The 144,179-nt window shown below is 44.1% G+C and overlaps 2 protein-coding genes across 2 annotated transcripts; one reads left to right on the top strand and one right to left on the bottom strand.

Annotated features, from left to right (window-relative positions):
- Positions 1–393: 393 nt before the first annotated feature.
- On the top strand, positions 394–8,877 carry SYPL1 (synaptophysin like 1). The gene is made up of 5 exons (XM_077807862.1): positions 394–525; positions 1,708–1,826; positions 3,230–3,434; positions 7,068–7,256; positions 8,746–8,877. The coding sequence occupies exons 1-5, from the start codon at positions 394–396 to the stop codon at positions 8,875–8,877; spliced, it is 777 nt and encodes a 258-aa protein (XP_077663988.1).
- A 32,691-nt stretch (positions 8,878–41,568) lies between these two features.
- Positions 41,569–116,451, bottom strand: CDHR3 (cadherin related family member 3). The gene is made up of 21 exons (XM_077807864.1): positions 116,382–116,451; positions 109,108–109,310; positions 106,535–106,703; positions 101,820–101,911; positions 94,805–94,899; positions 94,590–94,694; positions 82,963–83,114; positions 79,346–79,535; positions 75,681–75,849; positions 73,515–73,614; positions 73,269–73,367; positions 69,426–69,652; positions 64,425–64,596; positions 62,075–62,319; positions 58,539–58,720; positions 56,805–56,818; positions 54,363–54,403; positions 52,409–52,457; positions 46,607–46,707; positions 45,355–45,403; positions 41,569–41,957 (listed from the first exon to the last, which is right to left on the bottom strand). Exons 1-21 carry the CDS (start codon positions 116,449–116,451, stop codon positions 41,569–41,571), a joined length of 2,913 nt encoding a protein of 970 aa, XP_077663990.1.
- Positions 116,452–144,179: the final 27,728 nt, after the last annotated feature.

Below are 144,179 nucleotides of genomic sequence, written 5' to 3' on the forward strand. Positions count from 1 at the left end.
CAATGGCTGTGACCCTAACTCTACCATCCTTTGGATATGGCAACGCTGCCTCAAGTGACAGCAGAGCCCTCATGCCCACAGAAGAGCCCCAACTGGCAGTGGGATCCTTGCACACACCCTGATGCCCTAAGGCTTTAAGCAACAGTGAGGCTCTCCCCACCGCAGTGAGCCCCTAGGCTGCTCTCAGCCATGTAAGTAGAAGCCTTGGAACAGGGAGGCAACACTAGCACTGGGCGGGGCCAGCTGCAGCTGCCACTCACCCAGGCCCATTGTGAGGTGACAGTTGGGGTGAGGCAGGACGGGCTCCAGGGTGTAGCTGGGCGGGGCCTAGTCAGGCAGGCCCTATAGGGACCAGCAGAGGGCTCCTCTCTGGCTACCAGCAGTGGGTGGTTAATGTGTGGGCTGCTCAAGCCAGGGGGTTACTTGCAGGCCTCTTTGTTTCTTTCTCCCCAGAAAATGACTGGCCTTCAGGTCAACCTCAGCCCGCTGCTGGAGCCACTTGGCTTCATGAAGGTCCTTGAGTGGGTGAGTCTGGAGTAGGGTGAGCTGCGGGGTTGGTTTTTCTTAGAGCAGCTGAGCTGTAAGGGAGCGAAAGGGCCAAGAGTCCTCCCCTCAGGTCTCTCCATTCCCCTTGTAGGTTGCAAACTCCCCAGCTGGGCTGGGTGTGTAGGGAAACAGCAGCCTTTTCTATGGGGTAGGGATGTTGATGAGGCCAAGCGCTTGCAGGCGTGGGCTTGGGCGTGGCCTGGTTGGTGAGGGGTTTCCTGGCTCTCCAAGGTGGCGGTGCCTCAGAGAACTAGCCAGATCCCTTATTATCCACTACAAGTATTTTCACCACAAAATAACTTCTTGGCTGGTGTTTGTGACAGAGCTGTGCCTGCCTCACTTCATTTAAAGAGAAACCGGTATAACTGCAGCATATTTGTGCCACTGGGGTGTCTGTGAGGTGGGTCTTCTGTCTGTTGGGGTGAGGAAGGGGAAAACAAGAACTATTGACCAAGATCTATGAAGAAACTCTGCTTCCTGTCAGTGGAAGCCTTGGGTCTGTGTTTTTGTTGCTGGTTTCGTGGGCAGTGGAGGTTGGGAGGGGAATGTTAATAAATAATGTTCTAAGCACAGGTAGCTTCCACTGATGTGAAGTTGGAGTTGTAGGGGGCTGGCATCTCTGAAGCAGGCCCTGTTTCTCTGGGTAATTGCCCATGTGTTTTGCTATCTCACCAACGCTAATTAACAAAGGCAGGAAAAGTTAAAAATAATTCTCTATTTTTAAAAGCAGACCTCTCTAGGTATTACAGATGCCTTGGATTAGTGAAACTAAAATTAAAATCTTTATCTTTATTTTCTTTAAAGTTGGTGGGTGTAAAAAAGTAAAATAAGGACTACTAGTTTTCACTATTGGATTAAAGTTGGTTTCACTCTTTTCTTTAGACTGTAGTGGAGTGCTTAAATCCAAACCACCTCTCTTTGAAATGGAAAGAGAGTAATTCTGGTGAAACTTGACTGCACTACTTGTAGAAAAATGCTGTGGCAATGAGAATGCTTGTTTGAATCAGACCTTTGCTGATGGAGCACTATACACTAACTCTTATTTGGGAATGTTGAAATAATTTAATACAAATGTGAATAAATGGTGTCTTCCTCCCATTATTGACTGGACTAGATTTCACACAGTCTGAGAATACTAATTTATTGTTTCAATTTTTATAGATTTTTTCCATCTTTGTTTTTGCCACCTGTGGAGGTTATAAAGGTACAACTACAATTTTAGTTTCTTGTAAAGGTGTTGTGAACAAAACAGTTACAGCTGCTTTTGCTTATCCATTCAGGTGAGTCTATTCTTTTACTTACTGTCCTCACCACTGCCCACTAATTTTATTGGATTCACTTGTTACCCACTATAATATGGAGAAATCTACCTTTTTTTTTAAAGTCCTCTCTTATGCTAATTCAAACATCCTGCAATGTATAGTCTGTTTTTGAGAAATCAGGGCACTAACTACTGAAAGCATGTTTGTCTCCATCTCTATGCAGATTATGTGGTTGGGAAAAGAGATTATATTGCCAAATTGAAATATACACCTTCTTGATGACTATCATGAGCTGAAAGCATTTATTTTAGTGGTGCATGAATCATTAAACTATCTCTAGATTTTAAAAAAAAAGTTACCCTTCATGTTGTCTTCATTTTGTCTCAATACTAAAGTACTGCTGATCTTTTAAACAGAATTTTAAGGGGAATTCTAAAATCTTTAACAGATGCTTTCTGTTTATCGAATAATTCTAATTCCATTGAGGGATCCAATTTAGACTTTAGGTGTAGCATTTTGCTTAAGTACTGAATAGGAAAGCTCACCTGGCATTATGTGCACCAGCAGCTGATTTCCATATGAATATGGTCAACTGAACTTGGTAGTTGCCCATAACACATTGAAGCAAAGACAGAACAATATTTCTGTGGGAATACGAGAGGGAGACTAAAAAACACTTGACTGGAATCCCAGCCAAATATAAACAGCAAGGTTCAGAGAAAAATAGGGAAGGAAGAAGAGTGACCCTTCCTCCCCTTTCCCAGCATCCAGAAGGGGTCCTAATAAACATAGGCCTCAATCCTGTAAACTGCTCGACAGGTATCAAGGGCTGTAGCTGCACAGAGCAGGCTATGGGATTGGAGCTTTAGCAGATGCTGATGGCTAGTGAAGGCTAGTATAAAAGATTCAAGACTCCCTGCCCCAAGTCAACATCCCGAGGGGGCAAATCTATTGTACTGTCCATTCAGTAATGCACTAGGGTTGAGTTGAATCTCTCAGCAGAACTGCTGGGAGCCTAAACATTTGCATTTACCTACAGCTAATGATTTAACCCTGTGGCTGGCAAGCTCTCATCTAGCTGTTTCAGCTTAGGCTGGCACACTTAAATTAAGTACAGTTAAATTAGGCTTGTTTCCAAGTCTGAGTGGCTTAAACTTCAACTTTCAGGTTCTGAGTTAGTCTTCATTTGTAACTTCTATTTAAGTGTGGTATGCCTTGTGGCAAAATCTAAGTCTTTAAGGTGGGGAGGGGACTATAGAGAGTATTATGCAACTTGAGTTGCTAGTCAATGTATTCATCTAAAGAATGCCTTATGCAGTCGGAGTGTTGATGGTATTGTTCTCATAAAATGCTAAGATACTGAGGTTTCCCCTTGTGCAAGAAAGTCTTGCTATGGAAAATGCACTGTCTTTCCCCCACAGGTTGAATACAGCTGTGTTTAGTGCACCAGATCCAACACGATGCAGTGGCACTTGGACTGACTTTCACCTTGTGGGCAACTTCTCCTCTTCTGCACAGTTCTTTGTAACTTTTGCAGTCCTGGTATTCCTTTACTGTATTGCTGCCCTTGTACTATATGTTGGGTACATGCACCTGTATCAGAACACTGGCAAAATCCCATTGATTGTAAGTAACTAACACTAAGCTATTTTCGTCTTTTTGTTTTTAAAACCACTGAAAGGAAAAATGACTTCTGCTCAGCACAGACCTGTTTAAGTGACAATTAAACTTAAATTGTCACATTGTGATGCAGTGTGGAATGGTTTAAAATCACTTGGGTTTATTAAACTTTGCTAATTTAAAAAAAATAATAAAGTTGCTGCTTTTTAAAATTAAGTTGAAAACTGTTGCCACTACAACTTTAGATTAAAATATAAACAAACTAAATTTATAAATGGTATGGCATTTTAAAATATTTACTGGAAGGGGTTCTTTATTAATCTTAACAAACCCAATGTAAGCAAAAAGGAAAACCAAAGATGAAGGCAACAGATCCTGCAAACTCTTTAACTGGTGTGCAACTTTACTCACATGAATTCCACTGACTTCAATAGGACTGCTCATGCTAAAAGCTAAGTACGTGCATAAGTGTTAGATTTAGCCCCTGACACTGCCATCTTCATTAACTTGTAGTGGCAGAAAATATTACTTCAAAACAAAATGGACTCAGTGGCAGCACTAAAAAGTTACTTTCAATAAATCAATGACACTATTATGAATTGTGTACAGAAACAGGCATACACAAAAATAGGAGCCTAACGTTTGCTTATAAAGATTTGTTTTGGGGGAGGGTGCTAGATGCATTAAAACAAGACACACAAGTAACTTAACACAAGTCACATTGACTTCAAACTGCAAAACGGGACAAAGGAATGTAGCCTGGTCAAAGCATTTCAGATTTCTTGACTTGTGGAAGTTCAATATATTGAAAGGAGTTGTTCGCTGCAGACCAACTTTATTGCTCTGTTTATCACAGTAAGGACGTTAGCGAGGCCTGGACTTGTTTCAGCACAGATAATAAGAAAACTTGTAAAGTGCTTAAGAAGTTTCACATATCATTTGAACTTTTAACAACTGGGAGACAAGTAAAGAACGTCCATTCTACCTCCTTTTTCCATTTTACAGTCTTAAATTGCTAAAAAACTAACGTAAATAAAAACAAGCCAATTTTAGTTTAAAATTATTATCCTTCTTTGACTGAAATCTTCTGACTAGTTAGTTGTAATCATGAATAGGCATTAAATACTTTAACAGATTGGGAATCTTAATACAAGTATGGTTCACAGAAAACAGGCATTCCTATTGATTGCTGCAGATTTAAATGACTAAGAATATAGGACCTGGATTCTGCAGTTGGGTCCACATTGGTGGCTGGGTGGAGACCATGGAACTCTGTGGTTTCCGAAGTTTGCATGTACAATCTGATTGCAAAATATAGGCCTAAGTCTGCGGTGTGAAATACATGCAATAAGTTTAGACACTTATGTTTTAAATGTGCTTGTGAAGGTCATCTGATCTTTCCTTTCTTTGTAAAATGGCTATAGTCAGACTTTTTGGGTTTTTTTTTTTTGGGGGGGATCTTTCTGCTTAAAATAGCAAAACTAGTAAATTAAGCCTTAGTCTAAAGGGTCACAGTCAATTTAAATCTCACTTTAAATATGAAAATATTTCCCCTACTAGTGTTACTTTTAACACCTAAAACTACAGAAAAATATTTGAGGTAACTTGACAGCTCTCTGGATATTGTCAATTCTGCAGTTTCCTCTGTGCAGGCTTTTTCACACATCAACAAGAGATGCAGTTTTGTTTTGTGTTTGGTTTTGTTTGTTTGTTTGTTTAGGGCAGAAAGATTTAGGGGTCAGATATACCACCTAAAACTACTTCTTTTAATTTAATGTCCATATTTTAATTTTTACTACCCAAACTTAGTGCCATTTGGACAAATTGGAAATTGTGAGACACAGTGAAAGTCTCCTGGGCCACCAAGTCCTATCTGTGAAGGAGGGCCTTGTGTCTAAAGGCTAAACGAGAAAGGGCTGTGTTAGTATAGTTAAAATGGCAAACCTCCTCACCTACTTCCATGTGTGGATGCAATTTTAACGGTATAAAAGTACTTCTATAGGCATAGCGTTTTCTTTTTTTCGCTTCCCAAAATAGAATAAGCTATATTGGTATAAGGCACCTTTTAAATCAGTAACATCTTAGTGCTTATACCAGTATAACTGCATTAGTGTGTGTGTGTGTATATACACACACAGACACAAACTGACATGCTGTTATAACTCTTCTCGTGGGTCAGGCCTGGGACTTGGCTTGGAACCCAGATTTTGGCTTGTCTATAGACTTTGAGTGACCTTAGGCAAGTGACTTTTTTTTTTTCCAGCCTTTGGGATTTTGTGAAGATAGTCACTACTGTATAGACAATTCTCTGAATAGTTCAGAGTCTACATATTGGATGACTTAAAAACTGCAGCACTTCAAACAGCAGAATGACACTTTTTGGCTGTCAGTGTACCAAGAGATTTAATATTAAAAATATCAGTACTGCGTTCTCAAGCACAATTTGATTCTCCTGAGCCTCTGTGCCATTTCTGGGGGGGGTGGTGAACATTTAGGATAACTTATCACACTGAACTGTACCTAACATTCTGCCCATGTTTTAAATAATTTTTGGGGGGTGCAAGCCTTCAGATTAGAGAGAGGTAGACTTCTTCTATCTGAATTGTGTTGACAAATTGTAGTAATTGCTTGACTACATTTGGTTAGTTATTTTCTAATGAAATATACTTAGACTAAATAACCAGCATCAGTCAGGTTTATTAATGTGGTAGGTACAGGAAAAATGTTCTATACAACACCAGTCTCCCCAGAGCAGTCCCGTGCAGCGATACTACGTTCACCTTACACAAAAGGTGTGCTCCAAGTTGTACATTTCAGCTGATATTATTTGACAAGTTACACATTTCTTTACACGTCACTTAAATCCAACCCATCAGTTTGTTCCAGTTCCCTAACTTGTTTTGTTCCTTATCTTTCTTTTGGATACTAGCATTTCAGGCACTGATATGTGAAGGTACTTCCTTCCGTAGCTTGCGCTAAGACACAGAATGAATGTACCTTGATTTTTACAAGTTTCCTGTCTGCTTATTCCAAATGGTTACTTCAGCAAATGCAAGGTGTTGTGGGATACTTGGCATAAGTGAACAGGATTATGGTATAGGCAGTTTAGGCTAAATTACTGTTACAGTATTTGTGATTAATGTTTGTACTAATGCATACTAATATGGTGTGGATAATACACACTGTATTATATCTTTATATGCTAGCCAGCATATTTTAGTCACAACTGCTAAGTTGAATGTTTATAACCTTTTTTAGTATAGAAGGGGTGTAGACAGTTCTGTAGTCCAGTTACAGTACTGTCTGTGTAACTTTTATATTGTGCTCACAAAGAAAACTAGTATCTGAGACTGCCTAATTAAACTGGCTTAATATGTTTGCACAGGTAAGTCAATAGCTATGGACCTGAAGAAGAGCTGTGTTTAGCTCAAAAGCTTGTCTTTCACCAACAGAAGTTGGTCCACTAAAGATATTGTCTTTGTCACTAATAGTTACCTAACTCGTTGTCTAATAGCTACATATGCCAGTGTTGTATCTTGACTGTAAGTCTGATGCATTTTTTTCACTTTTCCCTTAACTGGAAAATGTGTTTAATTCTCTTGTGGAAGTGGTAATTGACAGTTGTCTTTTTTGGTATAGGACTTGGTTATTACTGTCATGGCTGCTTTTCTGTGGCTGGTCAGCACTTCAGCCTGGGCTAAGGCACTTACTGATATAAAAATATCCACCGGTCCCAGCATTGTTCAGGAAATTGCATCTTGCAAATTACCAGGATCAACTTGTTTGTTTGCCTCTGTTACCAGCATGGGAACTCTGAATGTGTCCGTGGTACGTATGTCAAGAGTTATAGCATCCTTACCTTGCTTGTATTGCACCTGAACTTACAATACACACTTTATGGTATTCTATGTAGCACCCATTTTTTAGTTTTACTGAAATTCCGTCATGGGTTACCAGTCATGCATGATGCTCATCCTAAGGCAGAGCACTCAGAGGCAGATTAAGGTTTCCTAGGGCCCTGGGACAGAGCAAGTGGGGGGGGCCCTCCCCACCCCTTCCACCTGTGGTCTCACCCCTATTTTGCACCCGATCCAGCCCCTGCACGTATGACCTCGCCCATGGCACTTCTTTGTGCCCCTTCGCCGGGATCCTGCCCATTCCATCCCCAAACTGCAGCCCCAAGACCAGAGAAGCTCTGTTTCCCCCACCGTGGCCCCAGGCTCCAGCAGGTAGCAAGAGCTCCTCCAGTGCTGGGGCTGCAGCAGGGATCCCTGTTCTGGGGCTTCCCGTGCTCCTCCTGGCTTCTGCTGGGAATGGGGTTGGGGGGCGCTAGGGGCTTTAGGGGCTTCCCCTACCTCCACACCTGGCACAGCTACCAGGGAACAGGGTTGGGGGCACGGGGGCTTTTCCCACCTGCCCAGGGCTCTGGGGTCCCCTGGTTGGCCGAGGCCCCTGGGCATGAGCCTCATAGGCCCAGTGACTAATCTGCCGCTGAAAGCACTAACCAGAGCAACAACTGTTTCCTCTTAAAACCATTCTTGGCAAATCTGTGTAATTTAATTTGCAGAAAGATGTCTTTCAAAGTCATTTGGGAATCTCTCTTCCAGGCACCTTTATCTTAAGCTTCCACATTACTTCTCTCCATAGCCACTCTCAGCGAGTGCGATTTGTCCAGTAACTTTATTGAAATTCATGTGGGGTGTCTCTGGTAGGAGTAAACTAGCTACTGCCTGACATTTATCTATCGAACCTGGCCTTTGTAGTAACTGTTAACCTTCTTCGCATACCCCAAAACAAAGAGACTTAAGGAAAGCTCTTTTTAGGGGCTGGGAATTGCACAGTATTCTTGTGGTGATAGATAACAAGCTTCTCCCCTACTCTCCCCCTTTACTAAAGCATAAGGAGTGTGGCCAAGAGTACATTGTATTAAATTGTAAATCTGGGTTCAAAAGTGATCTTACACTTGCTCACTAGGCCAGTGGAGATCACATGCTTAATCCCTTAATGCATGCCTGCAGTTTCCATTCAATGAATGGAGGAACTTCATAATTCCTTGCATATCCGTGACTGTGGTCCTACATCTCTATAATCAGGATGCTCATTAGCCATAACTATCACTGCTAACTCATGGAGAAATGGGTCTACTCATTAGTAGATCCCTGTGGAAAGAGGATCAATTAACTTAATATTTAAAGCACTTTGCAAGTATAAATCTCTAAAGGAATGTTGCAAGCCAAACTGTTTTGCCTGCTAGTTTCAAATTTGTGTGCTACAAGAGTTTAATTTTTATAATCTATTTTTAACCCCCGCTCCCCAGGCTTTTGGATTACTTAACATGATTCTGTGGGGAGGAAATGCTTGGTTTGTATACAAGGAGACCAGCTTGCATAACCCATCAAACTCAACTTCCCAAAGCTCAGGAATCTATCCACCTACAACAGGAATATAATTAGTAAGATGATGATGTTGATACTTCATAAAGAGCATCTATTTTGCATCCGACGGCCAACAACTTGAAGTCACTGCAGTTTTTTTGTAGTAATGAATAGTTTAAACAAATTAGTGGGTAAACTTCTGCTTTGTACTTAAAGCATGTCTCACAGAAATATGGATGTAAATTTTCAAGTGTTTTACAGTGAAATATATTATGACTCTAAAATGAGTGCAGTTTCTTCATTAAAAATAACAAATTGTTCAGACCCTCCTAAATCTCTTGGCAAATACTTCCTCACACACACACCTTTTCAGGAAGTGGTTCTAGTTAACATTTGTGGGAAGAAACTGATTTGGATTCTGTAACATGACTGATTTCTCAGTTGAAAAGACTGCTTAGCTTAGGATGTTTGGAGTTCCAATATTAAATCCCTCATTCAGAGGTTACCTACTAATAACTTTGCACAGATAAGCTTTCTAAAAAAATATTTAGTCATCTCTGGTAGCATGATTCTGGCATTCTGTAATTTTCTTGTATATTGGTGTTTTTTTGGAGGGGGAATCTAGTATAGATACTTTCTAATGTTGTATTTGCAGATAGACACTTAAGACTTGTTTGGTGTTTATATGTTCATTGTTAATACTTCATGATTCGGGACAATCTTCAAAAACACTTAGTAAAGCTGCAAGTCACACTTCTGTGGCATAATTTAAGAACAGAAGAGTTAAGAAATTTAGGTAGGGTGGAGGTGTTTAAGTGCATCTAGGCTACAAAGCATTGTTGTAAGTTTGAGAGATACTGTAGATGCTAAAACTGACTCCATCAGTAAACTTATTGTTTTCGATTCAGGTAAATGAATCCAAGCAGAGCAATGGGAGGTGCATAGGACTTACCTACCTAGTGACACAACAGCTGGAGATGTCTGTCTTACTAATCTATACAGGTCTTGTTTAATAGTCAAATCTTGATCCCAGTAAATAGACAGTCTTCCCATGAGATATTTACATATTCAGACATCTGACTTACTGTTACCTCATTTATTTCTCCATGTGAATTGTCCAACAAAGATGTGTCTCATGGTTTCTGCAAACTTTAATAAATATTTAAACAGTTACTGGGGCTATACGCTCTAAGCAGCAAATATTTCTATAAGCTTGCTTTCTTTCTTTCAAAGCTAGGACAGGTGTAATGGTACATACATCTCTTGATCTTTCAGTGTCTTGCCTTAAGTGTCTTTCCATCTGTAAAGATGTAAAAATAAATAAATAAATAAATGTACTGTTGCAAGAACAGCCTCTAATAAAGATGGATTGCTGTAACTTTTAGTCCATATACTCATTTTTCTTCCTTGCTTGCTTCTGTGAGCAGACTTCCCTTGCAATTCTACCTCTGGCTGTGTAGAGGAGGAAGCCGCCTGATGGAATGTAGCAGTAAGAGCAGGACCTTGGCCCAGCTAAAGCAGGATATGGTAGTGTGGGTGGATGGAGAGAGCTAATTGGTAGAGCCCCACAAATCTGCGGATATCCGTGTCCACAGACCATGTTTGTGGATTGCGAATCAGAGGCCGATTCAAATTTTGTATCCACAGAGGGCTCTACTAATTGGAACCCAGCATGTGCAGAACAAACTGGGATAGGGTGAGTAAAGAAACAGGAACACTGAGATTGGACTCTTGCCTCCTTCAGAGTGTAGGATGAACCTAGTTTAGGGATGAATGTGAAGCACACAGATACCATAGGGATAAGCAGCAGATAAAAGCCCAGCAGAAAATCAATAATTGTCTTCAGAGTAGAATTTGAATAGTGTGCAGAAAATAAGATGTGACACCTCCACCCCCCCCCCCCCAGACATTATTCCCTCTTTGACATTTCACAGGTGATAGTCCTGTCTAAGCCACTTTACATATAGGAGAATGAAAATGAAAGCTTGGGCAGAGTGTAGGGGAAATCCCTTTATAAACACAGCTGTGACTCTTTGATTTTCTAAAAGAAAGCTATTCAATGGCCATAGTTATTTTCCCAAATAGACCTATTTATTGGCTGCAGAAAACCCTAGTCAGACACTTCTCTAAATCAAACTGGGCCATGTTTGAAGTAATCAAGTAACCTAAGCCAAGGACTTGACTTTTCAGCAGTTATTAGTTCAGGCTCACTGCCAAAGTTTAGTTCTATCACCACCTTTTCTGTATATACCTATTAAATGTTTGCAGGTTAAATATCCTTTTTCAACTTTAACCCAAATTCTCTATTTGTATTATATAATTTTTTAAAATCTCCCTTTACAAAGCCTAGCACAATAGAAAAGTGGTCATGAATTTACCTTTGATTCCAAGGAGAACTTTTTTAAAACAAATGTTCCCCTGACATCTTTACACCTTAAGCAGTGCAGTATTCTGCTGGTAAATGAAAATGTACTTTTTATATTTTTGCTTAAACTGATAGATGTACGCAAAGGAAATAGTATAAATGGTGAAAAGTAAGTCAAATTTTTAAATTCTTTGTTTCAAGATTTTATTTACACTGTAAGGAAATTTTGTTTTCTTAGGATATATTTTTTTACCCTGACTGTGTCCCTGTAAATTTAATCCCCAGCAAGGGCCTAAACCTGCAAACACTTATACATGTGCTTAACTTGACTATTGTGAATAGTCCTATTGAAATTAATGCTCATGATGATGCTAATCAGGGCATGATTACAAGAGTGGGTCACAAGGAAGCAGGATTTATTAAATTAGGGCATGCAGAATTGGCATTTTGGAAATAACCTGCAGGTGGAATTAAGCTGTGTCTCCTGTGTTGATTCTTTCACTGTAATGAAATATGGGAAAGAAACTTGCTGTAACTTTGTTTTTAAAATGCTTCCCTAAGGAGTCATTACTGTTCTGCAGTAGCACCCACCATTAGGTGGGCACTTTTCAAATATAAGAGAAGACATGTTCTAAAGAGTTTGCATACTGAATGATGGACAGACAAAATGGTAGAGGAAAAGGCTTCAATAAATAAATATTTTTGGTAAAATAAATGGATTTTCACTAAGTGCCCACAACCTAGCCTTAATTAGTGGGTTGTAACAAAGTGAAATAATAAATGTTCTTTTGGCCTCAGACATTAACTGCTAAATACAATGCAATTGTCAAGGAATCCCTGGCACCAAGTAATTCAACTGCCTAAGTTGCTTATTTTATTGTTAAGAAAACCAGTTCATTTTTAAACTAATTACTTCAGGACACAAATTTTATACAACTAAATGTCAATAGGTTGTAGCACCCACAGATTTTGACTCTGGGCTGCACTGAAGTCTGCTCAGTGTGACATCTATTCTAGGGTAAATAAGACAAGTTCTTAATTTAATTTAATTATATAACAGGGGTAAGTGGATCTGAGTCACTCTCCTTCCTAGAATAAACATCAGCTGCTTCCCCTTCCATGGCTTTCTGTTCCCCTCCAGAGGTGAGTGTCTGATGTACGCTGCTTGCACTGGCCTCCCTGGTGGAGTCCTGCAAACTGGGGAGGAAGAATTCAAGGCATCATGCCACAGTAGCAGTCAGCCTCTGCAGGGTTGCTGGATGGAAAAGGAACTGCCCTCATTTGCTCAGGAAGCTCACAGGTGGTGGGAAGCCAGTCCTTGACATTTTGCTTTTGAATTTCATCACCTTTGTGCTGGCAGCTGTGAAATGTTTTTGTGTCTTGTTTATGCACTTGTAAAAAGGACCCTCCACTGGCTGAATAGTGTTTTTTCTGACTGTACAAGAAGCACTGAAACTAATAGGAAATGTATAGAGGGCCTGATTGGATCATTCTGACAGAACAACAGAGCTGGCAAGCTGCCAGATCTCTCCAGGTGAGATTCTCTCAGCATAAGGTATCTCCAGCTGGCAGCAATTTCACCAATATCGGTCAGGGGAGGGAAGCTTCTTTTTTTTTTTTTTTGGTCAGGAGGGTGAAAATCCTCTTGCTCATCACCTTTGTTACAGCTTCCTCTAGTGAATCATCATATTAGGAAACTAAAGCTTATTAACAGGTTTCAGAGTAACAGCCGTGTTAGTCTGTATTCGCAAAAAGAAAAGGAGTACTTGTGGCACCTTAGAGACTAACCAATTTATTTTAGCATGAGCTTTCGTGAGCTACAGCTCACTTCATCAGATACATACCGTGGAAACTGCAGCAGACTTTATATATACACAGAGAATATGATCCAAGTTACCTGGGAAGTGAGAGAACCTGGATTTGTGCAGGAAATGGCCTAACTTCATTATCATGCACATTGTGTAAAGAGTTGTCACTTTGGATGGGCTATCACCAGCAGGAGAGTGAATTTGTGTGGGGGGGTGGAGGGTGAGAAAACCTGGATTTGTGCTGGAAATGGCCTAACCTGACGATTACTTTAGATAAGCTATTACCAGCAGGACAGTGGGGTGGGAGGAGGTATTGTTTCATATTCTCTGTGTATATATAAAGTCTGCTGCAGTTTCCACGGTATGCATCTGATGAAGTGAGCTGTAGCTCACGAAAGCTCATGCTCAAATAAATTGGTTAGTCTCTAAGGTGCCACAAGTACTCCTTTTCTTTTTGCGAATACAGACTAACACGGCTGTTACTCTGAAACCAGTCTTATGAATGGTATCCCCTGTTTAGGGAAGGGAGCCTTCTATGGTTTAGAATGTTCATACTATTGATCTGAGAGCTGGGCCTGTCCCAAAATGATTAAAAATGCACCTGTCCCACTAATTGATTTCCAGAAGAGATCCCTGGGCCTGCCTCAACTGTGGGGCTAGTAAAGCCTGTGTCTCTAAATTGCTGGCTAAGATTTTTGCCACCATGCTGCAGGCAGTGTTGTAACAGCTTAGCCAAGGGAGATTTGGCAAGGTGAGGTTACTGGTTACCAGTTGCCATTTCAAGGAAGTTACTGAATGGAATCCAGTGAGATAACTGTGGACAGGCCCCCAGCATTAGTCAGGCCCCTCGCCTCAGATGTATAGCAGGGAACTCCAAAACACCAGCAAAGGGCCTGCGTTAATAGCAGTTATTTATTTAGACCTATTCTGAGTGGTGTTTTATGACATTGTGGTAAAATCATATGAGCTTGGTCTACACATGTACTTCCACTGTTACTACCACCAGTGAAGTTGCAATGGTGGGAGATTTCCTAAGAAAGGCTGGTGTAGATACAGCTGGGGAGGCACTGTACTTGCCTTCCTGACATCATCTCCTAATGCCTTACCTGAGTCACAGTCTCCAACCCGGTCTCCTGGATGGGAAACCCTGAGAGGAACTCTTTCCTGCCTGCCCCTAGACTGGATCAGGCTTCTGCTGCTAGGGAACTCAGCCCTGCTGTGCTGCACTATGCTGCCTGCGGGTGCACAGTGACCCAGGATTTGGCGCCAAATCCAGCTGCAGAATCCTGGGAAGCTGAAAAGAGAATATACTTCTTGGAGTGGTATTAAGAGAATCACTACTGCCTTCACAAATGACAGATTTCAGAGTGGTAGCCGTGTTAGTCTGTATCAGCAAAAACAATAAGGAGTCCTTGTGGCACCTTAGAGACTAAAATTTATTTAAGCGTAAGCTTTTGTGAGCGAAAACCCACTACGTATTTTCCACTCGATGCATCTGATGAAGTGGGTTTTAGCCCACGAAAGCTTATGCCCAAATAAACTTGTAGTCTCTAAGGTGCCACAAGTACCCTCATTATCTTCACAAATGAGGGAGCCTAAGCAAAGCTGTTATTTCCCAGTTAGGCATTCTGCTGTTCCACTGAGTTTATTCTCTACTTCATTTCTTGTGTCAATATTTAGTCTGAGTTCTTTTATAGCAGTTTTACATGGCCCTGTATAACCTAAAATAGATTAGTTATTGCCACATGTAAGGACAGTCCTTATTATTAATCATCATTAAATATTAACCTGAATCATGACAATGATTCAGGAAAATGTTAACACAGGAGTATTGTGTTCCCACTGTTAGGTGTTCTGTTGTGGAGGCGGTGTTAGGGTGACCAGATGTCCCGATTTTATAGGGACAGTCCTGATTTTTGGGTCTTTTTCTTATATAAGCTCCTATTACCCCCCACCCCCTGTCCCGATTTTTCACACTTGCTGTCTGGTCACTCTAGGTGTGTAGGTTCCTTCAAGTCTCAAAACCAACACTAGGGAATAGGTGACAACTTTCTTTTTTACTGTATGAAGTATGTTTCAATCTCATTGGTAAAGTATACACACACACACACACACACACCCTCACACACACGTGTTCTAGTGGTTATAACAGGAAACTAGGAGTCAAGATTTCGGAGTTCTATTCTGAAATAGCAAGTTTCTTTCAGTTCTTTGGATGGGGTGCCAGTTCCAAAAGGTTTGCCAGAACCCATCACGGCTCTTTCTACCCAGAAGATTTGCTATACATCACACATTTCATTATGAAACCCATCCAGAGCCAGGAAACGCTGCTTTAAAACCTTTGTGCTCACCTGGGGACAGCAAAAGCCCCTGTTTTTAATTTCACTAACAGGATTATGGAACCCAAAAGAGTTGTACGCTAAACTTGGCTAGTTGCATTTCCATTTCAAACCCCAAACTAGCAGAGCATCGTGTGGGTTGGAGTTTTTTGAAAAAGTCCTCCAGTCAGGGCCTCTGGCCCCTTTAGTGAGTGCTCTAATGTGTAACAAAGAGGGATCTCCTGCTGCAAGAGAAAAATTAAATTATTACATTCCAGAAGAACCCATTTGCTATAGAAAGGGGGTATCGCACACATCCCCAGGTACAGGAAGCTTGGGTAGAAATGGGCCAAGACAGAGCCTGATTCACTGTTCCCCTGCACCTGGTGTGATCACCTGGGTCTAAATCAGAGCAGCAGAATTGTACTCTCTCTGTACTGGTGTAGAGGAGTGCACAAAGCATAGGGCAACTGCCAATTGCTTTTGCAATTTTTATGGCTCATTTTGATTGCATTTCACACGGTCTCTATCTTCCGGGAGAAATGGTTTCTCTTCTTTCTTTTTTTTATTCAAATTTTTTATACTATAGTTTGCATCTGTGAGGTTCTAAAAATTCCCTGTATAGTTGCTGGTGCTTTTTGTTATAACCAAGGAAGATCTGCGGGATCATTTTAAGCCACCACTCATCCCTCCACAGCTTCAAAAGCACACATTTCCTTCTGTTGTAAATCAGTGGAAACCACTCATACATTGCTTTGTTGGGCCGATGCACCAGGCTGCTTGAAGATGATTTTGTAATTAAATATTAAGGGCCAGATCTTCAGCTAATATCAATTGGCATGGCTCCACTGATGTTGGATTGATGCTTGCTGAGGATCTGGCCTTAAATATTCTAGTTCAAGCAAAGCATGGAACTGGGAAAGCAGTAAAAGAAACATACCAAGTAGCTGGAAAAAACCCATATTGGCTAGTGCTGTGCAGTGTCTCCTTTGTCTGTAAGCTTGCCCTGAACAAGAGTTTTTCGTCAGAAACATCCTTATTAAACCTGGCATTCTGGTTTGGCTCCACCTGAAGAAATGTTATGCATGGAACTCCCTGCCTGAGCAAATCTGATAGGCCCCTGACTATCGGATTTGTGCAAATCTAATAGGCAGCTTAGTGCGCTGAGCTGAACAAAAAGCTGCTATTATGACTTCAAATTCAACTTGTCGTGTTCCTGCGCAAACATTTATTATAATGTTGTACAACAGCAGCTACACAGTTCAGAAGGGCTTAGAAAATTGCACAGATGTGAAGGAGTTAATAGTCTCACTGGAATAAGACATAGTTTGCATCATGAAAACAGCATGTTATTAAACTGCACATTTCACTTTCATGCATATCAAACTAGATAACGGGGAAGAACTCCCTGAAAGAAAACATAGAAGTTCTGAGAAGAGATAAGTAAGCAACACACTAATAATGGATTCAATGCAGAACCACAGAGATGAGACCCTTTGAACTCTGGGAAAGTTCAGGTCTGAACTCCTGATTATGTTTCCAGTAGTGTCCACAATGTGACAGGCACTTTCAAGACACAGGCTAGACACATCACTGAATGCATTTTTGGAAGATGCTCAGATCACCATGATGGGTGCAGTATGAGAACCTGAATAGAATAAAATAGGAGGCACAGTCCTTTCCCTAAGAAGTTCACAGCCTTAAAACGGGCAGATGAATAGTAGCGATTGGTGGGACGGGATGCCATGTGAAAGTAGAGAGATCAAGGTGGAGCTTGGCAAAATAAAGTTAATTGTTTTTTACACTTGTCACTAGTTTCCCCAGAGACAGCACACCACAAGTGATTAAGGAGGGACTTATATGCAGAGAAGTCAGGGACCTATCAGATTTGCTCAGGAAGGGCGTCCCATGCATAATATCTCTGTAAGATGGAGCCAAGTCAGAACACCAGGTTTAATAAACAAGTTTCTAAAGAAAAACTCTTATTCAGAGCAAGTGTATAGATAAAGGATTCATGTTCCTGCCACATCCCAAGCCCCTGGCATCTCTTAAGCACGGAGACTTAGTAGGTCTGTATCTCATTATGAGCTGTATTGATCAAGGGCTAGAACTCTTCCTGCCTACATAGAGATGGGTGGGTCCAACACCTCAGCAGTATTATATCCCTGTAGCTACACTGTGCCAGAGTCCCTGCACAGGGCTGGATGCACAGGTGAGGAGTGAGACGGCCAGGACAGCGCTGGAGGGGACACAGCATATCCCCTTCCCACAAGGGGAAGTTGCAGGGCAGCCTGTCCGCCAGGGAGCTGGAAATGGGAGGGGGGGCAGAGTTATGAAGTTACAGGGGCCACCAGACAGAAGACCTTGGCCTCCACCAGATCCCCTGAACCCTCTGCTCATTCTGTGGGGTCACCATGGGGGTGGGTGTAATAGGAAGAGAGATTGAAACATAAGCCTTTGTATCAGAGGCCTGGTATGAGGCAGGACCTGCTCATAAAATCTGGCAAGAGTAGGGCTGATAATGCAAAAATACACATTCCTAAGAAATGCTAAGCACAAAGTACTCACAGAAACACATCCCGATATCAAGTGGTACCAGAACATACCGATATTAAGGATGGTACAAAACATTCCCCAAGGTTAACAGAAACACACTGACCCCTCCTAAAAGATAAGGTCAGGATAACAGTATGTAATAAAAATGTTTTAAACCAACATGTACAGGGTAATGGGTAATAATTAGCAACATCAGAGGGCAGTAACTAATTATGTCAGAGGCAGTACTAACTTGTTTTTATCAGGGTATAAAAATGTATCTCAGAGGAAGTATCTTTGTCCAGCCGAGGGGGGAAATGGAAAGCCCCACCATTCACTGAGCTGCATCCCTGGTCACAGGCATACATATCTTAATATCCTTGTAGAGTCTGCCAGGTGCTATTATCGTACTTTGTCAACAATAAACCTGGCCTGGTGCCTTCGTATCTTAACGTATCTTGTGGTCATTGGGCAATTCGCCCAAGTTCAGCTGTGCCGGCTGTCTGCGCAGAGCTCGGACAGCACACAGGGAAAACACACACAGCCGAACATAGAATCATAGAATCATAGAATATCAGGGTTGGAAGGGACCTCAGGAGGTCATCTAGTCCAACCCCCTGCTCAAAAGCAGGACCCATACCCAATTAAATCATCCCAGCCAGGGCTTTGTCAAGCCTGACCTTAAAAATGTCTAAGGAAGGAGTTTCCACCACCTCCCTAGGCAACGCATTCCAGTGTTTCACCACCCTCCTAGTGAAAAAGTTTTTCCTAATATCCAACCTGAACCTCCCCCACTGCAACTTGAGACCATTACTCCTTGTCCTGTCCTCTTCCACCACTGAGAATAGTCTAGAACTATCCTCTCTGGAACTACCTCTTAGGTAGTTGAAAGCAGCTATCAAATCCCCCATCATTCTTCTTTTCTGCAGACTAAACAATCCCAGTTCCCTCAGCCTCTCCTCATAAGTCATGTGTTCCAGACCCCTAATCATTTTTGTTGCCCTTCGCTGGACTCTCTCCAATTTATCCACATCCTTCTTGTAGTGTGGGGCCCAAAACTGGACACAGTACTCCAGATGAGGCCTCACCAATGTCGAATAGAGGGGGACGATCACGTCCCTCGATCTGCTCGCTATGCCCCTACTTATAAATCCCAAAATGCCATTGGCCTTTTTGGCAACAAGGGCACACTGCTGGCTCATATCCAGCTTCTCGTCCACTGTCACCTCTAGGTCCTTTTCCGCAGAACTGCTGCCTAGCCATTCGGTCCCTAGTCTGTAGCTGTGCATTGGGTTCTTCCGTCCTAAGTGCAGGACCCTGCACTTATCCTTATTGAACCTCATCAGATTTCTTTTGGCCCAATCCTCCAATTTGTCTAGGTCCCTCTGTATCCTATCCCTGCCCTCCAGTGTATCTACCACTCCTCCCAGTTTAGTATCATCCGCAAATTTGCTGAGAGTGCAATCCACACCATCCTCCAGATCATTTATGAAGATATTGAACAAAACCGGCCCCAGGACCGACCCCTGGGGCACTCCACTTGACACCGGCTGCCAACTAGACATGTAGCCATTGATCACTACCCGTTGAGCCCGACAATCTAGCCAACTTTCTACCCACCTTATAGTACATTCATCCAGCCCATACTTCCTTAACTTGCTGACAAGAATACTGTGGGAGACCGTGTCAAAAGCTTTGCTAAAGTCAAGATACAATACATCCACTGCTTTTCCTTCATCCACAGAACCAGTAATCTCATCATAGAAGGCGATTAGATTAGTCAGGCATGACCTTCCCTTGGTGAATCCATGCTGACTGTTCCTGATCACTTTCCTCTCATGTAAGTGCTTCAGGATTGAGTCTTTAAGGACCTGCTCCATAATTTTCCGGGGACAGAAGTGAGGCTGACTGGTCTGTAGTTCCCAGGATCCTCCTTCTTCCCTTTTTAAAGATTGGCACTACATTAGCCTTTTTCCAGTCATCCGGGACTTCCCCCGTTCGCCACGAGTTTTCAAAGACAATGGCCAATAGCTCTGCAATCACAGCCGCCAGTTCCTTTAGCACTCTCGGATGCAACTCATCTGGCCCCATGGACTTGTGCACGTCCAGTTTTTCTAAATAGTCCCTAACCACCTCTTTCTCCACAGAGGGCTGGCCATCTATTCCCCATGTTGTGACGCCCAGCACAGCAGTCTGGGAGCTGACCTTGTTCGTGAAGACAGAGGCAAAAAAATCATTGAGTACATTAGCTTTTTCCACATCCTCCGTCACTAGGTTGCCTCCCTCATTCATTAAGGGGCCCACACTTTCCTTGGCTTTCTTCTTGTTGCCAACATACCTGAAGAAACCCTTCTTGTTACTCTTAACATCTCTCGCTAGCTGCAGCTCCAGGTGCGATTTGGTCCTCCTAATTTCATTCCTACATGCCCGAGCAATATTTTTGTACTCTTCCCTGGTCATATGTCCAACCTTCCACTTCTTGTAAGCTTCTTTTTTATGCTTAAGATCCGCTAGGATTTCACCGTTAAGCCAAGCTGGTCGCCTGCCATATTTACTATTTTTTCGACACATCGGGATGGTTTGTCCCTGTAACCATCTAATCACAGGGGGAGTAAAGTATACTCCTCCTATGAATTGATCTGGTGTTTGTACAGCCTCTAGCACAATGGGGGTTCTTGTCCATGACTGAAGCACCTAGGCATTAAGATAATACTACTAATAATAAACAACTCCTGAGAGGAACTTCTATAAGTGCAGGAGATCATTGCTGTTGATACACCAACATGTGATCCTTATTTATCTAATAAGGAAGAGGCAGGTATGAGCCAATAGTACAATTTGGTGCATTTAATCTGAATTTTTAAAATCTATAACTTCACTGCAGCTGTCTGCTTCCTAGCATGTGGTAGAGGTGGCCTTTTCAAAGCTAATTACCTCCTCAGCTGTAGGTAGTTGCAGGGCCTCTGCAGTGTGGATTCTGTGGCTTTTTTCTTCCATAGACCTTGAACCTAATGCGCCAGTGTCCACCACCATGTGCAGTCATTTACAGGGATTGTAAAGTGGGTGCAGTATATTACCAAAGCAGAATGGCAGAGTTTACAGCCACATTTCATCAGCGTAAATGACTGTGTGAGGTACAGTGCTCTGGAAAATCAAGCTCCATGTCTGTAATATTGCTGATACCACGTGTAATGCTCTACTGCTATAGAGAGTTAAAAGATGCATAATCTGCCAGGCAACAAGGTAAAACCCTGCATAATTAATTAAGGTTGAGTCCTTGCTGAAGGCTGTGTGGCTGCTTTACTATTTTGCTGAGTGGATAAGTTTATACTGTTAGTTGCGGAGAGAAACTGGAATGCCCCAGTATTGTTATTCCCTTTCCTGATTCAACAATAGTGCATGATCCTTCTACAACCAAGTGATGTCACTATTAATTCAGCCCAGGCTGTGTGGGAAATCTCTAAGCATGTCTGCCTTTGCTCCAGCTTGTCTGGCAGAATACTGTCAGCAGCAGTGCCTGCTCAGAAGAGAAGTAGCTAGATTTATTGGTCTGAACTATCAATGACTTTCATTCCTGGATGATTTAGTGGGCCAGATTCTTTCCAGTGTCCAGATTCTACAGGCACAGCATAGGAGTGGGGGGTTAATTAACTAATTCTATGTAAAATGTCTGAGAAACTGGTGTCCCTTCAAGAGGGTTATGGTGCACTTTGTTCCCCTTGCCACAAACGGAAGTCAAGTGATGGGGATGAGGGCTTTTCTCCATGCATGCTGGAAGGACAATGTTTATTGTATTAAATTTTGAAGTGTGTAATATTTGACTATTCCTAAACAGAAGGGATCAATATTAAAAGGCAGGAAAGATGTACAGTCTGCAGGAAGAAGGAATGCACGGTAAGGTTAGATCTTATGGTGACTAGTGCTTTAGAAATATTGAGACAGCTAAGGTCTGGTTCTCAACTATCTTGTTTAGGTTATGTCTACCTTTTGTCAGTTTTCTCCCTGTGGCGGGGAAAACACCACAGCAGCCCAACACTGTAGCATTTAATTTCAGAAAGGGGAACTACACAAAAACGAGGGAGATAGTTAAACAGAAATTAAAAGGTACAGTGCCAAAAGTGAAATCCCCGCAAGCCACATGGACGCTTTTTAAAGGCACCATAATAGAGGTTCACCTTAAATGTACACCCCAAATTAAAAAAACAGAGAGAACCAAAAATGTGCCACCGTGGCTAAACAACAAAGTAAAAGAAGCAGTGCGAGGCAAAAAGGCATCCTTTAAAAAGTGGAAGTCAAATCCTAGTGAGGAAAATAGAAAGGAGCATAAACGCTGGCAAGTGAAGTGTAAAAATACAATTAGGCAGGCCAAAAATGAATTTGAAGAACAGTTAGTCAAAGACTCCAAAAGCAATAGCAACACTTTTGTAAGTACAGCAGAAGCAGGAAGGCTGCCAAACCGCCAGTGGGGACCCTGGACGATCAAGATACTAAAGGAGCACTCGAGGATGATAAGATCATGGCAGAGAAACTAAATGAATTCTTTGCGTAGATCTTCATGGCTGAGGATGTGAGGGAGATTCCTAAACCTGAGTCGTTCTTTTTAGGTGACAAATCTGAGGAACTATCCCAGGAACTATCTATTGAGGTGTCACTAGAGGAGGTTTTGGAGGTAACACTTACCTGGAGTGGCTCTGGGGTGGCAGCAGTGTGCACTGGGGCCAGGGCAGGCTCCCTGCGTGCCTGCCCCAGCCCCACGCCACTCTGGGATGTGGCCGGCCCCATGTCCCTGTGGCCCCTGGAGGATGGGGGGTCAGAGAGCTCCGCGTGCTGCCCTTGCCTGTGGGTATCTCCCCCAAAGCTCCCATTGGCCACGGTTCCCTGTGGTGGTGGATGTGGTGCCAGCCACTTCTGGGAGCGGAGCGGGGCCCGTGGCGCCATGGGGGTGGCAATCCCATGGACCAGATCCAAAGCCCTGAGGGGCTGGATCCAGCCCAGGGGATGTAGTTTGCCTACCCCTGTTCTAAGTAGCGTCAGTGAAGCATTTGGTCAGCTTCTTGAGATGGGACTATTCTCAGTAAGTGCCTAATCAAGAAACACTTAGCTGACAAAGAACTTTGGGAGGCACCAATCCATATCTGAGCTTTCCTGGGTTCAAACTGTTAGTTCAAACTAACATGTAAACAATAGCGTTGGCCTGTAAAGAACTGAGTCATGCATGGACATGTGGCTTACCCATGTGACTCCAGGCTCCATCCTGCTGCTGTGATCGTCCGCAGGGCAGAGGATATAAAAGGCTGCTGCATCTCCTCCATTTTGTCTTCAGTCCTGCTTCTTGCTTCTGGAGGGACTTTGCTACAAACTGAAGCTCTGAACAAAGGACTGAATGACCCATCCCAGCTGTGGATGTACTCCAGAGACTTGATTTGAACCTGCAGTTTATTCCATCACTGCTACAAGCCTGAACCAAGAACTTTGCCATTACTGTATATAATTTAACCAATTCTAGCTCTCATCTATATTTCTTTCTTTTATGAATAAATCTTTAGATATTCGATTCTAAAGGATTGGCAACAGCATGATTTGTGAGTAAGACCTGACTTGTTGTATATTGACCTGGGACTGGGGCTTGGTCCTTTGGGATTGGGAGAACCTTTTTCTTTTACTGGGGTATTGGTTTTCATAACCATTCGTCCCCATAAGGAATGGCACTGGTGGTGATAGTGGGAAACTGGAGTGTCTAAGGGAATTGCTTGTATGACTTATGGTTAGCCAGTGGGGTAAAACCAAAGTCCTCTCTGTCTGTCTGGTTTGGTGTGCAAAGGAACCCCAGCCTTGGGCTATAATCACCCTGCTCTAAGCAATTTGTCCTGAATTGACACTCTCAGAAGTGTCCGACCAAGGCAGCGTAGCTACAGGGGGTCAACAAACATGTGGACAAGGGGGATCCAGTGAATATAGTGTACTTAGATTTTCAGAAAGCTTTTGACAAGGTCCCTCACCAAAGGGTCTTAAGCAAAGTAAGCTGTCATGGGATAAGAGGGAAGGTCCTCTTGTGGATTGGTAACTGGTTAAAAGATAGGAGAGGGTAGGAATAAATGGTCAGTTTTCAGAATGGAGAGAGGTAAATAGTGGTGTCCCCCAAGGGTCTGTACTGGGACCAGTCCTATTCAACATATTCATAAATGATCTGGAAAAGGGGGTAAACAGTGAGGTGGCAAAATTTGCAGATGATACAAAACTACTCAAGATAGTTAAGTCCCAGGCAGACTGCACAGAGCTACAAAAGGATTTTTCAAAACTAGGTTACTGAGCAAAAAAATGGCAGATGAGATTCAATGTTGATAAATGCAAAGTCATGCACATTGGAAAACATAATTCCAACTATACATATAAACTGATGGGGTCTAAATTAGCTGTTACCACTCAAGAAAGAGATCTTGGAGTCATTGTGGACAGTTCTCTGAAAACTTCCACTCAATGTGCCGCAGCAGTCAAAAAAAGCTAACAGAATGTTGGGAATCATGAGGAAAGGAATAGATAATAAGACCGAAAATATCATATTGCCTCTATATAAATCCATGGTACACCACATCTTGAATACTGCATGCACATGTGGTCACCCCATCTCAAAAAAGATATATTGGAAAAGGTTCAGAAAAGGGCAACAAAAATGATTAGGGGGTATGGAACAACTTCCATATGAGGAGAGATTAATAAGACTGGGACTTTTCAGCTTGGAAAAGAGACAATCAAGGGGGAATATGATAGGTCTATTAAAATCATGTCTGGTATGGAAAAAGTAAATAAGGAATTGTTGTTTATTCCTTCTCATAACACATGAACTAGGGGTCACCAAATGAAATTAATAGGCAGCAGGTTTAAAACAAAGAAAAGGAAGTATTTCTTCACACAACGTACAGTCAACCTGTGGAACTCTTTGCCAGAGGATGCTGTGAAAGTCAAGACTATAATAGGGTTAAAAAAAGAACTAGATAAATTCACAGAGGCTAGGTCCATCAATGGCTATTAGCCAGGATAGGCAGGGACGGTGTCCCTAGCTTCTGTTTGCCAGAAGCTGGGAATGAGTGACAGGGAATGGATCACTTGATGATCACCTGTTCTGTTCATTCCCACCGTGGCACCCAGGCCTGGCCTTACCATAAGGTGAAGTGAGGCAGCCGCCTCAGGTGCCAGACTGTGGGGGAGGGCGCCACTAGGATGCAGAGTTTAGAAAATTGTGTCTGCTGCTGGTTCATATGTATTCTCTCAGCTCTAGCTGCACAGAGATGGTGGAGTGCTGTGCTGGAGGAAGGAGGGCACAAGAGACCAGGCAGGCAGGAGAAAAGGTGAGAGAGAATAACAGAAAGAAGCAGGAGGTACAGGGAGAGAGAGGAGGAGGAGCCTCTTATGTACCTCTCTAGCACCCTCAGGAGCTTGGACTGATTAACACCAGCTTCTCAGGGAGCTTCCTGTTTCCTGCTGCTTCCCTGAACCCACTTGAGGAGAGCAGGCAGTCAACTGAAGTAGTAGGAGCCAGTTAGGCCCTTAAGATGCTGATATCTTCCCTCACTCACGCCCTGCTACCAGCCTACTTATTTGTCCCCTTCAACTGAGTGTTGAGAGCCACTATAGCTGGCACAGAACAGCAGTCATGAGTGAAGAAAATGCCCCTCTGGGGCAGCATTCAGAAAAAGAAAGAAAGCAAAGGAAGCTTTTCTATCTAAGCAGGAAGGAGCTCTCCTGAGAGACATAGACACAAATGTTCACGGTGAGCCTTCCGTCCGCAGTGAGGATGTGAGTGGTGAGGAGATGCCTGATCTTCCAGTTAGTCAGAGTGCAGGTGACCTGGAAGCTACTTCAGCATCCATATCTCCATCTCAAATGGATGTAACCATGCACATTCCTGAAGAAAAGTGTAGATCAGAGAAGAGTGTGGTGGAGGTGCAAGAAACGGCTGCTGCTGAGTTTAGCCCCTTAAGTCTAGATGACCCAGGACTGTGGACCAACTTGAGCAGTAGCCTGAGGGACTTCCTTGTACTGCATGGGCCACAGCAAATGAAAAACTTCATTTTCCCCAAAGCCAATGAAAATAGAAGTTTCCATCCGACACATTACTGGCGTGAAATCCCCAATGGTGACAAAGTGGAGAGGCCATGGCTTATGTACTCAAAAACCCAGAATGCTGCATACTGTTTTTATTGCAAACTCTTCCAGTCTAATGTTCCAGCCACATTGGGTTCTACAGGAGCAAAGGACTGGAAAAATCTGGTTAGAAATCTGGCATGCCATGAGAAGGCAGCAAATCACCAGAGAGCATTCCATAGGTGGAAAGAGCTTGAGATGAGACTAAGGTTAAAGGCCACCATAGATGATCAGCATCAAGAGAAGATTGCATCAGAGTCTCTTTACTGGCAAAATGTTAGATGGGGTGGGATCTGAGTTACTACAGATACTACAGAAAATTCTTTTCTGGGTATCTGGCTGGTGAATCTTGCCCATATGCTCAGGATTTAGCTGATCGCCATATTTGGGATCCGGAAGGAATTTTCCTCTAGGGCAGATTGGAAGAGGCCCTAGAGGTTTTTCGCCTTCCTCTGTAGCATGGGGCACAGGTCACTTGCTGGAGGATTCTCTGCTCCTTGAAGTCTTTAAACCACAATTTGAGGACTTCAATAGCTCAGACATTGGTAAGAGGTTTTTCACAGGAGTGGGTGGGTGAGATTCTGTGGCCTGCGTTGTGCAGGAGGTCAGACTAGATGATCATAATGGTCCCTTCTGATCTTAATATCTATGAAAATGTTCTGAAAAGGCTCATTGCCATTGTGAGAATGCTTGCTACCCAAAACCTAGCACTGCGTGGCACTTCAGATCAGCTGTATGTGTCAAACAATAGAAACTTCCTTAAAATTGTGGAGCTGATGGCTAAGTTTGATGCTGTACTCAAGGAGCGCTAAGAAGAGTCACTACCCAAGAAATGTACACACACCACTACCTTGGAAAAACCATTCAAAATGAGATCATACAGTTACTGGCAACAAAAGTCAAACAGAAGATTGTGGCAGATCTGAAGTCGTCAAGATATTACTCTGTTATTCTGGACTGCACACCTGACATCAGCAATACAGAACAAAACTCCTCACTATACCTGAAGAAGACCTACACCAGCAATGCAGGGCACTAGAGACAGTGACACATGATGACATGCGCGATATTGATGTGAGTGATTTAGATGATGAACTGAAAGCCCTTTCAAGATATATTTCAGCAGGATCAACTCCAAAGGCTGTTCTGGAATATATGTGCACAAATAAGATGACCATCCTCTTTCCAAATGTTTTTGCTGCTCTGCGCATACTTCTAACACTTCCTGTAACAGTTGCCAGTAGAGAATGCAGCTACGCCAAGCTGAAATTAATAAAAACACATCTATGCTCCACAATGACACAGGAGAGGCTGGTTGGCCTTGCAACCATCTCAACAGAACATGAGCTGGCAGGAAGCAGTTCAAATCTTTGCAACCAAGAAGGCACAGAAAGCACCACTTTGATTATTCAGACAGATAAAAACACCAGTGTTTACTATGCAGACAAGAAAAGTTACATTTGCTGTTCAGGCATTTGAAGTTAAGTGTTACTTAAAATTTTTGAACAAGGCATTTTAAGTTGTTAGTTCTCCTTTATTGGGGTAGGTAGCAGAGCAGTACCATGAGAGGAGTAGAACAGAAAGAAGGCAGAATTGAGACCCTTCAAAGTTTTGGCCCAAGCAAGGGGGCATTGGGGTGTCATTTGAGCTCTCCGCCTCAGGTGCCAAAATGTGGTGGGCTGGCCCTGGGGGCACCTGGCAGTGGCCACTGTCAGAAGAAACGGCAAAGAGTCATGCGGCACCTTATAGACTAACAGATGTATTGGAGCATAAGTTTTTGTGGGTGAATACCCACTTCTTCAGATGCATGTAGTGGAAATTTCCAGAGGCAGGTATAAATATGCAAACAAGAATCAGGCTAGGGATAAGGAGGTTAGTTCAATCAGGGAGGATGAGGCCCTCTTCTAGCAGTTGAGGTGTGAACACCAAGGAAGGAGAAACTGCTTTTGTAGTTGGCTAGCCGTTCACAGTCTTTGTTTAATCCTGAGCTGATGGTGTCAAACTTGCAAATGAACTGAAGCTCAGCAGTTTCTCTTTGAAGTCTGGTCCTGAAGTTTTTTTGCTGCAGGATGGCTACCTTTAAATCTGCTATTGTGTGTCCAGGGAAATTGAAGTGTTCTCCTACAGGTTTTTGTATATTGCCATTCCTAATATCTGATTTGTGTCCATTTATCCTTTTACGTAGGGACTGTCCAGTTTGGTCGATGTACATAGCAGAGGGGCATTGCTGGAACATGATTGCGTATATTACATTGGTGGACGTGCAGGTGAATGAACCGGTGATGGTGTGGCTGATCTGGTTAGGTCCTGTGATGGTGTCGCTGGTGTAGATATGTGGGCAGAGTTGGCACCGAGGTTCGTTGCGTGGATTGGTTCCTGAGTTAGTTACTATGGTGAGGTGTGTCATTTCTGGTGAGAATATGCTTCAGGCTGGTGGGTTGTCTGTGGGCGAGGACTGGCCTGCCTCCCAAGGCCTGTGAAAGTGAGAGATCGTTGTCCAGGTTGGGTTGTAGATCACTGATGATGCGTTGGAGAGGTTTTAGCTGAGGACTGTATATGATGGCCCGTGGAGTTCTGCTGATTTCTTTCTTGGGCTTGTCTTGCAGCAGGAGGCTTCTGGGTACACGTCTGGCTCTGTGGATCTGTTTCCTTATTTCCTTGTGGGGGTATCGGAGTTTTGAGAATCCTTGGTGAAGATCTTGTAGGTGTTGGTCTCTGTCCCTCTGATACTTGTCAGAAGACAGGATACTGGGCTAGATGGATCTTTGGTCTGACCCAGTGTGGCTGTTCTTATGTAAAACTTTTGTTGGTCCTTCTCCCGCCTACATACCTACTGCCGCTCCTCGGCATGGTTTAATTATGCCAACAGGAGAGCTCTCTCCCGTCAGCATAGAGTGACTGCATGGTACACCATACAGTGGTGCAGCTGCAGCAGTACAGCTGTGCCGCTGTTAATCTGTCATGTAGACATTGCCTAAGGCCTTGTTTATGCTACACGGTTTTGAAAACTGTGGAGTTGTGCACACTACAAAGCTACTTTTGGTGGCAAAACTCTGCTGTTTTGCCACCAAAACAAAACCATCTCGACAGGAGGTGTACAGCTTTTTGCAGCAAAATTCAAGTGACTCAGCATCAGTGTAGGTGCTGCCTTTTGTTATGTCACTATAACTGGGTCCCCCCAGTATCCCACAATGCCCACTGTGACCGCTCTGCTCACTGTTTAGAATGCAGCTGCCCTGCATCTAGCCACTCAGGCATGTGCCCAGTGGTGAGCTGGAGCCGGTTCTCACCGGTTCGCTAGAACCGGTTGTTAAATTTAGAAGCCCTTTTAGATCCGGTTGGTCCGCGAGGGACAACTGGTTCTAAAAGGGCTTCTAAATTTAACTGGCCAAAAGTGGCGCCTTAGGCACCGACTCCATGGGTGCTCCAGCCCTGGAGCACCCAAGGGGAAAATTTGGTGGGTGCAGAGCACCCACTGGCAGCTCCCCGCCCCACACCTGGCCCTGGCCCCAACCCCAGCTCACCTCTGCCCTGCCTCCAGCTCCTCCCCTGAACGTGCCACCCCGCTCTGCTTCTCTGCCCCCCACCCCAGACTTCCCGTGAATCAGCTGTTCGCGCGGGAAGCTAGGGCAGGCTGAGAAGCAGGCTACGGCTTCCCGCTCAGGCCCAGGGAGGCGGAGGTGAGCTGGGACGGGGTGCGAGGAGGGCTGCCCGCACTGCAGCAGGTAACCTGGGGGGTGCGCAGGGGAACTACTCCCCTCCCCAGCTCACCTCCGCCACCCTAGACCTGAGCGGGAAGCTGCCGCTTGCTTCTCAGCCCTCCCCGGCTTCCCACTGAACAGCTGATTCGCAGGAAGCCGGGGGAGCGCGGAGAAGCAGAGCGGGGCAGTGCGTTCAGGGGAGGAGGCGGAGCGGAGGTGAGCTGGGGCCGGGGGTGGGGCAGGGAGCTACCGGTGGGTGCTCTGCACCCACCAAATTTTCCCCGTGGGTGCTCCAGCCCCGGAACACCCAGGGAGTCGGCGCCTAAGGCACCACTTTTGATGTGATCAGTGGTGGGAGCGGCCGCTCCCCCTTCTCCCCCCCAGCTATACTACCCTGCCCCTAGGAGCCAGAGGGACCTGCCGGATGCTTCCTGGGAGCTGCCCCAGGTAAGCACCGCCGGGACTCCCCACCTTGCCCCTTGGCAGGTGACTCTGGCTCTTAGGGGTGGGGTGGGCACCCATTACGGTGGACCATGAGACCCTCCTGCCCGGTTCTGGGGGCAGTCAGGGGACAGGGGAAGGGGGTGGATGGGGCTGAGGGGTGTCATCAAGGAACGCGGGGGGGTTGGATGGGACAGGAGTCCCAGGGGGTAGGGGTGGGCAACGACCCCCTAGTGGGGTGAGGAGGGAACCCATTGTTAAGATTTTGGCAGCTCATCACTGCATGTGCCCCTCCCCTTTCAAAGCTCCAGGAAGCTTTGACATTCCTCAGGGTGGAGAGCTCACAGAGCTGCTGAGGATGCCGCTCCCAGCAGCTGAGGCGGCTGTGGGAGAACTCGGAGGGAATCACAGAACCATTAATATAGAATCCCGCTCTCCCAGGCACTGGGAACATGGAGGCAGGCAGAGCAGGCTGCTGGTGCAGAGACGGGGGGAGGGGGAGATACTACTGTTCTGTGCAGAGCTGGGGGCTGATGGGCGGGGGAGCTGTCCTCCTTCCCCTTCCCCCCTCCCCCTCCCACTCCCCCTGCCCCAGGATTGGTTGCTCAGGCCAGGGGTGCCAGAATAGAGGGAGTCAAGGGGCCCATCCACTTTTCACCACGGGCCAGAAACTGGAGCCCGGCCTGGGTAAGAGGAGCCTTGGGGGGAAGGGGTGGGGCCACAGAGGGGGTGGGGCCTCATGGCCCTCCCCCACTTTTAGGAAGAGTCCATCACCCCTGGCTCAGGCTGCTGTCTGAACTTAGAGACAACATGCCGACACGCTCTCCCGCAGCACACACTCTCTCTCGGTCACATACACAATCTCTCACACACTTCCCCAACACACACACACACACAGTTTGTCTCACACACACACACACAACCTGTCACACACACTCTCCCCCTTTTTCCCCCGCCACATACACTTCAGTTGAAAAGCGGCTGGCAATCTGGTAGGATGCCCCTGGAACAATGGGATTGAGAAACCTGCATAATGTGATGCTGTACCTTCCCCATGAGGCATTGTAAACCCTTCCCAAGACAGCCCATGGCCAGTTGAACCAGGGCTTGGCTACTCAGAGTGCACTGCTCTCTGTATTGATGCAAGAACTGCTAGTGTGGATGTGCTCTGCCGACACAAGGAGCATAGTGTGGACATGTAACAGCAGTGTAATTAAAGCGGCATAACTTTTGTTGACAAAACTCTGTAGACCTTCGTCTTTTAACCCTGTGAAAATTGGGTGTGGAACGCTTCCATGTTGGGCCGGTAGAGTTTTACACTTACTTTGCACAGATGATAAATAATTAATTGGTGGAACATAGGAGGAAATCAGGCCTTTAGTCTATATACGACTTAAGGAAGGATTTGATTAGGTCTGATTAATTGGAAAGTTTAATAGAAAGTTTTAAAAGAAATATAAACACTTGTTATATCACATTAGCGAAGGGAACTCAATTTATTCTGAGGTATCTAATGGGATCACCAGTTGACAGAAGGCAAAGAAAGAATCTGTTCTACTGGCTGCCATCTCTTGGTATCCAAAGCCCCTTCATTTTCCCCAGCTTTTTTTAAGAGCATGATTCTAGACTGAGATTTCAACTCACATGATAGCCATTGAAACATGGTGAACCTACATATTCATCACTTACTCCCTCCCCACCGCCGCCACATGCACACCTTGGCCTCTCTTTCTCTCTCTCTTTGGGTTACCTTTCAAGGGAATGTGTTACACTTGGCACGTCTTCCATATCTAATTTTACATCTACACAATCTCCCTTATTTTTTTAAATAGAAAAATGACTGATCAGTTTCTTCCATCATTAACCTGATGTACCACTAGGGGTCACCATTGTTCCATAAAGCTTAAAACAACACAGTATTTGTGAAAAGAAAAGCAGTACTTGTGGCACCTTAGAGACTAACCAATTTATTCACATCCGATGAAGTGAGCTGTAGCTCACGAAAGCTTATGCTCAAATAAATTGGTTAGTCTCTAAGGTGCCACAAGTACTCCTTTTTCTTTTTGCCAGTATTTGTGGGCTCTTGCCGGTCATTTTCCATCAGCCCTTCTCATATCTCTAGCAATACCACAGGGCACCCTTGGGCTACAAATTTTTAAATCCTGAGAAATGCTATGACTGAAACCACAGAGTTACTTCCCTTGAAAATAGTAAAAATCATTCTATTTCCTCCCCTTCTGCTTCAAAGAGTAGTACGTTCTCTAGAAGAGAATGCGTGCAGCAATGCACATAGGACAAGATGAATATGCTGGTAGCATTAACCTGCTTTCCCTGAGGTTATTGGGTAGTTCTATCATGAAGCATTTGCTGCCTGCTTAGATGCTGCGGGATAAATGTGCTTTTACGCTGAAGTACAGAGTGAGGCACATCGGTTCCTTCCAGGCTCTCAGCTGGCACATCTGTAACCACAAAGACAATAAATTCTGAGATCACAGTTCACCAGGTGATGCTGTGGTGGCATTTAAAGCTGCTCTGCTTTCGAAATAACAAGACTTTTTTTCTTTGACAGTTCTGAGTGAATTGTAATCTTCTGCTTGGAACAAGAACTTAGAAAACGAACCTTTACAATGTGGGGATGGGAACCAATCTGTGGGACATAAATGAAAAGTCTGATCCTGAAAGGACCTGGGTAACTGTGAAACTCCCACAGACCACAAAAGAAGCCACACAGGTGCTGAGGATCAGGCCAAAACGTAAAAAAAAGGCCTGCTACCCAAAGGCTGTGGGGAAATACTTTCTTCAAGAGTTTAAGGAATTGAGGGTGGCCTGTGTGTATGCGTGTGGCTGAAACAGCGCAAAGGATGCCAGGATATAGTGTCATAAGGGGGGCGAGGGGGGAAAAGAGGTGTGAGCCATGAGTAGGAAAAGGTGGAGATACCTAAAGGGACATGATAAAGAGGGGAAAAAATAAAAATCTGGTTTTAGAGAAAGTAATTTCTTGTAGATGAAACTCACCCCTGTGGATAGGGCCAGCCCAAGGCCCAGGCTCCATACTTTGGGATGTGAAATGGTACTCGAATTGTGCATGGACATTGGGCTGGAGCTCTGCCCAGAGGTGAATTACACTTCTCTGTGTTACTAATAACTTAAGGCTTGAATCTCCCTCCCCCGACACACCTCTACTCCGGACACATATGTGTGGTTTGTAGTTTGCACATCAATGCATTCATGGACAGCTCAAGTAGGAGCTGGGAGTCAACCCTGGAAGAAAATGCCGCGGGGTTGGTACTGTGACACACCCCCAAGTGAACTTTCCTCCACTGGGGCCTTCAGCCAAAGTTCCACTGGTGGAATCTGGCCCTTGGACTAAGTTTTGATATTTTCAAAGCCACCAAGGGGATATAGATGTCCATTTCCCATTAATTTCCCAAATCCCCCATCTGGCTTTGAAAATCTTGGCCTAAACTAGCAGGGTATTTAAAATCTCTTCCATTTATGCAGTTTGTTTAATTTCGCATTTGACTCTTCTAGGACAGCAAACCTAGCTGAGTCAGTTTATAATCAATGTCATTCAGGGAGGGATAGCTCAGTGGTTTGAGCATTGGCCTGCTAACCCTAGGGGTTGTGAGTTCAATCCTTGAGGGGGCCATTCGGGGATCTGGGGCAAAAATTGGGGATTGGCCCTGCTTTGAGTGGGGGGGTTGGACTAGATGACCTCCTGAGGTCCCTTCCAACCCTGATAGTCTATGATTCATATCCCTGTGGCCTGTTCCCATGTGCTAGCACAGTGCTGCAGATATAACTTGTTCCTACCACCAGAGATTGTTAAGCTCTGGGAGGCGAGGGAACTCTATGAACTGAAATGTACTCTCTTAAAAAACAAACAAACGACCTCACACATGTTGTTATTAAGAGCAGCTTTAATATACCCTTCTCAAAACCAAAACCTAACCTTTGGTCTTAAATGACTTGTGCACATGTTTGCTTTCTCTGTAGTTCTAGTGTCATCATCAGATTTCACCATGGTTGTATTTATCCTAAAGAAACCCACAACAAAGGAAACAGCTGCACAGGAGCAAAAAAGATTTTTAGTTTGGTTGGTCAGAAAAACCTCCAGAAACCCTCCCGGAAAAGAGCCATGGCTAAGCTGCACAGAATAGGAAGGTTTCAGAGTAGCAGCCGTGTTAGTCTGTATTTGCAGAAAGAAAAGGAGTACCTGTGGCACCTTAGAGACTAACACATTTATTTGAGCATAAGCTTTGCTGTAGCTCACGAAAGCTTATGCTCAGATAAATTGGTTAGTCTCTAAGGTGCCACAAGTCCTCCTTTTCTTTTTACAGAATAGGAAGTGTCGCTGCTTGAAGAATGACGGATGCTTCACCACGGTGAGAGAAGCAGCTCTGTGGACAACCACAGACAAGTAAAGACTAGAGCTGCCATGATCAGGAGTCCTGGGTTCTATTTCTGACACTGCCAGTTACTTACTTTATGACCTTGAGCTTAGACTGTCTGTCTGTCTCAATTTCCCTATCTGTAAAATGCAGTTCATGAGACTAACCTGCCTCATGGTTATCATTCATATTTGTATTCCAGAGGCCCCAATCAGGGATTTGGGTCTCATTGTGCTGGGTGCTGTACAGATGTACAGTAAAAGGCCGTCTCCGCCCCTGCCAGTTTATAATCTTGGTTAAGACGAGATATAAAATGTGGATGAAACAAATAAATGAGCTGGGATTGGGGAAGGATGATTTCATAATCAGCGGTGCTGGAACAATTTTTATAGTGGGGGTGCTGAGAGCCATTGAACGGAACTGTAAACCCCGCAGATAATGGAAACCACTTCAAGCCAGGAGGTGCGGTAGCGCCCCCCCGCACCGCTAGTTCCAGCAATTATTATAATAATAATAATAATAATACAGCCATGGTTTTGTGTGGATTATCTGTGTATGCAACATATTGGCCAGATGCCTAGTCATCACAATTGTGTTGTAACTGATTAATCAAAGTTTGTAAAGTGCTTTGAGATCCTTGGATGAAAGTGCTATAGAAGTGCAAGGTATTAAGTATAGAGCTATGTAAGATCCCGAACATCATTTTGCAATACTTGTCTGAGCCACATACAACATTGGAGGTCTTCTCATTAGCATTTGGAATATTAAATGAGGATATAGTAGTACATTAATATGGCATGCATGATCCCATCATTTTAACGGGGCTAATAGTGCTACCATGCTGTGCTATAATAGAGACAGATAAGTTGGAAAATGCATTTTCCATCTCCTGTCTGAGGCTGTTTCAATGGCAGAATGTGGCTTTGGTTTTTGTTTGGGGATGGCTTTTTTCGGGGTGGGGGGAGACTTGCAATGTTCCTCGTTAAATACAGTGCTATGTCATTGCATTAAAACACATACGTCGTGTCTACATTACAACCATCTGCTGGCATAGCTGTTGGTCAGGGGTGTGAAGAGGTGTGATCTCTGATTGACAGGTGGAAGAGCAAATGCCCTTAGCGTAGAAACTGCACATTTACCGGTACAACCTGTTTCTCTCATGGGGGTGATTTTGCTCTGCTGGTACAAAGCACATCCACAGTAGAAGCACTGTGCCAGTCTAGTACACCAGTAAAGTGTTCCTAGTGTAAACATGGTCTTAGCAACCATCTGATTATCTCCAGCTATAGTCCACTGAAAGGTATTGGGGAAATAAACAAAACTCTTCAAGCGGAGTACAGCCTTGACAAGAATATGTTGTCAAAGATCAGCCTCTCTTCATTCCAGTAATTTAATTTGGGACTCCGGTCTGATTTTTAAACACCAATGTTCACTGGGTCAATTAACAGTGGAAGAAGCATACGAGTAGTGGCCATTGGCTGGAGCGTCCCAGATGGGTGAGGGAACCCCACATCAGACTATTTTATAGCTCAGTGGTGAGAGCAACCCTCTGAGAGGTGGGAGATCCTGTTCTTGAACTTGGGTCTCCCGTATGCCAGCTGAGTCCTCTGTCTGCTGAGCTAAAGTTTATAAGGTGGGTTCCTACTCACAAGAAATGGCTTAGCTTACTCAGTCCAGGAGGGGGCATCCTGGCTGTGGATCACTAAGCAGAGATATGCACCTCCCTGAAGCCTTGACTTTGGCTCCAATCTCAGAGAGGACAGAGCTTATGACACATCCTTTGGTTGGCATCGCCCATTGGCAAGTTTAGGCAGCCCTCCACTTAGCATGCTGGCTTTTATGGATCACATTCATAGGTACCTCTCTCTCCTAAATAGGGAGCCTAGGCACTTAATTCAGGCTTTGAGGATGGTGTTCCTGTGACTTTCTAGATGCTGAGTGTTGCCATGCCTACGTCCCTTTGTGGAGCCAGGCCATCATGCTTTTCAAATGTGGACTTTCTTCTATGAAGTAGGCCCCCTGATCATTTTATGGAAGGGCAAGCTAGCTACAACAAGGTTAAAATGATTTGCCCAACAATCCTATAGTAACATCAATAATCCTGATAGCCAGGCCTGTGCTCTACCCCAAAGGCAGCACTGACTCTGTTATTCTGCCACTCGTAAGAATGTATTGCACATCATAAACGCTAATGAATCTGCTTTTTGGCAAGAGAGCTACATATTTGTTCTTAAGAGGACATTTAAAATTGCAGACATAGAAACAAAATGACTATTGCTGAATAAATCATAGAATCATAAACATGTAGGGCTGAAGGGACCTCAAGAAGTCACCAAGGCCACTCCCCTGTGCTTTTGCAGGACCCAGTAAACCCAGACCATGCCTAACAGGTGTTTTTCCAACTTGTTTTTAAAAGTTTCCAATGACAGGGATTTCACAACTTCCCTTGGAAGCCTATTCCAGAGCTTAACTAGTTTTATAGTTAGAAAGTTTTTCCCAATATCTAACCTAAATCTCCCTAGCTGCAATTAAGCCCATTACTTCTTGTCCTATCTTCAGTGGACATGGAGAACAATCGATTCCTGTCCTCTTTATAACAGCCCTTAAGATACTGAAAGACTGTTATCAGGTTTCCCCTCAATCTTCTTTTCTCTAGATGAAACATGCCCAATTTTTTCAACTTTCTTCATAGGTGAGGCTTTCTAGACCTTTTAGCATTTTTGTTGCTCCCCTCTGGACTGTCTCCAATTTGTCCACATCCTTCCTAAATTGTGGTGCCCAGAATTGGACACAGTACTCCAGCTGGGAGTACTTGGCAAATGGGCAAGATAGTTAATGTGATTTTTTTTTTTAATTAGATCAGCAAATAAATAACGCTAGCTATGAGGTCCAAAAGGTCACTTCTGAGTAGACTACTATGGCCAGACATATTTCAGACAGACCATGGACAAATACAGTAAAGGCATTTTTGCATTCCTTGATAACTATAGTTATTTGGCCAGCAGCAAGCTGAGATTTATCATGTTTGTATTATAAATAGTAGTTGCATTAACCATGAAAGCTAGGTATTTATGGGTTATAAAACTTTTTTTCCTCAAGAGAAAAGACACAAAAAATCTGCTAATATGACCACAAGCAAACTGTAAATCCTCCTCAGGAGAACTGATTTGTGCTCTTTTTAGAACAACATTTGCAACTTATATAACAAATTTAATCCACAGTTCTCAAAGCACTTCAGCAACATGAATTAAACCACACAATATTCCTGTAAGATATCACCATACTTATCTTGGAGATCAGGAAACAGAGGCACAATGACTTGAAGCCCAGTGCAAAATTATTGTAATAAATAGCAAGACTCCTATTGACTGCAGTGGGTGTTGGATCAGACCTTGTGCATGATCACAGCAAATCACTGGTCAGGAGCTCTGACTCCCATTCCCCACTATTCTAGCCATTAGATCCCACTTCTTCTCACTATAACATCTTGTAGCTGCAATCAGTGGTATCTGTCAGAAATAAATTGTGCTAGAATCTTTCCTCCACCCTCTTATACCATATCCATCACTGTGTATATTAATAAATGTGTAAGGCCAAAAGAGGCAATTACAATAATCTAAATTGACATCCTGCATAGCACAGGCCATAGAATTTCACCCAGTAATTCCCACAAATTGTGGTTGAGCTAGAGTATATCTTCTACAAAGAGACAAACACTCTCTTGATTTAAAAACTTTGAGTGATGAAAAATACGTTACATCCTGAAGGAAATTGCTCCAATCATTAATTAACATCACTGTTAAAAACTTGCACTTTAATCCAAGTTTGTTTGTCTAGCTTTAGCTTCCAGTTGTTGGCTCTGTAGTATCTGAATGCCTCCCAAATAGAACAAATGCAAGGTTTAGTCCAACATGTAGACGAGATGTCTTCCTCCTCCCCAAAATGTGGCTAGAAGCTTTATTATGTAGTGTATTGTATTATTATTAAGGTATACACCTCTTCTCTTCATCCTACTATCTTAGCCTTAGAACTGTTGATGTGGCAAAGATAGGCTAAAGAGGTGGATTTTCCACTGCTCCCCTGAAAGTGGGGAGACCCATAGTCATTCTCAACTCCTCCCAGCAGGGAGGGAGTTCCATAGCACTGGGCCAGCTGCTGGAAAAAGCTCTGTCCCCTTGGCATGAGGTTGACCCTTTCATAGTCCCGGTGAAACTTAGCTCCTGCAGGAACTTGGGGTTCCTGAGCAAGAGGCATTTTTATGTAGCTTGGTTCATGGTCATGGAAGCCCTTAAAGAGGAGGACCAAGTTGAAGTGTATATGGAGTGTTCCATGTGGAGCCAGTGTAGTGAGCAGAGTACTGGGATGAGGTATGTTCAGCAACTATGGTGGCTAAGGATGCTGTGTTCTAGAGCAGTTGGAGCATTATGGTCAGTTCACTTGTTCCCAAGTACAGTGAGCTGCATGGGACTCACAAAGGCATGCCTTCTACTGTGCCCAAGTCACGGCTCAGCAGTATGGGGCCAAACCTCAAGCCAACCTCAGATGGAAGGAGGAGTCCTGGGAGCCATAGCTTGTAGTTTCCAGTAGCAGTGGAGGGTCAAGCAGAACCCCAAGCTGTGACTATTTGGGGAATCTCTAAAAAGGGGGAGCTGCTGTTTTGGTGACTAAACCTTCAAAACGTTTATGGCTTCCCACCAACACAATTCTGTCTAACTTGAGCCAAGTTTCAGTCTGCTGCTTTTCATGCAGTTGCTGATCTAGGCAATGAGCTACTTGGGGTGATGGTTCTATTAGTGGGGGAGGTGAGCAAGACAGAGCTGGGTGTCATCCGTATTGCTGTTGCAAGCATAATGTTCCACAATTTCTCTCTAGAATGGAGGAGTCATGTTGTTCAAGCACAGGACTAGGCACCAGGAGAGCTGATTTTTACCCCCTGCTTTGCCACAGGCTTTCTGAGTGATGCTAGGAGCTATTTGTGCCCCAGTTTCTCCATCTGTAAAAGAGGGATAATGATTCCCTACCTTTCAAGGGTGATGTGCGGGACCTTCAGAAACTATAGTGAGGAGCACCACGGGAATGCCAATAAGGGCAAACTGAAAAATGCAGGCTGTCTTCTTATAATAAGTATAATGCAATTCAAAATCTTCATCACACACAGAAATGAAGTTTCTTTATCAGTGACAGGTGTACCTGTGGGTATCTCTGAACCATGTTGATGAAAAGATAAGAGTTACAATGCCAGTACCAGTTACTGCAGCACTTCTTATTACACTGGAAAGCAGCTCGTGCAGAAATGGGATGTATTTTATTTACATGAAACCACTACAAACAATAGTGGGCTGGAGCTCTGAATAGGTGACTAGTAATGTTGGTGCTCAAGGGTCAAGCAACACTATAACAACCAGCACAGACACAGTAACTGGTAACATGCCCAGACTGTGCAAAGGCAGTGAATCACTCTTTCCTATCTCTAGCATTGTGTTATTAAAGATAAATTAGGTTTCTAATTGCTAAGTGAAATGTTGTCATGACTGAAGAACTTTTTCCTGCTTTCTTCTTTTCCAATTGCAGTTGGTGTTTCCTAATAAACTAGTTCATGAGCCAAACCCCTTCCAGGCCCTCAGAAACAGCGTGCTAATGCAACACCACAAGGAACAGCCTTACAATTAGTAGGAACCCAATCAATGAAGTTGTCATATGTCTTCCACTGCATGGGAATGGAGTCAAGTCTTGTGTGCTTTCCCCATCAGTCCTGGAAAATCAGACTGCTGTTTCCAAATTTGTATCTGGAAATAAGGGTAGTCCCCTTAACATGGTACAGACTGACACATCGGAAAAGTTAAGATCAAATAAAATTAGAATTTAAGATCCTCACCTAACTTAATCCCAAACATTTTCTGCTGCCATTGACCTGATCAGATCATTCCCCTTGTACTCAAGAAAAAAAGAGCAGAGGATTTCTGAAAAATAATTCATTCAGAAATATTTTTGTTTGCAAACTAGCAATTTCTTGCAATGATGTAACACCTTTTTCCCTGTTTCAGTATTGTGCACAGCATAAACCTCATACATTATCACACTAGACCAGTTATATTGTAACATATGTTGTAAAATCATTTTTCTTCTGGGTATCTTCAGCTTGATTTTGCAAAATACAAAGAGCACAGAACATGATGAAATTGAACAATAATAAAGTTACAAAAGCTATGAACTTTAACAGGAGGACCTAATACAACAAAAGAAGCTAGGGATATTTCCATTCAAAAATATTTTCAAAACGTTTTCTAAGTCATAAAGGACAGGGTACAGATAAAAATCATGTGTGAAAAGCACTTCGCTGTTACCAACAAAATACTAGACTTTTTAAACTTACATTTCTTTCTTTATGATGATTATTTTCTTTTAGCCGCTCACTCAGTTTGGACAATGAAGCAAACTTGTTCAGTTTCCTAGCATTGTTTGTTTGCGTTTTGTGTGTGTGTGTGTGTGTATAAAATCAGCTTCATTCTGGGCTTTTTCTGGCATTTTTAGATCATTAATCTCTCTCTAAGTGGTCTTGGTGTCACTAGATGGGAGAGAACACCACACCCAGGATGTGTGTGGGTTACACACACACACACACACACACACAGTGTGTCAGCTGCTACATGTCCTAAGGATGTGTAGTATGTATCCCTTCTGTGGCCGTGGCCTCACCTCCTGCCCACCCTTTTCAGGGTAATTCGTGCTTCCAACTGCATTAGCCAACAGTCTTTGTGGTGTGGGGAGCATGAGGATTGCATTTATGGTTTGGGCCTATGTGGAGTGACACATAGGGGAATGGGGAAGCTCATTGTACCCTTTCCTCTTCCCCCAAGTTCATGCACCTACGCAGGTGCAGGGACAACCTGGCCCTACGTTTGGGTGCAATTTACATGGTACTGTCCATTTACCACGTCCCTCACACTAAGAAAGGTGTTGAGTAAGAAGCACAAGCCCCTCTTGTCTGTGGAATCTGTTAATGTTGTAATGCCAGGGTGAAGGTTTTCCCATGGAGCACACAGTTGGGATGGTTCCCAAAAGCTTCACACCGCATTCTTTAAGGCTGGTTTTGGCTGTAACAGAGGGTATATTTTGGGAGAGGGGACTGGCGACCTGCCGGGTGAGGATGACCCCCTACCCCCAGCTCCATCTTTTAGCTTCTGTAATTTCAGGCTATCCTGGCTAGAAGTTTCTGCCTTCCCTTCTGAGGGCTTTGTTGCCATGTTATTCTTTGCTGCCAGCTCTCTGCCATTTGGGCCAGCTTCTTGCTTGCTCGGAGTCCCCATTCTGTCTTTCCCTTCACTGCTGTTTGCTGGGGCACTTGAAATTACCTGTGCAACCGGATCCTTTATTCCTGGTTGAACTGGCTCCTTCGTATCTTTCCATCTTCGGGCCCCAGATTTTGAATTGTATTCATACATTTTGCCAGTGACTGGGTAGGGGGAAAAACACAAACAGTTAAACTATTTCTCCTTTTAGCAGACTAATGGAAGGAAGTTCCGCTCAGCTTGTCAGTTAAAAAGGAGTAAATCTTAATTAATTAGCCTCTTACTCCACTTTTTCATGTTCTCTCTCTCTATGTATGTATGTATGTATGTATATATGTGTGTGTGTATGTGTATATATATATATATATATAATATATATATATATAAAATCTTCTTACTATATGTTCCATTCTATGCATCCGATGAAGTGGGCTGTAGCCTACGAAAGCTTATGCTCAAATAAATTTGTTAGTTTCTAAAGTGCCACAAGTACTCCTGTTCTTTTTAAAATCTTTTGTAGTTAATAAACTTGTTTTATTATTTTATCTAATCCAGTGTGTTTTAAATTGAAATGTCTGGGAAACTCCATTTGGGGTGACAAGATGAGTGCATATTATTCCTTTTAAAGAAATAAACTTTTATTGTCCAGGAGAGGGATGGGCAATATAGGACATACATTTCTGGGAGGAAACCTAAGACTGGGAGTGTACTGGGGGCACCCTGCAGTATAACCAAAGCTGAGACGAGTCAGAGTGTAACCCATGTGTGTCTAGCAGGCTTCAGTTACATGTAAACCCTCTGGGTGTGGCTTGCATGCTGGAAAGCTGTTTGTGAGTGGCCCAGGTGAGAGCTACTTCAGCAAGGCATTGTAAGGCACCCAAGATTGCAGGGCAGGAGTGACACAGCTGCTAATTAGTCTGGATTGCACCAGGTATGTCACAGGTGGAGATTCCATAACCTGCCTAGGTAATTTGTTCCAGTGCTTAACTACCCTGACAATTAGGAATTTTTTCCTAATGTCCAACCTAAATCTCCCTTCCTGCAATTTAAGCCCATTGCTTCTTGTTGTGTCTCAGTGGATAAGGAGAACAATTTATTATACTCCTCTTTATAGCAACCTTTTACATACTTGAAGACTATTATCATGTCCCCCCTCAGTCTTCTCTTCTCCAGACTAAACAAGTCCAGGTTTTTCAATCTTTCCTCACAGGTCATGTTCTCTAGGCCATTGAACATTTTTGTTGCCTCCTCTGGACTTTCTCCAATTGGTGCACATTTTTCCAGCCTTTCGATGCATTAAGGTATAGATCTCACAATGGCCACTCGTTTAGGCGGAAGATCAGTGCTGTAGCTTTTGACTCAATTCTTTCTCTCTTCTTGTCTGTCCTACTGTTTTCTGAGAGGCAGCCCGACCCGTCGGTTTCTCTGTGTTCTACCGTCGGTAACCCCTGGATGCGGTGGCACCAGTGCATTTCTGCTGCATGAGATGAGGGTGAGCTCTCAGCAGCTGTGCAGGAGCGAGACCCATTGACCCCTGCTGTGCTTCCCTGTGGCGACTTTGGAGGTTGTGTCAATACATCTACTCCTACTCCACAGGCCGACCCCCCTGAATGTGGGGGAGGGGTGCAACGGCCACAGGGATTTCTGCAGCCCTAGCACTACGATCGCAGTCATGGAGCAGTCCTTCCTCCCCACTCCCTCTGCTAAGTCCACGATGGGGTAACCAGATATCAAGTGTGGAAAATCGGGATGGGGGTGGGGGGTAATTGGCACCTATATAAGAAAAAGCCCCAAATATCAGGACTGTCCCTGTCAAATCAGGACATCTGGTCACCCTACATAGTCCTGCTTGGCAGCAGTGGCACCAATACAGATATTTCCACAGGGAGACGCTTTGCGGGGGGGTGGGGAGGAATTCTGGTCTCCCCCCTCCCACTCTCCTAACAGAGACTCTGTTCTCGTCCCCACTCATCTGATCCCCTGGCCGGACTCCCCGAGTCTCCCTCAGGCTAAGAGCCCCTCCTCTCTCTTATCCACACAGTGCACAAGATGATGCCACCAGGAGTCGAGTTCTCAGCCACTCCCCTATGCTCTGCTTACAGGAACGCTCTTCCCCATGTGCAAGATAGTAACACCATTTTGATCCAGCCACCCCTCCATCTGTCTAGAAGGGTGGGCAGGTCAATTTTCAGTGGTGTTGCCACCATGCAGCCAGAGTGACTCTCTGGACCCCTCCAGCAGCAGCTGTACTGATTTACTACAGAACCACTGTTTAAAAGTGGTCAGGCCGTGCCCCCACCCCACCCCCGGCTCTGCTGCCTGTGGAACTTTAAACAAATGTAAAAATCTTGAGGGAGGGTTTTGCCCCTCCCGCGGCCCTTCCAACTGGTGCCACTGCTTGGCAGGGGGAACACGAGCTTCCCCATAATGCATATTCTCTCTGTATAGTCACTGTACATGCTTTCAAGATATTTAGATATCTTAGCTGATTTGTAAATGTTACTAGGGTATTGGCTTGATTTTCATAACCTGTGAACATAAGAACGGCCATATTGGGTCAGACCAGTATCCTGTCTTCTGACTGTGCAGGGCCAGATGCTTCAGAGGGAGTTACCAGGACAGGGCACTTTCATTGTGTGATCCACGTCCTGTCACCCAGTACCAGCTTCCAGCACTTGCAGGCTTAGGATACCTAGCACCTGGGGTTGCATCCCTGAACATCTTAGTTAATAGCCATTGATGGACCTATCCTATATGAACTTATCTAATTCATTTTTTAACCCAGTTATACTTTTGGCCTTCATAAAATCCCATGGCAATGAGTTCCACAGGTTGACTGTGTGTTGTGTCAAGAAGTTCTTCCTTATGTTTGTTTTAAATTTGCTGCCTGTTAATTTCACTGTGTGACCCTTTTCTTGTGTTTAGGTGAAGAAGTAATAACACTTATTCATGTTCTCCTCACCTTGCATGATTTTATAAATCTCTATCATATTGCCCCTTATTCGTCTCTTTTCCAAATTGAAAAGTCCCAGTCTTATTAATCTCTCCTCATATGGAAGCTGTTCCATTCCCCTAATCATTTTTATTGCCCTTCGCTGTAACTTTTCCAATTCCAATATATCCTTTTTGCGATGGGGCGACCAGAACTGAATACAGTATTCAAGGTGTGGGTGGGCCATAGCTTTACATAGAAGCATTATGATATTCTTCTGTCTTCTTATGTATCCCTTATTAATGGCTCCTAACATTGTTTGTTTGCTTTATTGATTACTGCCGCACATTGAGCGGATGTCTCCAGGGAACTATTCACAATGATGTCAAGATCTCTTTCTTGAGTGGTAACAGCTAATTTAGACCCCATCATTTTATATGTATAGCTGGGTTTATATTTTCCAATGAGCATTACTATGCATTTATCAACATTGACTTGAAATGTTACTCCCATTCTCCTTGGAAAAAACAAGCCTTAAATATGTAATGCAAATATCTAGCCAGAGTTAAACTGGATTGGTTACCTTATTTCAAGCCAAAGATTTAAATTCACTTATAATTTTTCTTTACCTGGGTCTCTGGCTTCTCCATTAAAGACAGTGTTTATCTTGGTCATTTCCTATGAAGAGACATACAATGTGAAATCAAACCTGTGAAATAATTAAAGAAGGAGGAGGAGCTGTGACTTGGACATTTTTATATGACCTGCATGTTGCATTAGGGGGAGTTTAATCAGAACTGGCGACAAAAGCCATTGTGGCTTAGGGTGTTGCCACCAAATGTTCAGAGGAGAATTAATCAGTTCTGATGTGCTCAATGACTCCAAACATGCAGTCACAAGAGGGGCATCTCCAGAGGAGAAGAGGTTTGGGAATTCCTTATGGTAGACCAAAGTTCAGATCAAGCCACACAGTTGTTTCCATTCTAATTCATAAAAACTTGTGAAACCCCCTGTTCATATTTACATCCCCCTCGCCCCATCCTTTTAATGCAACCAAAGGGTGCAATTCTGCCTTTCAGGCACTGGCCCATGTTGAGGCAGAATGGACGCATGACACTTTCTGGACAGAGAGAGAGCACACACACACATACATACAATGTGCCAGCTGCTACGCTTCTTATGGACGTGTAGTATGTATCCCTTCTGTGGCCAGGGGCTCACCTCCTGCCCTCCCTTTTTGGGATAGCTCATGCTTCTAGCCGCATTAGCCAACAGTCTTTGTGGTGTGGGGAGCATGAGGATTGCATTTATGGTTTTATGCGTTTATGTTGAGTGACACAAAGGGGAATGGGGAAGCTCGTTTGTACCCTTTCCTCTTCCCCCAAGTTCATGTACCCACAAGGCGCAGGGACAACCTGGCCCTACATTTTGGGTGCAATTTATATGGTATTGTCCATTTACCACGTCCCTCACACTAAGAAAGGTGTTGAGTAAGAAGCCCAAACCCCTCTTGTCTGTGGAATCTGTTAATGTTGTAATTCCAGGGTGAAGGTTTTCCCATGGAGCACACAGTTGGGATGGTTCCCAAAAGCTTCACACCGCATTCTTTAAGGCTGGTTTTGGCTGTAACTGAGGGTATATTTTGGGAGTGGGGACTGGTGACCTGACTGGTGAGGATGACCCCCTGCCCCCAGCTCCATCTTTTGGCTTCTGTAATTTCAGGCTATCCTGGCTTGAAGTTTCTGCCTTCCCTTCTGAGGGCTTTGTTGTCATGTTGTTCTCTGCTGCTAGCTCCCTGCCATTTGGTCCAGCTTCTTGCTTTCTTGGAGTCCCCATTCTGTCTTTCCCTTCACTGCTGTTTGCTGGGGCAGTTGAAATTACCTGTGCAACTGGATCCTTTATTCCTGGTTGAACTGGCTCCTTCGTATCTTTCCATCTTCGGGCCCCAGATTTTGAATTGTATTCATACATTTTGCCAGTGACTGGATAGGGGGAAAAACACAAACAGTTAAACTATTTCTCCTTTTAGCAGACTAATGGAAGAAAGTTTCCCTCAGCTTGTCAGTTAAAAAGGAGTAAATCTCATCAAAAGGTCTGGAAACTCTGGTCAGTTTGGCAAGCCCAACTTCTTCATCTAAGTCCTAGATTTTCTATTTTAACTATACCGGTATAGTAAAGCGGCAAAACTCCCGTACTGTGGATGCAGTTATAGAGGTGTCGAAGTGATTATCCTGGTTCACGAAGATGAGTAAGCAATACCACTATTAGGCACCTTTATAAGGATATAGCTGTGTCAATACTAGAGGCTGTAGTAGTTTATTGACCCACCCCGCTAACTGATGTAGATATCCTGGTATAACGATCTAGTGTAGACCAGCCCTAAAACACACTATTACCTAGACTAAGAAAGACTCTGTGTGTGATAGGTTTGCTACATCGAAGTAGCTAACTATTTGAACAAACAATTTGAAACACCACATGGCATCTATTGTAGACATCGTTCAACACCTTTAAACTCAGGTTAGTTGGTCTAAGTTCACCCCAGGCTCAGAGATCTGGCATCACCAAAGATCTGGCCTATTCATTGACTTTTAATTTGCCTAGAATGCTTTCCCCCTGACAGATGCTCTATACTTCAGTGAAAGATAATGGGACGATGTGTTCTCTCTGTTTACATGCTGGGGGGAACTCATAGTTACAGGTCCTGCAGTCACAAATCTTTGGTACTTTAGTGCACTGTGCAATAGTGCTTTGTTAGAAAGTACTTATAGCCCTCTGTAGACTTTAATAGTGACTCTTCCCTTGTACACTGGAAACAGGCATCCACTACTTCAGCTCATTTACTTTCCACAGATATGTAGAGAAAATTCCTGGTGTCCATTGTAATTACCTTATTGTCTAAATTACTCCTTACTTGTTAAGTGGACAAGGGCAACTAGCGGCATTGCCTATAATTAATTAAACATTATTTTTACCAGGTACTGTGAGACAAAACGACTTTTAAGGATTGGCGAGAGAAGTGGAGGTTCTATGCTATAGTTAGTACTGTATCAAGATTAATGGATCTTAACACATTAGTGAAATGTGGGCAATTTAAAAATAAAATTGGATCTCTCCTCACATGATTTGGCTACTTATAGATTAGGCACTTTAGAATAGAAAAGAATAGGGAATGTCTAATAGCCTTATATGTAGCTACCAGCACAAAAGGTGCTGAGGTTACAGCCTGAAAATGTGGATGTTTACATACGCTCCAGCAGGGCTTTCATGCAAGGTTTAGTTATTGCACCAGTGGAGTTTGCAGGACACCTGACCCAGCTCCTCTTGAGTCTGCTGAACTGAGCACTTATGAATCCAAGTCTGGCAGGTGGGATGTTGTGGCACTGTCCCCAGGATGTGCTCATTCATCCCAAAGAGCACTCGCTCTGGGAATAACCCTAGTGTGCGTGGCAGTTTTCATTTTCAACCGGCACGCACCTGCCAACACAGCCATCCTCCGCCAGGCTGCAGGAACGCACTCCTAGTGAGCGCATCTATCTCCGCTGCCCCTGCAACGTTGTACTGCAGCATAACATTTAAGTCAGGGCCTAGCACAAATGTCATCCCACTGTGGTGCATTTCAGACCCTCTGAACTCTGTAGCTAGAGCCTGAGCCCAAACAGCTTTGTATTCGTCACGTTTAGATGTAACGTTTGTAGACATTGTTCACAGAGCCATGTCAGTCCCAAGATATTACAAAGACAAGGTGGGTGAAGTAATATCTTTTATTGGACCAACTTTTGTTTGTGTGAGAGAGAAGCTTTCGAGCTACTTGGGAAGAGGAAGAGCACTGTGCAGCTTGAAAGCTCCACAGGTACCATAGCGGGGAGTGGCCCAGATGATACGACTGAGGGAAGGGAGCAGAAGGAGACTCCACCAGTTGAAAGGCATGAGATGCACTGTCCTAAGGTTGCGGGTTCCATGACCACCACTCCCAAGAAAAGGAGGCGGATGGTTGTGGTCGGGGACACTCTCCTCAAGGGGACTGAGTCATCTATCTGCTGCCCTGACCGGGAAAACAGAGAAGTCTGCTGCTTGCCAGGGGCTAAGATTCGCGATGTGACGGAGAGTCTGCCGAGACTCATCAAGCCCTCGGACCGCTACCCCTTCCTGCCATTCCACATGGGCACCAATGATACTGCCAAGAATGACCTTGAGCGGATCACTGCAGACTACGTGGCTCTGGGAAGGAGGATAAAGGAGTATGAGGCGCAAGTGGTGTTCTCGTCCATCCTCCCCGTGGAAGGAAAAGGCCGGGGTAGGGATCGTTGAATCATGGAAGTCAATGAATGGCTACGCAGGTGGTGTCGGAGAGAAGGCTTTGGATTCTTCGACCATGGGATGGTGTTCCAAGAAGGAGGAGTGCTAGGCAGAGACGGGCTCCACTTAACGAAGAGAGGGAAGAGCATCTTCACATGCAGGCTGGCTAACCTAGTGAGGAGGGCTTTAAACCTAGTGAGGAGGGCTTTACCGGGGGAAGGAGACCAAAGCCCTGAGGTAAATGGGGAAGCGGGATACCAGGAGGAAGCACGAGCAGGAGCGTGTGAGAGGGGAGGGCTCCTGCCTCATACTGAGAACAAGGAGCGATCAGCGGGTTATCTCAAGTGCCTATATACAAATGCACAAAGCCTGGGAAACAAGCAGGGAGAACTGGAGGTCCTGGCAAAGTCAGGGAATTATGATGTGATTGGAATAACGGAGACTTGGTGGGATAACTCGCATGACTGGAGTAATTTCATGGATGGGTATAAACTGTTCAGGAAGGACAGGGAGGCCAGAAAAGGTAGGGGGAGTTGCACTGTATGTAAGGCAGCAGTATGACTGCTCAGAGCTCAAGTATGAAACTGCAGAAAAACCTGAGTGTCTCTGGATTAAGTTTAGAAGCCTGAGCAACAAGGGTGACGTCATGGTGGGAGTCTGCTATAGACCACCGGACCAGGGGGATGAGGTGGACGAGGCTTTCTTCCGGCAAGTCGCAGAAGCTACTAGATTGCAGGCCCTGGTTCTCATGGGCGACTTCAATCATCCTGGTATCTGCTGGGAGAGCAATACAGCGGTGCACAGACAATCCAGGAAGTTTTTGGAAAGTGTAGGGGACAATTTCCTGGTGCAAGTGCTGGAGGAACCAACTAGGGGCGGAGCTCTTCTTGACCTGCTGCTCACAAACCGGGAAGAATTAGTAGGGGAAGCAAAAGTGGATGGGAACTTGGGAGGCAGTGACCATGAGATGGTCGAGTTCAGGATCCTGACACAAGGAAGAAAGGAAAGCAGCAGAATACGGACCCTGGACTTCAGAAAAGCAGACTTTGACTCTCTCAGGGAACTGATGGGCAAGATCCCCTGGGAGAATAACATGAGGGAGAAAGGAGTCCAAGAGAGCTGGCTGTATTTTAAAGAATCCTTATTGAGGTTACAGGGACAAACCATCCCGATGTACAGAAAGAATAGTAAATATGGCAGGCGACCAGCTTGGCTTAACAGTGAAATCCTTGCTGATCTTAAACACAAAAAAGAGGCTTACACGAAGTGGAAGATTGGACAAATGACCAGGGATGAGTATTTAAATATTGCTCAGGCATGTAGGAATGGAATCAGGAAGGCTAAATCACACCTGGAGTTGCAGCTAGCGAGGGATGTTAAGAGTAACAAGAAGGGTTTCTTCAGGTATGTTGGCAATAAGAAGAAAGCCAAGGAAAGTGTGGGCCCCTTAATGAATGAGGGAGGCAACCTAGTGACAGAGGATGTGGAAAAAGCTAATGTACTCGATGCTTTTTTTGCCTCTGTCTTCATGAACAAAGTCAGCTCTCAGACTACTGCACTGGGCAGCACAGCATGGAGAGCAGGTAGCCAGCCCTCTGTGAAGGAAGAAATGGTTCGGGACTATTTAGAAAAACTGGACGTGCACGAGTCCATGGGGCCGGATGCGTTGCATCCGAGAGTGCTAAAGGAATTGGCGGATGTGATTGCAGAGCTATTAGCCATTATCTTTGAAAACTCATGGCGATCCGGGGAAGTCCCGGAAGATTGGAAAAAGGCTAATGTAGTGCCCATCTTTAAAAAAGGGAAGAAGGAGGATCCTGGGAACTACAGGCCGGTCAGCCTCACCTCAGTCCCCGGAAAAATCATGGAGCGTGTCCTCAGGGAATCAATTCTGAAGCACTTAGACGAGAGGAAAGTGATCAGGAACAGTCAGTATGGATTCACCAAGGGAAAGTCATGCTTGACTAATCTAATTGCCTTCTATGATGAGATAACTGGTTCTGTGAATGAAGGGAAAGCAGTGGACATGTTATTCCTCGACTTTAGCAAAGCTTTTGACACTGTCTCCCACAGTATTCTTGTCAGCAAGTTAAAGAAGTATGGGCTGGATGGATGCACTACAAGGTGGGTAGAAAGTTGACAAGATTGTAGGGCTCAACGGGTAGTGATCAATGGCTCCACGTCTAGTTGGCAGCCGGTATCTAGCGGAGTGCCCCAAGGGTCAGTCCTGGGGCCGGTTTTGTTCAATATCTTCATTAATGATCCGGAGGATGGTGTGGATTGCACCCTCAGCAAGTTTGCGGATGACACTAAACTGGGAGGAGTGGTAGATATGCTGGAGGGTAGGGATAGGATAGAGAGGGACCTAGACAAATTGGAGGATTGGGCCAAAAGAAATCTGATGAAGTTCAACAAGGACAAGTGCAGAGTCCTGCACTTAGGACGGAAGAATCCAATGCACCGCTACAGACTAGGGATCGAATGGCTAGGCAGCAGTTCTGCAGAGAGGGACCTAGGGGTGACGGTGGATGAGAAGCTGGATATGAGCCAACAGTGTGCCCTTGTTGCCAAGAAGGCCAATGGCATTTTGGGGTGTATAAGTAGGGGCATTGCCAGCAGATCGAGGGATGTGATCGTTCCCCTCTATTCAACATTAGTGAGGCCTTATCTGGAGTAGTGTGTCCAGTTTTGGGCCCCACACTACAAGAAGGATGTGGAGAAATTGGAGAGAGTCCAGCGAAGGGCTACAAAAATGATTAGGGGACTGGAACACATGAATTATGAGGAGAGGCTGAGGGAACTGGGATTGTTTAGTCTACGGAAGAGAAGAATGAGGGGGGATTTGATAGCTGCTTTTAACTACCTGAAAGGTGGATCCAAAGAGGATGGATCTAGACTATTCTCAGTGATAGCAGATGACAGGACAAGGAGTAATGGTCTCAAGTTGCAGTGGGGGAGGTTTAGGTTGGAAAAACTTTTTCACTAGGAGGGTGGTGAAACACTGGAATGCGTTACCTAGGGAGGTGGTGGAATCCCCTTCCTTAGAAGTTTTTAAGGTCAGGCTTGACAAAGCCCTGGCTGGGATGATTTAGTTGGGATTGGTCCTGCTCTGAGCAGCGGGTTGGACTAGATGGCCTCTAGAGGTCCCTTCCAACTCTGTTATTCTATGATTCTATGAAAGCTTGTATCTCTCACCAACAGAAGTTGGTCCAATAAAAGCTATTACCTCACCCACCTTGTTGCTTTAGAGCTAAGGTAGTCTGGAAAGCCTAAGGAAAGGACATGTCATATATTTGTACACAATAGGTTGTGGGGCTGCTACAAGGTAACCAATCCAGTTTATTTCTAGCCAAACATTTAAATTCACTTTTAATTTTTCCTTACCTGGATCTGTGGCTTCTCCATCAAAGACGGTGTTTATCCTGGTCATTTCCTATGAAGAGACACACAATGTGAAATCAAACCTGTGAAATAATTAAAGAAGGAGGAGTAGCAGTGACTTGGACATTTTTACCTACATGGATTGAAGCAGATTTATATGACCCGCATGTTACATTAGGGTGAGTTTAATCAGAACTGACAACAAAAGTCATTGTGACTTAGGGTGTTGCTACCAAATGTTTAAAGGAGACTTAGTAGGGTCTGACCTTCTAAATGACTCCAAATGTCATGTTAGAAGTACGCAAGTCTCTATTACCTGGAATTAATCACGTCATTTTGCTGCATCATATCAGAACTAAAAAATTTAGAACTTGAGTCTCCCCTCAGTTACACTGCTTCTGGTCAGGAGTAACGCTGTTGAAGTCAATGAAGTTACACCGTGTAAAATTGGTTTGAATGGAGAAATAGGCCTTTTGTTGTTCTCCTTCTGCTTGGCCTTCGGATAATAATCTCCTTTCTGACCCCCGTGACTCCACCTCTCTTGTGTCTGATATAGGAGGATGGAAAATGTAGTCTGGATGGGGAGCCCAGTCCATTGAGGTGACTGGGGGGGATGATGCACCTGAACTACAACTCCCAAGAGGCACCACAGTGGGATTTCTGAATAGAACATTTTCAGGTTTTGGCCAAAAACATTTTGATATTTGGGTGTTTTTGTTTGTTATAATGAAAAGTCAAAATATATCACGGAAACAAAATTTTTCATGAACCATGTTTGCTTTAGTTGAAAAACCAATTCCCTTCTAAAGCAACTTCGATGGAAAATTTTCGACCAGCCCAAATGACAGCATTGTGTAGCCTGAATAGCTCAAGATTCCTTCTTTTCAGTGCCTGCTTTCTCAGTGTTTAATATCACATATTGGGCCAGATTTAACAGGTCATATTGGTTTGTTTTTCCAAAGTCACTAAATAAAAACCCTGACCTGGTTCACCCCATTTCCATCTCCTCATCCAATCCCTCCATAAATCAAAATGCCCTTCACCGTAATCCTTTCCTCAGGTAGGAAGGTAACAAGCTAGACGGTTGAAAATCCTTACCCTAAAGGCCCACAAACAAATTATGGACCTAACAAACCCTGCTAAGTGTCACCATTCAGTCACTCTGCTTCCCACTGAATCCCGTTACTCACTGTATTTTGTGTGTCTGTCTGGATTGTAACTCCGTTCAGGCAGGGATCTGGGTGAAATCCTGGCCCCACTGAACTCAATGGGAGTTTTGCCATTGACTTTAATCAAGCCTGGATTTCACCCCTCCTCTATAAAACACTGTTGGTGGATAAGGAGCTTCATGCTTAGCAGATTGGGCTCCAGACTGGGAGTCGGGACCTGCACCCATTCCCATCTCTACTATTGACCTACTGTGTGATCCTGGGCAAATCACATCTCTCTGTTTCCCTTCCTACTCTTTACCTGTCTTCTCTCTTTAGGTTGTAAACTCTTTAGGGAAGGGATTGTCACTTATATATGTACAGCATCTAGCACAACAGAGCGCCAGTCTGAGCTGGAATCTGAGTGTTACTGTTATATTAATAATAATCCTACAGTCCTTGTTTAGACCAGACTCTCATTGGCTGATAAGATCTGTGGGACCAGAATCTAATATGGCATCATTGATCCACTTGCTAAAATTCCCATTAGTATTTCTAGTGATGGCTTCCAATTCTCAGTCTGTATATATGAAAAAACCACTAGGATATGTCTACAATTAAAAAATAGCACTATTCAATATTTTTGAAATAGTGGGTTTGTAGAAAACATGTATAGTGGCAGAAACAAACTATGCCAAGAATTCTACCTTGCAATCTCCCTCATTGGCATCATACAAAAATTCCACAGGTTCTGATACCATACTTTAGGACTGGTGTGGGCCAAACACTTACTTTAGTTTGTGACTTACAGTACTTACCCAAACCTCTTCTTTCTTAACTTTCTTCTTTTCTACAGGAAATGAAATGTACATTGTAAGAAATCAGAATTTTTTTGACTGTGATAAACAGACATTAAAGCCAAGATTTTCAAAAGTGATGAGTGAGTTTGAGACACCTTTTAAAAGAAGAGCCTGACTTTCACAGGACAGATGATCAGAACTTTCTGAAAATCAGAGCCCTTTGAGGTATTTCAGGTTGGGCACCCAAAATTGCTAATCACACTTGACAATCTTGCCCTAGAAGTAGAGGTGAATAATTTGCCACAAATAATTTTCCTCAATGAATTTTACTTTCCATTGATTGTTTGAACAGATTTAGAAATTGACATGTATTCTTTATTCAAAATTATTCACACCTTTGAAGAGTGAATAATTTGCTTTGGGGATGAAATTCCCCTCTGTGCAGACAGACAGCACTAGGGCTATGCACAACTGACCTCCCAATCAAGCCATATTCTGAGGATACAGCTGCTGCAAAGTCCTTGCACTGGCCCTCTACAGGAGAGTAAATTTTACCTGTGGGGAATATTTGAACTAAAATGTAGCTTTCATGAGTATTTGCACTTGTAAAGCTTATGCACTTGCAAGTTCATGGAAGCCAAAACAAGAAAGTGTTGCAAACCCAATCAAGCAACATTCTGATTTGTAAAATGGATTGGATATTTGCAATCTCTTTCCTGCACCCAACCCCCATTTTCACTCATTCTGAGTTAGTAGAGAGTATAGGCGCCAACTTTCTAATATGCCGGGGGGGTGCTCCCCTGGCTCCACCCCTTCCCCCACAGCCACAACCCCACCCTGCCTCTTCTTGACCCATTCCGACCCCTCTGCCGAGCATGCCCCGCCAATCAGCGCCTTCTCTCCCCCCACCCCAGTGCCTCCTGCATGCTGCAGAACAGCTGATCCATGGTGGGCAGGAGGTAGGGGGAGGTGCTTATTGGCGGGGCTGTAGCAGGCAAGAGGTGCTGGGAGAAGGGGGAGGCACTGATAGGGGATTCAGCACCCACTTTTTTTTTTTCTGTGGGTGCTCCAGCCCTGGAGCACACACACAGTCAGCGCCAACAGTAGGGAGACTGGGCTTCTCTACAGCACAGATCCATGGATGCTGCCCAGTTTCAAGGGTGCGTGCTGCCTCTATATTTCTGCATTTCCATTTTTGTTCCCTCCTTTGAGGCTTTTTTTTAATCTCCCTTCAAACAACACCTCCAGCCACCAACAGGCTCTGGTGGTTGGCATGTGATGGCCTAAAATGTATAATTACTACAGATGGGTCTGAGCCTGAAAAATTACTTCAAACCATCTTCCTTTTCCCCCCTACCAACTCAACTTTTGGGGCTCAACTTGAGGCAACTTGAAGGGACCCAATTTTTCAGAAAGTACCAGGCATCCAGCCTCTGAAAAACCAGGCACCTCTAAGTGTCTCAAACCAGGCACCCAAAATCACTTGTTATAGGTAAAAAGAAAAGGAGGACTTGTGGCACCTTAGAGACTAACCAATTTATTTGAGCATAAGCTTTCGTGAGCTACAGCTCACTTGATCGGATGTTCCCCGATGAAGTGAGCTGTAGCTCACGAAAGCTTATGCTCAAATAAATTGGTTAGTCTCTAAGGTGCCACAAGTCCTCCTTTTCTTTTTGCAGATGCAGACTAACACGGCTGCTACTCTGAAACTTGTTATAGGTGAGAATCATGGCTTCCAAATTGGGATGGCCTGGTTGTGTGTGCGGTGTCCAAAAGCTGGTTGTTGCTGAGTCAGCTCAAACTGTATTTAGGAGATTGAACTAATGTAGAGTGCTGGTAAGGCTAGTTGGAAAATAATTAATAAATTCCTGCCCCACCATGCCAGAGCACTAGACATTTTCATAGATTTTTAAGACCAGAAGGGACCATTAGACCATCTATTGTGACTTGTATTGGCACAGGCCATATAATTTTACCCAGTTATCCCTGTATTGAGCTCAATACATAGGTCAGTACATGGATTATTTATCTGAAAATGGAATCACAAATTTCTCTGACTAAGGCTACGTCTCCCCTACAAGCTCGGGGTGTGATTCCCAGCTTGCATACACCTACTAGTGCTAGCTCTTATCTGAACTAGCATGCTAAAAATAGTTGCATAGCCATGGTAGCATGGGCAACAGCAGTAGCAACGCAAGCTACCAGAGGTACAAAGTACAAACCCAGCTGATCCCCGGGAATACGCTCCCAGCACAGCAAGCCCATGCCACTGCTGCCACTCTCCATGTTACTACAGCTACAGTGCTACTTCCAGCACGCTAACTCAGGTGAGAGCTAGCGTATGTGTACAGGAGCTGGGAATTACACCCCTAGCTGCTAGTGGAGATGCAGCTTAGTAAGTGGTGTGCTTGTTCTTAAGAAGTAATGAAAGCATTAAAAAAAGATACATACCTGGTGTGGTTTTCCTATAATAAAAATATAAAGTCATCAATATAGTAAAATATGCAATACCTATGCCTACAAAAATATCATGTTCCAGTTCTAGCCCTAAGAAATCCTGTTCTTTTTTGATTTGGCAAACAGGATATTTTCTTGTGTTTGACCTTTTTCGGTTTGTTTAGTTTGGGCATGTTTGTTCTGCTGCGCCTCAGCATTATTAACTACTGCTATTGAGCTACCAGAAGCAGTAAAACAGCCCTGAATATTGTTTTTGCGACTCCCAAAAGAATGGCTGTATATATATTTTTTAATCTTATCAGTAAGAGCATGGTGGAGTTATACAACCCCCCCAAAATTATACTTTAAAAAAACTACACTCCCCATCCAATACTAGGGCTGAGCTAATATCTTTTAAAATATTTGAAAGGTTTAAAATGTGACTTGAAAATATCAAGATTGCTTTTTAACAGGAGATCATGAGTCTTGACGAACCATTGTCACCAATTAATAAATAATAACAATAGCCATATTATATGCCACTGTATCCATTTGTCATTTCTACCACACATTGCTAAACTCCTTGCATACACCTCTAGAATAGTAACAATATCTTGCTGTTCATATGTTATCTCTAAGGCTGCGGGTCAGTCATGGAAGTCATGTATTGCGTGACTTTCCATGACCTTCGTGACTTTTGCAGCAGCCGATGCAGCTGTCTGAGGAGCTACTGAGGCAACCCCTGGGCCAGCAGCAGCAGTAGTGTGGGAGGGGGCCTCAGGGCTGGGGCAGGAGATTGGGATGTGGGGAGGTGCTTACCTAGTGGGGGAGGCTCCCTGGAAACAGCTGGGATGACCCTGCAACTCCTGACTAAGGCGGAAGGGCCAGGGGGCTCTGTGCGCTGTCCCTGCTTGCAGGCACCACCCCCGCAGTTCCCATTGGTTGCGGTTCCTGGCCAATGGGAGCTACAGATCCAAAGCTCGGCAGGGGTAGTGCGCGGTGACCCCCTGGCCTCTAGGAGCTGCAGGGACATGGGGAGCCAGGTAGGGACCCTATCAGCCCTGCCAACTGCCAAACCTCCCTCCCTCCCCCCCAGCACCAGCACGGGTCCCGGGCTGCGTGCCAGCACCCGCCCCCCCCCCCCCCCCCCAGCACCAGCACAGGTCAAGGGCCAGCACCCGCAGCACCCCCAGACTCCCCACCCCCACCCCAAGCACCCACAGGCCCCAGGCCAAGTTTTAGTTTTGGGTAATAGTACAAGTCACAGACAGGTCACGGGCCGTGAATTTTTGTTTACTGCCCAAGACCTGTCCGTGACTTTTACTAAAAGTACCCATGACTAAAACATAACTTAGGCTATCTCTCATTCTGAAAGATTTGAGCACAATTGGGCCATGATCCTGATTGGGACTTCTGGTGGTAACAATAAACATTTAGTAATTACGATTATTATTATTTCTGCTAGTGATGTTCAGCTAAAGCATTTGCTAAAGTATCAGTAAATCCACCAAGGGTTTCTATGTCTTTTTGATTTGACTATCTCTTTAAAGAATCAACATCTTATTCCAACAACTATTAAAGTTTATTACAGCAAATGACACATTGCTCTAAAATATTCAAAGTATAAATTCCATTAATTCTCAGAGTTTCAAGTTGTCTTTATAAGTAGTGGGTATTTCTCAATAGTAATAACAAACTCACTATTTCTCAAGGAAACTAGTGTTTATGTTCTTTTTTTTGGTTACTTACAGTGCTCTTTTATTTGCTTTGGGTTTTGGTGGACAGTAGGTACGGATATATTTTGCCAGCAGGAAGGATAGGTATCCAAGCAGTCCAAGCAGTAGCATGCTGCCAACAGAAATGAGGAACGGCACATACCAAGCTGATTCAGAATAAATATTTTCTGTTCTGATAAGAAGTGTAATGGCAGGCTTTGAAAAAAAAATAAAACAGAAAAGGTTCTTAAATGCTGCAAACTGAATTTTGTTGACAACTAGTGTAGAAAGTATGTTTCTGATTGTGCTCCTGTATTTTATAGTAAAACATGCATACGTGTGTTTAAAAACTTTGGATTGCCTTAGGGTATGTCTACACTGCACTCAGGAGGTGTGACTGCAGCATGTGTAGGCATATCCTAGCTAACCTTGAAGCTAGCTTGAGTAACAATATCAGTGTGGCTGCAGCAGCAGGGATGGTGGCACAGCCCCTAGCCATTTAAATATGTACCCAGAGTCCTGGGCGGAGTGGTACTCAAGAAGGTAGCCTATCTTGGACTGCTGCCTCCTCCACTGAGATTGTTACTTGAGCTAGGTTTGATCTAGCTAGATCAAAGCTAGCTCAGGTATGTTTACCCATGCTGCAATCCCATCTCCCGACTGCAGTGAAGATATACCCTTAGACAACGAGAACTTTCTACCTCACTATCTTAGTATATGGAAGTACAGGAAATGCTGCCCAGTGTTGAGGTAATAGTTTCTAGTTATCTAAGGCAAAACTGGAAAGTTTTAAAGCACTACCATTGTATGCAGTTCAATGCCAATGTAGTAGGAATACTGTTACAATACATTACATAAAAATAGGTGAAACCCCAAATTCTCATGTGACCTTCCTTGGCTCTAGAAAAAAGCCTAAACACAAAGTTGTGAGCTATATCAGAGGTCCCCCCAAATGAGAGGTATTCAGAAACAGAGTTTTGATTTGGCCCATTATTAAGGAGTTAACAGATCCATTGTTAAGGTTGTATTTTGAAACGGGCATAACATGGAGCATAAATTATTGTTTTTTCTCTACTGCGGAGTCCTTTCTGTGTGAAATTTTACACTATTCATTTTCATTGCCTTTGAGTTTCCTATATAGTTTTCATTAAATTTTTGATTGCTTTCTGCACTAAATTCATCAGGGTTTCTGGCTATTCCTTATTGCTGGGAGGCTAGTAGCGTGAGGGAAGCAGAATTGGGGTTGTGATAGGTGATCTGTGGTGCGTGGTAGTTTGTGGTAATAGTAAAGTGTGTGGCTGTGGGAGAAGGGGTAGAGAGTAAGTACCGGTAAGCAGTTTAACATCTGATTTCTATAGTTTGGTGGGTGTGGAAATCTTAACTCATTCACTACAGGGTATTTTTGTATATTACTAGAGATAGGAGTCAGTTAGGAAGTTTGGATCCAGGCATTTTCAAAGCAAAGCTCTTGTGATTTCAAACATTCCATGTGTGAGATTCTGGGTTTCTGATCCAGGCCTGTGTCTACTTGGCTCATCTGTGGGTTTACTAAGGGCACAGCATGTAAGATTCCACTCCCTCGTCCACCCTCTGCAACCTCCCCACATCTTGGTTCAGGTGCGCTGGGGAGAGTAGGGACTGATGCCAGCAAGCAGGGGGGCAGAGAGGGGTGAAGAATGGGGGAGACCCGTGGCTGCACACCCCTCTTTTTTAAAACACCAGCCAGTAGAGCTGACATGGCGCAGGATGACAGAAGCAAACTGCATCTGGTAAAGTGCTGGCACAAATTGCCTTCCTCTGAGGGAAATGATGGAGACAGGGAAAGAATTGTGACTCTGAACCACAGTTCTTCCTGAGGTGGCTCAGCTATGGACCATCCCATATATACAAAGGTGGATTAAGGTTTCCCTGGGCCAGAGTAAGTGAGGGGGCCCCTAGGCATCCCTTCTGTCTGCAGCCCCACCCGCAGCCCCACCCTTTTTTGCCCCTTCCCTGGGACCACACCCCTGTTCCACCCAGGGTCCCCCCCATTCCGCCAGTCCCACAACCCATTTGCTCTTTTCTGCCCCGCCCCCACGGTGGCCCCAAGATGGGAGAAGCTCTGTCCCTGTGACACAGCCCCAGGCTGCAGCAGGGAGTGAGAGCTCCGAGGAGCGCAGTAGGGGTCTGGGTGCTGGGGCTTCCCCTATCACCTCCCATGCTTCTGGGGGGGGAACAGGGTCGGGGTGCTGGGGCTTCTCTCGCCTGGTGTTTCTGCCGGAGAGCGGGGTCAGGCACAGGTGCTCCCCCTGCCGTCCCGTGACTTCTTCCAGAGATGGGGTCAGGGTACTGAGGGGGCTTCCCCTGTCCCTGGCTTCTGCCGGGATGGGGGTGGGGCACTGCAGGGTTTTCCTCCATCCCGCGGCTTCTGCCAGGGACAGGGTCAAGGTGTGGGGGGGTGCTGTGGGGTTTCCCCTGTCCCGCAGCTTCTACCAGGGACGCAGTCTGAGGACCTGGGGGTGGGCTTCCCCTATCCTGTAGCTTCTGTCAGGGATGGGGTTGGGGATGCTGGGCAGGGCTTCCCCCGCCCCACCCGCCAGGTGGCTGAAGCCAGGGCCCCCCAGTTGGCCTGGGCCCCATGGGCCCAGTGGCTAAACTCCCACTGCATATGTAGGGCATTGACCAAAGGCTCCATCCCACACTTAGCGTTTCTTTGCAACTTTGTGTGTTTGAAACAGAAGAAACATTGGATGAGGGTGAGTGGGATATGCGAGAGGTGTAGACAGTCACTGGGTGTAATATTTGGGTGACCCAAGTGATGGAGAAATATCCCTTCTGGCTGTTTGAAAGCTAGTTTTGTGCTACCTTTTTTCGATCTTCACACACAAAGATTAATCTGTGTATTAATTAATTTGTGTATTCCATCATTAGAGAAACATACAGATGTGTGAGTCAGCCAAAGCAGTGTATAGCTAGGAACCAAAAACCAGTCTCTGAGAAATGCATGAAGAAAAGTTAATATCCCAGGCAAAGGTTAACGCCTGCTCTCTCCTTATCAATGCAGCTGCCAACGTCTATAACTTCTCAATTGTCTGCTCTAACAGTCTCCCCATGGTAGGCTCGAAGGCTCAGGCAGGGCCCATCTGTTTTCTCAGGCTTTCAGGGAGAGTGGGAGTTAGAGGGGATGGCATGTAGAGTATGTTGCAGAATGGGGTATTTTTAATCAATTATTTTATTATGGCTTGATATTTTGACAAGGGGATAGGCTTTGGGATGCTTTCTTGTATTGGCTATGATCTTAGGTGATGGCAGGGTACCTGGACCTTTGGGTAGGTGCCTTTTTTGTTGTAGAAAGTTAAATAAACATTATGGGTTTGTATATGGGTCCAATCCTGCAAGACACTGAGCTCCCTGTCTCCCACTGACTTCACTGTAAGTGGAAGACGCTTACCCTTGCTTAGGATTGGGCCCACAGTAATTCTTGTGTTCTTTTGAGTGCACTTACCCTCCGTTGTTTTAATTGTCCCACACAGATCCCCCATGCAACAGCCACAGAATTAAGTTGAAGATTCAGAATTTCAGTGAACTTACTGTAGTAGTGATGGTAGTAGTTGGGTTTGGGATAACTTTGATGCTTAATGTCACTGTCCCAGTTTCGATGAGGGCTGTAGCTCTGTTCGAACTTGACAGCAAATTGTCATCTGTTATATAGACGCGCAGTCTGTAGTCCCAGATTCTATCCAAACCACTGTCATAGTCAAATCTAGATGCAAGAATCAACTGAGAGATGTTGGAGCCAGCACTTGGTGAAAAAGTGAAATGATTATTCACGTTACCTAAAAGTAGAAGCAAAAAAATCCACATAAAACTAAGTTCGCGGATGACACTAAACTGGGAGGAGAGGTAGATATGCTGGAGGGTAGGGATAGGGTCCAGAGTGACCTAGACAAATTAGAGGTTTGGGCCAAAAGAAATCTGATGAGGTTCAACAAGGACAAGTGCAGAGTCCTGCACTTAGGATGGAAGAATCCCAGGCACCGCTACAGGCTGGGGACCAACTGGCTAAGTGGCAGTTCTGCAGAAAAGGACCTGGGGATTACAGGGGATGAGAAGCTGGATATGAGTCAACAGTGTGCCCTTGTAACCAAGAAGGCTAACGGCATATTGGGCTGCATTAGTAGGAGCACTGCCAGAAGATCGAGGGAAGTGATTATTCCCCTCTATTCGGCGCTGGGGAGGCCACATCTGGAGTGCTGAGTCCAGTTTTGGGCCCCCCATTACAGAAAGGATGTGGACAAATTGGAGAGAGTCCAGCAGAGGGCAATGAGAATGATTAGGGAGCTAGGGCACAAGACTTATGAGGAGAGGCTAAGGGAACTGGGCTTATTTAGTCTGCAGAAGAGAAGAGTAGGGGGAAGGGGAGGATTTGATAGCAGCCTTCAACGACCTGAAAGGGGGTTTCCAAAGAGATGGAGCTAGGCTGTTCTCAGTGGTGACAGATGACAGAACAAGGAGTAATGGTCTCAAGTTGCAGTGAGGGAGGTCTAGGCTGGATATTAGGAAAAACTATTTCACTAGGAGAGTGGTGAAGCACTGGAATTGGTTGCCTACGGAGGTGGTGGAATCTCCATCCTTAGAGGTTTTTAAGGCCCAGCTTGACAATGGGATGATTTAGATGGGGTTGGTCCTGTAGGGTGTTGGACTAGATGACTTCCTGAGGTGGCTTTAAGACATCTTTTTGTGCCCTCCCAATCCTGGGCTGTTCTGGGTCACCGGCTTAATTTAGGGCTTGTCTACACTTAAAACATTACAACAGCATAACTGCACCACTGTAGCACTTCAGCATAGACACTACCTACGCTGATGGGAGGGATTCTTCCATCAGCATAGCTAATCCACTTCCCTGAGAGGTGGTTTAGCGCTGTCTACATGGGGACATAGGTTGTCTTAACTACGCCACTCAGGTTTGTGGATTTTTCACACTCCTGAGTGACGTAGTTCTGCTGATCTCATTTTCTAGTGTAGCCCAGGCCTTAAGCAGCATCCCTATGGCTGCACTATGGGTCTCAGCACTGCCTTGTATCTGTGGAGACCCACCAATTGACATGCCTCTTTCGCTCCCAGCTTCGTCCCCTGCATGTCCCCTATACAAGGCTTTGTCCTCGGAAGATAGCCTTACCATTCTTTCCTCAGAGCCTGCACCAGGAGACCCCTCCCATGGCCAGGACCAGGGCTTTTAGAGCCCCTTTATGCTACTCTGAGCCTTTTATGTTGTATAAAGGGACTGGAGTGGGGGTGAGGCTCTCACCCTCTCTGCTTAAGATATTTGTCTGCATCACCTGTTTAATCATTACCCCATTCTCAGCTACTGCCTCAAAAGCAGAAGTTTTTCCTAAGTTCAAATGGCTCCCTTTTTGTGAAATGAGGCAACACCAAATGTCTCAGCACCTGGCTTATAATTGATTTTTGTGTCCAAGCACACGTTCTTACAAAGGGATTTTAATGAGTACAGCATGGAGTTAGGACACAAGTTTTGTCGAGCAGTTTGGAGCAGTGCCCCAAATTCCACTCTGTTACACTGATAGAAATCTGAAATCCTGGAACTTCATTAAGTCCACTGGGGTTTTTCCAGTGTACCTGTTATAATTGAAAGTACAACTTGTCCCTGTGTACAAGAGGAGTAGCAGTCTGGCTGGCTCCAGTGAGTCAATGTGAGTTTTGCCATTAATTTAAATGGAAGCTCTCACTAGCTAATCTTTAAGTTATTTCTAAAGTGCCTGTCTATCACCATCTTATTAAACCCTAGCCAATATCAGCATTAGCATGTAACATGTACTAGACTTTTTTGTTCACAAAATCAAATGGACTGTCTATATCCAAGCATTTTCCCCATGCACCAGGCATGTAACAATGACATTCAAGAGTCAAACAAGTGCAGTACCTGAATTAATGAAGTACCGGAAAGATCTGGGACTAGAATCGCGATCAACACACTCTATCCTGAAACTCTCAATGTTGGTCCCAACAGCTAGGTCTACAGGGATTGCCAATGAATAGGTATTGGCTGAACAAACTGGTTTTTCATCATTTACTTCAAGAACATTGATGGTTACCTGAAAGAGAGCCATCTGATCAGGTGAGATTCTTCCAGTATGCTGTGCCAGAATATTACCAGCTCTAGTAGCTGGTAGGATTTGTTCTTCATTCTTTTTATTGACAGTAGTTAAACAAGAGTGGCAGGGAAGGTCCATTAATTTAGTTTTTGCCTTGGACATGTTAAAGTTCAAGAGATTATGAACTCATGTTGTGACCGATGTTTCTTTAGAACTCAGATTCATTAAGGCAATTATGTTCTAACATTGAACTTTCTTTTATGTGGAACTTCTGATTTTTTTGAATTGCCTAAAGTATGTCATAGTCAGAATGGAAAATAATACTTTACACTTATTAGATCTAGCCAGTCAAGGTTCTCAAAGTGCTTCACAAATGTTAATTAAGCTTCCTGACATTTAATAATAATTCAGCGACTGAGGTTTTAAGGCCTGGTTTGACAAAGCCCTGGCTGGGATGATTTAGTTGGGGTTGGTCCTGCTTTGAGCAGGGGGTTGGACTAGATCAGTGGTTCTCAAAGCTGGTCCACCGCTTGTTCAGGGAAAGCCCCTGGCAGGCCGGACCGATTTGTTTACCTGCCGCGTCTGCAGGTTCGGCCGATCGTGGCTCCCACTGGCCGCTCCTGGTTCGCTCCAGGCCAATGGGGGCTGCGGGAAGCAGCACGGGCCAAGGGACGTGCTGGCCCTCCCTTCCTGAGGTCTCTTCCAACCCTAATCTTCTATGATCCTATGACTGTTCCATGCATGAAGGGAGCCCTTCTCATGTAGATCTACCCTTCCCCATGTGGAGATGAGGGGCAGTGAGAAGGTAAACATTCTCCCCCCAACACTCCTTGTTCCTTCACCAAGCAGTTATTGGCTGGAATGGAAAATTGGGTCTAAATTCTTGGAGATAATACAATTTTTTTGAATAGCAAAATCAAATGTAATGCAAAAATGGGGTAAAGAGAGATGTTAACCACTGAAGGAAAGAGTTTATATGCACAGAAGTTTGGTGTTCTCTGAAACATATAAGGAGTGAATGTAAGTTTATGTATACACTTAAAGCAGTGTGTACAGTACACAGGGCCATCCTTAGGCATACACAACATACGCAGCTGCGTAAGGCACCTGAAAATTTGGGGCACCACTGGGTCTTTGTGTCCACCTCCCTGGCTTTCCTATCCCTGTTCTGACTCTTTCTGCAGGCTCCCACAGCTGGCTGCTGCAGCCTGGTGAGTCTTCCTCGGGAGGGGATCTAGTATTTAAAAGGTTTCAGAGTAACAGCCGTGTTAGTCTGTATTCGCAAAAAGAAAAGGAGTACTTGTGGCACCTTAGAGACTAACCAATTTATTTGAGCATAAGCTTTCGTGAGCTACAGCTCACTTCATCGGATGCATACTGTGGAAAGTATAGAAGATCTTTTTATACACACAAAGCATGAAAAAATGGGTGTTTACCACTACAAAAGGTTTTCTCTCCCCCCACCCCACTCTTCTGCTGGTAATAGCTTATCTAAAGTGATCACTCTCCTTACAATGTGTATGATAATCAAGGTGGGCCATTTCCAGCACAAATCCAGGGTTTAAACAAGAACGTCGGGGGGGGGGGGGCGGACATGAGGGGAAATAGGCTTGAATAGAGACTGGGAGTGGCTAAGTCATTATGCAAGATAACCTAAGTTAATTGTATCCAATTTGCAAATGAATTCCAATTCAACAGTCTCTCCCTGGAGTCTGGTTTTGAAGTTTTTTTGTTGTAATATCGCAACTTTCATGTCTGTAATCACGTGACCAGAGAGATTGAAGTGTTCTCTGACTGGTTTCTGAATGTTATAATTCTTGACATCTGATTTGTGTCCATTTATTCTTTTACGTAGATACTGTCCAGTTTGACCAATGTACATGGCAGAGGGGCATTGCTGGCACATGATGGCATATATCACATCGGCGGATGTGCAGGTGAACGAGCCTCTGATAGTGTGGCTGATGTTATTAGGCCCTGTGATGGTGTCCCCTGAATAGATATGTGGCCACAGTTGGCAACGGGCTTTGTTGCAAGGATAGGTTCCTGGGTTAGTGGTTCTGTTTTGTGGTATGTGGTTGCTGGTGAGTATTTGTTTCAGGCTGGCGGGCTGTCTGTAAGCAAGGACTGGCCTGTCTCCCAAGATTTGTGAGAGTGTTGGGTCATCCTTCAGGATAGGTTGTAGATCCTTAATAATGCGTTGGAGCAGTTTTAGTTGGGGGCTGAAGGTGACGGCTAGTGGCGTTCTGTTATTTTCTTGTTAGGCCTGTCCTGTAGTAGGCGACTTCTGGGAACTCTTCTGGCTCTATCAATCTGGGGTGGGGTGGGGGGAGAGAAAACCTTTTGTAGTGGTAAACACCCATTTTTTCATGCTTTGTGTGTATAAAAAGATCTTCTATACTTTCCACAGTATGCATCTGATGAAGTGAGCTGTAGCTCACGAAAGCTTATGCTCAAATAAATTGGTTAGTCTCTAAGGTGCCACAAGTACTCCTTTCACTTTTAGTATTTAAAAGTGAAAAAGCCTCCAGCCTGCCAGACCTATTAGCACAACGCTGAAACTATTAAAGAGCCATTCAAGGGGTAATGAAGTCATTTAACAGGCATTTGCCAAACCCCAGGTATATACTGCCAGTTTCTGAATTTACTGACAAAAACAGTTGTGCATTGCTGTAATATTTAGTCAGAACATGTCAGTCTACAGGACCTTAGTTTAAAATTTGCTTTAAAATATTTCATTAGTGAGTTGGTGAAGATTATAAAATCACATCTCTAAAAAATCCTTGCATAGATTTTTAGATGCACAATCATCTTTCGCCTTAAACACTTGGCTCTTCAGACATATAGTTTTTTAAATAAATCCTTCAAAAGACCACCCTTATCTAAAATACACATTTTAATTACTAAAGTAAAAAAAAACTTGCTTGGAAAGTCTCTGTCTTTCCCTTTCTCCCTTCACACCTGCCCCCTCCAATTGAAGAGAGCCCTTAAAGGCAGAACACCCCTTTCCTTCCAGATAGGGAAACTCTTTGTCCAGTTTTCTTTACTTCTGACTATCTAATGAACTAGTTTTAAGAGAACCCTCCAACAAAACCTTAGTAAGATATAAAATCCTTTGTTATGCCTAAAATCTTTGGAAACTTTAAAAAAAAAAGTTGGTGAAATTTCATAAACATTGTCTATTGTTATGGAGATCACACAAAGTAAATTAGTGTTCCCTTTTTCTAAAAGCAATGAACATTGTTATGAACACCCTAAACCTTTGTGACTGATTAATTTACTACATATTTAACTCACTGAAACAAAGACATTATTTTAATCTAGAACGATTACTTTACGAAGGCTTAAGAGTACATTTAAAATATAAAATCATCTTAGAAATACGGATTAAGAAAATGTAAAACGCAGAAGAGCTGCATCATGTATTTCGTAATAATGTTGTATTCAGCAAGACAGCTGACTCACCCTTACTACAAAGATTTTGCAAATAAATGTCTGACAAACTTCAGGGCCTATCAAAAAACCTGTGACTGACATTTTTTATTCCCAAATTTAGCGCTTTTAATTAGGTACCTTCTGCATGTCCATCCTGCGTGAGGGAGAGGATACGGGGGTCTCTGTGGGGAACTGTGATTCTCCGCCACCGTCTTGTTATCCTTTGCTGTCTCGTCCCGCCCCCACCTCCCACTGCCGGGCTGCAAGCTCAGGCTGCAATTGGGCATAGGGGCACCAGTTTAATAATACTATGTAGGGCCCCATAAATCCTAAGAAGAAAAGGAGGACTTGTGGCACCTTAGAGACTAATAAATTTATTTGAGCATAAGCTTTCATGAGCTACAGTTCACTTCATTGGATGCATGTAGTGAAGTGGGCTGTAGCTCACGAAAGCTTATGCTCAAATAAATTTATTAGTCTCTAAGGTGCCACAAGTCCTCCTTTTCTTTTTACGGATACAGACTAACATGGCTGCTACTCTGAAATAAATCCTAAGGACCGGCCCTGACAATACAGGTATTACACATGAAGGTATACGCCACAGTGACAGGCAGGCTGCATCCATACTTGTCACTGTGCTGTGTAGCCACATGTGGCAGTGAAAGGCTCCAGCAGTGAGGAAAGGCTCCAGCAGCTCCCCACTGCCAGAGTTTTTCACTGCATCCAGGAATGGCTCTGGAAGGTGGGAGACAGCAGAGAGAGGCACTGGCAGCAGGAAACTGCTGGAGCCTTTCCCCACTGCTGCAGCCTTTCACTGTGGTGGGGAAAGGCTCCTGCAGCGGGGAGACAACAGGACACTATGCTGCTAAAAATAGCAGTGTAGACATGAGAGGCTTTGCTTGGCCATGTAGGGTGTATAGCCTAGATATCAGGAGTGCTGGGCACTCTACTCCCCTCACTTAAGCTGTGCCTCACTGTCTACACAGCTATTTATACCCGTGCTAGCTGGGTGTGCAGTATCTGTTCTCAACGTGCTGCTGTAAGTGTAGGCATGCACTTTACGGCCTTTGTGGATACACAGAAAGCTCTCTCGCTGCCCACCAAAAATATCAAGGATGAATAACAGGCAGATAAAAGAAAGTGTTTAAAGGAAAAAACAACAAATAAAAATGTTTTTGTTTTGTTTTTGTTTTTTAATGCCAGGACTCCCTGCTCACTCCCACTGTATCCTCCCTTTGTGTGAAATTCAGCTCTGTGTAGAGAGCCGGCCCACAGCCTTAATATCACTTCAGTGGGAGTCGAGTGGTGCATAGGTCTTGGGATGACCGTGGACATAGGCTAAATTTTGCCTCAGGTGGGGGTGACATTTGCAAAAGTAGTATAGTTTTACTCACGGACACTGTAGCAAGCTTCTCTGCGTCAGAAGCTTGCACTGTGAGAATGTACTTCTGTGTTGTTTCATAGTCTAGTGTAGCTATAATCTCCAGATTTCCTTCATTTGGGTCGATCCAAAATATATTTGTGTAAGAAAGGGTACCTCCTCCAGCTACAATGGAATATGTGATTCCAGTAAACGGTAAATCCTTGTCTGTTGCACTCACTTTTCCAATGCTGGATCCAGCTGAAAAGAAGAGTCATGTTATCTTAACGTTTAAAAAAATTACATACAAAATGAAATGTACAGACTATAAGGCTCCTCCTAAGTGAGTTTCTTAGTTCAAATGATGTAGGCAGATTTTATTGTAACTCTAATTTAGGACTTGTCTACACAAGTAGTTATTCCAGAATAGTCATTCCAGATTAACTCCTGGTGTGGCTGTTGTTGTTCCAGAATAATAGTCCCTTATTCCAAATTAGCTTAATCCATTTCCAAAGGTATTCTTATTCTGGTATGAGTGTGTCCACACCAGGACTTAATCAGGAATAGATGCTGTGCTTGAAGTTCATACACTACCTTAATCTGAATTAACTTCTCAGTATAAACAAGCCCTCAATATTTGTTTTTTCTTTTTTTTTTAAACCAACCCCTGCTCCCCCCCACAAAAAAAAAAAAAAAAGAGGAGGGGGAAGAAATCCAAAAGTTTCCCATATTTTGGCTGTCAGTTTCCCCATATATATGATTTTTCATATGTGATGCTAGAATGACTTCTGTGTAGGAGTTAATTTCACCCTAAATGCATATTTAAATAACCAGCTTCTTATGAACTATAGGCTAAATGCCCAAAGTGAAGCAGGGAGGGAGGTTGAGGAGCTGTTGTCACTGAGGCCATTAGCATTTCATTTATTTCTCCTCCTGGCTCTGTGAATTCCAGCCCTGCTGCAGATTGCTAGCTCCTAGTTGGTGTGACAGCCAGCATGCTTTCTGCCAGCACTACCCCATCCCCAGAATCCTGTTAGAGCCCACATCTGTATTTTCTCCAAAAATGTGTGCTGTTTTACAAAGGGTTTTTAAAGCAACAGCATTTAAAGGTTTACATTAACACTTGTTTAACTCCTATAAGCATTCTGCAGAATCCAGCAAAACTCTGGGATGGACACAGAGGTTTATAGTCACACATGTGTTTCAGAGATTTATTTAAATGATTACATTACAAAGGTCTGAATCACACAAGTGGGAGGAGGAAAACACATGCAAGACAGGAAACTCCATGAGGTTCCCCATATTGTGCATACAGAGAGGCAGTGTATGATGCCTAGCCTCACCCCTACACTATGGAACTAACAGATCTCTCAAAACCAAAGCATTCCTGATAGCTGCATGAATCTAGGGGAAACAGCTGAAGATCAGGGCCCTGGCCCTCTACATGGGGACCTATGCCTCCACGCTATGTCTCTGCTCTCCTTGATTCCCATCAGCAACTTGACATTTTAGCTCCTTCAGAAGCCATACTGACAGGGAATACTAGCCTGCCAAGCCACCAGAAAGTCCTCCTCTTCTGAGGAGACAGGAATTGAATCCACATCTCCTGAGTCCCAGTCCAGTGCCTTACCATTACACCATCCTTTGTTCTGCTGTTTTGCTTGAAAAGCATCGCTGAGCTCAAACAGGTACTTTCAAACCACACAAAGCTTGTAGAGTTTCAGAAGCAGCCTCAACACATTCCCCCCTGAACGCAGGCCAGGATTTGGTAGGTATTGCAGGCCCAGTCATATCTTGCAATTTTGCTGTAGGCCTGCCATACTTCTTTCAAGTGATGGTTCTGTGCATTGTCTTTTGTCTACCTACAGTTGTGGCCATCTTCAGATGATATGACCCCCTCTCTGGCTGGGAAGAGGTTAATGACAGCCTGTGAGCTCAGTCAGCCCCACCCATTAAAACCTGCCAGAGGTGTCAAGCTTGAAGGGAGGAGTCAAAGAGGAAAAGCCCAGCTCAGTAGTGGCTGACCAGGAGAAGGAATGGATCTCTTGTGCTAGGCCCTTAAAGGAAGGCCTGGTTGAGACCAGAGGAAACCTAGAAGCTGCCTGGAGGAAGCCTGGGCTGGTACCCAGGGCCGGTACCCAGGGCCTATCCAGAGCCTCCTAGATACCAGAGTCTCCCAGGGTAGATAGGGACCTTTCAATTTGCTTTGTTCCTTGTAACTGATCTGAGTCACAAGAAGTAGACCAGGCCTTCCTTGAGAGGTCCACATCTCCTTCAGAGCTCTTTCCTCTTTTAACTCCTCCCTCCTGGCTTGGCAACTCTCACAGATGTAACAGCAGAGGGCTGACAGAGCCCACAGACTCTCATCAACTCCTTCCCAGCCTGGAGCAGCTGTCAGTAGGGGATACCAGAAGAGAAGACCCTGCTGCACAAGCTCAGCTAGGAGGGGGTACGCTGGTGGTGAGCTACCGTTCTGCTTTACTGTATATTTAGCTGATGAGTAATGTGTGTCTCAATGCTGTTAGAAAAAATATCAGGTTTCACAGTCCCAATATGTGGGTCATTTTTTAAAATTCAATATGGTGGTGGGGAGGGAGGGAACCACTACAGTGCGTGGTAGAAGAGTGGATTTTAATAAAGACTATTGCTTCTGTTTTGGGGGTGAGTTTTCACTTTTACGTTTTTGCTGCCTCCAATTTAAGCTTGGTTTAATGACATCTTATAATAGAAAAGTTCCACAGCCAGTGCAAATTGGCTAATGAAACTGTGCTGTGTGAACTAGAAAAAACCTGGCCCTTTAAACCCAGTGAAAATGCCTGCAAAAGACTGTAACGTCCATCTTTTACCCCCTCCTTCCAAAAAATCCCCCAAATTCCTGATGGAATTCTGTCTGTTCCTCTCAATTACCGTACACTCCAAGTAAAAAGATTTTAAAAGCTTGAGTTAAATGCAGCTGCAGGTAAGGGACATTGTAAACACACAGGTGGCAGGCACCCTACACAGAGGAAAAAAACACTGCTAACGCTGCAAAGAAGTTGCTTAGGAATAACTGCAGAACAAAAGGTGGTGTTAGAGCAGAGAGGAAGCTGGAAGGTCTGGGGAGCTGGGAGAAGTGGAAAAGGCAGTGGGCAGCCACAGGGGAGGCTGAGGCAGGCCATGTAAAAGATGTGCAAAAACTTCTCAACAGCATGAGTGGAAAAACTCATGCTTGAAAGGTTTTTGCCAAATTGTTTAACCTGCAGATTTTTTCTATTGCAAAAGTAGGTTCCTCACAACAAATGCGTTTTCCCCCACCCCCAAGCGAGTGCAAGTCTAACTCTGTTTCCTTGTATACACCACTCTACTAGGCAGGAGTGGATAGTCTTATGCTTAAAGTATTGCCCTGGGATTCAGGGGCATGGTGACACACCCACTACAACAGAGGCTTCAAGGGGTCCTCAGAAGGCAGTTTTATGGCTGTCATTCACAGTGCCAGAGACAAGGGAATCATCCCTTAGCTGAACCAAGGCTCTTTGGATCCATTTATGCTCTTTTACGTAGTGTAAAGTGGCCAGAGTGGGAGTGAGGATCTTGCCCAAGAGAGGTGTATTCAGTTCTTGGTTCTACCACAGAATTGCTATGTAACCTTTGGCAAGTCACTTAATCTCTCTCCCCGATTTGTTAAAGGGGACATAAAAATACTTCCTTTCTCCCACCCTTTGCCTGTTTTGTCTATTTACAATGTAAACCCTGTACTTTGAGGTTATGCAGTGGGGTCCTGATCTTGGCTGGGGCTTTGAGGCACTATTGTAATACAAACTAATATATTTTTGCTCCAAGATGATTATTTTACACTGTAACAACCTTACACCTGTAGGACAGCCTTTACTTACTTTACCTCGGGTAATTTCTGAAACATTGAATACATATGATGGGTTATTGAAGCCTGGGAAGAATTCATTCACTGGAATTATTTTGATGTAAATGTAGATATTATCTGGAAACATAATGGAAGATTAACTAATGGTTAAGTATGGCTATGAAAACATCTGTTGAACATAAACATATTTTGAATAACATTCCTTCTTCTATGCAGTAACAGCATAGGAAAAAAATCTCAAAGAAGAATAAAAGGGATACTTGCTAGTATAGTAAGGCTGGGCAATATCTTGCACCACAGCTGTCAAAGTGTATTCCTCAACTGCTAGATTATCTGGATTTTCGAAATCCAGACCTCCAATCAACTAGATTAAAAAAAGGAAACTGTATTTATACCTTGTTACATAAAGTCACAGCACACACCAAGCAAATGATGATTTCCAGTGTTCTGTCCATGTGCTGGCTAAGTACATATATCACTGCCCTCTTTGAATTATACAAGCAATTAATAAATTACAGGACTGAATACACTCTCTGGTGGCTAGCTGTAATTCCTAACTTCACTACAGCCAAGAAGATTCATTCTCCTTTAGCTAAAGTTGTAGGTGGCCTGTGTTATATGTAGCTGAAAGTCTTGATCTTTTTATCTTTTGAGTTCAAAGTGTGTGTAACCTGCTGGCTAAGTGTAACAAGTCCCTTATCTCATGGTTGGGCCATAAAGAGGAAAAAAGCCTACTACTACTACCACCACCACCACTTAACAATGTTGATCCCTTCGATCAGAAGTTCTGAACGAGGGGCCTGGGGCCTCCTGGGGGGGACCATGAGCAAGTTTCAGGGGGTCCTCCAAAATAAACCAGAGAGTAAGGCTGGCATTAGGCTCCCTGGGACCCAGAGCAGAAAGCCAAAGCCCAAGCCCCACCGTGCAGGGCTGAAGTCAAAGCCCAAGCAATTTAGCTTTGCAGGGCCCCAGGCAATTGCCCTGCTTGCTACCCCCTAATGCCGGCCCTGGTTTTTAATCTACTGGATATGCTGAAAAACAGTTGCTGTGGCATAGGTTGGCCATGGAGTTTATATAGCATGTTGGAGGAGCCTCAGAAAGAAAAAGGGTGAGAACCCCTGCTTTAGATCATGGGGTGTAGGCCTGTGCTTAAGGTCTCAGGTTCAGTCACTGATGATAATCCCTGAGGAGAGTTGTTACAAAGTGGTTGCCCAAATGGGGAATTAAAACCCAGTCTCTTGCATTGTGCCATCCTTTGTAGCACCCATACTGGGGTTGTCAGCACTAAAGCTCAAGTCTCTACCATTTGAGTTAAAATAGTAACTCCTTCAGCCGGTAGCAGTAGTAGGCTCTTATCCTCTATGAAATAGCCAATGGAGGGGAAATGGCACAGTTAGCCAGCATGTTACATTATACAGCCAGGGTGAGCAGAGGAGATTAGGACCATAAATTCCTGTGTTGTCATGCAAATGTTTCTTAGCCTTGTAGATGAGGAAGTAGTTTGCTGTACATCAACATCCATCATGCTTCTGCAATGTTCTCCTCTTTTGAATGGTATATCTAGGTGCTTGCTGGTTTGTGTATCTGCAGTTTTTATCCACAAAACAACCAACATTACACATGCCAAGCAATGGGATAGAGTTCTTGTAACTGCAGATCTGACTGATATCAGCACAAGGAATCCATTGTTCTGTCATGTGAAATAAACAAGTGCAAATCCCAACGTGCATTTGTATGAACTGACCACCTTCAAAGGTTTCAGAGTCGCAGCCATGTTAGTCTGTATCCGCAAAAAGAAAAGGAGGACTTGTGGCACCTTAGAGACTTTATATACACAGAGAACGTGAAACAGTGGGTGTTACCATACACACTGTAACAAGAGTGATCAGGTAGCTCTACAATTTCTATGGTATGTCAATCTTTCTTCTGAATAGCCAAGATCTCATATAGTATTTTACAAACACTTGTGTGAATTGGGATTAGTCTGGCACTGTTTAAATTGCTGAGACCTGCCCCTGGTTGCTTGTGTTATACTTCCATATCAATGTTAAACAATCAATGTCAATATAGTGCTTTGAAACTCATTCCTATGTGCCCCCACACTGCTTAGAAAGGAGATTTCAAACAAGTCTATGGCTTTGTTTTTTTTTCTCCAGTTTTAACCATTCTTTCAGATTTTAGAATAAAGAGCAATTGTGCATCATGATCTCTAGACTCCATAAAGAACATTCTCACACACACACACACACACACACACACAATATCATGAGTGCATTTCATCAACAGTTTCAATAGACTTCACCCTAGCCCAATGTGAATAACAATTTTTCCTGAAAGGATAATGAATGTAGAGTATTAGAAGACACCTTAATTAGATTTAAGAAACTGCCATCTTAATTGAGACTTCCTAAAACAAAACAATTAACTAACCACAATTTTTCCAGAGCCAGAGGGATTCAGTGTAAATTTGTTACTTCCAAGTCCGGACAGTCCAGTGAAGTTAAATTCATTATTTGGTGGTTCAACATCTATATCCTGGCAGTGATCTCGTAGGTCAAGGAAGAGTGTCCCAGTGGTGGCTGTTTCAGATACCTCAAGTCTGTCAAAAAGAAATGTTTCCCATCATGCCTCTTTACAACATTCCTCTGAACAGCTTTTGAAGTGTACTGCATATTGACTTCCACATACTTTTCAAACCAAAATCCCAGATTCCAACACCCCAAACTTTAGGAGCAGAACTGGAATCTGTTCTGTATTTTGTGGCTAACCCCTTTCTCTCTCTAATGGGCTGAACCAAAACCCTTAGACAGAACCCAAACCAAATGCTCAGAACACCCCTTAACTTTGGAACCAGCATCAGGATCTCAGTTTAATCCACCTCTAATTTCAAATGAGTATCTTTTAAAAATCTGCATTTCAGTACTCTATCTACATGCTGAGACATGCTACTTCATTTGCCCCTTAATTGATACTTGGCCTGGGTTTTTCTTCGCTGAACAAAATACTTAAGTATACGCTTAATTTTACTCATGTGAGTAGTCCCATTGAAGTTGGTGTGGGACCAAAATCAATTAGACTACTTGCATGTTTAAAGTATATGTTTTTGTGCTTTGTTGTATCAGGGCCTATGAAGGCATACGGTTACTTTCAAACACTGAAATTAGTTTTTATTCTTTATCTTTGAACAGCGTGTGATATATTTCCAACTAAACTACTTACAATAACCCATGATCTGTCAGCTGAATCTGATATACCTCAATCAAAGCAATTCTCATTCATCACATCAGATTTGCAGAACTGAACAGTTATTTCCTCCATGAATGGAATAGTAGACAAACAAAGTTGGAATGAGTTCCAGATGTTCTGTTCTAATGGTTGTCATCTTGACAATCCCATCTTCTATTGATGAAAGGCTCTGATACCCATATTATAATGCAATGTCAAGAACCCGATCCAGAATTATTTTGCAGCTTTCTGCGGTTCTATTTCCCACAGTATCTCCTCCATCTCCCTACTTCCTTGTTGCTTGCAGGGATGGGATGGAATCATGACCACTCCAGTCATTTCACTCAGTACTCCTTGAGCAGCCTTGTATATGTCAGGCAAGTTGGGAATAGCTTGTGCTTTGTCTGAGACATAGACTCCTGGGGATTTATTTACAGGATGTGGGGTTCTATCCTGAGAAGCAGGGACCTTGAAAAAACTTTGGGGTTATGGCAGATAATAACTGAACATGAGCTCCCAGTGTAATGCTATGGCTAAAAGAGTTAATGTGATCCTTGGATGCACAAATAGGGGAATCTTGACGAGGAATAGGATGAACCTCCATATTTGGCACTGCTTTGACCACTACTGAACATGGTGTCCAGTTCTGGTGTCCACAATTCAAGAAGGATGTTGATAAATTGGGGAGGGTGCAGAGTAAAGACATGTGAATGACAAAAGGATTAGAAAACATTACAGTGATAAATGCTAGGAGCTCAATCTATTTAGGGTAACAAAGAGAAGGTTAAGGATGACTTGATGGCGTGGTAAGTACGTACTTACATGGGGAATAAATATTTGATAATAGGTTCTTCAATGCAATGGCTGGAAGTTGAAGTTAGACAAATTCAGACTGAAAATAAGGTATAATTTTTTAACAGTCAAAGTAATTAACCATTGGAGTAGTTTACCAAGGGTCATGGTGGATTCTTCATCACTGACAATTTTAAAATCAAGACTGGATGTTTTTCTAAAGGACCTGCTCTAGTTCAAACAGGAATTATTTTAAGGAAAGTTCTATGGCCCGTGTTATGTAGGAGGTTGGACTAGATGATCAAATGAGTCGCTTCTGGCCTTAGAATCAATGAAAAATATCCCAAAGAGCTACAGGTTAAGGATCATGATGCTTAAAAACACAGGAGAAGGAGATTCTTCATTACTACAGGCTTTCTTCCTAATTGGGTGCTTTGTGCCATCCTTGGAACCTAAAGTAAATTGTTCAGATCAATTTAATAATTTCTCAATTTAGAGAGAAACACTTTCCTGTCACTAAACTAATTTTGCTGGGCTGATTTCCCATCTCACTTAATGCTATTCTGGTTTTTTCAATATGCTTTAATTAGAGAGCTCTTCTCTCATTTCCTGAATAATGAATAAATATCTAGGAGTTCAATCTAATCAGAAGTGACTGGTTTAAAGTGAGTTTCTTGCCTATCACTCTGATTCTGGGTTTTTTTTGTTTTGTTTTGTTTTTATTAAAACTGTATTGCAGTTTTTTAAAAACAAAGTGCTTAGGGCTCAACTCTGCTCTCAGTTACACCAATTTAATTCAAGGGTGACTCCTCTGAAGTCAATTGAGTTAGACTGATATAAAACTGGACATGAGATCAGAACCAGGCCCTGGGATCCAACTCTGTAGTTCTTGTTCAATCACAGATCCCATTGACCCTCTCTGGAGTTTCACAAATAGACGGGTTACAGAACTGGGTCTTTTAAATGTGAATTGAAAAGATTTGACAAAAAATACATCCAATGAGCCTTACAACTGGAGCTGTGTGAATAACTGACTTTTCGGTTTCCTGGTAGTTCTGAAAAATTGTTGAATAAAATGCAGTTTGTATCAAACTGAAAAATTTCAGTGGCTGGGGGGGGGGGGGGGCGGTTGGTCCCATATCTCAATGAGTACCCTAATCACTGGGCTAAAGATTAAAAGGGAGCTTCCTCCTCCTACAGCAGTTTTTTGAATGGTGCCAAAGCCTTCTTGTCAATCCTGTTCTCCCCCTCCCTCCATTCTTTGTTTATTAAAACTGGAAAACTCCTGTCCAATTCGTGAATAGTTTCATGTTGACTAAAGTTGCATGGGAGGGGGGCAAATAAACAGTGTGAAAAATTTCTCCCAGCTCTATTGACAACAGCACAAAGATAGAATAACACCATGATCAGCCCCATGAACTGTGAAAGATTCTAAATCCTTCATGTCACAATCCCCCCATCCCCCCTTACCACACACATACAGTATGAATGATACTCGTCCAGCAGAAAATAGCAGGACTGATGGTAATTGATAGTGCTTGCAACTGCACACCAACTGTGTATAATGGCAGAGTGGTCTATGCCCTGAAGAGTTCGCAGGCCAGGAACATGAAGATAGCAGACAAAGGAAGGGAGTTGGGAAAGGAGAGAGCAAAGGTTAAAATTAATAACAGACAGAACAGTCTGAAAGTCAACCGCTTAGAATGATCCCATTTAATAAATTAGCATGAAATGAGAGAGGTGAAAAGTCTGCCCCTGTTCTGGACAGAAATTATGCTACTTTTAATTATATACAGTCTATGGCCCCTCGATGCTGTGGTGATTGGCAGCTGAATGAGAGAGAGAGATAAATAAACGCCTGATTTGGCACAGATGTTTTGGGCCCAATTTTCAAATCTGAGCCAACAGGATGTTTGAGCCCTGCATCTTAGCACACACAGTCAGCACTTACCAGTAGGAGCCGATAGGGAGTGCCCATTTGAACACACATATGCAAGATCTAGGTGCCTAACTAGGGTGCCCTACACCACATACTGGCCCCATCATATTGGTGAGAGACACTGTGAGTGGCTTAGTACCTGAAGTTGTACAAGCTACATTCTGGTGGGTTGTCATTAAGATCCTCAATAATGACGGTTATCTCTGTTTCATTCGTTTGCCCACCACTGGGACTGTCCTCCACACGAATGACCAACAAGATGTTAGGATGTAGACGCAGGGGAGCAGCATCTCGATCTATTCGCATAGCCACGTAAATCACACCAGTGACTAAGAGGAAAAGAATGGACAGTTTAGATACTACTGGAAAGGAAATGACAAGAATTCTTATTTAAATGTCTTGTTCTCCTTAAGGACTTGATGACTCAGGGAACTGGTGATAAATATACAGCCTTCCCTACCTCCACGTCACAGCTGTTTGTTTAGTGATCTGAAATAAACTGATGCATTTTATCTAACCCTTAGCAGATAAGTGTCCACAGCACAAAAATACCATGATGGCTGACAGCCTCAGCAGAGAAGCCAATAACTGACCAGGCATGGAGACTGGCCTACCCTCTCACCCCTAGTAGGAGTCTTTGTAAGTCAGGGGTGAGGTACATTGGCAGAGTAGTGTTGGGAAGTGTGCACTGCTAATGTTCATGCTGTCCCTGCTCTGTGGCTAAAGACAGAACTTCATTTTCTAGTGCTCTCAAGGCAGCTCTAGATCTACGTATAAATAAGAACCATTCTCAGCTATGATGTAGTGAACATAAGAATGGCCATACTGGGTCAGACCAAAGGTCCATCCAGCCCAGTATCCTGTCTGCCAACAGTGGCCAATGCCAGGTGCCCCAGAGGGAGTGAGCCTAACAGGTAATGATCAAGTGATCTCTCTCCTGCAATCCATCTCCACCCTCTGACAAACAGAGGCTAGGGACACCATTCCTTACCCATCCTGGCTAATAGCCATTAATGGACTTAACCTCCATGAATTTATCTAGTTCTCTTTTAAACCCTATTATAGTCCTAGCCTTCACAATCTCCTCAGGCAAGGAGTTCCACAGGTTGACTGTGCGCTGTGTGAAGAAGAACTTCCTTTTATTTGTTTTATTTATTTGTCCATTAATTTCATTTGGTGGCCCCTAGTTCTTATATTATGGAAACAAGTAAATAACTTTTCCTTATTCACTTTCTCCACACTACTCATGATTTTATATACCTCTATCATATCCCCACTTAGTCTCCTCTTTTCCAAGCTGAAAAGTCCTAGCCTCTTTAATCTCTCCTCATATGGGACCCGTTCCAAACCCCTAATCATTTTAGTTGCCCTTCTCTGAACCTTTTCTAATGCCAGTATATCTTTTTTGAGATGAGGAGACCACATCTGTATGCAGTATTCAAGTTAGCTGTAGCTCACGAAAGCTTATGCTCAAATAAATTGGTTAGTCTCTAAGGTGCCACTAGTATTCCTTTTCTTTTTGCGAATACAGACTAACACAGCTGCTTCTCTGAAACAAAGTATTCAAGATGTGGGCATACCAAGGATTTATATAAGGGCAATAAGATATTCTCTGTCTTATTCTCTATCCCATTTTAATGATTCCTAACATCCTGTTTGCTTTTTTGACTGCCGCTGCACACTGCGTGAACATTTTCAAAGAACTATCCACGATGACTCCAAGAGCTCTTTCCTGATTAGCTGTAGCTAAATTAGCCCCCATCATATTGTATGTATAGTTGGGGTTATTTTTTCCAATGTGCATTACTTTATATTTATCCACATTCAATTTCATTTGCCATTTTGTTGCCCAGTCACTTAGTTTTGTGAGATCTTTTTGAAGTTCTTCACAGTCTGCTTTGGTCTTAACTATCTTGAGCAGTTTAGTATCATCTGCAAACTTTGCCACCTCACTGTTTACCCCTTTCTCCAGATCATTTATGAATAAGTTGAATAGGATTGGTCCTAGGACTGATCCTTGGGGAACACCACTAGTTACCCCTCTCCATTCTGAAAATTTACCATTTATTTCTACCCTTTGTTCCCTGTCTTTTAACCAGTTCTCAATCTATGAAAGGATCTTCCCTCTTATCCATGACAACTTAATTTATGTAAGAGCTTTTGATGAGTGACCTTGTCAAAGGCTTTCTGGAAATCTAAGTACTCTATGTCCACTGGATCCCCCTTGTCCACATGTTTGTTGACCCCTTCAAAGGACTCTAATAGATTAGTAAGACATGATTTCCCTTTACAGAAACCATGTTGACTTTTGCCCAACAATTTATGTTCTTCCATGTGTCTGACAATTTTATTCTTTACTGTTGTTCCAACTAATTTGCCTGGTACTGACATTAGACTTACTGGTCTGTAATTGCTGGGATCACCTCTAGAGCCCTTTTTAAATATTGGCGTTACATTAGCTATCTTCCAGTCACTGGGTACAGAAGCTGATTTAAAGGACAGGTTACAAATCATAGTTAATAGTTCTGCAATTTCACATTTGAGTTCTTTCAGAACTCTTGGGTGAATGCCATCTGGTCCCGACGACTTGTTACTGTTAAATTTATCAATTAATTCCAAAACCACCTCTAGTGTGTCAAGTTCTGTCTTCACTCATTCACTTCTTGGTTATATACCCTTTCATCTGCCACTGTTCAAACAGGATAACTTGTCTGCCACGTATTACTATAGATAAAGAGCCAGAAGAGTGTGACAGAATATGTGTATACGCTGTCTGTGTTTCATAGTGTACTAATGGGGAGTGTAGTGCTTTAAGCCCAAAAGGCATAAGGAATCCAAAGCATTTAGCAAGAAGAAAAAGTCACTGAGCCTGATTCTATTCTGTCCTGTGCTTTGTGTAGTCATTTACAACTGCACCAATCAGACTGAAAGTGCTACCAGCTCGGAAGGGTAGCATTCACTGACGCAGCTGTAAATGACTTGAGGAGAACCCGGTATGCATGGGCAGAAGGAAAATAGGGGGCAGAAGTATTTCTCTCCTGTTATATGAGCTCTTCAAGTCTTCTGAGATGTCTCACCTGGGGGAAATAATGGATTTGAATTACAGGGCTTCTGTAGGTCATATCCTGGGAGGGGATTCAGCCTGCACCATGAAGAACATTAAAGTCCCGGTCCTTAGCCCCCTGATCTGACCACGTTGTGTTGCTCTCATGGTTCAAAGAGGCATAAAACTGCCCTAAGAAGGCAACTGAGGAGACCGCTTCCCTAGGGGAAACCCAGGCTACATCACTATCTACATCACTCCCTCCCAGCCCACTGCTGGCGAAGTACGCATGTTGCAGGCAGGACCAGAGGTGGCTGGAGTGTGCCCTGAAAATCTCCAGCCAGCGCAACAGCCCCTTGGGGAATTCTGCAGCCAACACAGATTAGGAAAATGGTGGGGCTACACTAATTTATTCTGGAGGTGCCGGGGGGGGAACAGCCCTCAGGATCAGATGAGTTTAAGCCACTTTTGCCTCCCCCTCCCGATTTTTCACTTCCATGTTGAGCACAGCTCAGCCAGACCCAAGGACCTGGCCCTAAGAATGTGTTAACCCTATATAAAGTATGCTGCTTCTTCATATGGGCAGCGACAGAAGGAAATAAGGTAACTTAAAACTGGAGCCAAAGGAGTTTTTCTAACCTAGATTGTTTCCTTTCGTTGTACCAAAAGGCAGAGATAGATTGAAAGACAAATAGTATTTTTGTTTGTCTTACATGGATTTATGGCAAAATGCATATTAGGTGGACTGATGCTGTAGACAAGTCTGCTGATAATCCCTTCATCATCATCTGGATCTTTAGCTGTTATATTGGCAACAACAGTTCCTGGGCTGTTTTCCTCTGGAATCCTGTAGACTCTCTCTTTCCTAGAGTAGACAAAGAAGTTCAACAGAGGCAAATAAATATTCCCCCACGTCCCTTGCTAAGTGTCAATATTGCTTGAGAGTCATAGAATTGTAGATGTCAGAAATAGAAGAGACCTGTTAGATCATCCAATCCATCTCCTGGCAAATGGATTAGCTGTTTTCATTCCATCCTCATGCAGGTTAAAAGATAAAAATAGTGGCAGCAGTATAAGGAATCTTGCTACGGAATAAATACGGTCACTGCTGCCAGGACAATATCATTTTAAAGAACTTGTCTCAGTGGTGCAATAAACTTTTTAAACGACAGGGTCTGCTTTCCCCTGACTGAGCATTCCCAGAACTCCAGGCAACATTTGGTTCACTTTATTTATAAAACCAGCTCAACATATTCACCCTGGCAGGGCCAGATTTCTCCTGAATGAGCTTATGGCCCAGGCATTGTTTTACATGCAGATTTGCATGGTTACTTGTGATTATTGCAGCTGCATGTACAAATGAGTATTCTGATGTGCAATTGCAATCACTGCATGTGCAAAAGTAGGCATGGCAGAGCGTGCGCAAAACTATGCAAGGGCCTCAGGACTCCCCTAATGGAAATCTGACCTATTCTATTGAAAATAATGCACATGTCTTAGGGCCCGCTGTGGCAAGGTGCTCACTGAAGTCAAAGGGAGTGGAGGGTGCTCAACACTTTCCAGAAGTGCTCAGCATCTTTACTGACAAACGTCAACATTTCAATGAGCTTCCCATGTCATTACTTAACTAGTTAATCATTCCATAGTCCATGGCCCCCAAGGAAAGCAGGGGGCAATATAGCATACTCTGAAGGACAATAGACATGGGGTAGCTTTGACCAGCCAGGGAAGAGAATTACAAAGCCTAGTTCATCTGTGGAGGATATCGTGGCTCTGGTCCCCAGATTTTCAAATGTAGGAACTGCTAGGGACAGCACGCAAGCTGCCCTAATTGTTACATCAGCACACGGGGAGAGAGGAGGGAAGCCACATAGAGCTTGACAGATCAAAGACAACCTGAATTTCACCTAGAAGCAAACAGGAAGGTAGTGAGGTCTATGGAGAATAGATACAATAAGTTCCAACTCATTTAAATTCCAATTTTTAAAAAAACTTGCCCTCTTTGTGACTGGAACCCACACCACCTACCCACCCCCACAGGCAGTCCTAGCCATGACATAGAGTGGTTATTCAGCCCTCCACAGGGTCTTGCATGGAGAGACAGGAAGCTTCTGAGCACACTGCAGGTAGTGCTGAATGCCAACACCACTGTGCCATGGGTTTGGCCACTTCCTTTTGAGATATATCTAGACTACGTGCTGTTGCTGATCTATCAGCCTCCTGCCAGTAGCTTTATATAGGATGCTTCAGGCAATGCCTTTTATACAAAGACTACAATGTAATTAAGAGAGAAACATGTTTGCTTTCTTTCTGCTCCTCAGAATGGGAAACCAAAGGAGAAGACTTTTCAAAGGGTTGGCTGCCAATATAGGATTTTGCACACCAAAAACTGATGTGTTTGCATATCTTGTGGGCACTATTAAAAAGACCCTTTGAAACTTTTGCCCTAAAAGCTTTGATCAGAAAAAATGAAAACAGGTTTGTAAACTTGTCAGGTTTTCCCAAACTCCCACCACAGCTCTAATCATGATAGAGTCATGAAGTTCAAAGCCCAGGCATGCAGCTCACATGTGTTTTTGTATGTGACTCAGTAGTGATATGGGAGGTCAATTAATGAAGTATCATTTTATCTTTGGAAGCTCAAGCTCTTAACAAACAGCTTGAGCTGTGCTTTTTGGTTTGTAATACCAATAGAAATCCTTATTCTGAATAGGAAGAGACCATTTCATTCAGGGATCAACCAGATACCAGTGATTCTCTGTTCTATATAAATATTGTTTTTTACATCTAAAACACAAAGTCATTGCTGTTATTCATTAGCTTAGGATATAGTATGGTTGAAAAGGTAGCTAGATATTTAGCATAATATCAGTAGTCTTTCAAGTCTCCTGGATAAAATAACAATAATGGCAACTTTTGGAGGGGGAAAATCAGTCTAGAAAACAATGTGGTCCTACAGGTACAAATGGTGTTTCTGAAATGTAGGCTCCTCCCAGTTGTATGTGATCAGCACAGTAACATGGGGCATTTACATTTAAACCTCTCTCTGCTAATTGTTTCCTTCATGCATTTCAAGTATCAAATAGGCAGGAAGAAAAAGCCACATTTCTATTTATAATACTTTGTTCTTCTATTTCACCAAACATCTCAGGCTTTACAGATCATACCCAGATCCTTGGCCCCAATTCCAGCAGCTTTCCACTGGTCAGGCAGCACAAAGCAGCCAGAGGGGCAGCTGGAAGTCTCTTGGCATGGTGATAAAACAGTGTCGCTGGCTTCTCCCTCCTCTGTATAGAGGGCAGGGCTGAACCTCACTGCACTCTGGCTGATCTTCACAGGCATAATGGCCTGTGGAGGGACGTTACAACCTAGCATGGATTAGATCAGCCCTTGCTGTGCCCTAACTTGTGCCAGGTTGCCACCAGGAACAGGAGAAGAATTAGAGCCTTTCTCTGTGCAAGTGACGATTAAGGCCCTTAATTCTAACACTGCTTTGAGGTAGATAACCTCTATAAAATGGATACAATATTTCAGTGATTTGTGCAAGACCACACAGGCAGTTGTTAGCAGAGTCAGATCAAGAATTTGGGAGTTCAACCTACCAGGCACCTGCTCTAACCATTATAGCCCACATTCCTTTCCACTGTAAAATAACCTTGTTGACACCAAAACTTGCTCAGGGTGGCTGCCGGATCAGGCCCTGCAGGGAAGATAGGCAGGTGAATGCCTATCTTCCCTCAGTTCATGGATCGTGCTGGGAGTTAGGCAGGAGACAGGTGTCCAGACCCCTAGAGGGAGGCAGCAGCGCACATGTCCAGAGGCAGAAAGGTAGCTAGGGAACTTTTACAGTAAATGTTTAGGTACCTAAAGGCGGCACCTGAGTAGGGGGTGTCACGGAGTCCGTGGGCGATGCTCTGGAACTGCTCCCCATGAAGCCAGTCAGGACTCTGGGGAAGTCTCCTTTCTGTGAGCAGCCTGTCTTCAGGACACACAGCTCACACAGCTTCCACCTTCCTGGGTCTGACCTCAGAGCATTCAGCATACTCTGCCCCTCCGTGTGCTTCCCACAGCAAGTCCGCTCAGGCGGGGCTCCTGGGGAAGCCAGAGGGTCCTACACCCCAGCTTCACAGTCAGACGTGACTCCCAGCCAGCCAGTAAAACAGAAGTTTATTATACGACAGGAACATGGTCTAAAACAGAGCTTGTGCCAAGGTTCCTCCCCCACTCTGAACTCTAGGGTACAGATGTGGGGACCTGCATGAAAAACCTCCTAAGCTTATCTTTACCAGCTTAGGTCAAAACTTCCCCAAGGTACAAAATATTCCACCCTTTGTCCTTGCCGCTACCACCAAACTAATACTGGTTACTGGGGAAGAGCTGTTTGGACGCGTCTTTCCCCCCAAAATACTTCCCAAAACCTTGCACCCTACTTCCTGGACAAGGTTTGGTAAAAAGCCTCACCAATTTGCATAGGTGACCACAGACCCAAACCCTTGGATCTGAGAACAATGAAAAAGCATTCAGTTTTCTTACAAGAAGACTTTTTTAATAAAAATAGAAGTAAATAGAAATAAAGAAATCCCCCCTGTAAAATCAGGATGGTAGATATCTTACAGGGTAATTAGATTCAAAAACATAGAGAACCCCTCTAGGCAAAACCTTAAGTTACAAAAAAGATACACAGACAGAAATAGTTATTCTATTCAGCACAATTCTTTTCTCAGCCATTTAAAGAAATCATAATCTAACACATACCTAGCTAGATTACTTAGTAAAAGTTCTAAGACTCCATTCCTGGTCTATCCCCGGCAGAAACCAGCATATAGACAGACACACAGACCCTTTGTTTCTCTCCCTCCTCCCAGCTTTTGAAAGTATCTTGTCTCCTCATTGGTCATTTTGGTCAGGTGCCAGCGAGGTTACCTTTAGCTTCTTAACCCTTTACAGGTGAGAGGAGCTTTCCCCTGGCCAGGAGGGATTTCAAAGGGGTTTACCCTTCCCTTTATATTTATGACACGCCCCCCAAATCTCAGCTAGGGTGAAACACTGGCTGGGATTTCTTCCTGGAGCTCTAGGAAAAACAGAGTTAATAAGACACATGCATCTCTAAATATACTACCAAGTACATAAAGACTAACAATATTTTCCACATCTCAAGGACGATTTTAACCAGTTGACTCTGGGAAACTTTCACGGGAGAGTGCATCAGCCACTTTGTTAGAAGCTCCTGAGATGTGTTGGATGTCTAAATCAAAATCTTGGAGAGCTAAACTCCACTGAAGAAGTTTTTTGTTAGTTTCCTTGACGGTGTGAAGCCACTTCAGTACAGCATGGTCGGTTTGCAGGTGGAAACGCCGTCCCCAAACATATGGGCGTAGCTTTTCCAGAGCGTAGACAATGGCGTAATATTCTTTTTCAGTGACTGACCAGTTGCTTTCCCTCTCAGACAGTTTTTTGCTGAGAAACACTACAGGGTGGAATTCTTGATCAGGTCCTTTCTGCATTAAAACTGCTCCCACACCACACTCAGATGCATCTGTGGTTACTAGGAACGGTTTGTCAAAGTCTGGGGCCCTTAGTACAGGGTCAGACATGAGTGTCGCTTTAAGCTTGTTAAAGGCCTTCTGACACTTTTCGGTCCACTGAACAGCATTTGGCTGTTTTTTGGTTAGGTCTGTCAGTGAGGCGGCGATTTGGCTGTAGTGCGGTACAAATAGTCTGTAATAACCGGCCAAGCCTAAGAAGGATTGAACCTGTTTCTTTGACTTTGGGACAGGCCACTTTTGGATAGCATCCACTTTGGCCTGTAGGGGGCTGATAGTTCCTTGACCCACCTGGTGTCCAAGGTAAGTCACTCTGTTTAGGCCTATTTGACACTTCTTAGCCTTAACAGTTAGTTCTGCCTCCCTTATGCGCTCAAGGACTTTTTGTAGATGTTCCAGGTGGTCTGCCCAGGAATCTGAAAATATGGCCACATCGTCAAGGTAGGCGACTGCATATTCTCCTAATCCCGCTAGGAGACCATCTACAAGTCTTTGGAAAGTGGCGGGTGCATTTCGCAGCCCGAAAGGGAGTACATTAAATTCATACAGCCCGAGATGTGTGGTGAAGGCTGACCTTTCCTTGGCAGATTCATCTAGCGGTACCTGCCAGTACCCCTTGGTTAAGTCCAAGGTAGAGATGAACTGGGCCTGTCCCAGTTTCTCTAATAGTTCATCTGTGCGTGGCATTGGATAGTTGTCTGGGCGAGTTACAGCATTTAGCTTACGGTAGTCCACACAAAAACGTATTTCCCCATCTGGTTTGGGAACTAGAACCACTGGAGATGCCCATGCACTTTCAGAGGGGCGGATTACACCCATCTGTAACATATCCTGGATCTCCCGTTCTATAGCAGTTTTAGCTTGAGGAGACACCCGGTAAGGTTGGACTCTAATTGGGTGAGCATTACCTGTGTCAATGGAGTGGTATGCCCATTCAGTCAGTCCTGGGGTGGCTGAGAACGTTGGCGCGTAGCTAGTGCACAGCTCCTGGATCTGCTGTCGCTGCATACGCCCAAGGGTCATGGAGAGGTTCACCTCTTCCACACCACCACCACATTTCCCTTCGTAGTAGACACCTTCGGGCCACTCAGCATCGTCTCCTCCCTGGGCTGTAAACTGACAAACCTTTAATTCTCTGGAATAAAAGGGCTTAAGAGAATTAATATGGTACACCTTAGGCTTTCGGTTGGAGGTGAGGAATGCTATGAGATAATTAACAGCTCCCAGGCGCTCCTGGACCGTGAATGGCCCTTCCCACGATGCTTCCATTTTATGGGCCTGGAGCGCCTTTAAGACCATGACCTGGTCTCCTACTTTGAAGGAACGCTCTCTGGCATGTTTATCATACCAGGCTTTTTGCTCTTTTTGAGCATCCTGTAAGTTTTCTCTAGCAAGGGCTAAAGAGGTTCGGAGGGTGTTTTGTAGGTTGGTTACGAAGTCCAGAATGTTAGTTCCTGGAGACGGTGTAAATCCCTCCCATTGCTGCTTCACCAACTGCAATGGCCCCTTAACCTCACGGCCATATACAAGTTCAAATGGGGAAAACCGTAAACTGGGATGTGGTACAGCTCTGTAGGCAAAGAGCAACTGCTGCAACACTAGGTCCCAATCATTGGAGTGCTCATTTACACTTATCATGGCCCCCAAAGTTCCATTAAACTTCTCCACCATGCCATTTGTTTGATGGTGGTAAGGAGTGGCAACCAAGTGATTTACCCCATGAGCTTCCCAAAGGTTTTCATAATTCCTGCCAGGAAATTAGTCCCTGCATCTGTGAGGATGTCGGAGGGCCAACCTACCCTGGCAAAAATGTCTGCTAGTGCCTGGCACACACTTTTAGCCCTGGTGTTGCTTAGAGCTACTGCTTCCGGCCATCAGGTGGCAAAATCCATGAAAGTCAGTATGTACTGCTTTCCTCTGGCTGTCTTTTTCGGAAAAGGACCCAGAATATCCACAGCTACTCGCTGAAATGGAACTTCAATGATGGGGAGTGGCTGGAGAGGGGCTTTGACCTGGTCTTGGGGTTTTCCCACTCTTTGGCACACCTCACAAGACTGGACATAGGTAGAAACATCCTTGCCCATTCCCTCCCAGTGGAATGACCCCCCCAAACGGTCTTTGGTCCTGTTCACCCCAGCATGGCCACTAGGGTGATCATGGGCTAAGCTCAAGAGCTTGGCCCAGTATTTAGTTGGAACTACCAACTGTCTCTGAGGATGCCAGTCTTCCTGGTGTCCCCCAGAAAGAGTTTCCTTGTATAAAAGTCCTCTTTCTACAACAAACCTGGATCGATTAGAAGAGCTGAGAGGCGGTGGGTTGCTCCGTGCCGCCGTCCAAGCTCTCTGGCGGCTTTCATCTGCTTCCTGTTCGGTCTGGAACTGTTCCCTTGATGTTGGAGACATCAGTTCCTCATGGGATTGTGGACCTAGGCTTGGTCCCTCTGGAAGCGATATAGGGGATGGAGCTGTTTCTGTTGACTGTGAACCGCTCTCCGCTGGTGCACTATGTTGGGATTCAGGCTCCGGCTGAGCCTCTTGTGTAGGGTTATCGGCTGCTGCCAGTTCAGGTTCGGTGGGGCCCCTCTGGTGTTGAGGTTGCAAGTACTGGATTCAGTGCTGACACGGGGTCTGGTGTTGGTTGTTCGGCTGGTTCCGGTTCTGGGACTGGTTCCATCTGGGTCTCTGGGACTGGATCCACTACTGCTGTTGCAGACATTGGCCTGGGGTCCGGGTCCATCACCTCTGACTGGGTCCTGATAGAAGTTTCCGGAACAGAGCTAGGCCTCACGGCTTGTTTAGCCTGGCTGCGGGTGACAGTTCCCACCCTCTTAGCCTGCTTCACATGTTTGGCCAAGTCTTCCCCCAATAGCATGGGGATGGGATAATCATCATAGACTGCAAAAGTCCACATTCCTGACCAGCCCTTGTACTGGACAGGCAACTTGGCTGTAGGCAAATTGAAAGAGTTGGACTTGAAGGGTTGAATTGTCACTTGGATCTCTGGGTTGATTAAATTGGGGTCCACTAAGGAAGCATGGATAGCTGACACTTGTGCTCCAGTGCCCCTCCATGCGGTGACCTTCTTCCCGCCCATACTCACAGTTTCCCTCTGCTCCAAGGGTATCTGGGAGGTATCTGGGCCTGCAGACCTCTGGTGTGATTCCGGTGCAATGAACTGTAATCTGTTGGGGTTCTTGGGGCAGTTGGCCTTTACATGCCCCAGCTCGTTACATTTAAAACATCGTCCAGCCGACGGGTCACTGGGGCGAGGTGGGTTGCTGGAGAATTGGGTGGTGGGACGATAAGGAGTCTGGAGGGTTCTTTGGGAGGTAGGTGGGACCTTGGGCGGCCCCCGGTAATAGGGTGTGGTCTGGGGTGGTCCCTTCTGGTCTCCGCTCCAACTGCGACCAGTTTTCTTCTTCTCTGCCACCTCCACCCATCTGGCTCCAATCTCTCCTGCCTCGATTACAGTTTTGGGTTTCCCATCTAGGATGTATCTTTCTATTTCCTCAGGAACACCCTCTAAGAATTGTTCCATTTGCATTAGGAAGGGCAAATTTACTGGAGATTCAACACTTGCTCCTGATATCCAGGCATCCCAATGTTTCACAATGTGGTAGGCATGTCGGGTAAATGACATGTCTGGTTTCCACCTTAGGGCTCTGAACCTCCGACGAGACTGCTCGGGTGTTATCCCCATTCTGACTGTCGCCTTGGATTTAAACAGTTCATACTTGTTCATGTGTTCTTTAGGCATTTCAGCTGCCACCTCAGCTAAGGGTCCACTAAGCTGCGGCCTCAGCTCTACCATATATTGGTCAGTAGAGATGTTGTACCCAAGGCAGGCCCTTTTGAAGTTTTCTAGGAAGGCCTCAGTATCATCACCTGCCTTGTAGGTGGGGAACTTTCTGGGATGGGAAGTGGTAGTTGGAGAAGGATTACTAGGGTTTGTTGGGATATTCTGCTGAGCCTTTATCTTCTCCATCTCCTCCACATACTTCCTCTCTTTTTCCTTCTCCTCCAGTTCTTTGTCCCTTGCTTCCATAGCTCTCCTGTGAGCAGCCGCTTGATGTTGTTCTGCTTCTCTCGCTGCCTCCCTTTCTTGTTCCTTCTTCAGCCGCATGAGTTCTATCTGTCTTTCATGTTCCCTTTGTCTTTCCTCAGCCTGAAATTTGGCTAATTCCAGCTGTAGTCGAGCCGTGGATTTTGTCATTCTAACCTCTCTGTTTTTAACTAACTTTACACCCGAGGTTTAGAAATAAACAAACAAAACTTGGCTGTAAAATTTTGCTGTGCTGGAATAGAATACCTATTCTCTGATAGTGATTGTCAGCCTACAGAAAAAGACAATTCCCTTGTCTCTGCTCTGGGCCCAAATTAAAGCAAAAAAACCTCCAACTACTTGGAAACCTGCTTACCCAGCCCAAAGAAAAAGCAAATGGGTAGAACACATACCCCCTATTTACTTTTAGGAAGAAAAAAAAAAAAAAAACTCTGGGTTGGAAGACTGTGAATTTCCCTGCAGGAGTTAAGTACCCTGCCTCCAGGCAAAGAAAACCTGCAATTCACAAAGATAATCCCCTTTTGTCTCTGCTTGGCCACAAAGCAGAGAAAAAACAAGCTGCTTTCAGTTTCAGCTGCTTTCCGGACTTCCTTTCCAAAGGGAAAAAAAAATTCCTTTTTAAAATCTGTATTTCTAGTTCAAAAAATCTCAACTGGATCTCAAAATGATTTCAGGTTAATCCCACCACTATGCCACCATGTCAAGGTTCCTCCCCCACTCTGAACTCTAGGGTACAGATGTGGGGACCTGCATGAAAAACCTCCTAAGCTTATCTTTACCAGCTTAGGTCAAAACTTCCCCAAGGTACAAAATATTCCACCCTTTGTCCTTGCCGCTACCACCAAACTAATACTGGTTACTGGGGAAGAGCTGTTTGGACGTGTCTTTCCCCCCAAAATACTTCCCAAAACCTTGCACCCCACTTCCTGGACAAGGTTTGGTAAAAAGCCTCACCAATTTGCATAGGTGACCACAGACCCAAACCCTTGGATCTGAGAACAATGAAAAAGCATTCAGTTTTCTTACAAGAAGACTTTTTTAATAAAAATAGAAGTAAATAGAAATAAAGAAATCCCCCCTGTAAAATCAGGATGGTAGATATCTTACAGGGTAATTAGATTCAAAAACATAGAGAACCCCTCTAGGCAAAACCTTAAGTTACAAAAAAGATACACAGACAGAAATAGTTATTCTATTCAGCACAATTCTTTTCTCAGCCATTTAAAGAAATCATAATCTAACACATACCTAGCTAGATTACTTACTAAAAGTTCTAAGACTCCATTCCTGGTCTATCCCCGGCAGAAACCAGCATATAGACAGACACACAGACCCTTTGTTTCTCTCCCTCCTCCCAGCTTTTGAAAGTATCTTGTCTCCTCATTGGTCATTTTGGTCAGGTGCCAGCGAGGTTACCTTTAGCTTCTTAACCCTTTACAGGTGAGAGGAGCTTTCCCCTGGCCAGGAGGGATTTCAAAGGGGTTTACCCTTCCCTTTATATTTATGACAGCTTGTAGGTGCAGAGAATCGGACCCCTCAGCTGGATCCATTTTAGGGGCAGTGAGCCAGACAACCATGTCTGCCCTTCACTCCATGTCTCCAGCCAGCCCGAAACTGAAACTCCCTCCAGCCCCTCCTCCTCTTGGCTTTGTTCCTTTCCCAGGCCAGGAGGTCACCTGATTCCTTTGTTCTCCAACCCTTTAGCTCTCACCTTGCAGGGGGGAAGGGCCCAGATCATCAGTTGCCCGGAAACAGGGTGTCGGCCATTCTCTGTGGCCAGACTCCTGCACACACCTGCCCTCTAGGGCTCTGCAGTGATCATACACCCTTACCCCACCACCTAGATACTTAAGAACTGCATAGGGGAAACTGAGACACCCCCACACTATTCAGAGGAAACATTAAGAACAGTCCCACTTCGTCACAGGGGGCTTATGCATTGCAGTGGACCCTAAAATTGGGACTTAGGGCCCAGATCCATAAAGATATTTAGGCTCCTAACTTCCAGTTTAAATCGATGGCAGTAAGGAGTCTAAGTACCTTTGTGGATCCGAACCATAGACCTTATTTTGACGTTCTGCACAGGGGTGAGTTTCAGCCAGACAGAGTGTATGTCTTCATGCTTGACTTAGCATCAAACACAAGCTTTGAAAATTAACTGTAATAACATGTACAGGGATAATGGAAAGAAACTGATAAAAACGTCCAACAAGAGACTAAGAAGTCATAACAAACTGAAAATAGTGTTTTAGCAACAGTTATTAGAATAGTTATTAATGTTTGCCAGAAGCTGGGAATGGGTGACAGAGAATGGATCATTTGATGATTACCCTGTTCTGTTCATTCCCTCTGAAACACCTGGCATTGGCCACTGTTGGAAGACAGGATACTGGGCTGGAAGGACCATTGGTCAGACCCAGTATGGCTGTTCTTATGTATTATCATTAGTTTATTATTATGTGTATGGTCGTGGCACCTCAGAGCCCCAGTCATGGAGCAGGACCCCATTGTGATAGGCTCTGAACAAAAAGATAGTCCCTGCCCCAAATAGCTTACAATCTAAGTTTAAAAAAGATGGATATAGAAAGAGGGAGAAGTACATGGAAACAATGAGACATTGTATCAGTTAATGGCTATGCTATAGAGTCTCCCAAAAGGTTGAACCAATAATGCTGAGGCTGAAAAGTCTGAGAACTATGTGTATTTTTAGGGTGCAAAGTGATCGTTTCACTTACGTGGTAAAGTAAGGTGTTTCGTCATTGGTGTTAATGATGTTGACTATCACTGCCCTGGTGGTGCTCAGCCCTAGGCGGTCTGTCACTGTTATGTTTAACAAATAACTGTTAAATAAAAACAAAATCAAACCAGAATCACACCGTGGATTACATGCAGTAGGTCTCTGTTCACAATGAACAACGAGAATGATCAGAGGATCAAAATGAATACTTACAGATGTGGATCTCTCTCAAAATCAAATTCTTTTGTGGAAGAAATGGTTCCAGTTTGAGAGACCATGAATGGCTGTGACACAGGGGTACATGAATACTGGAATAAAAGGATTATGAATTAGTATCTGTATCTTTTTAAAACATCCAGCCATTCATTCACTGGCTTACAGAATGGATCAAGGAAATATATGCCCCACATTTACAGTATTCCCAGAACTCGGTGTATGGAAATGTACAGGCATCGTGGTCACCAGCAGGATCAAACCCAGGACATTCATCACCAGAAACACAAGCCACTGTCACTTGAGCTATAGAAGTAGATCTTCTGGTAAATAGCAAGCAGGGCATGACAGTGGTCCCCATTAGAAAGAGACATGGTCACACACCAAGCTAGTCATTGTGTCACATTTTTATCAGAATAATTCTCACCCCCTCTGGTATCCTAATCCATGAAAACAATGTAATTTACCGGCTGGTGTGTGTGCACCTGCCACTACCCATCTAGTGGTTGGGCTGCAGGAAATACTTAAGCAAGTCTGACATTTTATCCAGAAGAGAGTAGTGGTGCACAGATATGTAACCAGCACAGTATCATCTCCATGTCCAAGGTAGAAAAATCACCTTTTTCTGCATTTAACTAATATTCTGTATGCCAGTTGAGATGCTCCTCTACACTGTTACTAACAACACACTGCTCAGGTCCTCATCTGGTGTAAATCAGCATGGATCTATTGTCTTCAATGGAGCTATACTGTTTTTTACAAAAGTTGAGGATACAGCCATTATCAAGATAGAGCAGATATGCAGTAAGACAGCAGTAAGTCTTTGTAAGACAGCAGTTGCAAAGCCTTTTGCCCTTCATCTCTTGGAGGTCCATTCAGGATAGATAGAGAAGAGAACACTGACACACAGTGCAGTTGTACAATGACTTTGTGTTTTTATTCAGGAAACTGCTCCCAGGTTGCCTGCCTCAGGGACATACCATACTTAGTCTGGTTTCTCTTCTAGTCCCTTCCTTTCAAGTGGGCCTAAGAACTGATTCTGCTACCCATAGGCCATAATCAGTAATCCTGTGAAGACATCATGTCTGTACTACAAAGTTATGTTGACCAAATTTATGTTGGCATACAGCCACCACAGTAAGTACTTCGCTTGTGCATATGCGTACTTGGCTCCTGGTGTCACCAGTGCATGTCTTCACCAGGAGCTCTTGTACTGATGTAGAGTGCAGTGCACCAGGGATAGTTATCCCACAATGCAACTCGCCACTGTCCAGTGCAGAGTCTTGTGGGAAGTTTTTGCAATGCCTGATGGAGCCAAAACGAATTGTGGAAGGGTGACTGGGAGCCTGGGGTCAACTTCCCATAATGCAGTGTTCTCCATCCCATAATTTCATCTGCATACCATAATTTTCGTGCCTTCTTTTCAAAATCCCATAAACCCCCATATCTCCTCTTACCATATGCCATCTCTGACAGATGCATGGCGCCTGCGCAGTTCTACACTCAGTTCATGAGCATTGCAAGGATAGGGTGCATGATCCCGGGGTCCTGCAGAACCTCAGGAGGAGCTGCAGGGGACATAATTCCTTGGAGGCTAGATTGCCATGGGACATAGAAAAAAACAGTTCAAGATTGTTGGTGGCATTCATGGAGCAGCTGGAGATGGTAAAGTGCTGGTTCTGGGACTGAGAAACGAGCACTGACTGGTGAAATTGCATCATCATGCAACTTCAGGCTGATGAGCCGTGGCTGCAGAACTTTTGGATGAGCAAGGCCACATTCCTAGATCTGTGTGCCCCAGCCATCCAATGCAGGGACACCTGAGAAGCAAGTAGTGATCGTACCCTGGAAACTTGCAATGCCAGATGGCTACAGCCAGTTGGGAATCAATTTGGAGTCAGGAAATCCACCCCAGAGGCCATTGTCATGCATGTGTGTAGGGCCACTAATCGCCTCCTGCTATACAGGATTGTGACTCTCAGCAATGCGCAGGACATAGTGGATGGTTCTGCAGCCGGGGGTTTCTGAACTGTGGTGGGGTGATAGATGACGCCTATTCCTTTTTTTGGAGTTAGACCACCTTGCCACAGAGTACGGCAACAGAAAGGGCTACTTTTCTATGGTTAAGCAACCGCTGCAGGATCACTGGGGACGCCTTATTGACAGCAGTGAGGGCTGGTCAAGGAAAGTGCATGACACATGTATCTTTAAGAACAAAGGACTGTTCAGAAAGCTGCAAGCAGGGACTTTCTTTCCCAACCGGCAGATTACCATTGGCACTGTTGAAATGCCAATAGTGATCCTGGGGAACCCAGCCTATCCCTTGCTCCTATGGCTCATGAAGCCATACTCCTGCCCCCTCAACAGCACCAAGGAGCACTTCAGCTACAGGCTCAGCAGGTGCAGAATGACAGGGGAATGTGCCATTTCCAGGGTAGCTGGCATTGTTTCCTTACAAGATTGGAACATAAGAACATAAGAATGGCCATACTGGGTCAGACCAAAGGTCCATCCAGCCCAGTATCATGTCTGCCAACAGTGGCCAATGCCAGGTACCCCAGAGGGAGTGAGCCTAACAGGTAATGATCAAGTGATCTCTCTCCTGCCATCCATCTCCACCCTCTGACAAACAGAGGCTAGGGACATCATTCCTTACCCATCCTGGCTAATAGACATTAATGGACTTAGTCTCCATGAATTTATCTAGTTCCCTTTTAAACCCTGTTATAGTCCTAGCCTTCACAACCTCCTCAGGCAAGGAGTTCCACAGGTTGAATGTGCCCTGTGTGAAGAAGAACTTCCTTTTATTTGTTTTAAACCTGCTGCCCATTAATTTCATTTGGTGGCCCCTAGTTCTTATATTATGGAAACAAGTAAATAACTTTTCCTTATTCATTTTCTCCACACCACTCATGATTTTATATACCTCTATCATATCCCCACTTAGTCTCCTCTTTTCCAAGCTGAAAAGTCCTAGCCTCTTTAATCTCTCCTCATATGGAACCCGTTCCAAACCCCTAATTTTAGTTGCCCTTCTCTGAACCTTTTCTAATGCCAGTATATCTTTTTTGAGACGAGGAGTACGCAGTATTTGTACTTTTTTTGTATTTGCATTTGTACGCAGTATTCAAGATGTGGGCATACCATGGATTTATATAAGGGCAATAAGATATTCTCCGTCTTATTCTCTATCCCTTTTTTAATGATTCCTAACATCCTGTTCGCTTTTTTGGACTTCAGTGAGAAAAATATCCCAGTGGCTATAGCTGCCTTCTGTATCCTGTAAAGCAAAGGGGGAAAAGTTTCTGCCAAGGTGGAGGTGGGGCAACTATCTGCTGACTTTGAATAGCCAAGCTCAGGGAGGCTTTGAAAGACCATTTTAATAATGATCCAGAATAGTGTGTGTCTGCTGTAGTGTGGTCCACCTGGCCTTGTTCTTTTGTGGCCCAGTATGAATCTTGTGGTGATTTCTGTGTATTTTGGAATATAATATTGTCAATGCATCTATTTATATTGTTTATGAATGGTGCTATGGGTTGTGTGACACTGTGCAGTAACAGATAATTGGCTGCTGTCAGACCTACTCAGCACCAACCAGCATATATTGTGAACTAATAAAGATTAATTTCATTACAAAAAAAAAAACTTATTCTGTAATATGAATGGGGCAATTAAAGAAAACCTTTTGAAATTTAATAAAAATTAAAAAATTAAGGGAATAGAACTTATGATGTGGAAAAAATAGTCATGTCCATTTTAGGTACACATACACCAACCGGGGCTTACACAGGTCAGTGTATATGAAGCTGTGATTGTCTTTAATGTCCCCTGGGGTGGAGTGATAAGGGTAGTGCACTGACCCCTGATGCCACATGGAATGTTGAGTGGGGACATAGGAAGGTCCCGATCAGGGGTGAAAGTAACTTAAAGGACTTACCAGTACTCCAGAGTCCTGAGCAGGGGGCATGGCCTCGACCAGAAGAGGCGTGGCCTCAACTGGAAGAGTCGGGGCCTTTAAATACCCGGGCCCTTTAAATCAAGTTTTAAAGGCCCCAGGGCTCCAGCTGTGGCTGGGAGCCCCCAGCCCTTTAAATTACCCCCAGAGCTCCCAGCTGCCTCTGCAGCTGGGAGCCCTGGGGCTCAGGGGTGATTAAATGGGCCCCGGCCTCCAGCCACTGCTACCGCAGTGGAACTCCAGACCCTTTTAATGACCACCGGAGCCCTGCCGCCACTACCCCAGGGCTCTGGCAGCGGGGCTCTGGTGGCGCTTTAAAGGGGGCTCTAGCCGCTGCGGGGAGCCTGGGGTCCTTTAAAGCGCCAGCCTGGGGAAGCCAGTCTGGTCCGGCACAGCGTACTGGCTCTTGCAGGTACGCCGGACCGGACTGGCTTACTTTCACCTCTGGTCCCGATATTGAGTTCTCAATGGGCTGCAGCGGGAAACGAGCATGGAATTGTTGAACCTACAGGCCCACCAGAGTCTGCAGCATCTCTGTTTGCTGTCTGAGAAGAACAAGCATGTCCTGCTGCACATCCCCTCTCCTTTTCCTGCACCTTTCTCCTCTCCACTCCATCCTTCTCCAGGTTACCAGTAAGGGTCATCCTCCAAGCCCTGTGCTCATTCTCTGATGCAGCACTGGCTTGCAGGATATCCTGGAACACGTCATCCTTAGTCCTCTTTTCTTCCTCCGTATCTGGCTCAGGCATTCCGTGAGTGGGGATGGGGAGACCCTACAGCTGCAATGGACACAGGTACCTTTGTCAGTGTTTTCATGATGGAAATCAAAATGTAACGTGGAACTCTCTCCCCTTGCTCCCCAAAAGTTGTAAGTGTTGCATTCTCACTTCTTCTTGGGACTGATAGAGCATGGCACCAGCCATGCTGAGGATGGCCCTCCAGCAGTTGGGAAAATGAGGAGGGAATTGCTCTGTTGCATAATTCTGGTTGTATAGGGCAATGGAACTGCATACTGGCACCGTTTCCCCCGGAAAAACCAGGTCCTGGCTCACTGAGCAGCTAGATCCCCTGGTCACCTGCTCCTCCTCCTCGTCCACTTCTCCTCACTGTTCATGGCAGGGGCCTGTGATTCGGGCTTCTCAGAAGTATCCACAGGGTTCTTGGGGGTAGTGGTGGGGTCTCTGCTGAGGATGGCATGCAGCTTTCTGCAGCTCAGCATCAGATCGATTGTTGGCCTCCCTGGCCTTCTGGTACACCTGCCGCAGCTCCTCGGCTTTCACATGGCACTGCTGCTGGTCCCTGTTGTAGCCCATCTCCTGCATCTGTCAAGCAACCTACTCATAGATATCCACATTTCTGTGGCTGGATGGGAGCTGTGCCTGCAGAGCCTCTTCTCCCCAGAGGCCCAGGGGATCCACCACCTCCTGTCTCCTCCAGGCAGGAGTGTGCCTGGAGTGTGTAGCCAGCATGGTCAGCTGGGCAGTTGCACTCAACAGTGGAGAGCTGCTAGGGTGTGCTCGCCAAGCCAGGCAATCAGGAAAAGGAATTTCAGAAATTCGTGGGGCTTCCCATCTACCTGACCCTGAAGCAGTGGAGTTCACAACAGTGACCAGAACGGACACTGTGGGGCATTGTGAGACAGCTGCTGGAGGCTAGTAAAGGTTGACATAAGTAACAGAGTGTCTACACTCACATTGCGTCGACCTAATTACGTTGACCCTGACTCTATGTTGCTTGGGGAGGTGGTGTTATTAAACCAGTGTAATGGGGCACTTATGTCATCAGGAGCCAAATTCAAGTGGAGAGACACCCACAACTAGGTTAACGTAAGGTGCCTTGAGTCAACCTAACTGTGTAGTGTAGACCAGGCCTAACTTAACAAGTGATATTCTAGAACATACAGCATCAAATAATGATAAGCCAGGTGATCAGTAGAGTGTTCTTAAAAATCCTACAGCCTTATGAAAGACCTGCTCAACTGGTGCTACTCCTCTTGTGTTACTTCTTTGACAAACAGAAATGAAATAGAACCGAGTGTAACCACAACTCATCTCCTATTGTGATATGTTTAACTGAAGTTGCTGAAAAAGCGGCTGAGTAATCTAATCAATTAAGCTAACACATTCTTGTCAATGGACCACTCTAGTTTTCCTGCTGGGAGTATTATTGTACCAGCAGTCCATCATTTCTGCATGTGCGTCTCCTTATTATGACTGGGATTTATCACAGATTCAAAGACTTTTGCTTATGAAGAATTCACTGCAGTTATTTTTCTCTTTCATTGGCAATAATCGTTAATCTAGAGCTAAATCCTGAGGCCTTTACATCTTTTCTTATTCAGTCAAACCCACATTGACTTCAGTGGGAGTTTGACTGAGAAAAGACTGAGTAAGGAGGTCAAGAATGCAGCTCCTAAAATGTAATTGGTCTTTTGAGTATTGCTACAGGCTGAAGTAACACCTGAAGTGTCTGTTTGTGATAATGTTGTATCTTTCACCAGTTTCTCAGGTAAAAGTCTGCAAAAAGTGACTTTTCTGAAATTCCTGCTGATATCCAGAACCTTTTCATTTTTTTAAGCTGTTGGCCACAAATCACACTGTATTTCTTTCCAGATGGCTAAATGCTGAGGTTTCATTGCATGAAGAGTTATTTCCCCAATGTTTCATTTAAAAGAAACTTCAATGTAACATAAAAGATTAAAAGCCCCATTTAACCCTTACTCTGAAAAGGGGTTTTGGAGACAGTTTGTAAGAAAGACCCCGTTACCTGCTATATCTATGGTGGGTCATAGCAAAACCCTGTCTCCAAACTCTAACTTCAGGGTGTTCAAATTTTAAAACCTACTCCATACCCCAGTGGTGAGAGATTGGTCCCTTCTTATCAAAAATAACATTCTGCTATTCTAGCTTATTATTTAAAAAGTTTCATTTCAACTGACAATATACTGTTTTCTATATGCCTGATGAGTGAGTTCAGAGGAGAAAGTTCCTGGGAATTAGTTATACTTCAGATGCAGTGGATTGCATTGTCTCTCTCTCTTTTTTCCTTAATTAAACTTACTGTGAGTTGTGACTGTTCAGGATCAGATGCATCAATCTGGTAAATAACTCCAGGAGGTGTTCTATTTCCCTCCAAGATATAGATCATTACAGCTGGATGAATAGAAATATAGTCAATGTTAATTTTATCTTTAAAAAAGACACAGATATACTGACTGTATCAGAACACGTCATTACCTGATGCATGTACTCACTCTGCAACTCTGTCTAATTCCAAAATAAACAAAATACCCAAACACACACCAAAACAACACACAGCTGGGTCAAAAGAACGTGCCCCCATGCTGTAAATAGACAACCATCAATATTTGTGATTATGAAGCTTACATCACTGACAGACAGAGCATATCTTGAACTGGTCATTGGTAAATGACCTGGGCTAGCTTGAATTTTTATGTCATTGGGGGATTGTGACCAGTACCACCCACCTGCCTCAATGAATGGGAAACCTGATGGGGCCAGCAGCAATTGGGTTAGGCCCAGTTGAATGTGGAAAGAGAACATGTGCTGAGAGGATGCAGGGGTGCCCTTCCCCTTCAAAGTCTCTAGTCACTGGTTGGCAAGCTTGGGGAGGAAGGGATCTGACTGGTCCCTCACTCTCCTCTTTCATTAATTTAAACCCTAGCTTCGGCCTCGTGAAGCCTCTTGCTTTTTGCTCCATTCTAGCAGCCTCACCCTCTGTCCCCTGCACTAGCAGCCGTGAAGCTGTGTTTTGTGGATGCTATGGCTCTGATTGTTTGCCCGCTGTAGGGTCAGGAATGAATTTTTTTCTTCCTGTAGGGGCCAAACTGGCAGAGGGCTAGGGAGTTTTTTGCCTTGCTCACAGCATCCTGGAGGCACGGTTAAGTTAAATAAGAACAGAGTTTAATAATTAATACTCAATAAGGATGTTATTTCATCGCAACTTGCCGCTAGTTTTGAGTGTGGTTAAAAGGATAAAAGGGATGGTTCGCAGAAGTAAAAGACCTGGGATTTTACTGGTGGGCCTTGTGTTCATGGGATAGGAGGAGACCCTGAGGCCTTTGTGGGCTGAGGTTCCCCCCTTTTCGTACCCTTGGTCCCCCTTGGGGGCAGAAGTAGGACTCAGAAAAACGAACTGAGTCCTAGGGGTAAGATGAAGAGAGCCTACACGAGTGGTGGGTTATTGGGTAGGGAATCCTTTAGCCCCCACACTGGAACCACTTAAAATGCCTGGCAGGTGAGAGTATGGCTAACAGGATAGATAGCAGCCCTCCCAAGTGTTAAATGTAATAAAGTTGTGGCCTGATGCTTTAAAATCCATCCTTGTGTTTGTCCTTTTTCTTCACTGTGTCTACGTCAATTCAGTTCATATCATGAACTGCTAGGACTAGGATCTCATGTGCTACATCATTGGAAACATGGGAATCCCAGCTTTCCTAAGATGTATAGGAATTATTGCTAGTATGGGCAGTTAATGAGTAAGCGGACCTTTAACTCATTATTTACTGTAGACTTTTTCATGTCTGCTGTGTCCTGTGCTTATAGAATATTAATCTGTCCCTGACCCTGACTGGCTGCTTGTGCCCAAAGGAGCAGCAGTAATCCCCAAACAGCAGAATGAGGATTCCTAGATGACAGTGATATGAATATGAAGTTTAATGAGAAACAGACACATTTTAATAACCAGTGAATGTGCCATCAGTGTTAACGGCAGCTGGTATTGATAACTAACCCCACCCAGTTAGACAACTCCTATGTCTGTGTTCACTGATTTACTGCAGCTCTAGCTGAGTGTTAAACTGATGCAATTATTTTTAACAGGCTCCCAAATATAGCATGTTTCATGCTGCGCCCATCCCCTGAAGCATCATCATGTCAAATCTCATTATTATTTTTTACAGTAGCACCCACAACATGCTAGGCACTGTCCATGCTCTGAAGACCCAGGCCCTTCTCCAAGGAGTTTATTTTGTCTCTTGTACAAAGTATAGTAAAGAAGCAAGAACTCCAGGGATGCTTACATGTTATTTGTTAAACTGGCTGTTTTCCAGCTAGAAATGGGCCTGAACCAAAACCTGCACTGGCTCTTAATCCTTAACTTTGGCAGGGATCAGTATTTAAACTTAGATCCAAACTTCATCACTGGCCTCTGCCAGTGAGCCAAAACCCTGAAATAACATTGCCATTCTCCCAACTATTGAGGAGTTCATAAGCTGGCTCCATATTTTGTGGCTCTGGCCCATCTGTATTTTTGGGTAGGAAAAAAAAAATCTTTGAATGTTTAATAATTCATTGCTGTTCCATACACATACACACACACATGTTAGAACACTGAAGTTTCAAACTGAAACTCTTAAAAGTCAGGAAGTGACAAAATTATGATTTCTCTTGTAACCTTAATTCTGCCCCTTTATATATGTATATGTTATACAGCCTTCAGTTACATGATGTCATGGTATAAGTTCTGCAGGTCCCCTCATTACTGAGTGAGCTAGATAGGTGCTCAGTGAGCCAGGCAGCTGTTTGATATTTACTTTTATCCTCTCTGAGATGTGGGGCCATGTACTGAACATACACTGCTCTCCTTCCAAACCCCACCCTGAATGAGGAAGGGATTCTGTGAACTCCAGCCTCCTACTCAACACCCTGAGCAATTGCTGCAGTGAATGAAGCAGAGGTGCTCCAAGTTCCCACACATTGCACCCCCCCCCCCGCCCACACACACACACACACAGAGCTGGGCCAATATCACCGATCACATGGAGATAGTATTTTTGGAACCCTGTCTCTTTCCTTATGCACTATCACAGATCATAATCCCCATGACCTTACATTTAAAACTGATTTCCCACATAAATTTCTCTCACACACATGCAGATTCACTGTACTGCTGTGCACGCTGGCTGAACACTAGCTTTATTGTCTTTCAGAAACTCTTGCACATGCACAAAGTACATTTATTTAAACCTTTGTTGCTTCTCCAAATCCAAGTCAGTTTTCAACAAGGCACAAAACAGTATGTTCATAACAAAGTGGCTGTGCCTGGTTCCATAGAAGGAACTCGAATGTCGAGACACTCAGCATCACAATGCCTAACTTTTAGGTGACTAAAAAACACAGGAGCAACACTGCAATCTGAAAAGCCTGGGTTAGCCACTAGACTCCTATATGAGGAGATAGATAGGTGCCTCAGAATGTGATCCACAAAAGCCAACAGGCTAGGTGGGGGTCTGCCTAAAATAGCCAATGGGAGATGCTGATGGGGGGTGGGGAGCACGTCCTAAGCCCCACACCCTCAGGTCAGATTTCCATGCCTAAATCCGGGCTGCTAGGAGGGGCCTATCTTTGCTTGTGATTTACAAACTGGGAGAAGGTGGGTGTTTGGCCACTTAAGTCACATGCAGAGAACAATCAGAGGCTGCCTAAATCCACGCACAACAGTCAGGCTTGGGCAGGAGAAGGAGCTCCCTTAATATTTAACCCAAGGGTTAGCGTACTCGCCTGGGATGTGGGAGAGCCCTAGTTCAAGTGCCCAATGAGGAGAAGGGATTCAAACAGGGATCTGCCACTTCTCAGGGGAGTGCCCTAACCACCAGGCTATAGGCTCTTTTTCTGGCCCAATTAATATTTAATTGTTCAATTATTTAAAGTGGAACAACTTCAACAGGAGAGATTGAGGGAGACTGCATAGCCTAGGGCACTCACCTGAGAAGTGGCAGATCCCTGTTCAAATCCCTTCTGCTCACAGGCACCAATTTTTCATTTTTCTGGGTGGATGCTCCACGCCCACTCTGCCCAGAGGCCATGCCACTTCCCCCAAAACCCCACCCTCGCTCTTCCTGTTCCTGGCCCCACTCCGTCCTCTCCCCCCAGCACCTTCTGCTCACTGCCAAACAGCTGATCGGCGGGTGGGAGCTGAATACCCACTATTTTTGTTCCGTGGGTGCTCCAGCCCCAGAGCACCTGTGCAGTCGGTGCCTATGCTTCTCCTCATCAGGCAGAGAGAGGACTTAAACTGAGCATTGCCCCCATCCCAGCTCAGAACCCTAGCCACTATGCTAAAGGTTATAAGGGAGGGCCTCTTTTCCTGCCCCCACCCCAGCTGTTTCATGTGGAATTAGGCAACCTCTAATCAGGCCCCACAAATGATTTAGGTGGCCAAACAGTTTGTCTTTCCCCTGGTTTGTCAATCACTGTGTGGCTTAGGTGGGAGATTGGCACCCGGATGCGCAGAAGGAGGTTCAGATGCAGAAACTTAGATGGCAAGAGACTTTAGGTGCCTAGATGGTTAGGCGCAGCCAAGGGGAGTTTTGTGGATTGCTGTGATGCCTAAAAATAGTACTCGGATGTTTATGTACTTGTATGGATCCCACTCTACCTCCCTATCAAATGGGAAGTCTCTAATAGCTGCCACTAAGACACTTCAACGAATCAAAAAAGCTCATAAATATTTATTGTTATCACTAGCACTGCTTTCTTTTCACTCTTTTGGTATTTGAAAATGCCTAACCCATTTTTAGTGCAAGTCTCAAGGAGGGAAGTCACTCCCTGCATGAGATCAATCACTAAATTTCAGCTGAAAACATAAAACAGGTAACAACCACAGTGACCCTCTAGAATGGAAATATTTGGCCAATCTTAACTATAAGCATTGCTAGGCATTCTGTCTATAACATTTAGTGATTAAGGTTTAATTTCCCAATGTTGTAATTTCAAGCATTAGTCTCTTTTGTTACTTCCAAGCAGTTCTCTTACTTTGGTTTGCCAAATTGCCACGAAACACAGGAGGTTCATTAACATCTGTTATTTGGACAGTAAGTATTTGAAGGTCACTTGCCCCAGCTGTATCACTGACATAAATCTGCAAATCAAAGCTGTTTGGCATAGTTTCATAATCTAGAACAGGATCTCCAGTGGTAACAACCTGAAATGTAACAAATTATTAGTAGCACACTATGCAATCAAATCTGTAATTATTGTATATAGGAATAAATACATATAAAAAGGTGCCATGATGGACTGGTTAAAGACTGAGGGCTACAGGAAGATGCACCAACTGAGGGGGTACTGCAGTAGGTCCCTGTTGGACTATTAAAGACTGAGTCCAGGGAGGACTGAAGGACATTTTGGACTGTATCCCCCGGAAGGGCTTTGCTTGTTTTGCACATGGAGAGAGTGTGACTTGGCCGGAGGGCTGAGTCACCGAAGCCCCACTTAACAAACGCAGTGGCTGATGGGTCGCTGAGAGCAGAGAAAAAAATCGCAGGCATGCACACCCTCAACCAGGGTGCGCTCATGGGAGGTGGGTGCCACTCTGTCACACAGTCTAAATGAGAATCTAGATATTTCTAAGCAGATTGGGTCCTGCTTAATAGAAATATACCTCCAATTCACAACAATTAAACATTTTCACTGATTTCATGAACAGTGTGGTAAGCTATATATTCAGCTTTGATGCTGCTGTTTTTAGATGCCTCTCCAATGAAGAGGAAAGAGATGCTCAATTGTCCTTACAGAGCACGATGGAGAAATACAGCATGTCATCTGGAGGTGAGCTGGACCACTCTTTGCGCCTCTGAGCAGGAACAATTCTACCTCCAACTACCGATTGCTGCTGCTGTGGGCCTGGAGAGGGGGAGCCTTAGCTATACACTGCTCAAAGCAGGAGACTTGGTGCATGGGCTAGCATGTTCCTGCATAATGTGTGGGGAACCTGTTCTGCTGCTTTTGTTCTCTGGGTGGAGGGTAGGTAAGAATCTCCCTATGCTCTCCTCTCGCTCTCGCACCACAGCAGCAGAGGGCTGTGAAAATAGAGATTCTAATTGTCAGCCCCCATATGCATGAAAATAGCCTTCCCCATATCTCAGCAAAGACTTAATAGTAGAGTGTAGTTCTGGGGTATCTCATTACTAGGCGTTCATTACTTTTACAAAATATGGTACTACACATTCATTAGAATATTATGCAACAGCATAAATAATTAACACTAACTACGCTTGTCCAGTAAATGAGCTAATTACATTTGTGCCGCATCATCCTAGCTTTTTAAATCATGTTTGTTCACTTGCCTACTAGTTTGCAGAACTTAGTAATTCACAATGGAGTCATTGGGACAGATTTCAGGGCACATCTACACTATAGCAGCACAGGTATGGTTCTGCAGTGTAGATGCTTCATACATTTTCAGAAGGGGGGTTTCCCTTTGGGGTGACCAGATAGCAAGTGTGAAAAATCTTGGCGAGGCGGTAGCTAGGGTGATGGAAGAATTCTTCTGTTGATCTAGCTGCATCTACCATGGGGGTTAGATTGACCTAACTACATCACAGAGGGTGTGAAAATTTTCACAGCCCTGGGAGATAAAGCTAAGTCGATCTATTTTTTTAGGGGTAAGGCAGGCCTCAATCTGGTGTTGCTGCACCTTTCTGCTTTAAGCTAACTTCTTGTCCCTCGGATCCTGCAGCTGATCTGTACTGCCTCCCAGTAAGTTAGGGAACCTGGAGAACTGCTCTAGCTTGTTCCAGCTATGCTGCTGTGCAGAGCCCCCAAGGGCCCTGCCAGTAACTGAGGATATCTGGGGCCCAAGCTATGCCTCCCTTCCCCAAATATGCCATCTGAATCAGCAGCCAGGAGGGTGGCAAACCATCCCTTTGGCAGCTCTATGAAGTCCAAGGATTCCTCAGTACTGAGGGAGCCTTCAAGGGGCTGATTAAACTGGATTCAGCTTAAGTAAGGTTGACAATCTTCCCCATTAAGGTGAGTTAGTAAAATTCTGTTATAGTGCAACAAGTTGGATTCAATGAGGGCCTGATTCTGATTTTACATTACCTAATCCACACAGGGGTAGGTAAGATCAGAATCAGGCCCCAGGTGCTTTTATTCACCTTACAGAGTAACAGCCGTGTTAGTCTGTCTTCGCAAAAAGAAAAGGAGGACTTGTGGCACCTTAGAGACTAACCAATTTATTTGAGCATGAGATGAAGTGAGCTGTAGCTCACGAAAGCTCATGCTCAAATAAATTGGTTAGTCTCTAAGGTGCCACAAGTCCTCCTTTTCTTTATTCACCTTAGTATTTTTTAAAACAATTACTTCTGTGATATGTGGAACAAATATGGTGTTTGAAAACCAATAAAAAGCCTAGAAGCACTATCAGCTCTTTGGGTGCTATAAGAGTTGAATTTCCTGTAATAGATACCTTGATCTGCTTTTGCAACTCTTACAATTAAATGATACATGAATAAATACTGTACCAATATCAGCTCTCAGTAATCCAAAGAGTAAGCATCAGTCTACAGACTAAACACATTGCCCAAGTTGAATTGAAAACTTACCTGGTAAGTATGTGTAGCTCCAGGATCAATCCGAAAAGCTTTTGTAAGTGGATTTGAGTTTATTATTAAAGGATATCCTGAAGCCACTTCAGAAGGTGATGGTGATAAAGTAACACTAAACGTATGAACCAAAACATAAGCTGAAGAATTTTCTGTCACATTGCCTGTAGCAGGCAAGCCATTAAGTGACAGTGTTTTTCCCCCTGCATATTTGAAAAGGAAAGTAAAATTACACTTCTGTGAAGGGTTCCAGAGTAGCAGCTGTGCTGCAAAAAGAACAGGAGGACTTGTGGCACCTTAGAGACTAACGAATTTATTGGAGCATAAGCTTTCATGGGCTACAGCTCACTTCATGCCCTCTCTGTGAATGTCAGCTGGGACAGAGCACACACCTTCTGCCACGTGCTGTGAACAGAAATGACCTGAAACTCTTCTCATGCTGATATGAATTGTGATGTTACACTGCTGTCGAACCCATGCAAGTGACAGGAGGCTCAAACTATTTATTTTCTGCTTAAATGCTGTGGCTCTGCCACTGCAAGTTACTGATGTTAATGCAGCATTGTTACTCCATTGCTTGTATTCGCATGATAGCTAGAAATATCAGTCACCTGTTACCCCCTGCTGCTGCCTCTCTGCACTGAATCACATTAAAAATCAAAAAGAAAAGGAGTACTTGTGGCACCTTAGAGACTAACCAATTTATTTGAGCATAAGCTTTCATGAGCTACAGCTCACTTCATCCTTTGCATGCAGTGGAAAATACAGTGAGGAGATTTATATACACAGAGAACATGAAAAAATGGGTGTTATCATACACGCTGTAAGGAGAGTAATCACTTAAGATGAGCTATTACCAGCAGGAGAGCGGGGGTGGGGGGTGGGGGGGGAGAAAAAAACTTTTGTAGTGATAATCAAGGTGGGCCATTTCCACCAGTTAACAAGAACGTCTGAGGAACAGTGGGCGGGGGAGGGGGGGAATAAACATGGGGAAATAGTTTTACTTTGTGCAATGACCCATCCACTCCCAGTCTTTATTCAAGCCTAAGTTAATTGTATCCAGTTTGCAAATTAATTCCAGTTCATCAGTCTCTCGTTGGAGTCTGTTTTTGAACTTATTTTGTTGAAGAATTGCAACTTTTAGGTCTGTAATCAAGTGACCAGAGAGATTGAAGTGTTCTCCGACTGGTTTATGAATGTTATAATTCTTGACATTTGATTTGTGTCCATTTATTCTTTTACATAGAGACTGTCCAGTTTGACCAATGTACATGGCAGAGGGGCATTGCTGGCACGTGATGGCATATATCACATTGGTAGATGTGCAGGTGAACGAGCCTCTGATAGTGTGGCTTATGTGATTAGGCCCTATGATGGTGTCCCCTAAATAGATATGTGGACACTGTTGGCAACGGGCTTTGTTGCAAGGATAGGTTCCTGGGTTAGTGGTTCTGTTGTGTGATATGTGGTTGCTGGTGAGTATTTGCTTCAGGTTTGGGGGCTGTCTGTAGGCAAGGACTAGCCTGTCTCCCAAGATTTGTGAGAGTGATGGGTCATCCTTCAGGATAGGTTGTAGATCCTTGATGATGGGTTGGTGAGGTTTTAGTTGGGGGCTGAAGGTGATGGCTAGTGGCATATTGTTATTTTCTTTGTTGGGCCTGTCCTGTAGTAGGTGACTTCTGGGTACTCTTCTGGCTCTGTCAATTTGTTTCTTCACTTCAGCAGGTGGGTATTGTAGTTTTAAGAATGCTTGATAGAGATCTTGTAGGTGTTTGTCTCTGTCTGAGGGGTTGAAGCAAATGCGGTTGTATCGTAGAGCTTGGCTGCAGATGATGGATCATGTGGTGTGGTCTGGTTGAAAGCTGGAGGCATGTAGGTAGGAATAGCGGTCAGTAGGTTTCTGGTCTAGGCTGGTGTTTATATGACCATCGCTTATTAGCACCGTTGTGTCCAGGAAGTGGATCTCTTGTGTGGACTGGTCCAGGCTGAGGTTGATGGTGGGATGGAAATTGTTGAAATCATGGTGGAATTCCTCAAGGACTTTTTTTCCGTGGGTCCAGATGATGAAGTTGTCATCAATATAGCACAAGTAGAGCAGGGGCATTAGGGGACGAGTGCTGAGGAAGTGTTGTTCTAAGTCAGCCATAAAAATGTTGGCATACTGTGGGCCCATGTGGGTATCCATAGCAGTGCCACTGATTTGAAGGTATACATTGTCCCCAAATGTGAAATACAAGCCGTCAGGAACAGTATCCCCGACAATGTCACAGCAAACCTGGTGGCTGAACTTTGTGACTTTGTCCTCACCCATAACTATTTCACATTTTCACATCAGCCACACTATCAGAGGCTCGTTCACCTGCACATCTACCAATGTGATATATGCCATCATGTGCCAGCAATGCCCCTCTGCCATGTACATTGGTCAAACTGGACAGTCTCTATGTAAAAGAATAAATGGACACAAATCAGATGTCAAGAATTATAATATTCATAAACCAGTCGGAGAACACTTCAATCTATCTGGTCACTCAATTACAGACCTAAAAGTTGCAATATTACAACAAAAAGACTTCTAAAACAGACTCCAACGAGAGACTGCTGAATTGGAATTAATTTGCAAACTGGATACAATTAACTTAGGCTTGAATAGAGACTGGGAGTGGTTGGGTCATTACACGAAGTAAAACTGTTTCCCCATGTTTATTCCCCCCCCAACCCCCCACTGTTCCTCAGACGTTCTTGTTAACTGGTGGAAATGGCCCACCTTGATTATCATTACAAAAAGTTTTCTCTCCCCCCTTCCCACCCCTGCTCTCCTGCTGGTAATAGCTCATCTTAAGTGATCACTCTCCTTACAGTGTGTATGATAACACCCATTTTTTCATGTTCTGTGCGTATATAAATCTCCTCACTGTATTTTCCATTGAATGCATCCGATGAAGTGAGCTGTAGCTCACAAAAGCTTATGCTCAAATAAATTGGCTAGTCTCTAAGGTGCCACAAGTACTCCTTTTCTTTTTGCAAATACAGACTAACGCGGCTGCTACTCTGAAACCTGTCATTAAAAATCAAGTCAGACAAGCAAACGTGTGTGATTAAAAGGTGTTTAGAATTCTTTTGTGAATTCTGTTCTCAACAAATGACACTCCCCTTCCCTTTCTAACATGTCTTGTCATACATTAACAGAAGAGAAGGCAGGGCCAGTTCTTCAAGGTGCTGAGCAGCTCCTGAAAAGTTCAATGTAATCTCAACCCCCCAGTGTAGTTAGCACCTTGCAAGATACTGCTAATGCATTGCAATCCATTCAGGGCCAGGACCTGGGCCAACATTAAAAAAAAAAAAAAAAAAGTGTTTGTGATGCCATGCACCAGATCACAATGCCACTCACTCAGATTGGGGGGGGGGGGGGCAGAAGGGGATGTAGGGGCTTCTGGGCCGGGGCGGTCAGCCTGCTGGTGGCAGTTGAGGGCACCTAAGAGGGGAAGAGAAGGCTCAGGTGAGGGAAGAAGAGGGAATTTATAACCCCCCCACTTTAAATAGTGCTTTGCAGCCCCTGAGTGAGTGTGTTACATGTCCCCCTCTCTTCCCAATCCACAGAGGATGTGACTCTATTACAGCTGTTGGCTTGAGAATCTGGATCAAGCTGTAGAGGCTCCTGCTTTTAGCTCTGGAGGTCCCTTGTTCACGCCTTGGTGTTAGCCAAGATCGAGGCTGTCACAACGGCTAGTGCAAAATGTCTGGAATGCTTGGAACCAGCAGAGAACACTGACTGGAGTTCAGACTAGCAGCCATGTTAGTCTGTATTCGCAAAAAGAAAAGGAGGACTTGTGAGCTGTAGAATATTATTAGCATTGCCAACCCCAAACATTGAGTTTGGGCACACAAAATATCACAAGACTTATTAAAAATTATAAGTTTCAGAGTAGCAGCCATGTTAGTCTGTATTTGCAAAAAGAAAAGGAGGACTTGTGGCACCTTAGAGACTAACAAATTTATTTGAGCATAAGCTTTTGTGAGCCACAGCTCACTTCATTGGATGCATTCAGTGGAAAATACAGTGGGGAGATTTACATACATAGAGAACATGAAACAATGGGTGTTACCATACGCACTGTAATGAGAGTGATCACTTAAGGTGAGCTACCACCAGCTGGGGGGGGGGGGGACGACTTTTGTCGTGATAATCAAGGTGGGCCATTTCCAACAGTTAACAAGAACATCTGAGGAACAGTGGAGGGTGCGGGGGTGGGGGGGAATAGTTTTACTTTGTGCAATGACCCATCTACTCCCAGTCTTTATTCAAGCCTAAGTTAATTGTATCCAGTTTGCAAATTAATTCCAATTCAGCAGTCTCTCGTTGGAGTCTATTTTTGAACTTATTTTGTTGAAGAATTGCAACTTTTAGGTCTGTAATCAAGTGACCAGAGAGATTGAAGTGTTCTCCGACTGGTTTATGAATGTTATAATTCTTGACATCTGATTTGTGTCCATTTATTCTTTTACGTAGAGACTGTCCAGTTTGACCAATGTACATGGCAGAGGGGCATTGCTGGCACGTGATGGCATATATCACATTGGTAGATGTGCAGGTGAACAAGCCTCTGATAGTGTGGCTTATGTGATTAGGCCCTATGATGGTGTCCCCTAAATAGATATGTGGACACAGTTGGCAACGGGCTTTGTTGCAAGGATAGGTTCCTGGGTTAGTGGTTCTGTTGTGTGATGAGTGGTTGCTGGTGAGTATTTGCTTCAGGTTCAGGGGCTGTCTGTAAGCAAGGACTGGCCTGTCTCCCAAGATTCATGAGAGTGATGGGTCGTCCTTTGGGATAGGTTGTAGATCCTTGATGATGCGTTGGAGAGGTTTTAGTTGGGGGCTAAAGGTGATGGCTAGTGGCATATTGTTATTTTCTTTGTTGGGCCTGTCCTGTAGTAGGTGACTTCTGGGTACTCTTCTGGCTCTGTCAATTTGTTCCTTCACTTCAGCAGGTGGGTATTGTAGTTGTAAGAATGCTTGATAGAGATCTTGTAGGTGTTTGTCTCTGTCTGAGGGGTTGGAGCAAATGCAGTTGTATCGTAGAGCTTGGCTGTAGACAATGGATCGTGTGGTGTGTCTGGATGAAAGCTGGAGGCATGTAGGTAGGAATAGCGGTCAGTAGGTTTCTGGTCTAGGCTGGTGTTTATATGACCATCGCTTATTAGCACCATAGTGTCCAGGAAGTGGATCTCTTGTGTGGACTGGTCCAGGCTGAGGTTGATGGTGGGATGGAAATTGTTGAAATCATGGTGGAATTCCTCAAGGGCTTCTTTTCTGTGGGTCCAGATGATGAAGATGTCATCAATGTAGCACAAGTAGAGTAGGGGCGTTAGGGGACGAGAGCTGAGGAAGCGTTGTTCTAAGTCAGCCATAAAAATGTTGGCATACTGTGGGGCCATGCGGGTACCCATAGCAGTGCCACTGATTTGAAGGTATACATTGTCCCCAAATGTGAAATAGTCACAAAGTTCACCCACCAGGTTTGCCGTGACATTATCGGGGATACTGTATTCAAAAACCAGTCGGAGAACACTTCAGTCTGTTTGGTCACTCAATTACAGACGTAGAAGTGGCAATTCTTCAACAAAAAAACTTCAAAAACAGACTCCAACGAGAGACTGCTGAATTGGAATTAATTTGCAAACTGGATACGATTAACTTAGGCTTGAATAAAGACTGGGAATGGATGGGTCATTACACAAAGTAAAACTATTTCCCCATGTTTATTCCCCCCCCCCCCCCCACTGCCCACTGTTCCTCTGACGTTCTTGTCAACTGCTGGAAATGGCCCACCTTGATTATCATTACAAAAGGTTCCCCCCTGCCCCCACGCTCTCCTGCTGGTGATAGCTCACCTTAAGTGAGATCACTCTCTTGTTACTGTGTGTATGGTAACACCCATTCTTTCATGTTCTCTATGTATATAAATCTCCCCACTGTATTTTCCACTGAATGCATCTGATGAAGTGAGCTGTAGCTCACGAAAGCTTATGCTCAAATAAATATGTTAGTCTCTAAGGTGGCACAAGTCCTCCTTTTCTTTTTATTAAAAATTATGAATTTCTTTAAAAAAAAAATCTTGAGACCTCTTGCTTTGCCTTCTGATTTCTGAGCCTTTATGGTACACTCAAATTTTACTCTCTTGAAAGCTGAGATCCTCATGCAATCTACAGTTTAAAGCAGTTGGGACTTACAGGGGAAAACACCAAATATCATGAGACTCATGAGAGTTGGCAACACTGTTTTTAAAGCAATTTAGTGACTAGAAAAAAAGGAGGAGAGCCAGCAATGTGTGACCAGCCAGCTCTCTGCAAGCACCAGCCAGTGCTTAGTGGTCCATGGACAACAGTTTAAGAAACCTCTGCTGTAAGCAATCCATTCTTCTTTGCTGCTTGTTAGAAGGTCTATTCTTTGTGTATCTGTAATGCTCTCATGCTGAACCCAAATACTGATATTGCCAAGTTAACATGCCATGGTCTGGGTTTTGTGGGGGGTGGTGAGGGGGTTTGATTGGTTGATTGGTTGGTTTTTAATTCACCAACTGTTAAAGTTACCACTAACATGAACCTAGAAAAAAAGTCTAAATTCTACTGGCCTGATTCTTATCGCTTTGTACCTGGTACAGTCATTTATATCTGTGCAAAGTGGGTATAAAACACTACCAGTCTGATTTTTAGTGTAAATGACTACATCAGTGTTTAAAAAGCGACCAGATCAGAAGAGGGTATAAAACGTTACCATTTACACAAGCTTTAAGGTGGTGGAGAACTGGGCTCTATACATGTCTTTATGGCAAGGTCTTCTTAAAACTTGCTACAAACATAGGTCGAGTTCATGACATTTTAAAAACTACAATTTTTTTTTAATTCAATTAACCCACAAATGAAATATGAACAAAACCTGGAGCTGCCTAAAGTGAACTGACTTTGCTTTTTTGAAAATTCACCTGCTTTCCCACCCCAATACTCTCATCTTGAACCATGGACGTTATTCTGTAGCACAGCATCCGGCATAATATTATTGTAATGGTATATAAATGATCACAATGGGCCGAAATCTCCTGACAGTTATACTGATGCAGCCCCATGGCTCACTGCAGTCCGGTAACAAAACAGCTGTTCCTTGAACTCTTTTGTCAAAAGTTCTGATCTCAAAAGTACACTTTAGGTCCCTTAAGAGAAACTATAACAGACAAGAATGATTTAAATTTAGCAATGGAATAAAATAGTGTTCTTACCAGATATTCTTCCTAACAAAACCAAAAGAAGAAAAATGTTCTGCCTCTTCCCTAGAATCCTGCCATCCATAGTCCTAGGATGTGAACTGAAAGAAGATCTGGGTCTTATTTGCCTCAGTCTGCTTCAGCTCCACCTAAATTTTTCTTCCTTGTCATGCTGTCCAGTAAGAAATCAAACAAAGGTTCTGCCGTATCTAAGGGAGTTTCTAAACACCATCAGCCTGTTTGCTCTTCAGGGGACGGCTCCTTGCTGACATACCATAAAATATCCCTTAAACTGCAATCCTTTTAGAATGACAAAGAAGGAGGGGAATAGATAATACAATGCCGGCTTGATAATTCTGAGGAATGAGGTGCTCTCTCTCCATAGACCAGGAACAATATTGGGTGCAGCATTGCATGTTTCCCCATGCTGCTAGTGTGTTTCACACCTGTTCTGGGGTGTCAGAGTCATTTAGGACTTGTCTACACTAGAAGGGTTTTGCCATTATAGTTATACTGGTATATCCATTCTCACAAAATCCTCTAGTGTGCACTCAATGTATCGTTATTGCTTATGAGAGCACAGGGCTTTTCCCTTGCCTCTGTTCTGCAATGACATGAGCAGGTCCCCCTCCCTCCATGCTCTGTGTCATAACTTTTGTCCTGTATTTTCTCTCTTCTATAAATATATATTTGAGCCTATTGGTTTGGTTCTTCCTTTGTCTGAATGCCCACACAGATCCCTTTGCCAACAATAGATCAGTGCTCATGTGCACAGTTACATAAATCAGACTTCTCTACAATCAATTTGCAAACACCTAGAAGATAATAAGGTGATAAGGAACAGTCAGCATGGATTTGTCCAGAACAAATCATGTCAAACCAACCTAATAGCTTTCTTTGACAGGGTAACAAACCTTGTGGATAGGGGAATAAGCGGTAGATGTGGTATATCTTGACTTTAGTAAGGCTTTTGGTACTGTCTTGTATGACCTTCTCATAAACAAACTAGGGAAATGCAACCTAGATAGAGCTACTATAAGGTGGGTGCATAACTGGTTGGAAAACCATTCTCAGAGAATAGTTATCACTGGTTCAAGCTGGAAGGCCACATCGAGTGTGGTCCCACAGGGATCAGTTCTGGGTCCTGTTCTGTTCAGTACCTTCATTAATTATTTAGATAATGGCATAGAGAATACACTTCTAAAGTTTGCAGACGATACCAAGCTGGGAGGGGCTGTAAGTGCTTGGAGGATAGTATTAACATTCTAAATGATCTGGACAAACTGGAGAAATGGTCAGAAGTAAAAAGGATGAAATTCAATAAGGACAAATGCAAAGTACTCTGCTTAGGAAGGAACAATCAGTTGCACACATACAAAATGGGAAATGACTACCTAGGAAAGAATACTGCAGAAAGGGAACTGGGGGTCATCATAGTAGTGGATCACAAGCTAAATATGTGTCAACAGTGTAACACTATTGCAAAAAAAGCAAACATCATTCTGGGATGTATTAGCAGGAATGACGTAAGCAAGACACGAGAAGTCATTCTTCTGCTATACTTCACACTGACTTCAGGGACAATGTGGCAGGAAAACAAGGGACTGGCTTAGCAAAGGAATTTCTTAACCACAGCAGCTCTGCCTTGTCACTCTCTGAACCTCATGGTACATCTATGATAATAATGATGCCCACACTCTCCTCCACTCCCCCCTACTCCATCAGCCCCCCACATCATCCCATCAGCCTCCTGTTGTGATGGGACACCCCCCCCCATCCCACTGACAGCAAGCCGAACAAGTGTCCCTGCACTCAGGCAGTGCCAATTAGGCACATCTGTAGAGGATGCTCTACTTGGAGAAGGGGAGCTTCAAAAGGTGAAGTGGGTCACAGACAACGTGGGGAAGTTTGCCCAAGAAGAGAGGCTGCTGGAGACCACTAGCGAGCCCAGTAGCCAGGGGAGTCCAGCCCAAGACAGTGACTGGCTTTTCCTTCCTGCCCCCTCTTAGAGTAGGGCAGACAGACACTGCAGCCCTGAGAAGGGATCTGATGTCCACTCTCTGTCAGTTCCCCATAGCTGGACCTGAGGAGCGGTGCCAAGAACAGGAGGTAATTAGAATCAGAAAGGACCCTGGAAGTAAGCCCAACTCCCGCTGCAAAAAGTGAGCTTGCTCGGGAGTGGGGATTCCAGAAAGGACCCTAGGGCATGAGTTTTAAAGAGATGATGGCTGAGCCCAAGCTGCGAGCCAGCTGACTACAAGTGGTGGAGAATATGGGCAAGATGTCCTATGCCTGATACAAGGCCTTGAGACAGAAACATGTTTCACACCAGACCTTGGGGAGGGATTATCAGTTGATATGGACCCTGAGCACCGGTGTAAGTGGATGGTAGAATGACAACAGCAGCAGGCCAACCAGCAACAGTAATTTCAGCAGCGAACATTGCCGCAGTGGATGATCCAGCAGCAGGCCCAGCCAGCACAGCCGCAGCAGCTTCTGAAGGCGATTGCGACCCACCAGCAAGAACGCCAGAGTATCTTTCTGCTGCAATTTAAAAACCCCTTTCCCTGAACAGGAAGGCCTAGAATGGCCCAATCGGCCAAGAGGAGCGCTGCTACCTGTGCCGCTGAAGATGGGCCCAAACCATGATCCAGAGGCATTCCTCAGCTCCTGTCAGGGGTAGTGTTGGCCTCTCAATGGCCTCCAGAGCACTGGGCATTAGTTTTAGCTCCCTACCTGACAGGACAGGCACAACAAGCCTAAAATAACCTTGATCTAGAGCAAGCTAGAGACTACCGTCAGTTGAAGACAGCTATTTCAGATTATCTGGATATATGCGAAGAGACACTTAGGTACCGCTTTAGGCTGGAGACCTACCCCAAGGAGGCACGCCTGCGAGTAGTGACGCAATGTTTAAAAGAGGACTGCTGATGGTGGCTTCACCCCAAGGAACACATCAGGCTTCAATTTGCAGAATTGGTCCTCACAGAGCAATTCTTGTCTATACTTCTGGTGAGGGGCCAGGAGTGGGTTTTCCGGCATTGCCCTGACTCATTGTTGGATGTGGTACAACTGATGGAAAATTTTCTCACAGCCAAGGGGTTGCTGGAGATGGGACACACACTGCCTCCAGCTGCTCACCAACTAGGGCAGATGCTGCACCCTGGGCATGACAGAAAACATGTACAAACCCCACTGCAGCAACCTGAGCTACTTAAAATCAAGGCCCATCAATGTACCATCCACCAACTGATGGCCTGGTGGAAAGATTTAAAAAGATGTTAAAAGAGATGTTGAAGAGGTTTGTTGGGACAGACACTGGGACCGGCTCCTCCCACCACTTCTGTTTGTCATGCGAGAGGTACCCCAACCCTCCACGGGTTTCTTTTGAACTGCTCTATGAATGCCAGCACCAAGGTATCTTGGATGTGTTGCTAGAGGGATGGAAGGAGCAAGGTGAAACGTGCTTGGGGAAACCCAATACATCTTCTGACTACTGCAACGTCTGAAGAAGTTGAGCACTTTCGCAGAGGAGGACTTCATCCAGGTTCAACAGAGTCAAGAACATCCACAGGGCGTACTTACAAACCTTCCACCCCAGAGACAGGGTGTTGCTCCTGTTACCATTCTCTGAGTCAAATGGCCTGTTTGATTAAGAAATCAAGCTACCCAGCAAGAGGAAAGAGACAAAGATTTATCATGTACATTTTCTCAAGTCATGGAAGACTCGGAGTCCTCCTGATAGATCCCTGGCTGGCGAGCCCTGAACTAGGTCCTGAGGTAGCTGCTAGCCCAGAGTCTGGACTCAAGCCATTGAATGGGGCTCTTGCACCAGAATAGAAGGCCTAGTTTTTGCAAATGATCTGAGACTTCAGTACATTCAGGTGTTCTGCAAAAGCCTGGGGAGGACACACATCATACAACATCATCTGGAGGCTGCACCAGAACAAATGGTTAAAGAAATTCTCGACCCTTACCTCCAATCCCGGGGATTCCACAACCTCCCTTGGAAGCCTATTCCGGAGCTTAACTATACCCTATAGTTAGAAAGTTTTTCCTAATATCTAACCAAATCTCCCTTGCTGTAAATTAAGCCCATTATTTCTTGTCCTACCTTCAGTGGACATGGAGAACAATTGAGCACTATCCTTTTTCTAAGAGCCCTTAACACATCTGAAGACTGTTAACAGGTCCCCCCCTGTTAGTATTCTTTTCTCAAGGCTAAACATCCCAGGTTTTTTTAACCTTTCCTCATAGTTCAGATTTTCCAAACCCTTTATCATTTTTGTTGCCCTGTTCTGGACTCTCTCCAATTTGTCCAATTTCCTAAAATGTGGTGTCCAGAACTGGATACAGTACTTCAGCTGAGGCTTCCCCAGCAATGTTCCCTCTAATTTTTTCTACCCATGTGCAGACTAAATATTGTTATGTGCACCAAGGTAATGTGCGGATATGCGCCACCAGTAGAAACAAAAAACTTAGGTATAATATATATTTTAAAGAAATTACCAGTAGGGATAATTACTCCAGCCAGGACAAGGAAGGCATTTTAGAACTCACTACTCAAAGAATTAAATTTAAGTGGGAGAGCGAAATAAAAGTTATGAAATGCATAGACCAGTCAAAAAACTCAAATAACAGCACTTTGAAAGAATAAAATTACAGAGAATATATGTGCATTGCAGGAAGTACCAAGAAGTAACAACAACAACAACAGTGTTGGGAGGTGTGTGACACAGACAGTGTGTGTGAGAGAGAAACACAGACTGTGTGTGAGAGACTGTGTGACAGAGACTCTGTGTGTGTGAAAGAGAGACACACAGAGACAGTGTGTGTGTGTAAGATACACAGACTCTGTGTGTGTGAGAGAGAGACACAGAGACTCTGTGTGTGTGTGTGTGTGTGTGTGTGTGTGTGTGTGTGCTGGCTGCTGGGGAAGTTTCTGAGAGACACCTGTCTGCTGTCTCTTTAAGGCACTCACTGAAAGCTCTCCTCCTCCTGAACCATGTCCTCCTGCCCCGCTCTGCGGAGATGGGGTATGTGGGGAGGGGGAAAGACAGAGTGTGTGTGTGTGTGAGAGAGAGAGAGAGAGATGGTGTGCTGACTGCTGGGGAAGTCTCTGATAGACTGTGTGCTGTCTCTCTTTAAGGCACTCACTCACCTGAAGGCTTGTTCAGACCTCAGAGCTGCTGCGAGTCCTGAGTCCTGACCCCTCTACCCTGCTCTGTGGAGACGGAGTACAGGGGAAAGGGACACCCTGACATCAGCACCCTCCTTCCCCCACCCCACCCCCGCTTCCTCCTGCTCTGCACAGCCACCAGGAGGGTCCTGGGAGCAGCTGCAGGAGCAACATGGCCGCAAAGCAGCAGGGGGTAGGTGGGTGGAGAGGGTGTGGAGGGGCACCTGAACACACGCTGCTGGCTGGATGTGTGTGTGCTCTGATAATCAGCTGTGCGGCACTTGAAGCTCTGCTGGGTAGCCGCCCAACTGTGCCGCTTACAGGGAACACAGCTCACCAGTGGTGAGTCAAGCGAGACAAATACCTCCCGTGTCTTACATACATTTCTGTTAATACACCCCAGAATACTAGCCTTTTTTGAAGCTGCATCACATAGTTGACTCATATGCCATTTGTGATCCACTATGACTCCCACATCCTTTTCAGCAATCCTACCACCTCGACACTTACTCCCCATTTTGTAGTTATGCATTTAATTTTTCCTTCCTAAGTGAAGTACTTCGCACTTGTCTTTATTGAATTTCATCCTGCCGCTCTTCAGGCACTGCGGTGACACTCTGAGTCAGTTTACTTTTCTGTTTCTACGGCTACCCTAGGGAAGAGGACATTTTGTACTTGCTGTGATAATTGTCCATTGAAATGTAGGTAGCCACTGCTCCTAAATAAGTGAGAGACTTTTGCAAACTTGATTCATAGCCATCAGGGAATATTTATTATTGTTATTACAATGACCAGTTTTGGTAACTTACTGAATCAGTTTTTATCTTCATCTCCCTCCTCTTAAAAACTGCAATTGTTTTCTATTAGCTCCCTTGATCATTTTTCCCCCTAAAATGTTAAAGCTACTCTGAGGGCCAGCACCAAGAGCCCACACAACATTTTCATTTGATTCTCATCTAGCTGAAAATTTCTCCTTGTATCAGCTCTAAATAATATGTAAATTAAGATTGTGTCTCACATAGTGTGTCTGATGTCAATGAAATCCCACTAGGTGTTTCATATGAATCCAAATAAATATAGATACAGTTGGCTTTATTCTTTTCATATGAAAAGGAGAGAGAGAGATGCATAAAGGATTTCAAAATGTTTCTGCATCCCTTCTTTTCCTCCTGCTTCATCTCCTGCTTGTCCCTCCCTCTGTATCCCCTCTCACAATTTTAATTAAAAGTATGGACTGGAGAGCATTGATTTGATTTGTGGAAGGGAACAGCCCAACCAAATGGGTTCACAAGGGTGCTGTGTGATGGAATGTATAGACCCCACACAGACGAGGGAGGTGCCAGAGTGCCCCTGAAGATAGGGATAGCCCCCCATCTCCGGTCCTGTCGATCATTCACGATAGGGAGGAGGCCTTTAAAGGGGAAGAAATGCAGTGGGATGGGGGAGGAGTCAGATTGCCCTAAGCAGCAGACTTCAGGAGTGACTCCTGAAGCTGCAGCAGGAACACCTAGCTAGGAGACCTTGAGTCCGCCCCTGAGGGGCGTACAGTGCACTCCCAAGGTAAGGCGAACAGGCTGATCTCTGACTCAGAAGCCCAGCCAGAGCAATTTCCACACAACTCACTACATTAGTGCCGGATCACTGGCAGCACTGTAGACTCACCCTGCTCCCCCACACCACTTTTGCTGGCGTTACAGGGAGGGATTATCCTTGAATGTGTTGGGGTTTGTCATTTTCGTTTTGATCCCCCATCTGGAGAGACTTAGCCCACAAAAGGCAGAGCACGCCCCTCCCCTGCCATGCAAATAGTAAGGAAGTAGAGCCTGTGCTGGACTCCCCAGTGTAGATAACTGGGCATGGTCAGATTCTCCCATCCTCACAGCAAGGAACCAACAAGGATTCTGTTGCACCCTGGCTGTGTTTGAACCAGCCATTCAGAGAGGTCAAGTGACCCGCCCAAGGCCACACAGCAAGTCAGCAGCATAGCTGGAGCTCTTGGCCCCTAGCCCCAAGCTCACACCAGGAAAAATGCTCCTTCTAAAACACCATGAATGTAAGGGGCACGTCACTGAGAAATATGTTTCAGGAGGAGTTTCTGTCCTGGTTTCATATTTTTTTAAAACTGTTTTCATGAAACATAAATTTAAAAATTAATCCACCTTAACTAGAATGGATGTGGCAACAATGACTTTGTGAGTTGTGGTTCCTGATCTTCAAAAAGTATATAAAGATTTTTTTAAAAATACAGGTCCTGTAGTTCACAATAAAAATATTTGACCATACGCTGCGTTCAGTGTCTAGATGGAATTCCCACTGATGACCATGTCAGTCATGAGTGTGACATGATATGTGACTGTTTGATTTGTCTTAAAATCTAAAGGCAACTAAAGGCCTGGTCCAAAACACACTGAAGTCAATCAAAGTCTTTCCACTGAATCCAGTGGCCATTGAATCAGGGTTAAATCCATGTGACAATCCACTGTACCTCATGCTACAGCACTTGCTGCATATTACTAGTTTGTTTGTTGCTATAATTGTTTAGCCTCCTGAGCTGATAAGATTTGTAAATATACAAACGTCCCTTTAAAGTAGCGAATGATACAAATGCCACAAGGAAGAAAGTGCTGTATAATTCCTGGTACAGAAACTCTAAGGTTTCTATGTACATAAGGTGATGCATGGCATGGTCAAACAACGTCCTATCCCACAAGGAACAAAATAAATAGTCTCTTCTATTATGAAATTATATTTTGCATGTAAAATATTAAATAGGTGATTTTACAGGGTATTTTAACACAGCAAGAATATTTTCCTTTGTCATCTCTGAAAGGGTTTGCATTGTATGTAGCAGAATAGCGTGTGACCTAGTAGAGGATTGGCAGTTGGGAGTTCTGGGTTCCCCATTCCTGCCTCTGCCACAGAGTGACTGTGTAACCATAGGCAAGTCACAACTTCTTTATGCCAAGTTTCTCCACCTATTAAATAGAGAGAATGATACATCACTGCCTCATAGGAGTGCTGTGAGACTTAATTCATTAACGTTTGTTAGCATGTTGGGGTCCTTGGTTGGAAAGGTTATAGAAGTGGAAAATATTATTTTTATCATAAGACCAGGAAAACAAGTTCCCTTAAAATAAGTCACAACCCAAACCTTTCCCCAACCATCCTAAAGGCTCAATTGTGCCTGATAGGCATAGCCCTGTGTTGAAGATGGTCCAGAGCTTCATTGGCTCTGGGATGGATTGTGCCTCTTGAAGCCTCAGCTGAAAATGACATGCTCTTGGTGCCACCTTTCTACTCCTACAACTAAACCTTTTGCCCAGCTCCTCCTCTCTTGATTACAGCAAGCTTCCCCTCTGTAGCCTCCCTGAGACATGTCCTCCATTCCAACCCAGACAGAGGACTTGCTAAAGTCATCTTCCTTGCCTGTCAATCTGACGGTGTCATTCTGCTCTTTGTATCCTTCCATTGGCTCCCTTTCCTCTACCACACCAAATTTAAGCGTCTTGTCCTTGCCTTCAAGGCCCTGCATAGCTCTGCTCCTCCCTGCGTATCCACACTGGTCTCCTTCCCTGTTGTACCCCAGCCAGTGGTGCCACTTTGACATGAATTTCTCCTCTAGCCCCACAGCCATCTTCACACCACTCTCTGTGTACAGGAAATCCAAAGCCACAGCTCTTTCTGCATGCAATCCCACTTGAAGGCCAACTCGTTTTGGGCTGCATTCTGGCCCCTTTACACCACTTTGGCAGCACAATGGGACTGGAAAGCAGCCCAGTTTCCCCAGCACAAACAGGGGGTGAGGGGGTTCCCTGAACAGCATGCGGTTGGGTCCCTGGGCAGCGTGGGGGTGGGAATGGATTTGCTGTGGGAAGAGGAGACGTGTCTACAGTGTTTTGGGCTCAATTACTCTTGGACTGCTATAGTTTATGCTGAGAACTGAACCAGCTCGTGGCAGGTTCTGTGGGGGCAGTAAGGCCATATTTGCCTGTTTCCTCTCCCCCCGCCCCCTCGCTCCTGGGGCTATGTTTCCTGAGAGGCACAGTTCAGCATCTGGGCCTACATAGCTTAAGACAGTTTGGTTTGCTTCATTTTTTAATCAGACATTGTGTTACCAAGTCATGTCCAGTTACCACCTTGACTACTTCACTTGTGCTTTGTTCCCTGTTACCCTTACTCTCTGTCTGTTTGTCTTATCACTTTAGGCCTTGATTGTGCTTTGCCACAAGCCACCAACAAGGGGCAGCAAGTTTTCCCTTCCCTTGGAGCAGACTGGAGGCAGACTGTGACTCTCAGGACTCTGCCTCTCCCTGTACCTGGTGCAGCCGATTTTCCTAAGCACACTGATACTAACCGGCATGTTGCGGGGAAGGAGCCAAGATTTCACCCACTGCATGGCACGTCCCACCTACTTGCACAAGGAGGGTAGTGGGGACGTAGCAGCCTTATGGAGGCCTCCCTGTGCTGCCACTTGTGATCCAGGTAACTAGTACAAGGAAATAAGGGGAGAACCTTACGCTCTGTTGTGCTGTTGCACAATCCAGGCCACACACTGGCCGTTATATTGTAAGGTCTCTGGGCAGGGACTGTGTCTCTTCCTATGAATGCTAACAGATTGTGTGTCCCTCCGGAAACAAAGAATATGCCAGCTCTCTTTAGACTGATAGACTTTAAGGTCAGAAGGGACTGTCATGATCATCTAGTCTGACCTCCTGCACATTGCAGGCCACACAACCTTGCCCACCCACTTCTGTAGTAGACCCACGCTCTCTGGCTGAGTTACTGAAGTCCTCAAATCATGGTTGAAAGACTTCAAGTTACAGAGAATCCTCCATTTGCATTAGTTTAAATCTGCTAATGATCCATGCCCCACGCTGCAGAGGAAGGCAAAAAACAACAACAATCCAGGGTCTCTGCCAATCAAACCCAGGGGAAAATTCCTTCCCAACTGCAAATATGGTGATCAGTTAGACCCTGAGCATGTGGGCAAGACCCATCAGCCAGATACCTGGTAAAGAGTTCTCTGTAGTAACTCAGACCTCTCCCCATCTAGTGTCCCATCACTGGATAGTGGAGATATTTGCTGCTGGCAGTCGTAGATCAGCTACATGCCATTGTAGGCAGTCTCATCATATCATCTCCTCCATAAACTTATCAAGATCAGTCTTGAAGTCACTTAGGTTTGTTGCCCACACTGCTCCCATTGGAAGGCTGTTCCAGAACTTCACTCCTTGAATGGTTAGAAACCTTTATCTAATTTCAAGCCTAAACTTGTCGATGGCCAGTTTATAGCTATTTGTTCTTGTGTCCACATTGGTGCTTAACTTAAATAATTCTTCTCCCTTGCTGGTATTTATCCTTCTGATGTATTTAATAGATACATTGAGGTCAATGACAAAATGCAACTTCAATGGGAACAGGACTGGGCCCTAAAAAAGTGATCCGGAGGCGAGTAGAATCTTAATTATGTAAAGAAATGGAGGTAAGGACAAATGTGAACACTGCCTCCAACTTCCTTGCCCACAAACTCCATGGCTAAGGTTCATCTCTAGAAATACAATCCAGAGGGATCTCTGACAAATTTGAAAAGATTTGGTCTAACTTTTTAGGAACCTTTGATTAATTCATAGCAGATGAAAATCAAGATGTCATCTTCCTTTCCCCTTTCCTTTACTTTTTCTGTTCTTTTGACTTTTTTTCTGTTCTCCACTTATTCTTGGGGAGAAAAAAATTCAATTAAATATATAAAAAGAAAAAAATGTCTGCTCTTAATTATACTGGTGTGAATGCAGAGCTGCCGCATGCTAGTCAGTGGAGTAACTCTGATTACGCTGGTGTAACTGAGAGCAAGTCTGAGTGAAGAAGTGATCCAGGTTCAGAGGACATGAGGCAAAGCTCTATTGGAGGAGTGAGTGTGACTTATTCCATCTCTAGATCAATATTTAAAGTGTAGCAGGAAAGCAAGAGTGATATTCTAGATGCAGACATGCCTGTCCAGTGACACGTTTTGGTGCAAATATTATGAGACCAAGCTTTTGTAATGAAACAGCAGCTCTTATTGCTACATACTATTTGTTCAAGTAATGTTCTGAGAGTTGTAAAATCTGAAGCTAGATGAATGAATATAAAGAAACAGGGAAACCTCTTTGGACCAGATTCTGATATCACACATAAAACCCCACTGGTGTAACCAGAACTGCCTCAGGGTAAGTGAGGGCAGAATTTGATCTTGTGCTATACCCTCTTCTTGCCATGACTCTGTTTTTGGAGCTGAGGGAATATTGCCATCTAGTGCCGCACAGAAATCCAACACAGAAAAAATAGTCACCCTGTACATTTTAGACAAATGTTACAGAGCACATTAAAAATGCACCAGAGACAACATTGGCCTTAGAGTCCTTTGCATAAAGATCTTTGTAGAAAGTTTTACACTTTTCTCATTTAAAAAACGTACACCAGGTAATTGAAGCTGAGAGAGAAAGCATTGCAAAAGAGACCAGTGTGGTTTCTTAGGTGTTCTTCAGCCACAGATCCCTTGAGCTATTAAAACATAAAAAACACATAAAACGTTAGTAAATTGCATTGAGAATTATGTGAGCCTGACCTTTCTGTGCCTTGTTTGACACAAAGTCTATCATTTACTGATCATATATCTATATTGTCCATTGCTGGGTTTGCAATTTTTCTCGTGGGTCTGTTTATTGGTAGGTAAAATATATATCACTCTGTTTTCTGGAAAGCTATGAATTTAACTGTGTCACCCTCCCTCGTGTTGGTGAGCACTTATTCACACAAGTAGACTCATTGACTACATTGAAAAAATAATTACACACACATATAGATATTCTGCATTGCATTTACCGTTCATGAAAGCTGCCAGAGTAAGAACACTAGCATTTATACAGAGAAAGAAAAAACACCATGGGCAGCAGCACCAATTAGATCTGACCTAAAGAGATCCCTTGTAAGGGTAAGATGGTAGTTCAGTGCCCTTGCTCATTTAACCTTCGCCTCTGAGCTGAGCTAATTATGATTTTTTTTATATGGGCCTATGTCTGAGATACTTGACTGAGACCATCAGCTCATTTAAATAGGCGACAAAATATGTGCCAGATTGTAATGATTTTCTGTCATTATGAATCTGGACCAGATTCAAAGCAGTGGAACCTAGAGGTAAATACATTTGTCGCTTTTGAAACAATTAGAAAATAAATCAATTTAGCAGTCAAAACTTACAGTTGCAAACAATATACAGATCTTCTAGCTAATAATGTAATGTTTGTTTGTGTGTGCTGCTTTAAATTCACGACAGTGCACCACCAATATCTTTGGGGTGTGGTATGTTACTGTTTGGGGCTCGTGATTTGACTCCTGTTTCTGCCCAATAATAATGTAAAAACAAGATTCAAATCACAGATACAGCCAGACTGTGTTGTGGGAAAGAATGAAAACAAATGAACTCAAATTAAACATGAAGCTGAGTAAGTAACATACATGTATATAAAAATGTGTTATTGACATAGTCAAAGGTAAGTCCTGTTCTGGAATTTCTCCCACCTTGGGAAGGACTTTGAGTATGACACAAAACACGTATCATAAACCACCCAAGAAATGAAGAAATGTTTAGCTAATGGGTATCCCATAATAATAGTAATACCACTTCTAGATAGTATATAAGGACTCCATTGCCTGTCTCTTCTGTGGGTTTGAGAGGGAGGGAGCGGTCAGGATTCTTTTGCAACATGCCATGAACTGCTGGTGAAAGGTCCTAGTGTCTTCCAAACAGAGAATCAAAATACCTAACAATATCTGAAAGACAGGCAGGGGAGAGATTATTAATATATTACAAAGCCCTCTCTCACCTCATGTACTCTTCAATGACTAAGATGCTTGAACTAACAGCTTCCCTAAATATAAATGTCAGGGAGCTAATGACCAATGTTGGAATTTGCTCCACCCCCATGGTCTGACAGAGCATGAGCTTGTTGACCTCTAGTAAATATTGCTAGTCCCATATGTTTGCTCAGGCTTTTTGCTGACGTAAGGGCTGGACTAGATAGTTTGGTGCATTCTGAGTGGGTGGCTGAGGGTCTTTTTGACATTGGTTCAATTTGTTATGTAATTGGGGTATTTAAATGTTTGTATATTTGTTTAGGGCCTGATCTAGCACCCAGTGAAGACTCTCATTGACTTCACTAGGCTTTGGATTAGGCTTTTAGAGAAATATGGGGGCAGACCCTCAGCTGATAGAACGTGTCATAGCTCCACTGAAGTTTACATCAGTTTATGATCTGCCCCAGGATATATACATTTTTATAAAGCTAAGAAATAAATGTAATGCTTAAATAAGTTTCCCATCTCTAGTGAAAATGGAGCACTTATTAAATGTAATGCTGCATCTCTTCTCAAATCAAAAGAGACTCCACAATGTTCAGCCAGTTGGATTGCTCTATTGGCTGAACTGTCTTCAGTGCAGGCAAAAAAAAGATGTTCTATACTGTCATAAAAATAAAGGGAAGGGTAACCACCTTTCTGTATAGAGTGCTATAAAATCCCTCCTGGCCAGAGGCAAAACCCTTTCACCTGTAAAGGGTTAAGAAGCTAAGATAACCTCGCTGGCACCTGACCAAAATGACCAATGAGGAGACAAGATACTTTCAAAGCTGGATGGGGGGAAACAAAGGGTCTGTTTGTCTGTGTGATGCTGTTGCCGGGAACAGATCAGGAATGCAGTCTCAGAACTTCTGTTAGTTAGTAAGTAATCTAGCTAGAAATGTGTTAGATTTCCTTTTGTTTAATGGCTAGTAAAATAAGCTGTGCTGGATGGAAGGTATATTCCTGTTTTTGTGTCTTTTTGTAACTTAAGGTTTTGCCTAGAGGGATTCTTTATGTTTTGAATCTGATTACCCTGTAAGGTATTTACCATCCTGATTTTACAGAGGTGATTCTTTTACCTTTTCTTTAATTAAAATTCTTCTTTTAAGAACCTGATTGCTTTTTCATTGTTCTTAAGATCCCAGGGTTTGGGTCTGTGTTCACCTGTACAAATTGGTGAGGATTTTTATCAAGCCTTCCCCAGGAAAGGGGGTGTAGGGTTTGGGGGGATATTTTGGGGGAAGACATCTCCAAGTGGGCTCTTTCCCTGTTCTTTGTTTAACATGCTTGGTGGTGGCAGCATAGGGTTCAAGGACAAGGCAAAGTTTGTACCTTGGGGAAGTTTTTAACCTAAGCTGGTAAGAATAAGCTTAGGGGATCTTTCATGCAGGTCCCCACATCTGTACCCTAGAGTTCGGAGTTGGGAAGGAACCTTGACATATACATATTTAAGGTACTTACCACCATAGCATCTAAGCAACACCCACTTCAATTGTTGCTAATGCAGAGCATCATTTTGTCAAATACTTTAAAAAAAGTAGTTGTACCCGTTGCTGCAAAACTACTGAAACATTTCAGGCACATGTGTCTAAAGGATCTGAGGTCATGCTTATGGGAGTCGAGGGACAGGCCACAAATTGGCATTACTGTCTCATCTATGATTTCAAGTATCAGAGGGGTAGCCGTGTTAGCCGTGTAAAAGCGGCAAAGAGTCCTGTGGCACCTTATAGACTAACAGACGTATTGGAGCATAAGCTTTCGTGGGTGAATACCTACTTCTTCAGATGCATGTAGTGGAAATTTCCAGAGACAGGTATAAATAGTAATAATAATAATAATTAATAAATAAATATTATACCCGCCTCTGGAAATTTTCACTACATGCATCCGAAGAAGTGGGTATTCACCCACGAAAGCTTATGCTCCAATATGTCTGTTAGTCTATAAGGTGCCACAGGACTCTGCCGCTTTCATCTATGATTGTTAACCTTCAGCCTTTGCTATTGCCCTCCTTTGTGGGGAAATACAGGAGTATACCAATGTCTCTGGATTTCAATGTAATTCTCAAAACCTAACGTATGTTGTACCCTTCCATTTAAATGGGACTATATGCTCTGTGAATTATTATGAGGGTTAGTCATCATCCCCCAGCTAAACAGTTTGTTTGATATAAATTAGATTCCATTCTTAAAACAAATGAGAAAGAATTTACTCAGGTGGGAGAAAGTAACTCTGTCCTCCCAGATTAGCTGGATTGCTACTGGTAAATTGAATCTTTTACCAAATATTTGTTTTCAAAATTTCTGTTTTAGGGATGCATGAACTACATGAAGGTTTTGCCATCCTCTTGAATATAAATTTTTGACTTCTAAAATTACAGTTAATTAATATTTTTCCTCAAAATGTAAGCCAATTTTTTCATGTAATTTAAAAAATGCTTAGTTTGTTAGGGGAAAATGTGTTTACACACACACACACACATACACACACACACATACACACACACACACACACACACCCTACCTGCCCAAAATGAAACTACGCTCCAACAAGAAGTGCCCTATATGTAGTGCATATTGATTGTATTTATTTGTTAATTAGAACTTACCTCTCCCCTTCTCTGACTTCTGCACAGTTCCTCCTATATAGAACATAGGGCCAACAAATTTGAGTTGAATGAACTTTCAAACCCGTGAGACGTTTGTCATGTCTAAGCTAAGTAAAATAAGTTAACTCCCCCCTAATGTCTATAAAAATGTAGCTATTCCTGACAAAGCAGTGGGAAGAATCCATTTTTTGTCTCCTTCTGTGGAACATGTACCAAATGTGTTCTTTTGAAAGCCAACGTGTTTTCTGAGCAAAATATTGTATCACAAACATGATCTTTATTCTCCAATAACTTCAGAAAAGAGCATGTGAACAATACTAACCACTATAGGTGCCTTAAGTTGATCTAAGGCTTGTGAGCATGTTGTGTCTTCCTTTCAGGGAGTGCTGCCTAGATAGGCTTGTTGCTATCATCCATTCATTCCATCAGGATATGTCTGAAAGGATCGGTTACAGTGGTGATCTGTCAGATCAGGACAGATGTGAAGCAAGGATGTGTGTTTGCACTTTACCTGTTTCACTGCTGCAGTTAATGCTGAATCCACCACCAAGCTCCAGGCAGAAAATTACAGTCATGTGCAATAAGGTAAATTCTCCAATCTATCATGCCTGAAGGAAAAACTAAAGTTTCCAAACAGCTCGACCTCCTTAGGATGCTGTTCTTGTTGCTCAGTCTGAGCAGGAACTCCACACATTGATAACTCATTTTAATATAGCAACAATCAACTTTCTTACTGTTAGATTAAGAAAAGACAGACTTGCTCTGACAAGCTCCATCTGCCCATCCCTTCACTGAACATGAAATTTTCATCAGTGATGCCACTTGGGAAGTGTTGAATCTGACAATGCTTTTTTGTATGGATGCTGAAATCACCATCCAGATTAACAAAGCATGCATTGTCTTTGGCAGGTCCAACAAATGTGTTTAGAGAAAGATCTTGGACATCATAAGGACACCAGCTTTAAAGAATATCAGGCAGTCGTGCAAGCCATGTTGCCTTGTGGTTGTAAATCTTGACTTGTAAGTGTCAAAGCAGCCTGTGTAATGCCTTCCTTAAGAAAATTTTCCACATTAGAACTGTAAAGATTGTATTTACTATTAAAGGTTTTGATCATTCAAAGCTACCTTGTACTGCTGCTATTTTTGATTAAATTAAACTGCACTGGTACATCTTTCCAAACATTCAGGGTGCATTTGAGCAATAGCTTCTATAGTCAACTATGGAAGGTTCGTATTGACGTGGTGGATAAGCTTCTCTGTTTTCAAGACAGCCTCAAACAGTTACTTAAAGATGCTAACACTGCAGCACCTACAAAATCCTGGCAGCTGGCCCACATGAGTATCTTCTATACTTGCACAGTGTCAAGCACACTACCAGTACTGAGTAAATAATAATCCTAAAGACCTGTAGGCAGTCAGGGAAGGTTGGAATTTGCTCCATCCCCATGGATGAGGAGTTCATACTGGGAAATCTGAAAATGAAAAATTCATAGAATCATAGAATCATAGAATATCAGGGTTGGAAGGGACCCCTGAAGGTCATCTAGTCCAACCCCCTGCTCGAAGCAGGACCAATTCCCAGTTAAATGATCCCAGCCAGGGCTTTGTCAAGCCTGACCTTAAAAACCTCTAAGGAAGGAGATTCTACCACCTCCCTAGGTAACGCATTCCAGTGTTTCACCACCCTCTTAGTGAAAAAGTTTTTCCTAATATCCAATCTAAACCTCCCCCACTGCAACTTGAGACCATTACTCCTCGTTCTGTCATCTGCTACCATTGAGAACAGTCTAGAGCCATCCTCTTTGGAACCCCCTTTCAGGTAGTTGAAAGCAGCTATCAAATCCCCCCTCATTCTTCTCTTCTGCAGACTAAACAATCCCAGCTCCCTCAGCCTCTCCTCATAAGTCATGTGTTCTAGACCCCTAATCATTTTTGTTGCCCTTCGCTGGACTCTCTCCAATTTATCCACATCCTTCTTGTAGCGTGGGGCCCAAAACTGGACACAGTACTCCAGATGAGGCCTCACCAATGTCGAATAGAGGGGAACGATCACGTCCCTCAATCTGCTCGCTATGCCCCTACTTATACATCCCAAAATGCCATTGGCCTTCTTGGCAACAAGGGCACACTGCTGACTCATATCCAGCTTCTCGTCCACTGTCACCCCTAGGTCCTTTTCCGCAGAACTGCTGCCTAGCCATTCGGTCCCTAGTCTGTAGCGGTGCATTGGATTCTTCCGTCCTAAGTGCAGGACCCTGCACTTATCCTTATTGAACCTCATCAGATTTCTTTTGGCCCAATCCTCCAATTTGTCTAGGTCCTTCTGTATCCTATCCCTCCCCTCCAGCGTATCTACCACTCCTCCCAGTTTAGTATCATCCGCAAATTTGCTGAGAGTGCAATCCACACCATCCTCCAGATCATTTATGAAGATATTGAACAAAACCGGCCCCAGGACCGACCCTTGGGGCACTCCACTTGATACCGGCTGCCAACTAGACATGGAGCCATTGATCACTACCCGTTGAGCCTGACAATCTAGCCAGCTTTCTACCCACCTTGTAGTGCATTCATCCAGCCCATACTTCCTTAACTTGCTGACAAGAATACTGTGGGAGACCGTGTCAAAAGCTTTGCTAAAGTCAAGAAACAATACATCCACTGCTTTCCCTTCATCCACAGAACCAGTAATCTCATCATAAAAGGCGATTAGATTAGTCAGGCATGACCTTCCCTTGGTGAATCCATGCTGGCTGTTCCTGATCACTTTCCTCTCATGCAAGTGCATCAGGATTGATTCCTTGAGGACCTGCTCCATGATTTTTCCAGGGACTGAGGTGAGGCTGACTGGCCTGTAGTTCCCAGGATCCTCTTTCTTCCCCTTTTTAAAGATTGGCACTACATTAGCCTTTTTCCAGTCATCCGGGACTTCCCCGGTTCGCCACGAGTTTTCAAAGATAATGGCCAATGGCTCTGCAATCACAACTGCCAATTCCTTCAGCACTCTCGGATGCAACTCGTCCGGCCCCATGGACTTGTGCACGTCCAGCTTTTCTAAATAGTCCCTAACCACCTCTATCTCCACAGAGGGCTGGCCATCTCTTCCCCATTTTGTGATGCCCAGCGCAGCAGTCTGGGAGCTGACCTTGTTAGTGAAAACAGAGGCAAAAAAAGCATTGAGTACATTAGCTTTTTCCACATACCTCTGTCACTAGGTTGCCTCCCTCATTCAGTAAGGGGCCCACACTTTCCTTGGCTTTCTTCTTGTTGCCAACATACCTGAAAAAACCCTTCTTGTTACTCTTGACATCTCTCGCTAGCTGCAGCTCCAGGTGCGATTTGGCCCTCCTGATTTCATTCCTACATGCCCGAGCAATATTTTTATACTCTTCCCTGGTCATATGTCCAACCTTCCACTTCTTGTAAGCTTCTTTTTTATGTTTAAGATCCGCTAGGATTTCACCATTAAGCCAAGCTGGTCGTCTGCCATATTTACTATTCTTTCGACTCATCGGGACGGTTTGTCCCTGTAACCTCAACAGGGATTCCTTGAAATACAGCCAGCTCTCCTGGACTCCTTTCCCCTTCAAGTTAGTCCCCCAGGGGATCCTGGCCATCCGTTCCCTGAGGGAGTCGAAGTCTGCTTTCCTGAAGTCCAGGGTCCGTATCCTGCTGCTTACCTTTCTTCCCTGCGTCAGGATCCTGAACTCAACCAACTCATGGTCACTGCCTCCCAGATTCCCATCCACTTTTGCTTCCCCCACTAATTCTACCCTGTTTGTGAGCAGCAGGTCAAGAAAAGCGCCCCCTCTAGTTGGCTCCTCTAGCACTTGCGCCAGGAAATTGTCCCCTACGCTTTCCAAAAACTTCCTGGATTGTCTATGCACCGCAGTATTGCTCTCCCAGCAGATATCAGGAAAATTAAAGTCACCCATGAGAATTATCTTGTTATAATTCTGGGAAAGCTCTTCTCCTCCTTTTCCTTTTCATTCCTTGATCTGTTTTCCTCAGTAACAAGGGATGATGGTGATGATAAAGGTGCCAAAAAAAGAATTTCACTGTAATATGATATATCCCCTCAAGCAGGGAATTTAAGCTAACATCTACACCGGTAGCGTCATACATACATAATTCGTGAGATCATTGAACAGAGTAGTCCGTAATAACTCAAACTTTTGATTCCAAGAACCCATTTCTAATTCAAATTAAAAAAAATAAAAATGGAAAGCAAATATTTTATACTGGGGGAGGTGGGGCAGAGAATCACTGGAAAATAAAATTTCACTTCATCATCTTCTTTTAGAGAATGCGAGGATGAAAGCAATGTTCTCCACTTCTGGTGAAAGTTCCCAAAACACAAAGGTGCTGGTCACAAATCTTTGAATTTATTGGCAAAATTCATGGGGGGATTCAATCATCAATTCTATAAGAATGTCATTAAAAGGTAACTTACTTCTGAAAAAAACTTTTTTTCTTCCTGTTTTTGCAAATGCTTATCTAATTCAGACTCCTGACAAACATTTGGGAGAAGACCTTTCTCTGAGAAAAAACCAGTGCTGCCTCCTCTTCTTGTGAGGGGTGAAAAACTACCCCACTCTGCTCCCTTAGTAGACACAAAGTAATTCAAGATTTAAGGGCAGTTAAGAACGAGAATAAATTGCCTAGGGAGATTGTGGAATCTCCATCATTGGAGATTTTTAAGAGCAAATTAGACAAACATCTGTCAGGGTGGTCTGCATAGTACTTAGCCCTGGTCTACGCTACGAGTTTAGGTCGAATTTAGCAGTGTTAGATCAATTTAAACCTGCACCTGTCCATACAACGAAGCCATTTTTGTCAACTTAATGGGCTCTTAAAATCAATTTCTGTACTCCTCCCCGAGGAGGGGATTAGCGCTGAAATTGACTTCGCCGGGTCAAATTTGGATTAGTGTGGACGCAATTCGACGGTATTGGCCTCCGGGAGCTATCCCACAGTGCTCCATTGTGACCGCTCTGGACAGTACTCTCAACTCGGATGCACTGGCCAGGTAGACAGGAAAAGTCCCGCGAACTTTTGAATCTCATTTTCTGTTTGACCAGCATGGCAAGCTGATCAGCACAGGTGACCATGCAGATCTCATCAGCAGAGGTGACCCTGGAGTCCCAGAATCGCAAAAGAGCTACAGCATGGACCGAATGGGAGGTACTGGATCTTATCGCTGTATGGGGAGACTAATCTGTGCTATCAGAACTCCATTCCAAAAGACAAAATGCCAAAATATTTGCAAAAATCTCCAAGGGCATGAAGGTCAGAGGCTATAAAAGGGGCCCGCAGCAGTGCTGCATGAAACTTAAGGAGCTCAGGCAAGCCTACCAAAAAACCACAGAGGCAAACGCCCGCTCGGGGTCAGAGCCCCAGACATGCCACTTCTATGATGAGCTGCATGCAGTTGTAGGGGGTGCCCCTACAACTACCCCATACCTGTACGTTGACTCCTGCAAGGGAGTCTCACACAACAGGGATGAGGATTTTGGGGACGAGGAAGATGAGGAGGAGGGGGAGGTTGAAGATAGCGCACACCAGGCAAGCGGAGAAACCGTTCTCCCTGACAGCCAGGAACTGTTTATCACTCTGGAGACAGTACCCTCCCAACCCGGGCTCCCGGACCTTCAAGGCGGAGAAGGCACCTCTGGTTTGTGTACCTTTGTAAATATAATACACGGTTTAAAAGCAAGCGTGTTTAATGATTAATTTGCCCTGAAGACTTGGGATGCATTCACGGCCCGTACAGCTACTGGAAAAGTCTGTTAATGTGTCTGGGGATGGAGTGGAAATCCTCCAGGGACATCTCCATAAAGCTCTCCTGGATGTACTCCCAAAGCCTTTGCAAAAGGTTTCTGGGGAGGGCAGCCTTATTGCGTCCTTCATGGTAGGACATTATACCACATCAGGCCAGTAGCACATAGTCGGGAATCATTGCCAAGCAAAGCGTTGCAGCTTATGGTCCCAGTGTTTGCTGGCATTCAAACAACATCCGTTCTTTATCTCTCTGTGTTACCCTCAGGAGAGTGATATCATTCATGGTCACCTGGTTGAAATAGGGTGGTTTTAGTAAGCGGACATTCAGAGGTGGCCGTTCCTGATGGGCTGTTTGCCTGTGGCTGAAAAGAAATCATCCCTGCTGTTAGCCACATGGTGGGGGGAGGGCTGAAGCCATCATCCCAGAGAATTGGGTGTGTGGGGGGGGTTAGTTGGGTTTGTGCTGCACATTAACCCGAAAACATCAGCTCCTCCTTTTAAATGGCCAATGTGTCTTTTTCAATTTTACTTTCCCTTTTTATCCTCCCGCAGCTGCAAATGTTTCAACGCTGCGACTAGCATCTCCGTCCCAGAGGCTAGCGCAGATAAGAAGGCGAAAAAAATGCACTTCTGATTAAATGTTCTTGGAGCTCATGCAGTCCTCCCGCACTGAAAGAGCCCAGCAGAATGAGTGGAGGCAAACAATGGCAGAGTCCAGGAAAGCACAAAATGAACACAAGGACAGGAGAGATGCACGGGAGGACAAGTGGCAGGAGCAACAGGAGAGGTGTCGGGATCAAGAGGAAAGGTGTCAGCAGCATGATGAGAGGAGGCAGGATGCAATGCTGAGGCTACTGGAGGATCAAACTGATACTCTCCAGTGTATGGTTGAGGTGCAGGAAAGGTACAGAACACCACTGCAGTCCCTGTGTAACCAACTGCCCTACTCCCCAAGTTCCATAGCCTCCTACCCTGACACCCAAGAACGCAGGGGCGGGGGCGTTCCAGGCACCCAACCACTCCAGCCTAGAGGACTGCCCAAGAAACAGAAGGCTGGCATTCAATAAGTTTTGAAGTGCAGTGTGGCCTTGTCCTTCCCTCCTCCCCCACCCCACCCAGTGCTTTCCTCCTCCCCCACCCCTCCCGGGCTACCTTGGCAGTTATCCCCCTATTTGTGTGACTAATTAATAAAGGATGCATGAATTTGAAACAACAATGACTTTGTTGCCTCTGCAAGCAGTGATCGAAGGGAGGAGGGGAGGGTTGTTGGCTTACAGGGAAGTAGAGTGAACCAAGGGGACGGTTTTCATCAAGGAGAAACAAACAGAACTGTCATACCGTAGCCTGGTCAGCCAAGAAACTGGTTTTTAAAGCTTCTCTGATGCACAGCACGCCCTGCTGTGCTCTTCTAACTGCCCTGGTGTCTGGCTGCATGTAATCAGTGGCTGGGCGATTTGCTTCAACCTCCCATCCCGCCATAAATGTCTCCCTCTTACTCTCAGAGATATTGTGGAGCGCACAGCAAGCAGTAATAACAATGGGAATATTAGTTTCGCTGAGGTCTAACTGAATCAGTAACCTGGATGAGAGCAGGAGCAGCAGGCCAGAGAAGCAACATGGGAACTACTTGTGGAGGACAGGCCAGAGCACAGGCTCATGGGCAGCTGGTGGAGCCCCCCAGCAGGGAGGCTAGTCCCCCCGGTCCCACTTCTTCTGCCCGAGTCCCCCTCCACGGCCAGAGCCCTGAGCTCCTCCTCCCGGAGAAGCCCTGAGCCAACCACCCCCAAACAGCCGGAGGAGCCCCAAGCTAGCTGGAGCCCCACTAGCCGTGGCATGCCTCCCCTCCTGTGACCCCCAAGCCATTCTGTGGAAAAAGCTTGTCTCTTCCAGAAGAACCTGAGCTTTTTATATGTGCCATGCACGTTCCAGGGCAACTGAGGAGGCGGTATATGTTACTCAGCTTCCTGGGTTCTTCAGTAATCTCCCTGGAGTCCATAATAATAATATGCATAATAATAAGCAAAAACTTCCCATGCAAATCCCGCAACTGGCATCCAGCGGCTGCAGCTCTGCCAGGGCAGGCTTATATTATATCCGTCACTTATGTGAAGGCTTCCTGAGAGCTGAGATTGGAACCTTTATACCCCTGAACTGGACTGCCCCAGGAGCTGTGTAAGGAACTATTGTTTTAATCCTTTCCTGTAACTGTTAAAAGCAATTGTGTCTAGGGGATTTGCATTCTCTGCTTTGCCAGACCTAGTAAAGCATCTTCTGTAACTTAACATGTATGTGTGTGGGAACCCAGTGAGAGCTAGAGCCTAGCGCTTGGAGCACCTGGCCTCCAAAGTTCGGGTACACAGAGCGTGCTACCAGACACCTAGAGCGACTATTGTGTACCACAACACCCACAGGGATACTCTGTACTGGGGTTGGTTACAAAGGCCATCCACCTACATCGATGGGTGAGAGAAATTGATGGAGATGGCAGTGAAAGGGGGATAGTCCCAGTAACAAGGGAGGGAGGCACTTGGCCAGGAACAATAGGTAGCTCCTCCCATGGGAGTCTCTGGCATCCACTGGCCAGCTGGGGCAGAGGGGTGCTGATTGGCCAGCATTCCCCAGCTCCAAGGGATTTAGCCCAGCACAGGAGTCATATGGAGCCTCTTTCAGCTGTGTTCCCAGCAGCTCACCCTACCCACCTGAACTAGGAATGGGAACCCACCCTGACAGATGCTGTGGGTCTAGCTGATCTCCTGTTTGGGGGGTCAGGAACGAATTTTTTCTCCCATGGGTCAATTGACAGAGGACCAGGGAGTTTTTTGCCTTCCTCGCAGCACCTGCAAGCCACAGTGGGTTAAGTAGGAACGCGCATGATACCTAAGGAGTGGTGCTGTTAACTCACCAGTACTTGTGGCCAGTTTCCACTGCGGTTAAGAGAATAAAATTAACCGTTCCCAGAGGTAAAAGACCTAGGATTTTGGTGATGGGCCTTGGGCTTATGTGATTGGGTGAGACCTTGTGGCCCTCGTGGGCTGAGGTCCCCACCCTGCTGCATCATCTGTCCCCCTTGCAGCGGTGAGGGTGCTAGGACTCAGAAAGAGCTGATTCCTGGGACATAGGCTGAGGAGAGCCTACCATGTCTTACAGTCATATGGTCAGAAGCCCTGTAACCCCCACACTGGAACCAATTAAATGCCTTGTATAGGAGACTATGGGTGATGGGTGGGTAGTGCCCCTCCCTTGTGTTAAAAGTTTAAAAAAATTTGCCACCTGCCGCTTAATTCCATGCATGTATCTGTCCTCATTTTGCCGCTGTGGCCACATCATTAGGATTCAACTGATCTGCTGGTGATGGCCTGACATTCTTATTGGTCCATTGATGTCTCAAGAGAAGTCTCCCAGTGTCCACAGGAAAAGGTGTTTAAACTTGGATAAGGTGTGGAAATTCCCCCATATTTAAGTATCTCCAGAACTCCATAGATGCCCCCCGCTTTTTTTTAAAATATCTAGAAGGGGAATGGTCAGACATCTCTGCCTCAGTTGTCCAAATAAGATCATTTCCAGTATCCCAAATGTAGGCATTTCTTTCTGTTTCAATGAATTTGTGGTCCATTGTTATGTAAACTTATGCTTTCATAAGACTACTTGGAGGTCTTTTCACCATCATATAGCATCCCAAACAAACTTAGATTACACAAAGTCTTTGACTCCATTTTATGCTGGTTTATATCAACAATTTTACATATGTTAAAACGTCAAGATGACCATTTTTCCCTTTTACCAAAATTGACTAGGCAAAGCTTTTTGAAAGCATTTTAAAGTCACCACCATTACATGTTTCAACTCATATGCAGTTTCACTGCTTATGGTGTTGGAGAATTTGGCCTAGTCTGTGTGTTTATGAGCAGATTATTTTCAGTTATATTTACAATCCACTCTACAGCAGGTCTTCTGATCTCACTGTGTTTTCCTGTAGTGTGAGTTTAATTTCAATAATATTTCTGGCCATTAGTTGGTGTGATAGTGAGGAGAAACAGTTCTCTTAGTGCAGAAAGGGAAGCTAGTATTGCATTACCAAATGATTACAGGTTTCTTGTAAATAAATATGAATTAAAAGCAATGTTACAGTTCACACTGAGCACATTTCAATATACACAAAATAAGAATTCACCAACTCTACATGAGGGAGCAGAGATGTCTGTGTTTAGTAACTTGGCTGAACTTGAGTATTTCGATTTGAAATTATTTTTATTATTTAACTGAATTAAACATACACGAATAGAGGGAGATGCCCACTGTCTCTTAAAGGAATAGCATATTTTTTGTCTGTCAGTTAAAGGAAGTTTTAAAAAACAACAGCCAGTACTGGGCTGAATGCTACTGTCATACACATGGGCACAACTCCAACTGATTTTAAATGTATTTGACGGTAGAACTGTGCCAACAGTACTTAATTAAATACTTTGTTTATAATGTTTTTGGTTGTTGTTAAAAAAATCTCCCTCGGACTATGTAGTTTACTTTTTCATTAGTGTTATCTTCTGTATATACTAGATGTCACACGCCATCTTGTACACATAAAAAACTAGAATAATTTTTGTAAGAGGCTGCATAACTAGATGTTACTAGCCAATTACATAATTTGATGGCCTTAGATACACAAAGATTTCTTTGCGCCCCAGCTGGACAGTTGGTTAACAGCCTCAAGTGTCATTCACTTCATTAGGACCTGTTGACTGTGCGCTGTGTGAAGAAGAACTTCCTTTTATTTGTTTTAAACCTGCTGCCCATTAATTTCATTTGGTGGCCCCATGTTCTTATATTATGGGAACAAGTAAATAACTTTTCCGTATTCACTTTCTCCACACCACTCACGATTTTATATACCTCTATCATATCCCCCCTTAGTCTCCTCTTTTCCAAGCTGAAAAGTCTTAGTCTCTTTAATCTCTCCTCATGTGGGACCCGTTCGGTGGTTCGGCACTATTGAATCAGCCCCTTTATCAGTAACATTACATTTTAATAACATGTCAGTTTTTAAATTTTCTTTTCTTGACTTAGTTTCATTTCCTTCAGAGGGTTATTAGTACTCTGCAGTTATATTTTGTGTGCTAGAGAAAACCAGTTCCTTAAGGTCATTCAACAAACCAGTTTTTCTCAATAAATAAGCCAGTAGAAGAGGGCCTGCTTATATCATGTAAAGAGGAGGATTTGATTCAGAATGCATTATATGTAAACAACTGCTTAAAAGTCAGACATATTTTTATATTTCAGTCACTTCACCTGTCAGGCACATAGTTAACTGTTCCCAAATAAACGTAAGGCATCTGCATTCCATTCAGTTTGGCATCCAGAATTTCAGGTGCTTATCTGAAGATTATTCACTATCCAAGCCCCTTGAATCTGTAAGATTGTGCTGAGGATGAAATGATCTGGAGAAAGGGGTAAACAGTGAGGTGACAAAGTTTGCAGACTGCTCAAGATAGTTAAGACCAAAGCAGAGTGTGAAGAACTTCAAAAAGATCTCACACAACTAAGTGATTGAGCAACAAAATGGAAAATGAAATTGAATGTGGATAAATATAAAGTAATGCACATTGGAAAAAATAACCCCAACTATACATACAATATTATGGGGGCTAACTTAGCTACAACTAATCAGGAAAGAGATCTTGGGGTCATCGTGGATAGTTCTCTGAAGATGTCCATGCATTGTGCAGCAGCAGTCAAAAAAGCAAACAGGATGTTAGGAATCATTAAAAAAGGGATAGAGAATAAGACGGAGAATATCTTATTGCCCTTATATAAATCCATGGTACACCCACATCTTGAATACTGCGTACAGATGTGGTCTCCTCATCTCAAAAAAAATATACTGGCATTAGAAAAGGTTCAGAGAAGGGCAAGTAAAATGATTAGGGGTTTGGAACGGGTTCCATTATGAGGAGAGATTAAAGAGGCTAAGACTTTTCAGCTTGGAAAAGAGGAGACTAAGTGGGGATATGATAGAGGTATATAAAATCGTGAGTGGTGTGGAGAAAGTGAATACGGAAAAGTTATTTACTTGTTCCCATAATATAAGAATTAGGGGCCACCAAATGAAATTAATGGGCAGCAGGTTTAAAACAAATAAAAGGAAGTTCTTCTTCACACAGTGCACGGTCAACCTGTGGAACTCCTTGCCTGAGGAGGTTGTGAAGGCTAGGACTATAACAGGGTTTAAAAGAGAACTAAATAAATTCATGGAGGTTAAGTCCATTAATGACTATTAGCCAGGATGGGTAAAGAATGGTGTCCCTAGCCTCTGTTTGTCAGAGAATGGAGATGGATGGCAGGAGAGAGGTCACTTGATCATTACCTGTTATGGTTA

The sequence above is a fragment of the Eretmochelys imbricata genome, chromosome 1 (assembly GCF_965152235.1).
Source record: "Eretmochelys imbricata isolate rEreImb1 chromosome 1, rEreImb1.hap1, whole genome shotgun sequence".
Taxonomy (NCBI): domain Eukaryota; kingdom Metazoa; phylum Chordata; order Testudines; family Cheloniidae; genus Eretmochelys; species Eretmochelys imbricata.

Bases quoted from the DNA above. Each gene is read 5' to 3' on its own strand.
- CDHR3 (XM_077807864.1), bottom strand. From the start codon at position 116,451: ATGGATGGCAGGATTCTAGGGAAGAGGCAGAACATTTTTCTTCTTTTG. The intron at 106,704-109,107 runs GTAAGTTTTCAA...GTTACATTTCAG, and splicing joins GAGCTACACATACTTACCAG to GTTGTTACCACTGGAGATCC. The intron at 46,708-52,408 runs GTAAGGAAAAAT...CCCCCTATCCAG, and splicing joins TGGAGAAGCCACAGATCCAG to TCACTGGCAAAATGTATGAA.
- SYPL1 (XM_077807862.1), top strand. From the start codon at position 394: ATGTGTGGGCTGCTCAAGCCAGGGGGTTACTTGCAGGCCTCTTTGTTT. The intron at 526-1,707 runs GTGAGTCTGGAG...CAATTTTTATAG, and splicing joins TCATGAAGGTCCTTGAGTGG to ATTTTTTCCATCTTTGTTTT. The intron at 1,827-3,229 runs GTGAGTCTATTC...TTTCCCCCACAG, and splicing joins GCTTTTGCTTATCCATTCAG to GTTGAATACAGCTGTGTTTA.